This window comes from Pinus tabuliformis, chromosome J (genome assembly GCF_031772625.1).
Source record: "Pinus tabuliformis cultivar Carrire ecotype Pingquan chromosome J, CPIR1, whole genome shotgun sequence".
In the NCBI taxonomy this organism is placed as follows: domain Eukaryota; kingdom Viridiplantae; phylum Streptophyta; class Pinopsida; order Pinales; family Pinaceae; genus Pinus; species Pinus tabuliformis.
In genome coordinates, this window is record NC_142295.1 from 262,781,564 (window position 1) to 262,925,742 (window position 144,179).

The window sequence follows — 144,179 nt, forward strand, 5'->3', positions numbered from 1 at the left end:
GAGTCATATCGCAGGTCGGGCGGCGAGTTGTATCGCAGGTTCGAGTGGACGCTGAATAGAGGTCGAGTCGTGGGGTGGCCGCGAGCTGGGCGAGCACACACGGAGAGCACGAGCAGGTTGGCGAGTTGGTGTGCCGGGCGAGCTGGGCGAGCTCGGGCAAACGTGCCGGCGGTCGATTGAAACAAGCGAACGTTGGTGACTCGGGTGGGCGAGTCGACGTTCGGGGAAACGTTGAACGAGCAAACATTGAATGGGTCAGGTAGGCGAGTCAGGTTGAACGGTCGCCTAGGTAGGTGCGAACGGAGCATGGTGAGGCGAGTCAACCAGGCGGGCGACACGAAGTTGGCGGGTGAACGAACTCGGGCAGTGAGGCGCTCGGGTGAGGTGAACGCCGAGTTGGTGGGCATGTGTGGCGGGTTGACACGCCGAGCTGGGCACCGATGAACGAAGGGTGAACGCACAGTGAGGGCATCATGCGGTGCGAAATTCGAATGGTGGGCGCGCCCAAGGCGCGTCGGGTGACTCGTGGGCCGAACGAACGACGAGCCAGTGCGACGGTGATTTTGTGTGACGGGTGAAGGAGAAGCGCGAGCAGTCGGTGCGACAGGCAAACGAGCTGCGGGTGTGCGTCGGGTGGGCGACATGACCCAGCAGTGCTGCACGAGCAGCTGAACGACCGGACGCCGAACCTGAACGACGAGTTGGTCGAGGCTGCACGGTGGTGCAGGGCAAGTGTAAATTATAGATTTATGAGAGGAAATTTGGGGGTTTCTCTCCATTGTATGTTTACATGTAAAAACTGAAGATCACCATTATTATTCGAGCAGACTCTTATTTATAGGGAGTTTCCCCTCCCGAGTTATATCCGTTGTGCACTTGTGTTTAAATGATGATGATAATGTATGAATGAAAGATGTTATAAATGTTTCTGCTGTGTTAACGAAAGATTGTACTTAGAAGATTGAAAAATAAACTAAGTATAGAAAGTAGGCGTAGTCCACACTTACAAGTATTGTTAAAAAGAAAGTGGGTGGTGGTGCTGCACCCCCCATCGTGCGAACAAACGACGGGCCGGTGTGACACTATTGTTGAAGGCATCCTAGAAGTCATCATTCTAGGGCATCTTTGAAGTCTCTTTAAAGGTCTTGAAAGCATCAAGATATTGGAGACAACATCAAGAAGGAAGACTCTTGGTTGACAAGTGTGTGTCATATCGTCTTTTATGTCTCAATCTACAGATCATATGGCTACATTTTGTAAGGAAAGCAACAAGATTGTTGGATCAGCAAACTTCCTAGCATGGAAAAAGAGGATTGACTTGGCACTCACAGAAAATGAAGTCATGGAATATGTTCTTGGTGAAGTTGTTGTACCAGACAAAGAGAAGACTCAAGAGTTAGCAAAATACAAAAAGGGAGAAGTGAGGGCACAAAGGATCGTTGTTGAATCCATAAAGGTTCATCTTGTTCCTTTTGTTGCTGATTTGAAGACATCCAAGGATATGTATGATAAGGTAAAGTTGTACTCTATAAGTACAGCAGGCCAAAAGATACCCTTGAGGAATCAACTATGCAAAATAAGGAAGTCAAAGGATGAAGACATGGCCACCTATCTCATGAAGATCTCACAAATAAGGGACCAATTGCAAGGGCTTGGGAAAGTTGTTTATGATTCAGAAATGATTACTTGTGTATTAAATGCTTTACCACCAAACTGGAGCAGTTTTGCAACTAGTATCTACTCAAAGAAATATATTACTCCTTTTGATGAGTTATGGGCTTAATGTATCTTGGAAGAAACTAGGGAAAAGGCAAAGGATGACACTGAATCAAATGAAAAGTCTCAAGCCTTTATTGTAAGATCTAAGAAGAAGAAGAAAGGAAAGTTTGGAAAGTCCAAAGTAAAGCCAGATATGTCCAAGATTCAATGCTTTGGATGCAATGAGTATGGACACTTTAAGAGGGATTGTCCAAACAAGAAGAACAACAAAAAAAAGGAAAGAAGTGAAGCTCATATAGCTGAAGTGAAGGGAGAACATGAGAAGAAGCTGAAAGGAGAAGATCCCAAGGATCTTTACTATTGAAAGAAGCTCCATCTCTATCAAGTTCTTTATTTGTCTTTCTTTTATTAAGTAGAAAGTAGAGTAGCATGCATTGTTGCATTCTCTAGAAGAGTCTTGGTTTTTGTAAAGCATGGCATCATAGAAAGAAGAATATGATAGTAGAAGAATTAAGTTGCTTTGGTAAGAATCGTCTAGCTTTCGAGAATGAGAAGATTGGGACCATATTGCATATTATTCTTCATCCACGCATTTTCTAACATCATGTTAGAGGTAGTAATCTTGCAAAGAGGGATCGTCAAGATCCTATAAGAACCAACATTTTGGAAGGTTCTTGGAAGGAGCACTATGACATGACTAGTATATATTTGATCTAGTATGGAAACAATACTCTTGAAGGATGAAGAAATGCAGATGGTCGAGTTGCAGTGTGAAAAGCATAATTAAAGTCTTTCTTCTCTTAGGAAAATAAACCTACCCTCAATAGTATAAGCAAGTTCATTCAAAGAAAGTATGGCTAGATGGTTGTATGGAAGCAAAGGTATGCATATTATTGCTTTTAAATTAATTCTTCTATGGCGTAGGATTGATATCTATAAGAACCTTTCAAGAAAGAGTTGGTTATAAAAGTGTGCTTCGTAAATCTTCCATATGGCTACGTGATGCTTGAAAGAAGAAATTTGACATGCTTTGGAATGGCTAGAGATCAAGACTCTCTCACAAGATACCACAGTATAAACATAATGATATTGATCAACATTTAGTATAGTCTCTGAAACAAAGAAAGGGAGTTTAACAACTCCAAGGAAGATATTGTAGTTTGCTAATCAAGTTTGATCCATGGGCAACTTAATTAAAAGTGAATGCATGAAGAAGGATTCTTGTACAATATGGAGAAGGATCACGCGAAAGAATGTTGATCTCAAAGGATTTAAGTAAGCAAATAATTTGATGAAAAGGCCATCATGATAAGGTAAGTTTGCTATTAATATTTTGATATTGGTTATCTGGTTAACATATTGTTTTGCTACCCAGAAGGATATTGCAGCAATGCATAATGGCAGTTGAGGCAAGTTCAATTGTTGGTATTGAACTCGATTCAAAGAACATATGGATTGAGTGAATGGTTTTGGTAATCCTTGAAGGATTATGTAATCAAGATGTTTTACATCATCATCTTTGGATTAAAAGGTAGCAATACAAAAAGATAACGATATCAACAAGATCACTTTCATGTTTAGAAGGAGCTATGATAAGGCTCAATATAATGCCTTCATTGATGATAACTAGAGGAAAGTGATGTGTAAGGTTGATGGCCTGAATCCTGTCACAAGATTAAAAGGAAAAGGATGGCCCCATAATATCCAGGAAGATAGAAGCTCAATATGATAGAATGCAAAAGAAAGGAGGAGCCATGCAGCTACTACTTGAAGATCTCCATGGAGAACTAGTAGTTGATGTATCATTCAAGACAAGCTAAAAGACTTGTCGTTATAACTTCCCAATTAAAAGGAAGTGAAAGAATCTCCTCTATGATTTAGAGGGGGTAGGAAGTCTACTTAAATAATTGAAAAGGAGCAAGGATCAATTCCCTAATCAAGAGGGAATAAGGATCTCCTCTGTGGTTGAGAGGAAGTGATGTTAGATATCATATTCTCTTCTTCATGTGTCATGCACTAAGCCAGCACTAACAGCCATACGTCTAAGTAAAGGCCATGAAGGGAGAATGGAGGATGGAGGATTGGATAAGCATCTAAGGTTCATACTCCTTGAGGATATAGAATCCAACATAGGAAGTAGACTATTGACCGACACTCTTTGATGATTGGACAGGTATCCAAGACAAGAGTGGTTGAAGAGGAACGATATTCATTGAGGACTGGAAATCCAAGATAAGAATAGTCCTAAAAGTACATACCTAGTGAACGTTTGGATAGAGTATGTACCTTGAGAGTTAGTGTGGTATCTCATGTAAAGCCTCCCAATATTATGCTCTGATGTGAGAAGATATTGTCAAGTTAAGGCCTTATTATGTTGACAATGTTGGTCATGATGTTGATGCTTAAATATGGCTTACCAATCTGACTCTTCTTATGAGAACTCTTCAGTTTGAGAATATCCTTGTACCAGTTGTACAATTATGAATACCTCCCTAGTTAAGAGGGAGTGTTGGAAAATGTAACTAGTTTCGGTCTTCATAATTGTCATTGTACTCATGTCATTATGTATATCTTATGTTACAAGAAAAAGAAGAAAGAAAAATATTATTTTAAGCATGGGTTTCATGCTCCATTTTTGTTGGTCAACTAGGTCAAGCATGTTCTTCATGCTTCTATGGTTTGTCAAATCAAAAGAATATTTTCCTTGAGTCAAAAGAGTCTTTATCATTTGTATAAGACCCTATTGGACAAGCTGTAACATGTAAAAGATATTGCTTTGAGTTGAGAAAGTCAATGTGAGCCTCCAAGCACAAGTCGGCCCTATCAGTGACAAGCCAGCCTGGAAGAGGCTATTCAACCTCCACATATTGGTATATGTAAGAGCAGCGTCGACCTCCTTGGAACACCAATTCGATCTGCAACAAGAAGAACTCGATTTGAAGCAAGAAAGACATAACAAAAGCAGCAAAATTCAAAGAAGAAAGAAGAAAGTCAATTGAGGAAAGAAGAACTTGTTTTTGGACATATTTTCTCTCACACGTGCGAAGGAATTAGGGTTTATGCGGTTGTTACAGGGCCAAAGATTGCAAGTCGAGATTGCAGAATTGGAACGAGCGCCGAAATCTTGTTTTGACCTAGTTTAACTTTTGTTGACTTTGAAGAGTTTGACTAGTTTGAAGAAGGATCTCCTGGAGAGCTTACACTTGAAAGTAAGCTAGGGTTTCTACAGTCTAGAAATCAAAATTACAGATCTGAAACAGGGGGCCAAAATTTCTAAAGTAAAGCAAATTTGAAGAGATTTGACCTTGGTTGACTTGGTCAAACTTCGTTTTGAGATTGATTCTCAGAGGGTTGACTTAAGGCTTGGAGGAAGTCTTGACTTTGGACTTAGGGTCTTGGTTTTCTCATTTCATTAGATTCTATAAGAAGAGAAGAAGTTATTTTGGGTTTTCCCCTTGGAGGGTTTTTTCCCCCGCTTGGAGCCTAATTCTTATGTCTATTGTCTCTATTGTTTTTTCTCTTGATAATTGTTTGATGAAAAGAATCTACCAAGAACATAAGAAGATAACATAAGTTCACAAGCTTTTATCTAGGACAAGGAGAAAAAATTTAAATAGTTGCCCCACTAAATTCTCCAATAGGCGACGCTCGCATGCGGCATGCTACAAATGCTAATGGCCCTACCAAGCATTCATGCCTCGAGTTAAGGTGGCCACCCTATATCTGCAAGGCATTAACTGCCTCAATCCACTTGGTGTTCCAGTCACTCATCCCCACGGCTATATCTCATGCTCTATAAAGCTCTGCAACTCACTCGAACCTCTTCCACGAGCAAAGCTCTGCCTTGCTCCAAAGTCGACCCCACCTTTGCCTGCAAGCCATCTCCACTACCTGCATGTTCACGCCATTCCTAGCCTGCATATCCATCTCCAATGTTGAATCCCTCCCTTTTGGTGACTGCTCTCTCACTGCTCCTAACGCTCATGTTATCAATCCCTCCGCCATCTATACAACCGTGCCCTTTGGCTCGATGGCTCCTAGCTCGGCGATGACGATTACTTTGGACCAGTACCCATAGAGGTAGAGACACCTGTGCTACTGAGGCCTCCATGAGCAGGAGTTCGAGCCTTGCCTCTTCCTTAGTTTTGTCTCTCTGGCTCTCTATGACACATGTTATGTTTTCTCTCCTCTGTCAAACATTTTGCCACATGACCAGCACCTGGCCTTCGGCCTCCAGCAATCTATCTATGAAAAATTTTGATGTATTTGGACTCATACCCTCTATGAACTCAAGGTATATTCTAAGGGATTTTGACTTAAACACCACAGCAATGTAACTATTGTAAATTTCCTGTAATACACGAATTTTGAACTGACAAAAAAAAGTTATAAATGTTATTAAATTGATTTTTACATTTATAAAATCATATTATATATAATTTATTCCAAATAAGTTTAATGTTTTTATTGTTTTATAAAAGCTATATTATATAAATAATTTAAATTAAATTTATATTATATATATATATATATATATATATTATAATTTGTTGAATTTAATGATGAATTTTATCACTAAATTTTTCATTGTCAAATTTTGTCAAACTTCAAAGTAGGTGAGTTTGAACACAGACTCGAACCAGGTGACTTAGACTGCATATACATTGAAATAGTGCAGGAAAATTGAAAGAATGGCATGCCAATTGCATCATGACTAGAGAAAAACTAGTCAGTTGTACCCACAAGATGTCAATTTCATGGATCAGCAAAAAGAAATAATGTTTTATATCAATAAATTACTAATATATTAACCAATCAACGCAATCCCACAGCCAGTGCTCTATCCTTACTATTGTTTCTAATAGGCTTAGAACTAAACGGCTTCAGTTGACAAAATTAACAAAATATAGCCGAGTTGTACTGCAGGGAGCATACCCACATTGTAACTAGATAGAGGCAACTCAAAAGTAGTGTTGAGTACTCGAACTTTTTTTCAATAGAAGTGCCTTGTGTACTTGATACGTCTTTAACCAATTAGAGGTAAAAGGAATTTTCTCAAACGCATATTCTACTATCAAGCATGCATTCTCTAGGCTCTAAGTCTGTGGTAATAATAATACATTGGACATAACAATAAATATCTAAAGCCCATGTACAATCAAGAGTATAACGGCTAGCCATATATACACTGAAGAGAAGAGAATATCAAGTGCCACAAATAAATAAACTCTATAATGCCCACATGTCCAAAATATGTTAATGGGAATGAACAATTGACAACAATAAAAAATGAGTGTAGAACATCTCCAAAACAATCTAAAACCTAGGTTACAGAAAGAATGGAGTAGACAATATGATAAAAAGCAGGTGAACCCAAAAAAAAACCTAGACAGTTAAATAGACAGCTCATCAAAAGAAAATACAAAGGCTGCAATGTTGTACCATAAAATGCCCCTGGAAAGTAGCTAGAACTAAGGATGGCAATGAAAAGCAACACCCTAGTCAGCATCAAAGTCAAACGATGAGCCATTATCCCCATAACCACCATGTATGTGCAAATGATGAGCTTGATATAGCCTCTGAAGAGCGGCTAGGGCTAAGAGAACCCAGTTGTGTTATCCTAGGAGAAGTTGGGAACCTCTTGCAACTCTCCTAGCATCCAAGGATAGCAAATCTCTCAGGGACTGAAGAAACCTAGTGATGCACATCTGTCCACAGAATTGTACTGAAAATGAGGAAGGGTTGCAGTCCCTCCATGACAGGGAACAGTAGGGCGAGGTGGCCACATGGTCTCACAGATAATGTACAGTTATAGCTGTCCTAGATGATAAGGATACTTAGCTTATTGCAAATGATAATCTACAAACTCACGATATGGTGGAAAGAATAGTAATGAGAACATTTTCAATCCAATTAGTCCCATTTCTAGTTGGCAATGACATGTAAAATCTTGTAAACCATTAAAACAGATGCTGAAGTTAGAAATAAATCTATAATTAAAGAAGTGTAAAATTTTAAAAAGTGGAGGCCCACAAAACAAGTTACAACTTAGTCTTGCGTTCAATAATGCTATCCACCACAACTTTTCCAGTTTTCCCTTTTTCCAATTATAAACGTTCCACATTAGCCAGAAAGACAAACTAGTTCAGTATTGTATATCTCATATAAAATAAGACTGAAAAAGAGGATCAATATAATAAAATGAAATGATCCACCAAAAATGTTTTACAATTCATGTACTGGGAAAGATAGAGGGACAGTTATTACAGGCAAGACATGTCTCTGGTCTCTCTGAAAGCCATTTGTATGTCACACAAAATCCATAGGTTAAATGAAAAAGATAACAATCATTTCACTGGAAAATTTTATTAATATCAAACAAATGACCAAGAAATATATTATGGGAGTGTCTATAACACTCCTAGATGCTCAAATAGTGTCTAAGAATTTAATATATGGAAACAATAATTACATTCTAGTATATATTCTGCATGTAGCATTCTCGTAATAACAAAGGCACTATAGCAGTGAATTATTCAGAGATAGCTTATCAGCTTACCCAACTAAATCAGCTGCAAGAACTGCCTTGAGCAACTCATCTCGTGAGGGCAGTGTCCGATAAATCTCTGAAGAAGGAAAAGGGGTATGCAGGAACCATCCAACCTTCATATGACTGTCAAAATCCTTCAAACATTTTGGAAGGAACATGAGATGATAATCGTGACACCAAACCACATCTCCTTCTTTGTAGTGTTTATATACCACGTCAGCAAACATCTGATTAGCCTTCTTATAGGCTTCAAATTGAGACTGCAAACTACGGGTAGCTGCAAGTCTATCCTCTTGAGGAAGCCCGAGATAGTGAAGAAGAGGCCAAAGAACATTGTTGCAGTATCCATTGTAATACTGATGAACAATCTCCTCATCCAGAAAAACTGGTATACACCGCTGAAAAATACCATATGAACAATCTTACAAAGAATTAGAAATAACATAGGAATGCAAGGTGACATACCTTTTCATTATGTTCATGACACAATATACATAATCATTGTTTGCTTGAAAAGTAAGCCTAACACCCAATAACAGCAAACATTTCCAAGGATATTCCATATATTAAGAACACAGGATCAGAATGAATCTACAGTACATCAAACTAAATAGAAACATTCAATCTGGCAAGAGGGAGAGATTTTTTTATGTTTTAATTTCGTAACTGTCAGGTTGGTAAATCAAAGAAAATTATTCAACTGTGCACATTTTTCCTTAAACTGCCAACAAGAGCAAACACATAGCAATTGCCAAGATGAAATTGGAAATGATAGACACAACACCAAAGCAAGCCTAAAACTTCATCCTGACTATCTATTGATTCTATTCTAAGAAAACTATTCCGAGACATGCAATTATCAATGCCATTGTTTACAGTAATGCTTGTAATAACTTCATTTTCCTTAATTAGTTATTTTGTTTGTAGAACTCCCCCTAATCCTGTTATCAAGGCCATACTGGATCAACCTCCCTCTGCACCTATATAAACCCATCTCCACCTAAGTCACCAGGTTCGAGTTCGAGTTCGAGTTCGGCGCCCATGAAATTCGAATAAAGTTCGGCAACTAAAATTTTGTCGATAAAATTTGACATATAGAAATTCGAAAAAAAAAATGTATATTAAAGATAAATATGCATATGAGAAATTAATTTAATTAAATTATATAATTTAATTAATATACTTAATTAATATACCATATGCATATCTATATTTAATATACATTCTTAATTTAATTAATATACTTAGCGGTATCTCGTAAGCGACATAAACGCAAAATATTGCTTTCAACTTTGAGAGTGAAGAAATATAACATTACCCGACACATTATCAAAAGGAATAAAGATGGTCGATTTTGAGGATCTAAAATATATTACACTATAAGTCTAATGCCTAATATCTCGCAAGTGTGAGCAAGTTGTTCTAACTTCTAGTATATGTAATATAAGTCTAATCCCTAATAGTGCAGAGCACAATAATATCCTCGCAAGTCTATTAATTGTATGAGCCAATTAAAAATGAAATTGATGTAAGATATCTTGTTGTGTGAGCGAATTAAAAATCAAATTGATGTAAGATATTTCTCTAGGGGTGAAGGATGGTTTTATTCTTCCATCATATATATATATATAAACCGATTCAAATTATACGATTATTTTTTGTTATGTATAATTTAATTTTTCTTCAATAAATTTATTTATGTAATTATTTCATATGTGTAATAAAGTCATTTATCTAGTTATTCAATGTGTAACAAAATTGAGATTTTACGCCATTTCTTTCACGTCTTGTCTTCCAACAAACTTCTCTTACACTGATTTGGGAGATATCAATGCCTGTTCAGGAGATACGAGTCTTTGTTTCTGGAAAAACCCGAGCCCGTCAAGGTGTAGTCTATGGCGTCTGCAATGACCAGCGGCGGCAATGAAAACTTGAAACAACGAAACCCAAGTCAATGAAAGTTGAAACCAATGAAACCTAAAACAGGAACACTCATACCCGCGGGCGCGAAAAAAAACGAATTTAATCTGCTGCCGGCGAATTTCAACACATCGAAACGAATTTAATGGCGATTTTATTCGGCTAAAATTCGAATTCGGCATGAAATTCGAGTTCGCCGAATTTAATGGCGAACTCGAACGAACATATTCGTTTGACCTTCAAATTCGCCGAATTTCGAATTTTATGCATAAAAAACGGCGAATCCGGTGACTTAGATCTCCACTTGGCATTAAGGATGTGGCCCCAATCCATACTGGATATAAATCTGGTACAAATCTCATACAGGATTCATTGGAACCTGTGCCAGATATAGGCTGTACAGAGTTAAATGTATGTGGTATATATCATACATGTTGGACACATGAGAATGAAAGAGGGATCAGATAAAGCATCTGACACATTTCATTAGAATGAGACACATATAAGTAAAAAAAAATGACCCTTGGATTCATCTTCCAAGAGGTCTTTTAGACTCCCGATGCCTATTCACATTCCCTGGAGACTCCTTCTCATGTGAATATGACAAGTTACCATAACCCTTCAAGGATTAGGTTTTCAACATTTCAGCAATTAATCTGAAGGGGTGTATGTGACTACAAGATGAGAGTTGAAATCAGGAAGTGGTAGCAGCCAATGGCTGGATGAATTCTCTGAATCGTGGTTTAAGGAAGACCACAAATCAAATGAGTAGCAAAAGCCAAAATCTTCAATTGAATTGTGGTTTAACGCTGACCTCCAACTCTGGATCTTGGCTCGAAACAGTTCCTGGAACAATTCCAAATCTAGATAGAAAGTGGTGTCTTCTGAAATGGAAGTGCTCTCTAACGGTGGTTCAAAGATGACCAAAAACTGTTGTCTACCAAAGTTGTAAGTCTTCTATTGAGTGGAGGACCACACGATAAATGGTACTCATGGAACATGTCCCTATCTCTAGCTACAGCTCTGACTCAAACTCTGGCTGACTTTGGCTCTAGGATCTAGCTATTGGCTCTGGTTCTAGTTGTGGCTCAGGCTGGCTGGTTTCTGTCTAATTGATAGGACTTTGAAACTTTAAGCCTGATTATCAATCACTAATATTCCCCCCTATTGTATAGAAGGTGAGAAGTTGAAAATCTCTCCACCACCAGATGTACCAATACTCAAGAATGGATTCTATGGTAGGACCAATATCTATTCTTGGTTGTTGATGACCATTGCCATGAAGCAATCCATGCAAGGTGAACCTGTACACTTGTATGGTTCTTATGTATGGAATGTTGAAATTTCTAAGTCTATCCATTAGAACTTTAATCTGTATTCTTTTGGTTCATTTCTTCTACTTGTTAATTCTGAACAAATTATTTAAAACATATAAATAACGAAATAAACACAATACAGTCTCAACATCTGCAGATCAACAGCTGAAAGAAAACAAACACACAAGTGACACCGTTATTTTTGGACAACTCATCCCCGGAAAAACCCAATGCGGGAAAACCAGTGCAGCAATTCTAAGGGTTTATTATTATGCAATATTTCCTTGAGTACAACTAGGTGCCAAACTAGCTCACCTAACTGGAGAAAAATAACCGGCAGTAATACCTCTCTATTGGAAAACAGGTATTCAGAAAACCTAACCCACAAAACCCTCTCCAGCAACGCTGAAGTGCTGCGTCAGCCTCCTGCTGTTATGCGTCAGCCTCATAACCCTCTACGTCAACCCTCTGAGGTACTGCACAGCGTTTGGGACATTCGTGTCACTCATGCTGCCCTCTGCATGGATGACGCAGGCCCTCTGGCCTCTGCACTGTCTCTGCTGGGATTTGTGTGGCCTGCTCTGGCTTCTGCATCTGCCTCTCTGCCTCTGTGCTGGTCTCTCGGCACTATCTCTACCTCTTTGTCCAGTACTCACTGCCCCTCGTTGCTAATCACTAATTCGACTTTACTTAGCAAACCCCGCTCTAGTAAATCGAATGACTAATCACTCTAGTGTATTCTCCCACTGACCCTCAAGCCTCCTCTTATACTTTTCTTATTGGTCCTTCAACAGCCAAGATTAAATCTCAAATCAACGGCTAAGATTAGATTTGGCTTGATCCATGTTTTTTGGAACCTTCTAACCCAGTTTATATTAATACCCATTAATATTTTATTTTTCCTAAGTTTAGACTTAGGAACTCCATTAAAAATATTAATTATTTTAATATCTCCCAAACCAGTTAGAATCTGCCCAAACCATTTTTGGTCTTGGAGATCTAATGTGCTTTAGCCTCTCCACCAATTTTCATGGCTAGAGCACATCCAATGCTACCCCAAATCAACACTCCCTCTTAGCGAGAACTGTGCTCTAGTAATACTCCACACTGAGTATCACTCTGATTATACGGGACCGATACCTGTGCTGATGCTAGGCCTCCCCGCCCAACATCCTCTGCACTGCTGCATCATGTACTGCTGCCCATGGCCCTGCCACTGCCACTGCTGCGTCCGTACGACAGCTCCCTCTGCATTTGTGCTGCTGCTGGTCATTTCTCCCAACACTTATCCTCCAAGGTAAAGTATCCTCCAAGACCTTGTCACTTATCCTCTTCAAGCGGCCTACAAAGATGGAAGAACATGCTAGAAGAAGTCAACCTAACCCTTGAAGATCATGTCAGCCTAAAGGACATGAGAAGAAGTGTATATATAGCCTAACTCAGCCTCACATGAAGACAAGCAACTCAACTTGCATTCAATCAAGAGAAGTGCGAAGAAAGAAGCTACAAAGAGAAGTGCGAAGGAGGTTTCTTCTGGGGCAGCGAGAGAGATTCTTCTAGTGCAGTGAAGAAGGGTTCTTCTGGATCAGTGAAAGAGGTATTCTTCTGGAGCAGTGAAGAAGGTATTCTTTTGCGCAAGCAAAGAGAAGTTTCTTTTGGGCAAGAGAAGAAGAGGTTTCTTTTGGGGCAGCAAAAGAAGGATTCTTCTGGGTGACCGAGATAGAGATCTAGAGACCGAGTTTCTCTAGAGAAGATCAGTGAAAGCCTAGAGACTGAGATTCTCTATATGAAGCCGAGAAGGAGCAGTGTGAAGAGTGGAGACTGAGTTTCTCTAGAAGGAGTCGAAGAAAGTCGTTCGAGATCAAGAAGAAACTCGAGGAAGGGAAGAGGCAGAGCATCAAGGTTAGTGACAAGGTTCTTGGGAGCATACTAGAGTCAAGGGTCTTGGTACTCATCAATTGAAGATCTCGAAGAATAATTTTGATTGGGTTTTCCTCAAGAGGTGAGAGGCTTTGGCCTTGGCTGACAAACCTACAAACTGTGTCACTTGTCTTTTATTGTGCATATTGGTAATTGTCTTGATGAAAAGAACATAATAATAACATAACGAAGAAAAGACTATAAGCTAAGAAGTAAAAGTGTATCACAAGCAATTATCAAACAGAGAAATCTTTTAACTATCCATGCCCTATATTTCTCAACATGGGGCACAACAATAACAATAGGGGGCTACACTAACAATAACAATAAGGGAAATGCAATACTATTATAGCAACCTAACATGCCCCTCTCCCTCAAAAAAGCATTTTCCTCAACGCTTGAGTAGTTATGGATGCTTATGTATAAAATTCTCATCCTCCCATGTGGAATCTTCAATGGGTTACTTCTTCCACTTAATGAGATACTCTGAAATTAATTGATTATGTAGTTGTCGGGTTCTTGTTTCTGTGACTTCTTCAGGCTCAAATATGATTTTTCCTTCTTCGTCAAGTTCTTGTAACATTTGTTTGAACTATGAGCTTGTCACCAATAACCTTCTTTAAGCATGAAACATAGAAAACTGGGTGTACTCGGGAAGATGCAAGCAGCTCCAATTTGTATGCCATAGTACCAATATTTTGCAACACCTTGTAAGGACCATGGTACTTGGGTGATAATTTATTATCCTTCTTAGCTTGCGTGAGCGACATTTGTTTGCATGGTTGTAGACGTAAAAAAACCCAGTCACCTACATCAAAACTTCTTTCACTGCAATGTTAATTGCCCTGTTGTTTCATTCAATTTTGCACCAGAGTGAGGTTATCCTTTAAGAGGGGAGAACTTGTTGTTGATGCTTGATGTGATCTTCCACTACTTGAACCTTAGAATTTTCTCTTAAAGATGATGTGATGGATGGTAGACGATATCTATAAAGTGCCATAAATGGAGTCATTTTTGTTGCAGTATGGAAGGAAGTGTAATACCACCATTCAGCTAGAGGTAACCACTTGACCCATTGTGTTTGTTTATCAGCTACAAAGCAACGAAGATATCCTTCCAAACATTTATTCACTATCTCATTTTGACCGCCAGATTGAGGATGATAAGATGAGCTATGAGCTAATTGAGTACCAAGACAAGAAAATAATTTCGTCCAAAAATTTCTAGTGAAAATGGGATCTTTGTTATTTACAATAATCTTAGGGTTTCCATGTAGCTTTTGAATTGTTTCCATAAATGCAGTAGCAACCATAGTTTTGAAAACCAAAACCAGTGACCGCACTGATCTGCCTATCAAACCAGGTTTCAAAAAGAAATCGGTCAAACTGGTACTAGTCAAATCTCAATGAACTGGTTAGATCTACATGAAATAATTAGTTTTTAATGAAAAAAGCTATTTTTAATATTTATAAACCATGATTCCAAACCAATGGAGACAAAATATGCAAAGTTTTCTCATTTATATACGAGGTAAAGGTGAATATATCAAATTGGCACCGAGTGCAATACATATCAGCAACATAATACATAATCAATGAGGCTCTAAATGGCCTCTAGAGTCTAAAAACAATGTTATAAGCTATGGGGTCACTAGCCTACTACAAGTCTACATATCAGTGATCAGCACGATCACTCCTCATCATGACCAAACACATCACTACTACTAGACAAGGGATCATCAACATGAGCTACATAATAATTTGGCTGAGTATTTGAGAACTCCTAAAACTCCTCTACAACTTTAGCAGTAGTGGTAGTAGTAGCAGCGAAAATAGACATCAAAACTACAAATCACTAATCAACATGATCACTCATGAAACTCCTCATTGATTCAGCGCTACTAAAAATGGGATCATCAGCAAAAGATACATAAACATCATCTCGCTCAAAGTCTTTAGATATGGATTGCTCAACCTGATAATATGATAGAAATTGAAAGAGTTTAACATGCCTAACTAGGGATGTTGGTTTGAGTGAAGGGTTCATCTCCTCAGCCTTATAATGTGGTATAAAAAGCTTTAGCATCCTATTGACGATGCTAGAACTGCCAACATTCAGGGGATCCCCCCGATATGAAGTCCCACCTAGACCTCACACCGTTTAGAGTAGGAGTCCCAGCAATCGGTGGTAATGTAATGCCTTGACCGCGGTAGCGTACAAAAGAAAGTATGATAACTTTGGGTGAGAGCAAGAGTGTGACCCTGCAGAGAGTCAAGTGTGATGCATAAAGGTTCTAACACATAGGGAAAAAAGAAGTGCGCCCCTTAGAAGCCTGTAATAGTACACAGCTTGAAAGGAACACACGAGTGAAATGACATCACAAGCTAAAATGCATAATAGTCCACAAGTTAAAGTGATGAGTTAATCCAACAACACGCATTCAACAAGATTTGTACAAATGCATACAAAGTAGTTCATAAGCATATGCGTAAGTTAAATAACATACATTGCCAATACAACAAGAATAGTCCTACTATATCAACAACATACGGATGAAAAAGTGTTGGCTCTGATTTTATTATTATAAGTGAAAGTTTCATCCATACATACACCAATGATGACCACTAGCCCCAATAGTGGAACATTACATTCAAGAACACCTACTTCTTGAAATAAGTATACTCGCTCTACACTATGGAGAAGCCAAGGCTCTTCACAATACTCCCAAGCCTTCTTTAAGCCTAAGCCTAGCCAAAAGCTTGGCTCCCAAAAGCCTATTCTATGAGTTATGAGGTTCTATTTGTTGAAAATAGCAACAAGAAATGATAAAAATAGAATCTAGAAATTCCCATTTTAATTTGTCCTTGAATTAAAATCGAATTTAGTCTCACCCACTGCTTGGAAATAATTAATTAACTCATTATGGATTAATTAGTTTGAGAAATTCAAGTTAGAAGTCTTTCTGAAGTCATGCAACAGTTATCCCTTAAATTAAGGGGATAATCCCTTAATTAACGAGATAAGATTGAGTTATATTTGAGTTGTAATTAGTTAGCTCAATTTACTAAGTTAAGTCCAGTTAAATTAGTTCCAAACTGTTTGAGGAACTAATTGTGAGTTATCAATCAGTTGATGCACGCATGCACTCAATCAGTGTACTCCAAATAACTAAAGATTCCCTCATCAGAAACTCATGTATGTCTATTTTGAGAAAGACTCATTTGTGCTAAATGTCAAGGACAGTGTACTATCAGTGGCACGTGTTTTCCTATAAAGGAAACTCATGCATGCAGTCAATGAAAGGTTCCTTGAGGATTGCGCAGCTCTGACAGGGTGTGAGATCAGTGTGAGAGATCAGTGTGAGAGATCAGTGTTCCACTTGGTAACAGGAGGATCACCCAGGAGAAACTACGCAAGGAAATAGGAGCTTGGAGGGCAAAGGAGAAGGCTTGAGAGAAGCTTTGATTGCCTGTGAGCATCCAAGAGGATTGTATTGAGAGCTGGCTAACTGTGAGAGCTAAGGCTTTGTATAATTCTTGATGTATTTCCACCTTGTATGATAATACAAATAGTGGGGTTTTTAGCTGAGGCTTTCCCCAAAGTATTTTCATGTGTCTTGAATGATTGATTCTTCTTCTTCTGGTTATATTGTTCAACGCTGATTCAGCGCGATCTTTAAGCTTCCGCAAAGTTGATAGTAGAAGTAGATTATAGTATTTTACTTTGGTATATTGCATTATCGGGTTAATCTACAGTTAGATTTTCTACAGAGATCTCAAAGGTAGATTTGTAGAGAATATGCAAAATTTCTACATGGTATCAAAGCTAGTTTATCTATATAGAGAAATTTCTACATGGTATCGAAGCCAAGTTTATCGGCGCTGTGAACAGTATACGGAGAAGAGAATTCGAAGTTTGAAGTTCGGGGTTGCAAGTGCAAATCGAATTCTTATCATACTTCAAAGTTGGCCAATGGCGTTCTATGGCTTGAGACTCGAGTATGCCTTGGAAGGCAGCTCGAATTACATAGCATGGAAAGATCGCATGGAGGCTGTATTAGAAGACAATGGCTTGAAGGATTTCATTGATCAAGATATCCCAAAACCAGCTTCAACTAATGCACAACAGTTGGTTGAGTGGAAGAAGTGTTGAGCCTCATACCTGCACTTCTTTACACATCCTCTCAGCCTCCTTTTCCTATTCATTTCCTTCTTTTGTCACTCATTCCCTCCATCAAATTGCTCAAATCATTGTATTTTAGGACTTTTTACATGGTTTGCTAATTATGCTAATGACTTGTTGGTTTAGAATTTTGGTTCAAAGAGCTGCGTTTCCGCAGCTCACACAGGGTTTCTGCAGCCAACCCCGGATTCCGCAGCTGTTTTCTTAAACGGTATGTTCCAGGTGTCCTCCAGGAAGAAGAGCCACATGGGCAAGTTCGTGGAACCAAGGACATGGTGTGTGTCCCTCCATCTCACCCAAACTGGTCATAAAAACCCGTAGTCAACGCAGAGGCAAATCCGGTCAACCAGAGGTCATTGGCGGTGGCACGGCTCTGCGTACTCTGTTTTGGAGCACGTGAAGAACAGGTGGCACCTTCCTCAGCCACGAAGACAGTGAGAGACATGAATCCAACAGCAGATTGAATGCCCACAACGACCGTTGCCTAAATCCGAGGACGCAGCCAGATTACGTGTTTTGACACAGTTGCTTGAATACCTGAAGTTTCGTTAAAGTAGTTTGATTTCCTCTGTATAAATAAAGCGTCTTTGAACGCTGGATAGTTAGTTGTTTTGTACTCGTTTTGAGCTCCCCACTGTATTTTCAAACTTGCAAATTAATACATGAGAAGACTGTTCTGTTTCTAAGCGTGTAACTGCTCTTTGGATTGGCTGAAGTGGGCAGAGGGCCCCTGTTTACTACAGCCACTGTACAGTAGTTTAATTCCTTGCATTTCGTTTTCTGATTTCATGTATAATAGCTGTATATATGTCTTTTCATTTGCTGCAATGTTATTTCTTTTCAAACATGTATAATAGTTGTACATAAACTTCGAATTCTGCTGATTTACATTTATGCACTTTTGTCCATGACTGATCAGTGTGTTATGCAGGTTTCTTAGGCGTGCCCGGGACAGTTTCTTTCTTTTCTTTTTCACAACTAGTGACACTTGTGATCATCTTGTCTATGTTGCTGACCTTCTTTGTTTTGCAGCCTTTATTTCCTTACTATCATTTCTTTAATGTGCATAGTTGCTTTCTGCTTTTAGACACCAAGTTGTTTACCTATTGATGGTTTCTTCTCCATAATTTAATATCTTTATTGAGGACCAAAATATCACTTAGCACAGCTTGGTTTAGTTGCTCAAGAACTCACAATTGTTTGGCTTATTTTTAACTGTTTCTCACATGATATATTCAGTCAAAAGACAAGAGGTTAAGAAGAAGTTAAAGTATTTTTTACTAGTCTTTCTTTTATGTAGATTTACTTCAGTTTCACATTGCTTAGTTTTTATTATTAGCTAGATTTGACATAGATTTCATCTTCATTTTCTTGCAGCAGCAGAGATACTGGGCCATTGTCATTAGTCTTTTATTTGATGCCTTCATTTTCCTTTAAGAGTTGATTTCATTTCAGTTGTTGTTCAAAGCTTTCTTGTAGAATGCTTTTAAGTTTTAAGAAATCATTTAGAACTCATCACAATCACACACACTTACACTCGCTTTATTTCATTTCCATCACATCACAGTAGGAGAAATATATTTGAAAACAAACTTAAAAAGTTAAAAACGACAAAAGCTTAAGAAACAGTTGCCTAAGTACATATAGTACACCTCACTTCATCAGCTTACGAGCCCCAGGTTGACATTTAAAAGTTGCAATTTAGACATCACTAAATTGACCAAACATTTTGGCGTCGTTGTCAGGGAAGTAGAAATTAGGTAGCCAATTCTTAAAAAAAAAAAAACAAGAAAATTTCAAGGAAGGAAAATTAATAACCTCTCAAAGTATGTTCTCCTCTTGCACCTAGAGTGATCTGGAGGATCAGAAAAGAGAAAGTTATTCGTTTAATAGTTTTTTGAGTATGCTCTCTTCTTGCACCTAGAGTGACCTGGAAGATCAGAAAGAGAATTATTAGCCTGACTTGAAGAAAAAATAAAAAAAAATGACAAGCATAGAACAAGAGATTCTAGGGGAAGGTTTTTAGCTAGAGCCAAGAGTTCGAGTTTTACAAGTCCATCTACTTCAAGGAATAGACAAGAGACACCTCCCTCATCTCCAACTGACACTCCTAGCCCTAGGATTCCTGGAATTCAAGAGGCAAGAATTGACTCTCCCACACCTTCTATTGAATTTGAACCAGAAAGAGATCCTTTCCTTCCTTCTACAGAAAGACAAATTATAATTGAAGAAGTAGAATCATCTGAAGAAGAGGGAGAAATTCCTTCTCATTCACCCTTTGTAGAAGAACCAGAAGACTCTGAAGTCTCTAGGGAAACTACTATGACAGAGGAAGGAGCTGGTAGAGGTAGAGGTAGAGGAGGAGGAGGAGGAGGAAACAATGGAGGAGGTAGAGGTAACATTGGAGGAAATAGGGATGGAGATAACTCATTTGGGTTTCCTATAGTCGATGAGGACTCCCGAGCCACCATGAAAAACATTTCACCATCTGTCCTCCCAAACTTCCATGGGTTAAGGGATGAGGACCCTGAAACATTTCTATTTGAGTTTGAAGTCGTATGTCGAACTTATGATTATCTGGATGACTCTCAAAAACTCAAACTGTTTCCTTCAACATTGAAAGGACAAGCTTTGAAGTGGTTCATGGGATTACTCACTCAATCCATTAGGTCTTGGAATGATATGAAACAAACATTTTTGGATAGGTACCTGGACTATTGTATGCCCACCAATCACAAGGATGAGGTATTCAAAATGATGCAAAAAGAAGATGAAAATTTGGAGGATTTTCTTGAAAGATTTCAATACAACTTGAAAAGAGCAAAGATGAACAACTTAGATGAGGAGACCTTAAAAGCCCTTCTACTAAAAGCCATTAGAGATGAATGGATAGATATTCTGAACATGATGGGGAAAGGAGACATATCTCAACTTTCACTCAATGATATAACAGAGCTATGCGTCCATCTCTCAAGGGGGAAATCAAAAACTCAAAAAGGGCCTAGAGATCCTTCTCTCATCAGAGCGAATAAATCTGCAACTGGATCAGTAAGTAGGGCTGAGATCGACAATATGCTTGATGAATTCAAAACTGATATCTTAGGGAGTCTTAGTGAACAATTAGACACCCTTAAGATTCACAATAAACAGAAAGCAGAAGCTGAGGCTTTGGCCATCTTTTGCCCAAAATGTAGGAAGAAACATGCTCTAAGGGAATGTCCCTTGGATGCAAAAGTTGTAGAGACATGTGTAATTTGTTCAGAGAACCATGAGACCAAAGATTGTCCTTCAATTCCTGGGCTCAAAGTTGTCTTTCAAGAAGATCCAAATACACTCGAATCTCTCTGTTTTGTTGCAAGGAGACCTTAGCAGGGGCAACAAAATCAAGGGTTTAACAACTCTATGAATTTTCAACCCCCACCAAATTGGGATCCTTGGCAACAACCTTGGTCCCAACCTCAAAATCCTTTTCAATCATGGATACAAGGTATGCAAAATCCTTATGGGAGATTTGCTCAATTCTACCAATATCCTCCATCTTTTCAAAACCAACAAGCTCCACAACTTCCAAATCAAAATCCACAACTATCATTGCCATTTCCTCAACAACAACAACCTTCTCAACAGAATCAAAATTCTCAACTCTTGCTTCCATTCCAGCAGAAGTCAAATCAACTTCCTTCTCAGCCATTGCCAAACCCCAATAATAAAAGTCTTCAAAATGCTTACATGTTGGAAGGTCAACCATTTCCTACCTATATGATTGTTCCTCTTAATGAAGTACAACTCAGATCAGGTAGAGTTCTAGATAAACCTTCTATAAATGCTCAACAGCAAAGCATTTCTGAGAAAGAGTCTCTTGAAGCCAATAAGGGTTCTGAAGCATCTCTTCAAAACCCAAACACTCAAAAAGAAAAAGAAAAAGAATCAACCCCCACAACTCCCATAGTTGAGCAACCTACATCTTTATCCACGCCTCCTTTCCCTGAAAGATTACAAATTGACAAAGGAGTGGAAAAACAAATTTGGTTGCCTGACTATAATTTCCTAGATGAATTGAAGAATGTCTGTATCAAGATTCCCTTGTTACAAGCCATTAAGGAAATTCCTATTCTAGCAAAAACAATAAAGGAGTTGAGCCTTAAAAGACCAGGAAGGAAACCAAGAGATACCAGAAGGATCCACCTGGCATGAAAAATTGTAGATATCATGATGGGAAAAATTACTATGCAGAAATATGTAGATCCCGGTAGTCCAATTGTCAAAACACATATCAATGGGGTAGAAATACCAAATACTTTGATTGATTTAGGGGCTGCTATCAACATTATGAGTAGACAGACTATGGAACAGTTAATACTTCCTAATCTTCTTTTTACACCCACCTTGTTGCAACTTGCAGATCGATCCATTATTAAACCAGATGGTGTATTAGAAGACATTCCAGTCTCCTTAGACTCTTGGGAATATCCAGTGGATTTCATGATTTTAACTCCCAAGAGTAATCTAGGAGGACATCCTCTTATTTTAGGAAGACCTTGGCTAGCCACAGCTGATGCTTTCATAAGTTGTAGGTCTGGGGATATGTATATTTCTGATGGTAATTCGACAAAGAAATTCAATCTGTATCTTCCAGCAAAAGCAATCACAGAAATAGGAAATAATGAGTGGGTTGATGATGAAGATACTATACAACCTGTCTTTACCATTTCTAAGATTAGTGAAGATAGTCAAATTCTGAACACATTAGAAAATTTTGAACCATCTTCAGAATATGACTCCACACAATTTCAGTTGGATTCTGACATAGAGTGTCTATCATCTAGACAAGTGTCTCTTTTCTCTATGGAATAGTTTGGTAGTTCTGCCATTGAGATCTTTCCAGGAAAAACATTAAACATCAACAGAAACTTGGAAAAATCACAACAGGGGGAGCTAACCAAAATCTTGCAAAGACATTCTACTGCATTTGCATGGGAGTATACCGATATGAAAGGTATTGATCCTAAGACTTGCATTCATCACATCTACATTGAGGGAAACAGTAAACCAATCAGACAACCTCAAAGAAGGATGAATCCAAACCTTAGGGAGATAGTGAAAGAAGAGCTCCAAAAGTTACTTAATGTAAACTTCATTTACGCTATTTCAAATAGCCGGTGGGTTTCCCCTTTGGTTATAGTACCTAAAAAGAATGGTAAATGGAGGGTTTGCATTGATTACAGAGAATTGAACAAAGCAACCCTGAAGGATCACTTTCCTTTACCCTTTATTGATCAAGTATTAGATACTTTAGCAGGTAAAAAGTATTTCTCATTTCTGGATGGTTTTAGTGGTTACAATCAGATTCAAGTAGCACCTGAAGATCAGGACAAAACCACATTTACCTGTCCATGGGGGACTTTTGCTTACCGAGTACTTCCTTTTGGATTATGTAATGCACCCGCAACATTTCAAAGGGCAGTATTAGGAATCTTTTCTGATCTAATTCATGATTGTGTAGAGGTCTATATGGATGATTTTACAGTTTATGGTAACTCATTTGAAGAGGCATTAGAAAATTTGGAAAAAGTCCTTATAAGATGTAAAGAAACAAATCTTTCATTAAGTCATGAAAAATGTTTTATGATGTTTACTGAAGGGATTGTTTTAGGACATCATATTTCGGGAGATGGGATTAAGGTTGATAGATCAAAAGTTGAAGTCATCTCCAAGTTACCTATTCCAAATTGTCAAAGGGATGTTAGAAGTTTTCTTGGGTTTACTGGATATTATAGAAGATTTATTGAAAACTTCACCAAGATAGCATCTCCGCTCTTCAAATTACTTACAAAAGACTGTGAATTCAAGTGGGATCCTGACTGTCAATCTGCATTTGAAACTTTGAAAACAAGGATATCTGAAGCACCCATTTTGAGGGGGCCAAATTGGAAACTTCCTTTCCATATTTCTACAGATGCTTCAGATATAGCTCTCGGAGTTGTGTTGAGTCAAAAGGATTTAGTTCCTTATGCCATTTACTACACCAGTAAAAATTTGACTCCTACTGAGTTAAATTATAGTGTAACTGAAAAAGAGTTCTTAGCCGTTGTTCATGCAATCAACAAGTTTAGACACTATATAACTGGTTATGAAACTTTTGTTCATACTGATCATTCTGCAATTAGATATCTCATGAACAAACATGTTACTAATGGCAGAGTTACAAGATGGCTTTTACTTCTACAAGAATTCAATATTACTGTGTTAGATAGACCAGGGAAACAAAATACAGTAGCTGATTTCTTGTCTAGAATCCAAAATACTAACGAAGATTCTCCCGTAGAGGATAAGTTTCCAGATGAATATCTGTTTGCAGTAACTGCTAAAACTCCTTGGTATGCAGATATTGCTAACTATTTGGTTACAGGGAAGCTACCTCCACACTTATTTCCTAATGAGAAAAGGAAAATTATTCAGGAGAGTTCACATTATTCATGGATTTCTAATGAATTGTTTAAAACGGGGCTAGATTGTGTGATCAGAAGATGTGTTCGGGAAGATGAAATGCCTGACATCCTTAAGGCATGTCATTATGAACCGTGCGGCGGACACTTTGCTGACAAGAGGACGGCCTATAAAATCCTTTCTTTAGGATATTATTGGCCTTCTCTCTTCAGAGATGCAAAACAATATGTCAAAAGGTGTGACAGCTGCCAAAGAGTTGGGAGACCAACTCCTTCAAATGAAATGCCATTACAGCCACAGGTACTCATCGAACCCTTTGAAAAATGGGCTTTAGATTTCGTTGGACCTATTAATCCACCATCTAAGCAAAAGAAGTATATATTGGTTTGCACTGATTATGTTACTAAATGGGTAGAAGCAAAGGCATTGCCTTCTGCCACTGAAAATTCAGTTGTTCAATTTCTTTTTGAGGATATTTTTACTCGTTTTGGTGTCCCAAGAGAAATTGTGACAGATCGGGGAAGTCAATTTACATCTAAATTGATGGAGAAGCTGATGGAGGAATACAAAATCAAGCATAGAAAATCTACTCCATACCATCCGCAAGCAAATGGTCAAGAGAAATCTACAAACAAAGTTCTTGAGAGCATCATCACCAAAACTGTTCATCTCCACAGAAGAGATTGGGCAGAAAGGCTTCCTGAAGCCTCATGGGCCTATAGAACTACATGGAGGAACACAACAGGACATTCTCCCTATGAACTTGTTTATGGGAAAGAAGTCCTGCTCCCCATTGAGTTTCAACTTGAAACTTTCAAGTCAAGACCTTCAAGATAGCAGTTCAGTTGGGGATGAGTCTATCAGAAGCCCAAAAGCACAGAATGGAGCAGCTGAATGAGCTAGATGAAATAAGACAAGATGCAATTTTAAGGACCGATCTAGTTCAGCACCAAAGACCTAAATGGCATGACCGATATATCAAGGAAAGAAAGTTTCAGAAGGGAGATTGGGCACTATTGTTTGATTCCAAGTTTAAGGACTTCAAAGGAAAATTTCAAACTCATTGGCTTGGACCATATGAGATTGATGAAGTCTTTAGCAATGGAGCAGTTCGAGTAAAGACCATTGATGAGTTTCAGACTCCTCTCATTGTAAATGGCCACCGATTGAAAGTCTACTACAAGCCACTCTCAAAGGAGGAATTTGTTAAAATGTTCCAAGAAGATTCTGCAATGAGGCTGGTGGAGAAGAATTCGTTTCCTCTATCAGCCTAGTCTTTGTTTCTTTCAGTTGAAAAAAAAAAAAGAAAAAAAAATGTCTCTTGTATAAGCCTGAAAACCAATCTTGAATTGGCAGTCTTATGCAGAAAATATAAGGTGAAAATCAGGGGCACCTGACACTTTGTATTTTCCAAAAAATTCTCTCTCTCTCTTTTTCCATCTCATTCGCCATTTCAGTTCATCCACTTCACTTCCATCTCCATCTCCATTCCACTTCATTTTCATTCCATTTCATTCATCTCATTTCATTTTCACCAGCAAAGTCCCTCTCAGGACTATTTCATTTAGTTAAGTCTTCTCTAACTACTTTTTGGTATAGACAGAAGGGTGTTGTTTCAGTTTCCGCAGCTGAGAACTGTTTCCGCAGCTCGCACCAAGTTTCCGCAGCTCGCACCAATTTCCGCAGCCAGCATCACTCTGTCTCTACAGCAGCAGTACTCTGTTTTCAAAAATCACAGTCAGAGGTATCAACATCACCAAGGGCAGCAAGGATGGGAGGCACCTGCAAGATAAGAAAGCAATAAGGGGTCAGCAACCTTAATCAACAAAAGGCAAATCTATGAAGGTATGATCAAAAAAATTTTCCAACAACAATTTAATGTCATTTTACGTATAGTTATTAAATCGTAGAAAGAGCCACTAAATGCAATGATTCGGCAAGATCATCCCACTCCTTCTCCACGATCATGCCTCGTCCACCTCATACCTTTCTAACGGTCGCCTCATCATCATTAATTCAAAACTCGAGTTGGGGTTGTTCCTCCATTACTGGTCGTACCTCTGTGACGTAACCCAATGTACCACGGCTCTCCTTACCGTCATTTCCGCAGCCAATGCTTAAACATGTGCGTAAGCCACCCGACTCTAAAGGATTCGGCCGTTATTCCGTTCACTTATCACTCCATATCCGCATGCATCAAACTCATTTCTCGTGTTTGTCTTCTACTCTCTCGTACTCGCACCACTTCCACTCTCATTTACACTGCAAACTCCACAGCTCTGTTCTCTGTTTCAAACCCCGATTACTGTTCTGCAATACACCTTGCATTACGTTACGGCTACTCCACTTACAGCCGTAATCCACCTGTTTTTCCTGTGAGCATCCTCCTTGACCATTCACACGCAGTCAAAGCTTCAGCCGAAGTTGAAAAGCCAAAGATGGGGAAGCTGCTTAGAGCTGAACCTGAGGGTCCGAAGTATTTAGAAGGGTATCCACAGACGAAGGAAGCATTAAAGAAAGCACAATGGCTGAAGTTTATCCAGAAATTCAGAGGGTATAATAAGGAGGTAACGAAGGCATTTGCTCGATCATTCAATGGAAATACCGTGGAAGTGGGGGACCTGAAGTTCACAGTAACAGAGAACACCATAGCCACAGCAACCAGTCTACCTCAAAAAGGAGAAAGATGGTTTAAGAACAGAACGGTGGAAGATCAAGGATGGAAAGACATGCTTAAGAACCTAGGTATGGACACTTCAATATTCACTAAAGGGATTCCTGTACATGTAATTAAGGAAGAATGGACTGCATTGTTGTTACTTGTTCAAAAGTTTATCACATGTGAGGGCCGCTTTGGCACTATGTATATGTACCATGCAAGAATTATGATGAATTTCATGGATGGCCATGCCCTCAATTTACCATATTTTCTGTTAGCAAGCCTAAAAAAAATGAGTTTCACTGTCCAAAAGCATGTAAGCCATATTGAATCTCACTTGTATCATCACAGGTTCATTAAAATTCTCATAGAAGAGCAGTTAAAGAGTAACAAGGATACATGGGAAAAGTTTCTAACCAGAAACCATTTCCAAGAGGTAACTGAAGCCTCTAGCAGTTCCCCTAGAGTCCCAAAAAGAAGTAGGAGAAGAGAAAGAGGTGCGGCAGCCCAAGATCCTCCTACAGAAGAAACTGAGGAAACTGCTCAAGAAGAAGAGGAAAAGGGAGATAAAACTAAGAAACAGAAAAAAGATAAAGGGAAAACAATTGTTCAAGAATCATATCCATCACCTGAACCTTCAGTAGAAGAAGACTATCAAACCTTGGCTGATAGACTAGTACAACTCCAAGCTACTTCCCTCTCAAAGAAGAAACAAAAAGAAAAACAGAGTAGTCAACAAAAGAGTACTAGTGTACAAGTGAGAAGAAGCGATAGACTTAAAGAAAAAATGAGTGTGACTAAAGAAAAACAATCACATTTCATTGATTTGGGAGAAGGCACACCTGAAAAGACTCCAATTCAGCTAGTTATTGAGCCAAGTCCTCCACGAGAGGAAAGTCCCTTTCAGCAAGAAAGAGAAAACAGTCCTCAAGAATTCGAGTTCAGGCCGAGAAGAACACCTGAAACTGACCCTGACCAGCAGGAGGCATACAATTATTTGGAGACCTTGGAGCAATCAGTTGCAGGTCCAAACACTATATTGCCTCTTGAGGAACAAGTCCAATCTTTAAAACAGGAGGTGTTTGAGCTAGAAGTCCTGAACCGGCATATTAAACAAGAAAACGAAGCATTGAAAGAACAAAGCAAGGTGGACAAGATTGTCCATGACAATATTATGCTTCACTTAGGACTGTGGCAGAAGAAGAATAGAAAGTTGAACAAAAAGTGCAAGAAGCTGAGCAGGGCACTGATCAATTTGAAATTTAGGTGTTTAGTCAAGAAACCGAGGACCATTTTGGCATCAAGGAGAAAGAGAAGAAGGCTGGATGTTTTGGCAGAAGCATCTGAGCACATGGACTGAAAAACAATGACAAAGTTTTGGTTGCATGAGGACATGCAATACCTTCACAGTGGGGGTATGTTGAGCCTCAGACCTGCACTTCTTTACACATCCTCTCAGCCTCCTTTTCCTATTCATTTCCTTCTTTTGTCACTCATTCCCTCCATCAAATTGCTCAAATCATTGTATTTTAGGACTTTTTACATGGTTTGCTAATTATGCTAATGACTTGTTGTTGGTTTAGAATTTTGGTTCAAAGAGTTGCGTTTCCGCAGCTCACACAGGGTTTCCGCAGCCAACCCCGGATTCCGCAGCTGTTTTCTTAAACGGTATGTTCCAGGTGTCCTCCAGGAAGAAGAGCCACATGGGCAAGTTCGTGGAACCAAGGACATGGTGTGTGTCCCTCCAGCTCACCCAAACTGGTCATAAAAAGTCGTAGTCAACGCAGAGGCAAATCCGGTCAACCAGAGGTCATTGGCGGTGGCACGGCTCTGCGTGTTCTGTTTTGGAGCACGTGAAGAACAGGTGGCACCTTCCTCAGCCACGAAGACAGTGAGAGACATGAATCCAACAACAGATTGAATGCCCACAGCGACCGTTGCCTAAATCCGAGGACGCAACCAGATTACGTGTTTTGACACAGCTGCTTGAATAGCTGAAGTTTCGTTAAAGTAGTTTGATTTCCTTTGTATAAATAAAGCGTCTTTGAAAGCTGGATAGTTAGTTGTTTTGTACTCGTTTTGAGCTCCCCACTGTATTTTCAAACTTGCAAATTAATACATGAGAAGATTGTTCTGTTTCTAAGTGTGTAACTGCTCTTTGGATTCGCTGAAGTGGGCAGAGGGCCCCTGTTTACTACAGCCACTGTACAGTAGTTTAATTCCTTGCATTTCGTTTTCTGATTTCATGTATAATAGCTGTATATATGTCTTTTCATTTGCTGCAATGTTATTTCTTTTCAAACATGTATAATAGCTGTACATAAACTTTGAATTCTGCTTATTTATATTTCTGCACTTTTCCATGACTGATCAGTGTGTTATGCAGGTTTCTTAGGCGTGCCCGGGACAGTTTCTTTCTTTTCTTTTTCAGAACTAGTGACACTTGTGATCATCTTGTCTATGTTGCTGACCTTCTTTGTTTTGCAACCTTTATTTCCTTACTATCATTTCTTTAATGTGCATAGTTGCTTTCTGCTTTTAGACACCAAGTTGTTTACCTATTGATGGTTTCTTCTCCATAATTTAATATCTTTATTGAGGACCAAAATATCACTTAGCACAGCTTGGTTTAGTTGCTCAAGAACTCACAATTGCTTGGCTTATTTTTAACTGTTTCTCACATGATATATTCAGTCAAAAGACAAGAGGTTAAGAAGAAGTTAAAGTATTTGTGACTAGTCTTTCTTTTATGTAGATTTACTTCAGTTTCACATTGCTTAGTTTTTATTATTAGCTAGATTTGACATAGATTTCATCTTCATTTTCTTGCAGCAACAGAGATACTGGGCCAATGTCATTAGTCTTTTATTTGATGCCTTCATTTTCCTTTAAGAGTTGATTTCATTTCAGTTGTTGTTCAAAGCTTTCTTGTAGAATGCTTTTAAGTTTTAAGGAATCATTTAGAACTCATCACAATCACACACACTTCACTCGCTTTATTTCATTTCCATCACATCACAGTAGGAGAAATATATTTGAAAACAAACTTAAAAAGTTAAAAATGACAAAAGCTTAAGAAACAGTTGCCTAAGTACATATAGTACACCTCACTTCATCAGCTTACGAGCCCCGGGTTGACATTTAAAAGTTGCAATTTAGACATCACTAAATTGACCAAACAAGAAGTGTGTGGCAAAGGCGAGACGAATCATCCTTGAGGGAGTTAGAGACCATATTGTCTCGAGTCTCCATGGGAAGGATACTCCATTTTCAATGTGGAAGACATTGAAGGACCTCTACCAGAACAGTAGCGACCAGAGGAAATTGCTGCTCAAGGATAAGCTTCGAAGAATCAAGATGGAGAACGGCAATACTATTTCCACATCTCTGAACAAGCTCACCACTTGCAGAGATGAGCTTAGCAGTGTGGGAATAACTACTGCCGATGATGATATGGTGAGCCTCGCTCTCCTTGGCCTTCCAAAGAGCTGGAATAGCTACCAGGACTCTGTGAATGGAAGGGATAAACTGCCGGATTGGGAACGACTATGGTCAGATCTCATGCAGGAGGAGATTAGGAGGAGCACTCGAGATGGTTCTTCATCCAAGGATGATGATGAAGAAAATCTGGCCTTAGCGAGTAAGGCAAGGAAAGGGAAGGGGAAGGATTCCCATTCCAAATCGAATTCTTCTCATGGAGGGAAGAAGGGTGACAAGTCTAAAGTGAGATGCTTTAATTGTCACAAGATGGGACATTATGCGACTAATTGCCCATCGAAGAAGTCAAAAAAGGGATGCTCGGAAGGATCGGAAGGCGAGGCATTAACCTCTCAATTCGAAATGGACTTTACCCTCATCGCATGCATGGTGTCATCGATGATGGGTTGTGTTTGGTATCTTGACAGTGGAGCCTCATTCCACATGATCGGTGATAAAAGTTTATTCAGTACCTTGGAGGAGAAAGACCTCAAGATGCGCATAGAGATGGGTGACGACGAAAGGTATAGTGTTTCAAGAGTGGGCACGGTTGCTTTTCAGAGGGAGCATGGAGCTCCTATCACCTTGACAGATGTGAAGTATGTGCCTGGACTGAAGAAGAACTTGGTATTAGTCGCGATGTTGGAGGACAAAGGCTACGATGTTGTCTTCAGTAAAGGAAAGGTGTTCCTTAGACACATCACCACAAGACAGGTGAAACAGATCGGTTCACGAGTTCAGAACCTGTATGCTCTTCAGGTTCAAGATGCATGCAAAGCCTTGAGGAACAAGGCAAATGTTAGAGACTTGGTGGTTGAGAGGGAGAGAAAATTACCTCTCAACATGCAGTCCCAGAAGAAGTCTCAAACAATTATGGAGGAGCCACAATTGGAAAAGTGGGTAGAGGGATCACATGCAGCCATACCTCCGGGTGTGAGGTGGGGCGATGTGAAGTGATAGTCCCAAGAGGGCTGAAATTGGGCAGGGTCCATCAAGAGGTTTATCTCATGGATCATACCTTACTACGGGAGCCCAAAGTACATAGTAGCGGGAGGAATCAGTGGGATTGATGCAGTCAGAGATCAAAGTGACAGAGGCTAGAGCAGTCAGATGTTGAAGAGCGTAGAGAAGGATTGACAACAGTGCAGAAAGGCAGAGTCAGCCAAAGCACAAAGTTTTCAGTTGACAGAGGCAATAGCAGTGAGAGACTTTGATGACAGATGCATCATACTGATTCAGGTTGGATGTTTTTTCTGTTTCTAGAGTTGTTGGAGCAACAACACTAGAGAGAAGTGTCGCATGCATAACATTCCAAAGGTTCACGATCGGAATCGAGTTGAATTCCTTTCTTGTTGAGAGGGAGTGTTGAAAATAGCAACAAGAAATGATAAAAATAGAATCCAGAAATTCCAATTTTAATTTGTCCTTAAATTAAAATTGTGAATTAAAATCGAATTTAGTCTCACCAGCTGCTTGGAAATAATTAATTAATTCATTATGGATTAATTAGTTGGAGAAATTCAAGTTAGAAGTCTTTTTGAAGTCATGCAACAGTTATCCCTTAAATTAAAGAGATTATCTCTTAATTAAGGAGATAAGATTGAGTTATATTTGAGTTGTAATTAGTTAGCTTAGTTTACTAAGTCAAGTCCAGTTAAATTAGTTCCAAACTGTTTGAGGAACTAATTGTGAGTTATCAGTCAGTTGATGCATGCATGCAATCAACCAGTGTACTCCAGATAACTGAAGATTCCCTCATTAGAAACTCATGCATGTCTATTCTGAGAAAGACCCAGTTGAGCTAAATGTAAAGGACAGTGTACTATCAGTTGCATGTGTTTTCCTATAAAGGAAACTCATGCATGCAGTCAAGGAAAGGTTTCTTTAGGATTGCGCAGTTTTGACAGGGTGTGAGATCAGTGTTCCACTTGGTAACAGTTGGATCACCCAAGAGAAACTACGCAAGGAAATAGGAGCTTGGAGGGCAGAGGAAAAGGCTTGAGAGAAGCTTTGATTGCCTGTGAGCATCCAGGAGGATTGTACTGAGAGCTGGCTAACTGTGAGAGCTAAGGATTTGTATAATTCTTGATGTATTTCCACCTTGTATGATAATACAGATAGTGGGGTTTTTAGCTGAGGCTTTCCCCAAAGTATTTTCATGTGTCTTGAATGATTGATTCTTCTTCTTCTGGTTATATTGTTTAGCTCTGATTCAGCTCGATCTTTAAGCTTCCGCAAAGTTGATAGTAGAAGTAGATTATAGTATTTTGCTTTGGTATATTGCATTATCAGGTTAATCTACAGTCAAATTTTCTACAGAGATCTCAGAGGTAGATTTGTAGAGAATTTGCAGAATTTCTACATGGTATCAAAGCTAGCTAATCTATAGAGAAATTTCTACACTATTTATAACAAAGGGTGGGGTGACTCTTGACATTCCCCTTTGTGACTTCCCTCGTGACTCTTCAACTTCACTAAATGACACATTACATCACATGATGACTTTTCATATTCCAATATTGACACTTGGAATTTCACTTACAACATATTTACAAATAATATTACATTTTCCACATGTACCCATATAAGACAAAATAGTCCAGCGCAACAACCTCCACTCGCTGCTTCTCGATCAAATATCGGTGCCAAACTTGGTACTATGTGATGGTGTCCCCAAGCTGTTTGATGGTGCCTTTCTGGAAGTGGACTCTAGCCTCCATGGCATCCGGGTATATGGTCTTGGAATCTGTGTCCAACTCGTTCTGAAGCATGCGTAGCATGGTCTTGACCTTGACAGGACCACCAATGTAATTTTGCATGTTGTGTGCGTTCAGCGCCAAGTCTTCCCTGGTGGCTCCTCGTCTTAGTTGCTCCAAGTACTCATCGATCTCCAGCCAGACTTGGTTCTTAAGTTTATCATCGGTGAGGGAACCAACTGATGGGATCTGGTGTTTTCTCACCAAGACATCCAAGCTACTATACAACCGCACATATGAGGCTCATGTTGTTAGGATATTCCGACACATGAAATAATTAAGTATAACTTGGTCTAGTGTATAATTAGGTAAAGTGTGTTTCTTTAGTATGTACTTTTTGTAACTTACAATCCGACGGTCACGATATGTTATAGACATGAAGTGATCCCACAGTTCATTCTCTCCTCAGTATTATCGACACTTGGTCTGTGGCTTAACACTCGATTGGTCCATGATCTCTATTTAAAGAGCATGGAGGGTCATTTGTTAGGTGATCGTTCATGAGAGAAGCTCATAAAAAATTTCTTTCTTTTACATTAATAAATTCCCTGAAGTGGCCGCATTGGCTCAAGCCGTGCACTGTTTCCCTCTTTGAGGGTTTTAACCACATCAACAATACTAGTGTATTGATCTGTGATCTGTTTGTGAGCGGTGTCCTTTGGTGTTCTATCTGAGGAACTTACCTTGTAAATTCCTACATGGTATCAGAGCTATTCCAGGGTCGCATTCGTTGCTGATCCAAATCTGAAGCCGGTACAACTGCATCCGACTGTCGTTTCCTAGATCTATTGTTATTGTTTGTTTTCGGGCCGAGAGCACTGCTCTATTGTGTTAAGAGCATCTATTCCAGTGAGGAACCCCTTTCATCTGACGCGAAAAGGTTTTCGATAGCCCTAGCTATGTCATTTTTAAGATCTGGAGGTATACAGTCTTTATTTGCAGTTATAGTTATTTATCTCTCTGTTTATTTCTGTTTATAGTTCTCTATAAATTTTTTATTTACCAGATCTATACCTTTCATTTCTGTGTATGCTATTTGCCCCGCAACTTAGTGCGATCTGCGCAAACCAAAAATAGAAAGAAAGGATTTTTCTCATGCATATGTTCTTTTCTGCCGCGCCTTAGTGTGATCTCGGAAAATCAGAAACATTGAGAAAAATATTTAGTTTTCAGTTAAATATAACTTTAACCCTAAGGCTTGGATTGCTTTTGCTTATTCGTTTTGGGTTGTGTGGTTTTTTTTTGTTTTGTAGGCAAAAAAGGGGTTTTTCAAGTAAGCACACACTCCGAAGCTTCAGTGAGCAAAAAAAAAAAACCCTTACCCCTTTCCAAAAATTACTAACCTTTTAAACTAGCTCACTTGGTCCAAAGTTACTTTATGAAATTACAGGTCTTGGGTTCTGTTGACACTGTGAATTTTTGCTATGCCGACAAAGGGAACCAACCCGATCGCAGACCCCAATTAGATCCGCTTTCGTTTGGAGTGGCTAGTTCCAACGGGTTTTAAAGGATCCCATAAACTGTTATAGGTGTTGAAAGATTGCTTCTTAGAGGAAGACTTCAATTAAATCAACAAAAGAAACAGCTAACCTATATGCACTAAGCTCTACCTATACTGATTCTACCTACTTGTGTTAATCTTAACTATTCTAACCTATCCTGCAGGAGCATAATCAAAAGAGATTAAACATCATATATAGATTCCAAGTCCAAATGAATCAATTACTGAGTTCACCGATGAACAAGGCTGTATTTAAGCTTAATTGCAATCTAATTATTCATACAAGAATACACATTCCTGTTTCTACAAATAAAACTTGCAACTGATGTTTAATATAGCTTCGAATCGGAGACTGCTCATGAGTTAACCATGATAACAAATTATATTCAAATAACCAAGACTAGTCATAAGCTGTCTGTTATCACTGTGCACAAAAACAAAACATATATATCCTCATGCCAGTCACAACACCCTGATTCCAAACATGAAAGAAAAAGGAAAATGAATCTGAAAAAAGGCTTCTTCATGACCGAAAAAGTGTTCTTTATTAGCATAATAGAATTGACCCCTCTTCCGCCAAAAAAAATCCTTTTCCTCTATCGAGAGTTGATACTTATGGAGAAGGAGAACTGACCGCCAGTTTCTCCCAACCTTCCGCCTTCTCTCTTCCTTTCCATATTCAAATTAAAATATACAAAATGTAACGGTTAATGAAACAGCAACACATTGAAGCCCTTGCTACTAGATCGTTCTATTTCCTGAAGAAAAATGAATGGATGTCGGTAGAAAGAGGAATGTTTGCATGCCATCCCTTTGCATACGTATTGACTGAATGTTATTCCTTTTTATTCCCTGAAGGCAAATGCAGACAGTGCGCTCATTTTTCGACATCTGGCTTGATTTAAGGTGTATCCGGAGGTAATAATAACTTGATTCGATGTGTTCATACGTTTCTTTGACAGATTGCAAGGTAGAGTGTTGTGTGGTTGTTTCCGTCCATCGAGCCTTATCAAACTTGAACAGGTCCAGCAGACGAAGGCATTTTTCTAGGATCCACAGAACACTGTACATATGAAAAAAAATCTCTGAACCCGTACCTCCTTTTCTTGGACAAGTATTTCAAGATGTAAGATCCTTTTGCAAGTTAGCAATTGCAATTGAAAGCTCTGTTACAAGAGTGGAAGGGCTGGGCTGGAGGGAGGATAAACAACAAGAAATCACCTTAGTCTATTACATAGCTCCCCACTGTGTATGCCTTCCCCGTTGCTTGTCATAAATTCCTTTGTTTCGGCTAGGTCTCGCTTGCATCTTTTCCCCGCAGCCCTTCCAGATGGTTATGCATCAGCTCGTCGACCTTGCTTTTCTTCTCTTGGTCCTCGTCTGCAGAAATAGTTAACATTAGCTATGATTATGAGAGATATGATATAAAAGCCTAAAACAAACCTTACCTTCATAAAAACTTTCATAAAGAGACAGACTCTGCAACTGGGGGGTTTTGAGTCCTTCCGGCTCTAAATCTCAAGAGGGCGCGATGAATTTTTGGGGAATGATGATTAAAAACGGATTATCATTCGGAGAGACGAAAGATCAAACTTCTCAAGGGACCCATTCAAATTTGCCCCCAGAGCAGGTTTTAATAAGGTGGTGGTTGTGGCCATAACAAACTCTAAAAGTGTTGTTCCCTGGAGGGAACAACGAAAACTCAAAAAGGTGTTGTTCCCTTGAGGGAACAGCAGCTAACACTCGAAAGTGGTTGTGGCCACAACAAAATGGCGAACCGCTGGGTGAACCAGTTATCTTTGTTACCAAATAAACTTTGATCCGTAGAACATCAGGGTGTTAAGATAAACTCGAAATGCAAACTATATAGACGGACAAGCATGGGTTCCACTTCAGCATTAATCGCTTTAGGCGGGATAAAGACAAATAGCTTCTACTTACTGATAGGGTTTTGACAGGCATTCTCCAATGGTCGTATTATGGGATTTATTGACCCTCCTCTACCTATTTTCTACTTTCAAAATCCTTCCGGGGCCATCACCGATTTGTTAATACCTGTTTAGGTGTGTACCTCAGCTCTTTATCGCGCATCAAGCTTGACGAATATATGTAGATATGTTTATCCGCACTTTATGTAAGAATTTTTAGTGCTATACTTTTGTATGATCAAATGGGGCGCAGTCATGGATCATGCCATATTTTTAAACCGCTTAAGCAAGGTTGGGCTTGTTGTGTCAACCGGTACTCTGAGTCCAGCAACAGTCCCTACTCCAACCAGCTTCCCAAACAACCTGTCCTTCCAGATTGGCACAAGGACTCGACATTTCATTTTCTTTTAAATAAGTCCTTCCAGTTTTGGGCACAAGGACTAGAGCACAATTAAATTTGCCATAGGATATATGACAGCGAGCTTAGCCCATGAAGGGAGGTTTACTTGTAGATGACAGATATTGGAAATTTAGTGTGGTGGACAGAACCAATGGAGAATGACTGCAAATCTCATAGGCAAGTATAGGCTAGGTCTAGGTGGGATTAAAAAAAAAAAAGCATTCTACCATGCCAGTCCAACCGTGGTTACACATTTTTTCGTTTTATAAAGATGTCCCTACATGCTTTAGGTATCCAGATTATCAACAGAGCCTACCTAGTTCCCAACAGATGCAAATGAGCGGCTTCGATTTGAATTTTACTGTTGATTTTCCAGTTCTCATGGGCTCATCGAAGGTTCATTCAACTTGCAAGGTAATAATGAATTTATGATCTGCAGACTCATCAGCAGGTTAATGAGGGAAGCAAAAATGTTGAAGGTAACGAATGAGGGCAATCGAAAGAAAGTTGCAAAAGGTGAAAACAAAACTGAAAGACCAAAATCAAATGGCTGAAAAGGACTAAAGTTCAAAAACAAAAGGAAGATAGACTTTGCATAAAAACAAAATGAGAAAAAAAAATGAAAAATATAACTACGCTAACAGCAAAAATAAAATAAATCCTAACCTACTCAGGAGGTAACCACCATGTGGTGGCTACTGGAAATATTTCTTAAGATGCTAGCCATTAACAGGGAGTTTTTCGGTTTCTCCCTGTAAAGTTTTTAATCTGTAGGTTCCCTGAAAATTAGAGCTCATATAAGAAATGGGGACTTCGTTGCCATTATCATTTTTTTGGGTGAGGATTGCAGCATATGAAACATCAGAAGCGAAAGTGTACAGGAGGAATTCCTTGTCAAAATTAGGGCTAACCAACACAGGAGCTTCTGCGATGGCCTCCTTAATTTGCTGAAACGATCTCTTAGCTTCATCGCTCCACCTATACACGACATCTTTTTTCATCATTAGCTGAATGGGACGCACTATTTCCGCGAACCCTGAAACAAATTTCCTAATGAAATTAATCTTCTCGAAAAAAGATTACATTTCTCTTTTATTTGTAGGAGGTTGTATTCTCATGATGGTCTCTATTCTTTCAGGATCGATAATAATTCCTTCCTTGGAGAGGATATGACCCAGTAGCTTCCCTTTTGTAACTGCGAAAACGCTCTTCTTGGGATTCAACGATATTCCGTACCTTCGGCATCTTTCGAAAATCTGTTTCAAGTGATAAATATGATCCCTTTTGCGATAAGAATACACAATAATGTCGTCCATGTAAACCACTACTGATCTGTTAATCAATCCTCGGAAAGCTATGTCCATAGCTCTCTGAAATGTGGTGCCTGCATTAATAAGTCCAAACGGCATTTTACGATATGCGTAGGTGCCCCATTTAGTGTTGAAGGTTGTCTTAAGTTGATCTCCATTCGACACCAACACTTGATTATATCCCGAAAACCCATCCAATAGGGACAACATTTCAGACCCAGAAACGCATTGAAGAATGTGTTCCATAGAAGGGACAGGATAGTTATCCTTCTGCGATGCTCTGTTCAAGTTCCTGAAATCGATACATAATCTGATGTCTCCATTTTTTTTTCTTACTGGCACGAGATTGGCTACCTAGCGGGTGTGCCTGACCGAAAAAATGATTTTAGCGTCCAGCATTTTGTTCAATTATTTCTTCACCAACGGTTCCAGGCTTGGATGCATCTTACAAAGCTTTTGTTGGTAGGGCTTGACATCCTTTTCCAAAGGAATTACATGATGCATGATGCCGGTATCAAAGGTTTTTAAGTCGCCATATGTCCATGCAAAGATGTCCTTGTACTCTTTAAACAGCTTAACAAACGCAGCCTTTTCTTGTGGAGAGCATCCTAAGCCCAAATTGACATTTTTTGGGTCTTTTTCAGTTCCAAGGTTGACTGACTCATACTTCATGGATGAGCTATGCGTTTTGCAGTTAGTCGGCTTTTTAAATTTATCATGTAGGTCATAAAAGTGCTCCATCTTGACAACTAACTTGGGAATTATATTGGACTGATCTTTTTCCTCATCTTCACTCTCATTCATAAGCCTGTCATGCTCTTTTTCATCAATGAGTGCATTTTTTAATGTCTTTTCGCAATGCAGGAACTCAAGGATTTGCTCGTCACCTTCGAATACCTGCCAATTTGAGATGTTATCAGGTACGGATGGTCTGAAAATCAATTCAACATAATATTTATTCTTGTTTAATCTAAGGTCAGGCAAAAGTTTTGAAGCCATACCAGCCATCAGATCAGCATCTTGGTTTTGCCCTCGAGGTATGTATGTGATATTAAAAGAATCAAAACTGTCAATTAAGCTCCATACCTCATGTTGGTATCTTACCAGGTGTGGCAAATTGCAATGTATCATTTTCCTTACCTGGTCGACAATTATCTGTGAGTCACCAAAAACTTTAAGATTTTTCACCTTCATGTCAATGGCTTTCTTTAGGCCCTGCAGCAAGCCTTCGTACTCTGCCGTGTTGTTGGTGCACACGAACTCCAACCGGCTGGCCATCAAATGTTGGTTCCCTTGTGGGTCAATGAGAATGCTCCCAGCACCTGCGCCCTCTATGCAGTTAGAGCCATCAAAGTAGAGTGTCCAAAATATAGAATCTAATGTTACATCAATTGAACTGCTTTCTACGAAATTAGTCCTATCATCTACTATAATACAGGATAGTTCATCAGTTGGACTACAGGGGAGAGCTTCCAACTGTGTGTTCGTTGCAGTTTCTTCAACTGTCTCTGCATGGAATTCTCCAAAATAGGTTTCCATGGCACAAATGTCGAAACTATAATTCCCAAGGATAGAGTTGGTAAACATTACAGGTTCATTGGGGTCGTTTAATTCTGTCACTACATACTTCATATATCTTTCTCGATCAACTCTCAACATATCACCTTTTCCTTTCTGAGGCAACAAGAGATGGGACCAATCAATTGAGAAATATCCAATCAAATTTGTTGACCAATCCCTACTAAGAAGCATTCCATATGCCTCGGGCATGTCGACTACCACTATGCCAATGACTTGCGTGTACTGTGGTTTGGTAGTCATTTAATTCAGTACATCTTTCAATTCTCCAATCACTTTTACATTCGTTCTGTCCAATTGCATAATTCGAGTTCCAGTTTTCTCAAGCATTGCATGAAGTCTTTTAGCAACAGCGTAAGGCATAACAGTGGACAAGGCACTGGAATCTACCAAGCAATTGTGTACGTTCATGTTGAAGATTTCAAATGTGATAAGGAAAGGTGGAGTCATGGATTTTGATTTCCTTCCTATCATGGCTGCACTGACATCTTGGGGCGTTCGATTCATTTTCGACAGAGTGGCTTCCATGGCTGATGGCGTTTGGGATGTATTGGAGGTACTAACGGGTCTAGACACCGAAGTTTTGGTTTGACTACTCGGATTGGTGAGAGATTTGCAATTCCGTTCATTCATAGCTTTCAAAAGCAAATCTCTCTGCTGCGTTAACTTTAACAAATCGAAGTACGTGATATTAGCCCGAGATTTCTTAAGATCATCCACAATGTTGTAATCAATGTTATAAACAGGGTAGGGCAGAGTAAACATACCGGTCTTGCCGCTCTTAGGTGGGAATTTACCATTTTGAATTGCCTTCGTTGCATTTGGTGATGTATTATCCTTCTCTAGATAGCTCACGACTGGAGTACTCTTGGAATTACCACTAGGTTTATTCTTCTCAACAGGAACCTTGGGAGCGGATGTCTTCGAAGGGCGAACATCTCTCTTTGTCTGGTCTACAGGCTTCACCACATCCGCAAGTGGCCCTTTACTTCGTGTGTGGATTTCATTAGTGTGAATTTCTTCTATACTATCTTCTTCTTCGTCGTCATTCCCATTTGCATAGAAATCCCACAGTACATTGACCCACAGTACATTGACTTGAGATACCTCATCCCTGGGCTCTTCTACCTCGTAATCTTCCTCATCTTCCTGTTCTTGCTCCAGATCTGCTATAGGTTCCTCTTTGGTAAGAAGTGATCCGATAAGAGCCAGGTCTTCCATATTTAAAATCCCTTCATTAGGTGGAGCAGGCAACGCAGGTTGACCATGACCACCTTCAGTCTTCTTACGATAGAAAGGTTTGAAGGATTTCTTGTTGTTATTATTTCCTCCATTCCCATTTGTACTCTCTCCAGAATTCCTCTTCATATCGATGACTGTGTTCGTCAATTTCTTAATGATCCGATGCAAACCCTCCACATCTGTGGTGTCCTTTTCTTTGATCTCAGTCACTTTATTATCACTCCCATTATTCTTCTTTGATGATTGAGAGGCTTTCTTTTCTTCGGTCGTATGATGACATGTTGTGAGACTAATCATTTCATTCTCAACTTTTACTACTTCATCAATGGCACCCTGTAAGGTTTGTGCATTACTCCTTTTGACCCACATTGCAGTAGGGACAGGGAGAGCAGTGATGTAGAATTCCATGAGCACCTCATCAGTAGGTCTAGCGTTAGTTGGGATTCTGTTGAACAAAGTGTTGAACCGGATGTTAAAATCCTTAACCTTTTCTTTGGTTTCCATTTTTAAACGTGATAGTTCTACAACCAAGGCCGCAGGTGTCTTATCATCGCCAAACTTGTCTAAGAAGGCTCGCTGAAAAGCATCCCACGAAGTGATCGATCCTATTCTCAAGCTAAAGTACCATGTGGATGCTGCACCAATCAGAGTAAAAGGGAGTAAGCGACATACCACATCCTCATCGGCTACCCCAACATGCGCACGCCTAGGAAGAAAGAGTGGATATGGTTATCAGCTGTGTCTCCCCTCTCAGAGTCGAATTTGGGTAATACTCTTTTTGCGTTCTTGGGTCGCATGCTGTTGCCCAGGCACTGCTGCAGCATCCTGTGCAAGTCAGGGAGGGAGTGCTCCCGGAGGAGGTGGGGGTTGATTCCCACCTGGAGGAGGCAGTGGAGGTTGATTCCCACCTGGAGGAGGAACGTTAGCCATATTATGGTTGGGGAGGTTCTGGTTGAAGGTTTCCCCTAGGTGTTCTTTGTTAGAACTCCCAAATCGAGCCAGGGATTACCTTTAGAGCGGGGATCCTCAGGAATTTCTTCCCAAGGAGTGTTGATACTTTGCAAGGACTCTAGCACAATATCTTCAAGAGAAGGGGCTGCATATGTCTCGTCATTTATGGGACAGATCCTTGGCTTTCTTTTAGTTGTTAGAGGTAAAGAATGAAAGATGGGGAGCTGAGATAGGGAACGAGCGTAAGCACGAGTAAGTACTCTGACTAGTTGTTCCTAAGTGACAGGATACTCCCACGGTCTCTCTTCCTTGGGTGACCCAAACACGGGACTTAGAGGGACCTCTGCTTCTTCGAAATGAGGCTCTTCCAAATGGGCGGAAGGATATTTTCAACCTTTACGATCCATACATCAATCTTTTCGAATCCATGCACGACGTTTATAGATGAAATCCTGAAAGCTGTGGACCGCAGTTCAGGCCCTCCTTCTAGCGCCAATTTGTTGACACGGCGAATTTTCGCTATGCCGACAAAGGGAACCAACCCGATCGCAGATCCCAATTAGATCCTCTTTCGTTTGGAGTGGCTAGTTCCAACGGGTTTTAAAGGATCCCGTAAATTGTTATAGGTGTTGAAAGATTGCTTCTTGAAGGAAGACTTCAATTAAATCAACAAAAGAAACAGCTAACCTATATGCACTAAGCTCTACCTATACTGATTCTATCTACTTGTGTTAATCTTAACTATTCTAACCTATCCTGCAGGAGCATAATCAAAAGAGATTAAACATCATATATAGATTCCAAATCCAAATGAATCAATTATTGAGTTCACCGATGAACAACGTTGTATTTAAGCTTAATTCAATCTAATTATTCATACAAGAATGCACATTCTTGTTTCTACAAATAAAACTTGCAACTGATGTTTAATATAGCTTTGAATCAGAGACTTAACCATGATAACAAATTATATTCAAATAACCAAGACTAGTCATAAGTTGTATGTTATCACTGTGCACAAAAACAAAACATATATATCCTCATGCCAGTTACAACACCCTGATTCCAAACATGAAAGAAAAAGGAAAATGAATCTGAAAAAAGGCTTCTTCTTGACTGAAACAGTCTTCTTTATTAGCATAATAAAATTGACCCCTCTTCCGCCAAAAAAAAGTCCTTTTCCTCTGTCCAGAGGTGATACTTATGGAGAAAGAGAACTGACCGTCGGTTTCTCCTAACCTTCGGCCTTCCCTCTTCCTTTCCATATTCAAATTAAAATATACAAAATGTAACGGTTAATGAAACAGCGAACACGTTGAAGCCATTGCTACTGGATCGTTCTATTTCCTGAAGAAAAATGAACGGATGTCGGTAGAAAGAGGAATGACTGCATGCCATCCCTTTGCACACGTATTGACTGAATGTTATTCCTTTTTATTCCCTGAAGGCAAATGCAGACAGTGCGCTCATTTTTCGACATCTAGCTTGATTTAAGGTGTATCTGGAGGTAATAATAACTTGATTCGATGTGTTCATACGTTTCTTTGACAGATTGCGAGGTAGAGTGTTGTGCAGTTGTTTCCGTCCATTGAGCCTTATCAAACTTGCACAGATCCAGCAGACAAAGGCGTTTTTCTAGGATCCACAGAACACTGTACATATGAAACAAATCTCTGAGCCCGTACCTCCTTTTCTTGGACAGGTATTTCAGGATGTAAGATCCTTTTGCAAGTCAGCAGTTGCAATTGAAAGCTCTGTTACAAGAGTGGAAGGGCTGGAGGGAGGATAAGCAACAAGAAATCACCGTAGTCTGTTGCGTAGCTCCCCACTGTGTATGCCTTCCCTGTTGCTTGTCATAAATTCCTCTGTTTCGGCTAGGTCTCGCTTGCATCTTTTCCCCGCAGCCATTCCTGATGCTTATGCATCAGCTCGTCGACCTCGCTTTTCTTCTCTTGGTCCTCGCCTGCAGAAATAATTAACATTAGCTATGATTATGAGAGATATGATAGAAAAGCCTAAAACAAACCTTACCTTCATAAAAACTTTCATAAAGAGACAGACTCTGCAACTGGGGGTTATATGAGTCCTTCCGGCTCTAAATCTCAAGAGGGCGCGATGATTTTTTGGGGACTGATGATTAAAAACGGATTGCAACCATAATTAATAAACCATTGAACCGTTCAGCTTTGAGGACATAATTCCATCTGACAACTACGGTTATCATTCGGAGAGATGAAAGATCAAACTTCTCAAGGGACCCATTCAAATTTTCCCCCAAAGCAGGTTTTAATAGGGTGGTGGTTGTGGCCACAACAAACTCTAAAAGTGTTGTTCCCTGGAGGGAACAGTGAAAACTCAAAAAACACTCAAAAAGGTGTTGTTGCCTTGAGGGAACAGCGAACAGCAAAAACACTCGAAAGTGGTTATGGCCACAATAGGTTCAAGTCTTTCTTTTTGTTGAGTTACATTTTCAGAAAGCACATATACCTTATGTTTTAAAGTTACTTTATATAAAAGTGTTCTCACCCATTATAAAAAATGAGTAACTTATAATTCTAAAGTCTCTTTATCTGTTATTTGAGTTACAATTTAATGAATAGTTAATAAAGTACCATTGTAAAAGTGACTTTCACTTATTTATAAAAGAGGGTCACATAAAGTAATCTTTTTTTTAAAGTGAACTATTAGATTAAGTTTGGAAAGGGGGAATTTTTTTAAATATAACATTATAATTCACTTCTCAACATTCACGTAGTTTGTCGACATCTTCAACAACTTTTCTTCAAAAAGCCATAACTTCTTCATTCGAAAGCCATTTTCAGAGCCGTTTTTTTTTAATCGGCCTAATTTTTCGAGATCTTTCCATTTAGTTAGTTTCAGCATCTACAGCTTCAGTTTCTTTTAAAATGGAATGTCCATGACTATTTATTCTTGACAGCACCAACTACTTCCAACAGCTATCCTACATTCTGGATTTACTTAGAAGTAAAGGTCTTTATAGAATAGCCTTAGGCCAAGAGTCTAAACCTAAAGATGAAGATAAGCAAGCCAAATGGGAAAATAAGCAAGATCAAGCACGTGGGTTGATAGGGATGTCTATTTCTCCAGACCTTAGATTCCATATCGCAGAAATTGATACCCCCAAAGAAGCAATGAAACAACTAAATAAAGTTTTTGGAATTAAAAATGAAATTAAAGCCTATCAACTTGAAAATGAGTTGCTTACATTGGACCCCAATAATTTTTCTTCCAATTAAAATTTTTTGTCCAAGTTCAACACCCTTAGACTTCTCTTAGAAGGTGTTAAGGTTAAGAAAGAAGATGGTAGCCTTATCTATTCCATTCTTACTAAGTTAGGACCAACCTACTCTGTGTTTGTTTCCACCTTCCATTCTACTAGAGAAAACTTTATTTCTCAAGGACAAGACTACAAGCCCCCCTCTTTTGATGCCTTTTGTGATTTTTTAATAAGAAAACAAGAAAAATTCTTACATCTTGGTCTTCTTAATATGGGAAATTCTTCTAAGAAAGCCTTAGTAGCCCAACAGCGACCAAATTCAAAGAATCTTAAGAAGAAGCATCCTAAAAAGAATGGTTTTAAACCAAACAAGAGTCCTAAGCAATTTCAGTCTCAAAATGAAAAATCAATTCAACAAAATGATAAGGCAAATAAAAATAAAGAGAAAAAGACTAATAGACATTGCAACTTTTATAATCGTGATGGCCACTTAAAATCCAAATGCTTTAAGAAGATGGAAACCTTGGAAGCAGCCATGAAAAAGCATAACATCCATTTGGAGCACTCTTCAACATCAACTTCATCTTCAGGAATAACACTTTATGCATGTGGTTGTCAAGCATCTCAGTCTGGTTATGCACTAAATGTATCTTCTTCTTTTCATTCTCATGAGTGGCTCATTGATTCTAGAGCTTCATATCACATGGTCAAAAACAAAGCCATGTTTTCTTCTTTAAATGATTGTAATACCAAAAATATTTATGTTGGTGATGATAGATATCTTAGTGTTGTAGGGACTGGAACTATTAATCTAGACAATGGTCAATTTAATGATGTATTGTGTGTTCCTACCTTATCCTGAAACCTTCTATCTGTATATCAGATAACTCATTCCGATGAAAGTAAAACTGTTGAATTTTCACTTCATGATGTTGTAATTAAGGACCTAAGAGATCCTAGACAGATTTTAGCTATTGGCATTGTTGATGATTCTACAAGGTTGTATAAGTTTAACAACTTTGGGTCATCAACTCTTCCCTCGATATTTGTTGCTCATAATGATGAAGTGAGCAAACTTTGGCATGAGCGATTTGGTCACTTAAACTATCGCTCCCTTCAAAATCTATGTAAAGAAAATATGGTGACAAGTCTTCCTATGGTATCTTGCAGAGATGGTGTTTGTTTCGGATGTGTACTCGGAAAACATCATCAGGATAGTTTTGAAAAACATGCCTCTTGGCATGCCTCAGCCCCTTTACAGCTTGTGCATAGTGATTTATATGGTCCACTTCCAGTTATTTCATTCTCTCTGGCTACAAGTATTTCTTAAGTTTCATTGATGATTTCTCCAGACACACTTGGGTATACTTCTTAAAAATCAAGAGTGAAGTCTTTAACATGTTCTTGGCCTTTAAGGCCTTTGTTGAGAAACAATCTGGACATCAAATTCTTAAGCTAAGATCTGATAATGGCAGAAAATATGTTAAAAACAAATTCATCAACTTTTGCACTGAGCATGGAATTCAATTGCAACATATTGTTCCATATACTCCACACAAAATGGTGTAGCTGAAAGGAAGAATCGCACCTTAAAGGAAATGGCTAATTGTATGCTTCAATCTAAAGGATTTAGTCTTAATTTTTGGGCAGAACTAATTAACTGTGCAGATTACATAGTAAATCGCACTACTACAAAGGTTTTAAAGAATATCACACCAGAAGAAGCATGGAGCTCAACTAAACCAGATGTAAGTCACTTTCGTGTTTTTTGGAAGTGAAGCATGGGCCCATATTCCAGATGAGAAACATAAAGCCTTAGAACCTAAGAGTGAAAAATGTATTTTTGTTGGATATTCTGAAGATGTCAAAAGATATAGCTTTCTTCAACTTAAATCCAAAAATGTTATCACTAGAAGAGATGTAAAGTTTGTTGAAAATATATCAGCCTGCGAGCCTAGTTCGGCGAATGTGCCACCTCTCTCTATCCCTTCTACTTCTGAAAATATTCCTTCTTCAGATGATGACAGTAAGGATGACAACCCTCCCCCACCTTCTCGGGATCCTCCTTCAGCTCTCCAGCTTCCAAAATGGGTTTGCGCTACTCGGAATGTAGTAGGTGCTCTTGCAGGTGATCCTACAGATCAGCATCGTACACATTCTCAGTTCGAAAGAGCCTCGTCTTTACTGGTTCAAGCTTCAGCGAATTATGATCCTGACACCTTTACGGAAGCTTCAGGCCATCCAGATTGGGACACAGGTATGAAGGAAAAATATCGTTCATTATTAGCAAATGATACATGGGACCTTGTTCCTCTTCTAAAGGGACGAAAACTTGTTAGATGCAAATGGGTTTGCAGAACCAAGTTTGGACCAAATGGAAAAGTTGATAAACATAAAGTTCATCTTGTTGCTTAGGTTTTTCACAAGTTGAAGGCAATGACTATACTAAAACCTTCTCCCCTGTTGCCAAAATGAACTCTATCCACCTTGTTCTTTCCCTTGCTGCCTCTTTCAAATGGGAAGTTCATCAGATGGATGTTAAACCTGCCTTCTTGCATGGGGACTTGCATGAAAAAATCTATATGGACCAACATTCTGGCTTTATACAAACAGACTACAACCTTGTACGTCGGCTTAAGAAATCTCTTTATGGTTTCAAGCAAGCCCCTCGGGCTTGGTATGCCAAAATGGATAGCTTTCTTTTAGATATTGGCTTTTCTAGGTGTCATTCTAACAATATTGTCTACACCAAGAAAGTGGGTAAGTCTCTTATCATTCTTGTTCTTTATGTTGATGATCTTATCCTTACTGGTAGTGATCCCAACCTTATAAACCATGTGAAGTCCACCCTTAAAAAGCAATTTGAAATGACAGACTTAGGACACTTGCATTATTTCTTTGGTCTTCAAGTCTTGCAATCCAAAGAAAGTATTTCCCTTTCTCAATTCAAGTAGGCCTCTGATATTCTATGCCACTTTCACATGGAACACTGTAAGCCACCCCTTCTCCCTTTCAGTCTAGAGCCAAGCTTTCTGTCACTTGTACTTTCCCCGTGTTAAAATTTGGGTACCAGAGGACAAGTCGTTCCCTAAGGCTTTGATCTTTGGCCTAGGGAAAAGTGTCCAAATTTATTTTTTACTTTTCTCCTAAAGTGACTTTACAAGTGGTAAAGTCAATTTGATTTAAAAGTGACTTTATAAGTGGTAAAGTTACATTCTAATTTAAAAGTGACTTTATAAGTAGTAAAATTACATTCTAATTTAAAAGTGACTTTATTTAAGTGGGTGAGTTAAAAAATAGAAAGTGAGAATTAAATGCACATTTATTCTCATCCCTAGATCTAAATGAATCTCAGTCATTAGATCTTAGGGTAACCCAAAAAGTCATTTAGAGAATAAAAGGAGAAGAGAAGAGGAAAAGATCAATTCATTCTTTCATGAGCATTTGAGAGAAAGAGAAGAGAGAGCAAGGAGAAAATTTTTGAGCAGTGAGGAAGTGAATAAGAGCAACAAGAAGACATTTCAACAAATCTTGGAAGTAGCATTTATTGGCACACATCCCAAGACAAAACCGTATAGCAAGAGAAAGGCACAAAAATTGAGAAAGAGGGACTGCACAAAAATCGAGGAAGAGGGACAGCAGAAAGGGCACAAATTTCGAGGCAGTCGTACTGTTGAAATCCATACGGTTCGTACAACAAGTTCCGGGCACATTTTTCGAGGCTGCCCATACAGCATTTGATGTTGTTTTATTGCTAGAAAATTTTTGTTTTGGTTGTTTGTTGATTGGCACGATTTTCGAGGCAGAGTGCAAGCACGGAAATCGAGATAAGTTGTAATTTGTGGTTGCTAGAATTTTTACTGTGTATTTCAGTGTCTCTGTAAAAGCATTTTCAGAAATAAAGAAGAGCTCTCAAACTGGTTTTCCCCAAGAATTTTAGGGGGTTTTTCCAAGGTCACATTGACCAAAAATAACTGTGTTATTTTCTATGTGTGGCTGTCATAATTTTGTTGTGTTTTATCTCTGCAATTTCAGCAGTTGTGAAATCTCTAAATTTGTGTTTTCAAAAAAATATTGTCATTTCCAGATTTTAGATTTTTTATCATGCTTGGATTTAAAACTAAATGCATGGAGTGATAAGGAAAACTGATAATCGGAGTGGGGGTTGAAATTTATTCATGGTATGAGCGCTTGGTTGGCTGAAAAGTGCAGTTTGGGAGAGCAAAGTGAAAATTACAGCAAGCTAATTTTTACACAGAAAACAAAAACCTTTACCACAGATTTGAAAATTTCAGTTTGGTAGGACAGTGAAACATATCTTTGGGTTTGAGAGTTGAAGACAGGTTGGATGGGCATAACAACTACAGTGCATGGAAAGAGAGAATCAAGAGCATCTTTGAGGAAGCAGAAATCTGGGGCATTATGGTAAATACCACACAGAACCCAGTAGTAGTACCTGTTGACCTTGTATAGTTGGCAGAGTTTAACAAAAAGAATGGTAAGGCAAAAAGATTGATTCTGGAAGGAATCAAAGACCATGTCATTCCTCATGTGAGAAAAAAGACTAATGCACATGAGATGTGGACAGCCTTGACCAGTCATTACCAGAGCTCAAATGAAAATAGAAAAATGGTCCTAAAAGAGAAACTGAAGGCCATTAAAATGGCCAAGACTGACAGTGCTACAGCATGCCTCACAAAGATCACTTCAGTAGAGATGAGTTGGCAATCGTAGGTGAGATCATTGCACCCACTAAGTTGGTGAGGATTGCTTTGAATGGTCTTCCCAAGACTTGGAAGAATTTTGTGGATGGCATTGTTGCACGGGAAAACCTTCCCGATTAGGAGAGGTTGTGGGATGATTGCATTTAGAATGAGATCAGAAAGAACCATCTTGGGGTAGCCAAGCAGGTGGAGGAGGATAACAATGTGGCATTGTTAACAAGAGGCAAGAAGGGCAGAGCAAAGAAGCAAGCTTCCAACAGTGGAGGCAAAGGCAAAGGTAAAGGCAAGCAACAAACAAGGAGAAGGACTATTCCAAAGTCAAATGTTGGAGTTGTCAAAAGTTAGGACACTATGCTGTTGTGTCCGGAGAAGAAGAACAAGAAAGGGAAAGACAAACCCATGGCAGCTTCTGTAGAGATAGAGAGCTTTGATCGGGGTTTGGGTTCATAGCTTGTGAGGCCACTAGTGCAGGATCCCCTGCCATACAGGTTCAGAGGGAGTGTGCATTCCCCGCTACTAGCAGAGCATCTTCTAGCATTTGGTATGTTGACAGTAGCGCTTCCCGCCACATGACAGGAGTCAGAGAATACTTCTCAAAGCTTTCAGAGGGTGATACTGATATGGAGGTAGTACTTGGTGATAACATCATTGTTAGAGCAATGGGTGTGGGGACATTCACATTTGATAAGGGATCCAAACCTCCCTTGAAAGTGTCAGATGTTCTATATGTGCCTAGAATGAAGAAGAATCTGATATCCGTCTTAGCACTTGAGGACAGAGGGTGTGATGTGTTGTTCAACAGAGAGCATGTGCTTATATATACTAGGGGAACTCCAGCTTCTTCAGCTAGATAGATTGGTGTGCGCCATGCCAAGGTGTACAAGTTTTCATTCCAGCCCCTGATGGCATTAAGTAGCAGCACCCAAGACAAGACCGACAACAGATCTAGCAGTTTAGAGTTGTGTGAGATTTGGCACCACAGGATGGGGCACATGAATCATGGGGCCTTGACTACATTGCAGGAGATCACCACTGGTGTGCCAGATTTCAGTTATGATGACCTTGATGTATGCAGAGGATGTGCTATGGGGAAGTTTGCCAGATCCCCTTTTCCTAGCAATGACAGCAAAGCGATCAGGATCCTTGACTTAATTCATATCGATGTGAGTGGTCGGATGTCTCATGTATCCTTGAGTGGCTATGAGTACTATGTTTTATTCATTGATGACCACTCCAGGAAGACCTGGATTTATTTCTTGAAGACCAAGAGTGAGGTCTTCAAGCGGTTTCAAGAGTTCAAAGCTCTTGTGGAGACCCAGACAAGTAGGAAGATCAAGGTCCTCAGGTCGGACAATGGAAGGGAGTATACCCTTGGTGAGTTTGTTGATTTTTGTGCTGAGGTAGGCATTAGAAGGGAATTCACAGTTCCTTACTACCCCCAACAGAATGGGGTTGCGGATAGGAAGAACAGATCCATTGCAGGGGTTGCCAAAGCCATGGTTAATGATCAAGGGTTAACTTTATTTTTGTGGGCAGAGGCCTGCAACACTGTTGCGTACTTGCAGAACAGGAGTCCACATCATGCCTTGGGGAATGTGACTCCAGAGGAGGCTTTTTCTGGGAAGAAGCCTGATGTTGAGCACTTTCATATCTTTGGGTGCCTTACATATTCCTATGTCCCCAAGGAGAACAAGACCATGCTAGAGCCCACTGCAGACAAGGGCATCTTTGTGGGTTATAGCGAGACCTCGAAAGCTTATCGGATTTATATTCCTGCGCAACGGGCAGTGGTTGTCAGGCGGGATGTGAAGTTCGAGGAGGAGAGAGCTTTCAAGAGGTCACGGGAGTTAGAGTAACCAGAGTCACCAGACCCTCAGGAACAGCTGAGTCAATCACAGGGATCCAGTGGTCAGGGATCAGGAGGTACATCGATTACAGTGTCAGGTCCATCAGTGAGCAGTGGCTCTCAAAGTCAGTTGGGTGGTTCTTCGGGCAGCGTGCAGGGTAGTCCACAGAGCAGTTCACAAGGTAGTCCACCAATGGACAGTTCGCACGGTACTTCAGCATCTACAGGCATAGATTTAGGCATGAAGTCGGTTAGCAAGCCTTCAGGAGTTCAGGCTTCTGATGATGATGAGGATTCTTTCACTCCGGTGGGAGAAGTATGCTCAGGGAAAAGGAAGCCCAAGTGGCTTCAAGATACCTTGCGCAAGGCCACATCAATTGTTGGGCCAAAGAAACAGGTTAGAGAGAGTAAACCACCTAAGCAGTTTTGTAGTTACATGGCATTGGTATTAAGCATTGTTGACTCTGAGCCTTCTAGTTATGAGGAGGTAGCCAGCCAACAGGTCTAGAGAGAGGCCATGATGGAGGAGTATTCTTCTATTATGAAGAACGATGTTTGGGAGGTCGTGTCGAGGCCTGAAGGTAAAGCAGTTGTTACTTCCAGATGGCTCTACAAGATAAAGCATGCTGCAGATGGCAGCATCGAGAAGTTCAAGGCTCGATTTGTGGCAAGAGGGTTCTCACAGGTAGAGGGAGTTGACTATGAGGAGACCTTCGCTCCCGTAACTCGGTATACATCTATTCGCTCCATTATATCGATTGCAGCAGAGATGGGTTGGAAGACCCACTAGATGGATGTGAAGACCGCATTTCTCAATGGCTTCATTCAGGAGGAGGTTTATATTGAGCAGCCGCAGGGCTTTGAGGTGCACGGGAAGGAGTCCCATGTATGCAGATTGAAAAAGGCACTTTATGGCCTGAAGCAAGCTCCTAAAGCTTGGTACTCGAGGATTGATACATACTTGCAGCAGTTGGGTTTCACAAAGAGTAAGACTAGTCCGAACCTATACTTCATTGTGGTGGGTGAGGAGCCTCTCATTCTGGTGTTGTATGTTAATGACTTGATCATCGCTGGTGCAAAGAGACTCATTGAGGGCTACAAGAAAGATCTTGCTTCAGAGTTTGAGAAGAAGGATATCGGCTTGATGCGTTATTTTCTAGGATTGGAGGTGCGGCGAGAGGAGGAGCATTTCTTCCTGGGACAAGGGAAGTACATTGTGGATATTCTTAGCAGATTTCACATGGAGGACTACAAACCCATGTCTACACCTATGATCACTAACTGGAAGAAGCTTCACACTTTTGATTCCGAGTTGGTGGTGGATCATACTCTATACAGACAGCTGATTGGTTGTTTGATGTATTTGGTCAACACTCGACCATATATATGTTTGGCAGTTAACACTGTGAGTCAGTTCATGTGTGAGTCCAGGAGAGTGCACTGGGTGGCTGCAAAACACATTCTTCGTTACTTGCAGGGGACTGTGGATTTTGGTCTGGATTATAGACAGGGTGATGGAGTGAGACTGGCAGGGTACACAGATTCAGATTGGGCAGGTTGTGCTTCAGATAGGAAGAGTACTTCCGGGTGTTGTTTTGGGTTGGGTTCAGCAGTTGTGTCGTGGATCAGCCGGAAACAACAGTCAGTTGCATTGAGCTCAGCTGAGGCAGAGTATATGGCTACTAGTTTGGCTAGTTGTGAGGCCATATGGCTTCGCAAGATGTTGTTTGGTCTATTTGGTCAGGCATTGAGACCTTCAGTGATTTACTGTGATAATCAAAGTTGCATAAAACTCACGGAGAATCCAATTTTTCATGACAGGTCAAAGCATATTGAGATCAAGTATCACTTCATTAGAGACTATGTCCAAAGGGGAGCTGTCAAGCTTGAGTACGTTTCCACAAATGACCAGGTAGCAGACATTTTCACCAAAGCCTTAGGGAGTGTTAAAATTTGGGTACCAGAGGACAAGTCGTTCCCTAAGGCTTTGATCTTTGGCCTAGGGAAAAGTGTCCAAATTTATTTTTTACTTTTCTCCTAAAGTGACTTTATAAGTGGTAACGTCAATTTAATTTAAAAGTGACTTTATAAGTGGTAAAGTTACATTCTAATTTAAAAGTGACTTTATAAGTGGTAAAGCTACATTCTAATTTTAAAATGACTTTATAAGTGGTAAAGTTACATTCTAATTTAAAGGTGACTTTATTAAAGTCAATGAAGAATTAGAAAATGAAGAAGTGACTATGGAAATAAAAGACTAAGTGGGTCTTTATTTAAGTGGGTGAGTTAAAAAATAGAAAGTGAGAATTAAATGCACATTTATTCTCATCCCTAGATCTAAATGAATCTCATCCATTAGATCTTAGGGTAACCCAAAAGGTCACTTAGAGAATAAAAGGAGAAGAGAAGAGGAAAAGATCAATTCATTCTTTCATAAGCATTTGAGAGAAAGAGAAGAGAGAGCAAGGAGAAAATTTCTTAGTAGTGAGGAAGTTAAGGAGAGCAGCAAGAAGACATTTCAGCAAATCTGGGTAGCAGCATTTATTGGCACGCATCCCAAGGCAAAATTATACAATAGGAGAAAGGCACAGAAATCGAGGAAGAGGGACAACACAAAAATCGAGGAAGAGGGGCAGCAGAAAGGGCACAAATTTCGAGGCAGTCGTACTGTTGAAATCCGTACAGTTTGTACAGCAAGTTTTCGGCACATTTTTCGAAGTTGGCCATATAGCATTTAATGATGTTTTATTGCTAGAAAATGTATGTTTTGCCTGTTTGCTGATTGGCATGATTTTCGAGGCAGAGTGCAAGCACGGAAATCGAGATAAATTGTAATTTGTGGTTGCTGGAATTTTTACTGTGTGTTTAAGTTTCTCTGTAAAAGCATTTTCAGAAATAAAGAAGAGCTCTCAAACTGATTTTCCCCAAGAATTGAAGGGGGTTTTCCAGGGTCACATTGACCAAAAATCACTGTGTTATTTTCTCTGTGTGGCTGTCATAACTTTGTTGTGTTTTATTTCTGCAATTTCAGCAGTAGTGAAATCTCTATATTTGTTTTTTCAACAAAATATTGTCATTTCCAGATTTTAGATTTTTTATCATGCTTGGATTTAAAACTAAATGCATGGAGTGATAAGGAAAACTGATAACCGAAGTGGGGGTTGAAATTTCTTCACCCTGAAGTTGATGCAACCTTATACTATCAGCTTGTTGGAAAACTTTTAGATCCGACCCATACCCGTCCTGACCTTTCCTTTGTTGTTGGCCTTGTTGCTCGGTTTATGCAAAACCCACATGAAAGTCACTGGAAAGCAACTAAAAGAATACTTCGTTATGTTCGAGGTACAGTTCAGCTTGGGATTCATTACAGTGCAGAAGCATCTCCTCTATTGGTTGGTTTCACTGATTCTGATTGGGTTGGTGACCCTGATGATCAGAAGTCTGTTGCAGGTTATATCTTCACTCTTGGTTCTAGACCTATTACATGGGCTTGCAAGAAACAAAGTGTCATTTCTCCTTCTTCAACAAAAGCAGAGTATCATGGCACCGATGAAGCTAGTAAGGAAGCCTTGTGGCTTCGTCAGATCTTGTCAGAGTTTGGTTTTCAGCAGCAACATCCGACTACTCTTTGGTGGAATAATCAAAGTGCCATTCAACTATGCAAAGATCCAGTGCAACATCAGCGCAACAAACACATTGAACTACACATGCACTTCATCAGAAAGCTCATTCATGACCATGTTCTTGAAGTGCACTATTGTTCAACCGATGATCAAGTTGCAGACATCTTTACAAAGGCTCTCACAGAGGCGAAGTTTAGTAAACTTCGATTTATGGTTGGAGTTTAGTAAGTTGTCACTAAGGGCGGATAGGCTCTAATGCCTCCTTCCTTCTCCTATTGTGTCATCTTTGTACATCCTTCAATCCTATCCCAAGTTGTTCTTAAGGGGGGATGTTAAGATATTCTGACACATAGGAAATAATTAAGTATAACTTGGTCTAGTGTATAATTAGGTAAAGTGTGTTTCTTTAGTATGTACTTTTTGTAACTTACAATCGACGGTCACGATATGTTCTAGACATGAAGTGATCCGACAGTTCATTCTCCCCTAGACATTACCGACACTTGATCTGTGGCTTAACACCTGATTGGTCCATGATCTCTATTTAAAGAGCATGGAGGGTCATTTGTTAGGTGACCATTCATGAGAGAAGCTTATGTAAAAAAATTTCTTTTACATTAATAAATTGCCTGAAGTGGCCGCATTGGCTCAGGTCGTGGACTGTTTCCCTCTTTGAGGGTTTTAACCACGTCAAGAATATTGGTGTATTGATCTATGATCTGTTTGTGAGCAGTGTTCTCTGGTGTTCTATCTAAGGAACTTACCCTGTAAATTCCTACAGATGTGTTGCCGAAGAATGAGGCAAGCTACTCGTTGTTCTGAATCAACATTCGAACCTTCACCTTCTCCAGCTCTGCCTATGGCTTCATCTTCTTTGCTAAGTCGACCAAGGCCCCTTTGTACTGCATTGTCCACTCTTGCAAATGGGCAATGGCAACATGTATGTTCTTGAGAGTTTGAACAAACTCTTTGCTCCGTTGTTGTAGGCCATGCAAACAGACAACTGCTTTATGCACGGTGACAAATCCATCATAGAACTTCCACATGGTATCACCAAGTGTTTATACTTCAGGAAGTATCGTTGTCCTCATCTCCCCCAATGTGGAAACTGCATTCTACGCTAATGTTCAGAGTTGTTCTGCCTCTTGCCAGGCAATCTGCAAGTTCTTTGCCAGTTGCTCATTCTCAGTCGTCAGATACTGAACATTTGAGCTTGTTGCTCTTGCATAGGCCACACTGGCTTGGGCAATGGCAGTTGGATGCTTCCTGGTGTCTGACACTATCACCCTTTCCTTGATGAATGCAGGTGATGCGTGATCATCCGGAAAGTGCTTCCTCTGCGCTTGTATAATCCTCTTCTAGAACTCATCAAATGATAGATTGTACACATCCATGACCGGATCATCATCAAAGAGAACAGCATCTCCTTGCTCGCTCAGGGTTGGTTCTGATACTAGAGGTGGTGGAGACTAAGGGATAACCTGTGGTGCTCTTGGCATCATGGCAGTGTCTTCATGTTGCGACTCTTGTTCCAACTCCATGTTTGTCACTTCAACCAATTACTCAATCTGCTGAGCAAGCTCCCAATCTTGCATCTGTTCACCCTCTTCCTCGATTGTTGGTTGTTCTAGCTCATCAACCTACATTGGCGTTGTTTCCTCTACCATCGCGTCTTGCCTTTGTTCATCTTCCTGCTTCTGCTTCTCTTCTCTTTCTCTCCTCAACTCCTTTTCTTCATTCAGTTTCTTCTTTGTCTCCTGCAGCTTCAATTATGCTTCTAGCAACCTCTACATTTCTCTCTTCCTCCGCTTTGCTCTCTTAATCCGTTGCTCCCTCTTTGCTTCCGCTGCCAAAGCTACCTTTACTATAATAGGATCTGCCATCATTTTGTAGCTTTGCTCTCCCTCTGGATCATCAGCAATCTTCCTCTTTCCCTTGTCCTGCACTGGATTGTTGCCTTCTACTACTGTTGTTATTGCTTTTGGCCCTGTTGTTGTCTGTAGAGCAACCTTCCAAGTTCTTGCTATACTAACTGGCTCATGGAGTTTGGAGGCATTGTAGCAGTACCTCCAAGGATCCTCCTCTGGCCAATGAAATGTCCTGTGGATCCATGGAAAGTAAACTCTCATACAGTGGTCTTTGCAAATACCGTGGGGATCATACAGATTAAAGTCCTTGGTTCCAAACTCGAATTTCACTATGTCCTTAGCTTCAGCATCTGCATCTTTCAAGCTCTTAATCTCGTATAATCTGATCCGCAAAGGAAGAGCGGGCCATGGTGCTTTCTTCTTCCTATGCAGTCCTGCTGACAACCCTGTAGCGAGGTGGTATGAAACTTCTTGCATGATCAGTTTGTCAGTGGCATACCTTGGTAGGACATGCGGAGGCTTCTCTCCGCCAAACACTCTGATGAAGGTGCCACTTGGTGAGGCATACCAATCTGTAATGTTTACTATCGCCTCCATTTCTTCTTGGGACATGCAAGGTGGATCTTGCTCAAATATAAGCTTGTATAACGAGATGATAAAGTGGTCAGTTAGCCTTGCCATCACTCCTCGATAGTTGCAGTCAGAAAGCAACTTGCAATAGATGTTCACAGCAGTCTCTTGTGGTGTCCATGTCCAACTCATGCCAGGGAACTATTGTTGGGCACAAATTGCATCCAGTAAGTATGCGAACATGTAAAACCTTATTTGCTCGTTCTTGGGCGGATACCGAGTCTTAGCTACATGGGACTTCAACTGTTGAGCCAACAGATCCAACCAGTTGAATGGCCTTCCATCATTCACCAACTGGTCCAGTAAGACTGCCCACCCTTCAAGGAAGGTCTTTGTGCTCTCTTGACCATATATTCTGCAAGCAAAGATGATCAAGAACTGGTAAGCCTTCCTGAGGGACTTCGTCTTATAAGCATGGGTGGCCGTCTGTCTAAACTTCGATGGCTCTTTCACCCAGCGCTTGAGAATATCTCTTGTATTCACATAGCTATGGATGGCATAAAGAGTGAGTCCATGCGCTTCACCGGCTCAAAGTTCTCTGCCCTGAAGGTGGCAATCTTCCTTCCGCTGGCACTACTCAATGTCATAGTCTGTTCATTTGTATGTGAGACAATCCAGCTGATGATGTCTGCACACGGGAAGGCAGGGTACCTGCATGCAACCTTGTATAACCCTAACCGTTGGATGCTAAGATAAACCTGTCGGTTTTCTAATTATGCCTTAAAGTCCCCTGCAAAAGTGTCTTTGATCTGTTGCCATGTCAGTGTTGTTCCCTTCTCAATAAACAGCTGAGTATCTGCATACACTGGTAAATCAACTGATATTTGCTCAATTGCTTCCCCAGTACTGCTCTCGGCAGTTTCCTTTGATGCAACTCTCTTGGATGCCATGTTAATTGTGACTGTTGGAGAGATGTTCAACAACTGTTGTACTTGTGGGACAGAGAGGACACTCATGGCAAGAAAATGTCAGCTAAAAACCAAAACAACTTCAAGGCAAGTTCAAGTAGCAAGTCGAGCACATGATGGGAAGGATTGTGCAGTTTTGCTTGACAGGGGTGACTGACTGACCATGCCCAGTCCCAGCAGTCAGTGTGGGAGCTTGATGACTGGAACTGTGCAATGCACAATTTAGCCTGGGCCATGGCCTGGGAGAGACTACGCATTGCGCAATCTCAGTGGCCAAGCTGGGAGGCTGGCTCCTGGAACTGCGCAATGTGCAATTGGAGACAACCCCGGCTATGCTCTACGCAATTCCAAAAGCCAAGCTAGAGGCTTGAGTCTCCAAATTGCACAATGCAAGTTGTTCAAAGTGAAATCCGAGCAAGGGGACCCAAATCTGCCCAAGGGGAGTGTGAGAAACAACCGAATCTGAAAAATGGAGTGAATTTGAGTGCATATCTGACTAAGTGTTGATGCATGCATGTGAAACAAGTGCAACAATTGATTAAATTGAAGGAAAACAAAGCATGTGAGGAGAGTCGCCGCAACGGCGACCATTGGTGCAAAAACAGGAAAACTCATGCAACACTTGAGAAAGGCAATTTATAACTTGAAACAACACTTCCACAAGCTAAAACAAGTTAAAACACCAACATTCGTGTAGAGAAACAAGTGAAACAACACTCACACAAGCTAAACAACAAAAAGCGACAAAAGACAACAAAAGCAAAACTCACCCGGAAAAGTGATGATGATCGCACCGAAGGCTCCTTCATTTCCTCAGGGATGCTAGAGCTCCAAGATAGAGTGTGCAAATAAGTTCTAGCAGTGTCGATTAAATAGATTTGGTCAAGTTAGGGTTTATGACGTGCATGCCTAAAATCAAGGAAAAGCAACACTTGGCAGAAGTTTCTAAAAATAACGCAAGTGTCTCCTTTGGGATACTAAAAATAGATCCCTGTTTTTTAGGGATGCTTTTTTGCTTTTTGCCTTTTTCCAGGAAAACTGCCATGCATTGCCTGGAAAGATTGTGCAGTTTTGGGAAGGACTGGACAACTCTCTAGCTCATCAACTACACAGTGAGGTCTGCGCAGTTTCTGGGCTCAGTGTTGGGTTGTCCCTCCATAACTGCGCATTTCCAGAGCTCAAGGCTCACTGGCAATCAGGACTGTGCAATTCCCAACAGCAAGGCCAGTTGCCCTCAAGAATTGCGTAGTTTTCTGAGGCAAGCCCAAAACTATTGTGGGACCAAGTCAGGAGATCGGCTTGTGGGTTAGAAAATCAACTAAGTGAGCAAACACAAGCCAAAATGAAAAGGATAAGTCTCAGTCAAAGCATGGATACCTGGATCAGTGCAAGATGAGTTGCTGTGGTTTAGAAGGAAGGCTCCAAAATCGAAGCATAGGCAAAATTTTGGAGGGTGGTTGTAGTCACTACAACATTGGCAACACACTGGTAGAACTCCAGCTCTTTGTATGGACCTTGTCTCGTGCAAAGCAAGTCTAACTCTTCCAAAAGTATTGTTCAGTTCTTCGATTATCATAGCTTCTTCACTTAGCTTGAGTTAAAGATGTAGTCCCTACCATTCTCTTTATCGACAGCACACATACCAAGCCAAGTCAAACTGAGTTGTTTCGATTGGGGATGAGGGGTATATATATGCACAAGTAAAATAGACAATCAGAGTTTTAGTTTCATCTTTGGTATTGTTCCGTTGCCAACAGGCCTGGACAGTACCTCGGCGGATTCACTTAAGGAACACAAGCATTGCTCCGCTGTCAGCAAACCTGGACAGTACCCCGACGGAGTTACTTTCTTCACCTCTCTACATAGGATGTGTTTCTCTCCTACCGTCGTTTATTTTATTTTTTTCATTTTTTTCATTTTTCAAAGAACTGTGCATAGGCACTTATTTATTTCATGAGGTAGAAGAGGGATCCTGACTTATTGATAGCAAAAGAGGTTGTCCCTTCAGAGAAGGATATTTATATATACCTCTGACATACATGTTAAGGTTTTCCCCCTTTCCTTACTCTACTTGACTGAGTTGACAAGGGCCAACCGAGAATAGAAAACAGATTAGAGTAGGCGGTAATAGTTAAGAGTGCAAGCATCGTGATTTCACCATGACTCTCTCTGAAAGGAACATATTTTCCATCAGGGTATCATTGACTAAAAGAAATGCAAGATTCACATAAAGAGAGGGAATAAACAGATAACCAAGTGTTGATAGCTATACAAGTTCCTCGTGGACTTCACCCTGCTTGTCTAAGAAGCCAAACATGGTTTTAATGCAAAAACTAACCTACAGATGCAAAAGCAAACAAACAAAGGAAAGAAGTGGGATAAAGCAAGACAAAGTAAGAAAATCAAGAAACAAACAAGAAAAGAAAAACTACTCCTACTCCTAACCTAAGCAGAACATAGGCCAACTCACGTAAAGTGATACTTCCAATGCAGCCATCGGCACATTGGTTGGCCCATGAAGGCGAGAGCATGATCAACAAAAAAGATTTGCAAGCAAACCAACAAACAAGAAAAATAAAACAATGCAAACTAGAATGTTCAAAGATTGAATGCCTCCACAGAGAAGAAAAAACAGAAAGCACATGAGAGGCATTTTGCAAATGTACCATGGTGTCCTAACCAATGTTCCACCAAGACTCCTGGACGGGGAGACGCACAAGGGGGACGTGTGGGAGTACCCTCAAATTTTAGGGAAATTTAGGGGGGAGGGGGGGACGTCGAGGTATATAATTTTTTTCCTTTTTAATATATATATATATATATATATATATATATATATATATTTCAAATTCATATTCAATAATGAAAGCATAAATAGAATGATACATACATAATTGAATTAAATAATGAAATACATTGATCCATACTCATCATCCTTACTAATACATACATGATTCATCCATAAACCACGAGATTCAATAATGAAATACTCTGATCCATATTCAGTATTCATTATTCACCATTCTAGAATCTACATTGATTTAAAAATTAAATTCATCATTCATCATTCTAGATTCTAAATTGATTTAAAATTAAAATTCATCATTTATCATTCTAGAATCTAATTAGTACTAAGCAAAATAGACTATAATAGATACTGAAATCTAAAGACTAGAATAGTAAATTGATATAACTAAAACTCAAAAACAATGGAGTGATGAGTCTAAAAGTCACTCTAAAGTACGCAAAGGGCTTGGTGCTCTTGATTAAATACTAATTCCATACCCTTGTACATGACAAAATGCAATGGAAACATTGCACTCCATCGAATCTTGAATTCCTGAAAAACTGATCTAAAGACTAGAATAGTAAATTGATATAACTAAAACTCAAAAACAATGGAGTGATGAGTCTAAAAGTCACGCTAAAGTACACAGAGAGCTTGGTGCTCTTGATTAAATACTAATTCCATACCCTTGTACATGACAAAATGCAAGGGAAACATTGCACTCCATCAAATCCTGAATTCCTGAAAAATTGTTAAGTCTGCTGGATTTTGAGTGACATCTAAAATTCTACTTTCTCCATATGAAATCCAATGAGGTCAAAACCACTCTCAAACATCCCGAGTCATTTCATGGTAATGTTAAAAATTTAAGTAAAAGGATGAAAATGAAAGATAAAGGAGAATGTCACTTTCATTTTTAAGAATTTAACATTACCATGAATAGAATAGCATTAGTAGGGAAATATGGTCAAATACTACGTTTTCCCTGTCATAAATCATTGTTTACAAGCAAATTAAGGGAGGGACACATAGCCCATTTTGAGGGGGGACGCCCAGGGGTACCCCTTTTGGGGAGTCGCGTCCCCCACACTGGTGAAACGTCCCCCCTTGCGTCTCCCCGCGTCTCCCCAAAAGGGGGACGTGGAGAAACATTTCCCCAGATGTCCCCCCGTCCCAGGTGCGTGGGGTGCGAGGGGTGCGCACACCCGACCCTGGGGGACGCATCCCCGTGGAACACTGGTCCTAACACATTGTGAGTGGAAGACAAGCATGTACACATTTTTGAACTTGAAAAACAAGCAAACATAAAGAAAGAAGAAAACTTTCGTTTTGCAACAATGCTTGCTATGTACAAATCCTCCAATGCTTGAGTGATAAGATCGTGTGATTCCAATGAAGGATGCAAAAATTGTGAGATAGATTGATTTTCAATGTGAACAACAGAGTGATAAGGAGCCTGGAAAGATTCAACACATTTATGATCCGAAGTGGAACTAACCTCAAGGCTATGAGAACCTGACATAACCATCAACTCGAACTGAAGTGCCTCGACAGCTTGAAGAGTTTCCAATTCATCAGAAGATGGATCATCAAAGACCAGTCGCTTAGAAAGATCAACAGTGGACAATTCAGAATTGTGATTAGATGAATGGATGAAAAGATCACGACAGCCACAATCAGAAAGTTCAAGATGATGGATAGAGGCATCCTCATGATCTGACGAATCATATAGAGGGGATGACGAAAAACGAGAAATTTCACCCTCTATGTTTCCGAAAAGGGAAGATAAGAGATTGGGCAAATTCAGGAAGAGAGATTTGTCATCTCGCATTCAAATGAAAAACTGGCATTCCATGTGTTTTGTGAATGATCGAAATTAGAAACATCCAAAAATGAATTTTCACAAGATGGACCAGAAATGACAGAATCGTGGAAGATGTCAGGATAAAGCGGACAAGGTACGATCAGAAGGAGGTCATCCTTCACCGCAGATTCTTGTTCAGATTCCCACACATACTCATCAAAAATGATATCGTAGGTTGGTTGTTCAACACCAACTCCATCCAGAACTTGATCCTCGTGAACAAATGAACACAACAAACCAAAATCCGGAGGATCAAAGGGACCGAAGGATGGAGGATGAGGAGATAGCACTTCAACACAACCATCGGAGTTACAGTCCAAATCTGCACAGAAATTTTGAGCAGGTGGGGTAGGAGGAGATGGTGATAAATCAACATGTGGATTCTCAAATTCTCCCACCCCGACCTGCAGATCTAGAGCTGTTTGATGGGAAGGGGACGGAGGGTCACTTTGGACAGCAGCCTTGTCCGTCTCAGATTTAGAAACTCTAACACTGAGGTATGTTGGGAGAGATTTGAAAGATTCTAACTCATGTGGATTCTCAGAAACATGAACAAGATATTGAAATATTTCATCCAAGTATTCCCAATCAATGTCATCGTCAGGAAATTCAAAACAGTAATGTAGAAAACAATCATGAAAATCTTGAAGAGATTCGTCAGGTGATTTTCGATATTTTAAAATTTTGCTATTAAGGGCTTTACGATCATAAAGAACGAAAGCATAGCATGATTCACTAAAAAACTGCTCAAAAGAGTGTATAGAGGTGGCCAGCAATGTGTGACACCATTGCTTTGCGCACCCTTCAAACGTGAGAGCAAACAACCCACAAGCAATATCGTCAGAAGGAATCATGCCTATCACAGAAACCAGCAAAAGTCGCTGCGTGCCTGAGCAAGATTATTCCACCATCGCTATTAAACTTAATTCTAGAGAAGTCATTTAAAATGCTCACCGGCACTTCAAAATATGCAGAGTTAGAAAAACATGTCAGAGTTTTGATTGGGAAGAAGTCATGAAATATGTGCAGAAATTCAAAACAGACTTAAAAGGCTCAGCTTGTCCTTTGGCCCTCCTTCTAGCACCAAAAATGTTGACGGTGTTGGACCCGCCAACATTTAGGGGATCTCCCCGATATGAAGTCCCAACTAGACCTCACACCGTTTGGAGTAGGACTCCTAGCAGTGGGTGGTAATGTAATGCCTTAATCGCGATAGCGCATAGAGGAAAGTATGATAACTTTAGGTGAGAGCAAGTGTGTGACCTTGCAGAGAGTCAAGTGCGATGCATGAAGGTTCTAACACACGGAGGGGAAAAGGAAGTGCGCCCCTTAGAAGCCTGTAATAGTACGCAACTTGAAAGGAACACACGAGCGAAATGACATCACAAGCTAAAATGCATAATAGTCCACAAGTTAAAGTGATGAGTTAATCCAACAACACGCATTCAACAAGATTCGTACAAATGCATACAAAGTAGTTCATAAGCATATGTGTAAGTTAAATAACATACATTGCCAATACAACAAGAATAGTCCTACTATATTAACAACATATGCATGAAAGCGTGTTGGCTCTGATTTTATTATTATAAGTGAAAGTTCCATCCATACATACACCATTGACGACCACTAGCCCCAATAGTGGAACATTATAGTCAAGAACACATGCTCCTCCAAAGAAGTATACTCGCTCTACGTTATGGAGAAGCCAAGGCTCTTCACAATACTCCCAAGCCTTCTCTAAGCCTAAGCCTAGCCAAAAGCTTGGCTCCCAAAAGCCTATTCTATGAGTTATGAGGTTCTATTTATAACAAAGGGTGGGGTGACCCTTGACATTCCCCTTTGTGACTCTTTGACTTCCCTCATGACTCTTCAACTTCTTCACTAAATGACACATTACATTACATGATGACTTTTCATATTCCAATATTGACACTTGGAATTTCACTTACAACATATTTACAAATAATATTACATTTTCCACATGTACCCATATAAGACAAAATAGGCTAGAGACAGCCTAACAAGACACAACACTATGATTCTAGAGTTTGGGGAAAGTCCAGCTCAGCAACCTCCACTTGCTGCTTCTCGGTCACATATCGGTGCCAAGCTTGGTACTATGTGATGGTGTCCCCAAATTGTTTGACGGTGTCTTTCTGAAAGCAAACTCTAGCCTCCATGGCATCTGGGTATATGGTCTTGGAACCTGTGTCCAACTCGTTCTGAAGCATGAGCAGCATGGTCTTGACCTTGACAGGGCCACTGATGTACTTTTGCATGTTGTGTGTGTTCAGCTCCAAGTCTTCCCTGGTGGCTTCTCATCTTAGCTACTCCAAGTACTCATCGATCTCCAGCCAGACTTGGTTCTTGGGTTTAGCATCGGTGAGGGAACCGATTGATGGGATCTGGTGTTTTCTCACCAAGACATCCAAGCTACTATACAATTGCACATATGAGGCATGTGTGTTGCCGATGAATGAGGCGAGCTACTCGTTGTTCTGAATCAACATTCGAACCTTCGCTTTCTCCAGCTCTGCCTGTGGCTTCATCTTCTTTGCTAAGTCGAGCGGGGCCCCTTTGTACCGCATTGTCCACTCTTGTACATGGGTGATGGCAGCATGTATGTTCTTGAGAGTTTGAACAAACTCTTTGCTCCGCTGTTGTAGGCCATGCAAACGGACAACTTTATGCACGGTGACAAATCCATCATAAAGCTTCTGCATGGTATCACCAAGTGTTGATACTTCAACAAGTATCGTTGTCCTCATCTCCCCCAATGCGGAAACTGCATTCTACATTGATGCTCGGAGTTGTTCTGCCTCTTGCCTGGTAGCCTGCAAGTTCTTTGCCAGTTGCTCATTCTCAGTCGTTAGATACTGAACATTTGAGCTTGTTGCTCCTGCATAGGCCAAGTTGGCTTGGGCAATGGCAATTGGATGCTTCCTGGTGTCTGACACTATCACCCTTTCCTTGATGAATGCAGGTGATGTGTGATCATTCGGAAAGTGCTTCCTCCGCGCCTGTACAATCCTCTTCTAGAACTCATCAAATGATAGATTGTACACATCCATGACCAGATCATCATCAAGGAGAACAACATCTCCTTGCTCGCTCGGGGTTGGTTCTGATACTGGAGGTGGTGGAGACTGAGGGATGACCTGTGGTTCTCTCGGCATCAGGTCAATGTCTTCACGCTACAACCCCTGTTCCAACTCCATGTCTGTCACTTCAATCAATTGCTTAATCTGTTGAGAAAGCTCCTGATCCTACATTTGTTCACCCTCTTCCTCAGCTGCTAGTTGTTCTAGCTCATCAACCTGTATTGGAAATGTTTCCTCTATCATCGCGCCTTGCCTTTGTTCTTCTTCCTGCTTCTGCTTCTCTTCTTTTTCTCTCCTCCTCAACTCTTGTTCTTCCTTCAGCTTCTTCTCTGTCTCCTGCAACTTCAATTCTGCTTCCTGCAACCTCTGCTTTTCTCTCTTCCTCCACTTTGCTCTCTTCATCTGTTGTTCCCTCTTTGCTTCCATGACCAAAGCTGCCTTTGCTATAATAGGATCTGCCATCATTTCGCAGCTTTTCTCTCCCTCTAGATCATCAGCGATCTTCCTCTTTCCCTTGTCCTGCATTGGATTGTTGCCTTTTGCTACTGTTGATGTTGCTTCCGGAGTTGTTGTTATCTGTAGAGAAACCTTCCAAGTTCTTGCTATATTGACCGACTCATGGAGTTTGGAGGGAAGGATTGCGCAGTTTTGCTTGACCGAGGTGACTGACTGATTGTGGGAACTACGCAGTCCCCGCAGTCAGTGTGGGAGCTTAATGACTGGAACTGCGCAGTACGCAGTTCAGCCTGGGCCAAGGCTTGGGAGAGACTACGCATTACGTAGTCTCAGTGACCAAGCTGGGAGGCTGGCTCCTAGAACTGTGCAATGCGCAGTTGGATCCAACCCATGCTATGCTCTACGCAATTCTGGAAGCCAAGCCAGAGGTTTGAGTCTCCAGATTGCTCAATGCAAGTTGTGCTGTTAAGACACATACATGGCAAACACAAAGTGTAAATGATAAACATGAGTGTGTCTCTATTATTAACAATGATATACATTTATAGTACATTCACATGACCTTTGGTTTTGTATTCCAAGGTCTCTTGGACTTCCTTAGACTATTCAGCTTCCACACCAACCCTTAGAGGATTAGGTGTCCAACATTCCCCCCCTTAATCCGAAGGGTTATGTATGAGTCCAAGAAGAGAGTTGTAATACAAAATGTGCAAAAATGCATGGCAGCACTAGGCTGAATGTGCTCTCTAAAATGTTGGTATAAGGGAGGTGGTTTAAGGATGACCACCAACACTGGAACGCTTAGTGCAGTTCCCAGAACTCTTCCAAGTCTGGCATGAAGCTCAGGTCTTCTGCTAGAGGAAGTGCTCCTGATGTTTTGAAGAGGGAAACCTTCAACCATGAAAGGGAGGTCTCACCCCGCATAAAAGGGAGAACCTCAACCTGAAAAGAGAGGTCTCAACCTATGATGGTTTAAGGATGACCAACAATTCTGGAATGCTTAATGCAATTCCTGGAACTCTTCCAAAACTAGCAAGAAGTTGAAGTCTTCTGCGAGAGGAAGTGTCCCCAATTATTTGAAGAGGCGTCACCAACTAAAGGCATGCTCAGGGGCATCTTTGTCTCAAGTTACAACTCTGAATCTCGTATGGCAGGTTGTGGCTCAAGCTCACTTGATGTGGCTTTGAAGCTTGTAGATGACCATCATTTCCCCCCTGTCAAATACAAGGTGAGATGATGGAGAAAACTCAACTGCAAGACTGTTCAATACTCTAGAACAAGTTCGGACATATGACTGAAATATCTTCTTGGCTGTTGATGCCCATTGCCAAGAAGCGATCCATCCAAGATGAATCTTTGTTCTTGCAGGAGGTTTGTTTCTGAAGCATCTGTTTGAAGAATGATTGGTTTTATGACAATGCTTACATGGATGAAGATCAAAACAGTGATCTTTCATATGGCCAACTCTATCACTGTGTTGGCATTTCACAATCTGTTGATGTCGCTGTGGAAGAAGGGCAGAATCTAGAACAGATGAAGGTGAACTGTCATGAAGAAATCCAACACTCTGAAACTGGATGGGCTTTGAGTAATCTGGAATATGAAAGGACACCTCCTTATCATATCTAAGACCTGTTCTATGCTTGTTGTGAACAAGCTCTTCCCAGGGTCTGATGACCGACTTGGGAAGTGCAGACTGAATTTCTGCATCTGCATGTACAACTGCTGCTTCATTGGGTACTAAATCTGAATGAACTTCAACAATATTGACTTGTTGTTGATGGGTGGCTGTCTCAATGTTCTAAACAAAAACAGGTTCAGAATGATGTCTATTTTGATGTAGCTCTTCTTGCTAGAATTGAGATTCGAGCTGCAAAAAATCAATTTTCTCATGTGCATTTTGCAGACAAATTTTAATATCAAAAAGTGTATCAAACCTAATTTTTACCATTCCATCAACAGTGGAATGAATTAGGATATTTAACAACTCTAATGTATCATCAATTCTAGCCATTGTCTCAGCAAAGAAATGAAGGCTCAACAATCCTAGTGGAGACTATAGCAAGGCTAGACAAACCCCAACTATTGAAGATTTCAAAAAATGAAGAATATCAATTGTGCATCAAACCATCATTGAATATATAATGCAGGCATAAATGTCTCTTGAATCATTTAGTGATGCCACCCATAGAATTTCCTTCTTCAGTCCTATGCATGAAATAGTTTGGATATCTTGAGTAGTGCGAGATTCACTGCTTTAGTTGATAACTTCAGTTTATTGCATGGAGAAGAAATTACAATGAAGAAATACAACAGAGCTTCTTGTGTAGGAAATCCAACTGCGCTTTGTTTCTTCCCATGAAGTAATTCACATCCCCTCTCAAAAGCCTTTGACCAAGCCTTCTCAACAACTGTAGAGATTAAATTATATGTTTTGATTTGGGTCAACACAAAGTCGAATTTAGAAGAGTCAAGAGTAGCTTGACTCAGCCTGCAAACCCAAATGTACTGTTTGTTAGCTGGCAGAGCCTGTCATGGCTTCAGAAAATAATTAGACTGCAGTTTGTAATCATCCAGACTTCAATGAGCTTTCATGAGACTTCTCAGCGGGCTTGAAGTGGCTTCCCTTTCTTGAGAAATCATTAATGCTTGTACTGAAAAGAATAGGTGTGTATTCCTAACCAAAGCCCTCAAAAAGTTAGAGCATTGGTCATTCATCAAATTGCTTCTTAAATCTTAATGCATGAACAGTGTTCTTTACCACTGTAGCCAAGCTTGCCTTGTGGATAACAGAAAATCTTATGGGCTGCAAGTTGCAACCACGCAGATCCAACTTCAAATTACTGGTGCCTGAAAAATGAACAGCTTACATCTAAATGGGAAGCTAACTATTTCTATAATCGCTAACATGCTATCACACAAGTTTTTATACAAGACTCAATCTTGCAAGCTTGTCTAAATTTAACACAACGAGAGATTTGCACCCAATATACCATGGACAAAAGTTGCAACTAAAACTATGGTTGATACATCCTCAGAGCTTTGGATACTTGACGACGGCAAAATGGACAACATGCTACAGCAGAACAAAGACTCGACGAGGATTGTAGTTCAGGATTTCTTTTGCCTTTGTCCTGGACAACAACACAAGAGCATCCAACCGGCCTCCGAGCTTTTCCCTCTTACAGAAGTTGAGGAGATGAAATGTCGGGCAGTTAAGACTTACCTTCAAAGAATTGGAGACTAAATCAACACTTATGCTTTCAAATTCTTCAACGTTGCATTGAAAACATAATTTCAAACACGCATTCTAGCATTGGTTCAATATAACACCAACTATTTCCCGCGCCAATACGCACAACACCTATCCAACGTACGATAAGAATTGAGGATACCCATATTATTCAATCACACAATAATACAACAGTGAATCGCCACAACAACCAGGGAGTAGGTGATATGGAAACAAAATCACTGGATTTTCAACGCATTTGATAAAATGTATTCAAAGGGGGCCGGTTTCACTTTTGAGAAGGAGTTCTTCCCATGTTTCTCTGTAAATTACGCGGAATACAGAATTGATTAAACTTCTCTTACCATGATGTTGTAGTCCTATCACCATCACCTTCGCGGGACTCGATCCACCGACCTCCTGCGCCTTCCTTCTGACTTCCGCGACTTCTCTTTGTATTCTCAGAGACTTCCAGTCTGCGTGAATGGCACTGTAGGTGGTATCGGATACATTTATAGATTAACGCAGTGACTGTGCATAATTTTGAGGGAACCACAGTTCTGATATATGAATACGCAACACAGTGGTATAGGATGGTCAACGGTGATATATGAGGAGGCACCAAACACAACCGATAACGGTGTGGACAACTTTCACGCAGAGATTTGGGATGTAGATATTAGGTTCATCGCTCAGAGAGTGGAGTATGGGAGCAGCCACAGTTTAAGAAATAAAACGCACCGCAGTGTGAGGGAGCGTTCAACGTGACACTGGAATGTGATAGTGTTATATGGAGGCAGCGTGGTATCACACAGTGCGGGATTCAATACAAGAGTTACAGGAGTACCAGAGAGAAACACTGAGCGACAGAGAATTCCACTGACCAAAATGACCAGACGTTTTGTATTCCTTGACCAATGCATGCCTAAGATACATTCAACCAGCGCTCAAAAAGACCAGGAGACTAGGGTAATTTGTAGACTGTTAAATCTGCAAATTCGCCAAAGAAACGCTCTATTCACCATAAAGAACCTCCCTTTTTTTCTTTTTCTATTTTTGAATAGAAGGTAAATGGTCACAGAACAGTGCGCACAAAAATGACAAGTGCGTTTCTGCAAGACGATGTAATTGTGCAGGGAACGTTTCTTAGAGCTGCTACAAAACTGGGTAGAGATCGCAGCTACAATTTGGCTGACAACATATTCATGAAATGCAAGACTGACATGCATAGAGAGGCCACAACTAGTGGCTCAAATTTGAGCAGGGCAGAAATTCGCCTATAGCTCTGATACCATGTTAAGACACATACATGGCAAACACAAAGTGTAAATGATAAACATGAGTGTGTCTCTATTATTGACAATGATATACATTTATAGTACATTTACATGACCTTTGGTTTCGTATTCCAAGGTCTCTTGGACTTCCTTAGACTATTCAGCTTCTACACCAACCTTAGAGGATTAGGGTCCAACATGTGCAAAGTGAAATCCGAGCAAGGGGACTCAGATCTGCCCAAGGGGAGTGTGAAAAACAAGCGGATCTGAAAGATGGTGTGCAGTTGAGTGCAGATCTGACTAAATTTTGATGCATGCATGTGAAACAAGTGCAGCAATTGATTAAACTGAAGGAAAACGAAGCATGTGAGGAGAGTCACCGCAATGGCGACCGTTGGTGCAAAAACAGGAAAACTCATGTGACACTTGGGAAAGGCAATCTATAACTTGAAACAACACTTCTACAAGCTAAAACAAGTTAAAACACCAACAGTCGTGTAGAGAAACAAGTGAAACAACACTCACACAAGCTAAACAAAAAAAGCGGCAAAAGACGACAAAAGCAAAACTCACCCAAAAAAACGACAACAATCACACCGAAGGCTCCTTGATCTCCTCAGGAATGCCAGAGGTCTAAGATAGAGTGTGCAAATAAGCGCTAGCAACGTCGATTAAATAGATTTGGTCAAGTTAGTGTTTATGACATGCATGCCTAAAATCAAGGAAAAAACGACACTACGCAGAAGTTTCTAAAAATAATGCAAGTGTCTCCTTCGAGATATTAAAAATAGATCCATGTTTTTAGGAATGCTCTTTTGCTTTTTTTGCTCCTTTTTTTTCCGGAAAACTGCCATGCATTGCCCGTAAAGATTGTGTTGTTCTAGGAAGGACAGGGCAACTCTCTGACTCATGCACTGTGCAATTTCTGAGCACAATGAGGTTTGCGCAGTTTCTGGGCTCAGTGCTGGGTTGCCCCTCCATAACTGTGCATTTCCAGAGCTCAAGGCTCACTAGCAGTCAGGACTGCGCAATTCCCAACAGCAAGGCCAGTTGCCCTCAAGAATTGCGCAGTTTTCTGAGGCAAGCCCAGAATTGTTGTTTGACCAAGTCAAGAGATCGGCTTGTGGGTTAGAAAATCAACTAAGTGAACAAACACAAGCCAAAATAAAAAAGGATAAGTCCCAGTTGAAGCACGGATACCTTCAAAACTAGAGACTAACTTGCTCTAACTGAACTACAACTGCCACCTCGTTCTGTAATCAAATTGATGAAGACTCCTATTTAACTGAAGCTCCAACTCTACGAATGTTAACTTGATGATTATTCCAGTAAACTGGAAATAACTCATCTTGACTGAAGTCTAACTCATGAGGACAATTCGAGGCCTTCACTAGCTAAGGCACAAGCCAGAAGACCTTGCTCGCTACATTTTCAACAAAGGAAAGGACTAAACTTTCTTTACTACCTTGTTGGATCATATTTTAAGATTTGCTCATGGTCTAATCAGGTTATATAGACCATCAAGTTAAGATATTTTGGCTAACCTTCAATTATGGCCAGGTACCAGCCCACTTTGTGGGTAGTTGAGGCTCTTAATGAGCTGACCTATGGATAGTAGTGGGTAGTTACACCATTATGATATTTTATTGTAATTTAGAGTAAGGTCAGCCTAGCCTACTCCTTGGGGCTAGCACCTTAACCCTAGTAGGAGTGGTATAAATACACCACATCCTCATTTGTAACATCAATCACATTCAAGTGAAATTAATCATTCTCTTGCCTAAAAGAACCTACACCAATTTGCTCTGCTCGTGTTGCATTCTCTTGAAGTCTTTTGTGGCTCTGGTATTTTCAGTTTGTTTATTGGATTAGAGTTTGTTGGAGAATTCATTCTAGATCCTCTACATTTTACACACCAAAGCAAAAATATTTATTAGGCTGCCTTATTAGTCTTATCAAAAATATTTGTGTACATTTGATAATCTTATAATAATGCTTAGAGCAAGAACAAGAAATAGTTGCAAAATAATGGAGATTCGAGAAAGTAATATCTATGATCGCACTGGACAAAATGATAAAAAGTAGTTCCTTCACGAGCTCCTGATTGGGACCTTGCGAAAACAATGACAGTAATACTCCTGCCAAAGGTCCTTCGTGATCCTCTGTGGCCCTTCATGGCCTTAAGAAAATAACAACAATAATACCCCTGCCAGTCCACCTCGCCATGGCTTAATGCTTTTTCTTGTCGCCACACATTCATTTTATAAGTAGGTTGAGTAGACTGTTTACTCATTGCGATTAGGACATTTCCTTGGCTTCCCATTTGTTGAAAACTGTTGAAGATTTCTTCAAAGCTTTATGAAGAACCCATTTCTACAATTTGGTTCACTGTGAGCTGTTTCCAAATCACAATTACTTTCGGAGCAGGCTGCTTTATTATCACAATTTGCTCTATTGTAGACTGTTTCCAAATCTTGGAGCACAACTATCAAAAATTGATAAGCAGCCAGAGCAGACTTCCCAAGCCACATTGAGAACATGGGTGCCTAATAAAAGCATGAAATTAAGTTTGAACCACGAGCTTTGCCAGCTCAAAATCAATAATGTATAGGGGAATACTTGTTACCACCATTGCACCCACTTTTTAATGTCACCACAATTGTAAGTTTTTCCAACTAAATGATGTTAAAAATGGAAAACAAGAAAAATGCATGCAGAGGGGACTACTTGCTGCCACCATTGCACCCACATTTTAATTTTTCCATGACTGGAAGTTTGCCCATCTAAACCATATTCAAAAGTTTGCCCATCTAAACAATATTCAAAATGCAAAATAAGAAAACTAAATGCACACAGATGGGAATACATACTGCCACCATTGAACCCACTTATGATTGGAAGTATTCCCAACTAAATCATGTTCAAAATGGAAAACAAGAAAACTTATATGCACACGGAGGAGAACACTTGTTGCCACCATTGCACCCACTTTTGAATTTCAGCATTATTAGAAGCTAAAATTAAATGCACTCGGAGGGGAATATTGGCCGATACCATTTTTCACCCACTTTTTAATTTTTCCATGACTGTAAATTTGCCCAACTAAATCGTGTTAAAACAAAAGACAAAAACTTAAATGCCCACAGAGAGGAATACTTGTTGCCACCATTGCACCCACATAATTTGGCCATTGTCAGTTTGCCCGGCTGGATCATGTTCAAAATGGTTGCTGCCACCATTGCACCCACTTTTTTATGTCGTCGTTATTGGAAGTTTGCCCAGCTGAATCATGTTCAAAATGGAGAAAATGAAACCTTAAATGCACACAGGGGAATACTTGTTGCCACCATTGCACCCACTTTTTAATTTTGCCATGATTGTAAGTTTGCCCAGCTAAATCATGTTCAAAATGGAAAACAAGTCAGAGGGGAATACTTACCTGCACCATAGCACCCACTACTTTTAATTTCGCCATGATTGGATGCTTGCCCAACTAAATCACGTTCAAAATATACAACGAGAAAATTTAAATGCACACAGAGGGGAAACTTTGCTGCCACCAAAGTACCCACTTTTTAACTTCGCCATAATTATAATTTTGCCCACCTAGATCATGTTCAAAATGGAAAACCTGCTACCACTATTGCACCCACTATGTAAATTTGCCCAACTAAATCATATTCAAAATGGAAAATAAGATAAGAGGGGAATACCACCATTGCATCTACTTCTTAATTTCGCTACGATTGGAAGTCTGCCCAACTAAATCATGTTCAAATTAGAAAACAAGAAAACTTAAATGCAAAGGGGAGAATCTTTGCTGCCACCACTGCACCCACTTTTTAATTTGGTCATCAGTTTGCCCAGCTGGATCATATTCAAAATGGAAAACAAGACAGAGGAGAATAATTGCTGCCAGCATTGCACCCCGCTTTTAATTTCAACATGATTGTGAGTTTGCCAACTGTATCATTTTCAAAGTGGAGAACAAGAAAACTTAAATGCACACATATGGGAATACTCGCTGCCACTATTGGGCCAACTTTTTAATTCCACCATGATAGTAAGATTGCCCAACCAAATCATGCTCTGAATGGAAAACAAGACAAAGGGGAATACTTTCTGCCACCACTGCACCGACTTTTTAGTTTCGTCATGAATGGAATTTTGCCCAACTAAATTAGGTTCAAAATAGAATACAAGAAATCTTAAATACACATACAAGGGAATATCAATACTTGCTGCTGCCATTGCCCCCACTTTTTAGTTTCGCCATGATTGTAAGTTTCATGTTCAAAATGGAAAACGAGACGGGATATTTGCTGCCACCATTGCAACCACATTTTAATTTCGCTATGATTGTAAGTTTGCGCCTAAATCATGTTCTATGTGGAAACCAAGAAAAACTTCCATGCACACAATCTCAGGGCACAGACAATGCTGTAACCATCATCTTCTACGAACAATCTCCAGGACTGTGAGATGGATAATGAAATTTACCGTTTTTCAAAGATTTCAGTAAGGGGGCATTTCTTGAAAATTATGAAGCAGAAGACATAAACTAGAAAAGGAAAAGCAACAAGAAGAAGAACAGCTTACCTTCTCTGCCAAAGCTTTAGCAAGAGCGACTTGGCCAGTTTCATCAGGCACATTGACACCAGCCCATCCTATCCATCGGGTCTCGATCTGCTTTATGCCCAAGAGGGCGCTGACGAGGCCTCCCGCATTGAGCTCGAGGGACCATGAATGGATGCCCGTTCTCGTGGCAGAGATGGGCAGTCTGTTGGCCACCACCAGCAGGCGATGCTTGGCAGCTCTTCCTCCTCCTTCTGCTGCCGTTGCCCCTGATTTGGGTCGCATCTGTCGCTCTCGGCCGCGTCTCTCCCCTTTGCTTCTGCAACTCTTCGAAGAGGAAGGGCTTGCCCCCTTCTTTCTACTATCACCATTAACATGGCCACAAGACATCCTCTTCCACTTCTAGTTCTTCCTCGTCAACCCACTTCACTCCACTGCACTGCAGTGTAAATGTCTCTCCCCTTCCCTTCCATATACATCCATATGCATCCCAGCGACATATGCATCCATATGCATCCCCTCGACTGTATTTAACGGTTTGCTATAAAATTTGTTGCCGCAAAGTTAAATTTTCCGATCATGTCTTACAGTAAGATGATTGATGACCAGCGATTCGACAGTCAAATTCCATCAGTCTCATTTGAACTGGTCATTTATCGATGAAATTTTTTATGATTTCCAGTTATTTTTCATTAAAACAGAGAGTAAACCCATGTACTTCCCCTGGTTTCAGGGAGTAATCTCAAGGCCCATTAAGCAGATACAAATTCATTTATGAAAGAAATGGGGATGACGTATTTATGTGGTAAAAGTAATTTCACCACGCATTAAATATCTCTGACTGTATAAATGGGTATCGCGTGATCATTTCGTTATAGAAGTAATTCTAAAACATAATAACTATATATTCCATATTTTAATGGATATTCTTGAAGCCAGCGGGATGATATTGGCAATTGCCAATAAAGGTGAATGGCCCTTTTTGTATTTATCTTTAAATATTTTATATTTAAAAAGTAATTTGAAAAGTGAATTAAGAACAAGTAAAAATAGTTTTAATTTTAATATATTTTTTCTTAAAACCAATCAGAGTTTCGAGCAAGTTTGGTTAATGAGTTATATAATAATATATATATATATGAGATTTTTTAGTGAAGAAAAAATTGAATTTTTTTAATTAACACATTTTTGAAATAAAATAATTTAAACATATATATATAAATTAAATGTGATATGTATGAGTGTACTAGAGAGGGTTGAATTCATTTTTGTATTTAAAAGAATAATTTTATTAATTGAAAATTACCATTTTGATAAAGATTTTTTTATTGAATTTTAGTGATGATATTTTTTTTTTAAAGAACATTTTTAAGAAAGATACTTTATGTTCTAGTAACCACTTCTCATAGTGATGATAATGATCACCATTCACTATAACCAACATTAATATATAAAACTTTAAAAAAAAAGAATTAATTGATTTGCTTGAACATTTTAATTTTATATTTGAAAAGATTGGAGAGAGGTTTCCTAAATCTTCATAATTTTAACGAGTTTACAAGTTAGAAAAGTTTGAATTGTTACAACTATATTGTAATTGAAATTTAATGTAGATGTACACAAGACATATCGTACAATTTGAGTTGGCTTAATGGTTAAGAACATATGCTTCTTCGTAAAAGGTTACATGTTCAAATCCAAAGATAAGGTAGAGTGTGTACACCTCTATAGACTATAGTAGTCAAATTGTTGTGCAAAGCAGAAACAAAAAGGTCGAATAAGGGAGTCTCATGCACCAATTTAGTATATAGCTTGACCATGACCTTAAAAATAAATTGTTATTATTACTACTATAAAAATAATTCCAAAATACATTACATATATCAAACATTCTTTTAGCGAATGGAGATGTCCTTGACATAATCAACTTTCGTAATTGGCTAAAGGTTGACTCTGCCATGCTATAAATGTCAATTCACATTAAAGGCAAAAGGAGTGAGTAATGAAGTATTATCACTTCACACTTGTGTGATTTAAATACACATCAATATTTTAAGAGTATTATGCCAATGTGGAGCATAGCCATGAGAAAGTGATGCATTTTACGACCTTGACATAATCAACTTTCGTAATTGGCTAAAGGTTGACTCTACCATGCTATAAATGTCAATTCACATTAAAGGTAAAAGGAGTGAGTAATGAAGTATTATCACTTCACACTTGTGTGATTTAAATACACATCAATATATTAAGAGTAATATGCCAATGTGGAGCATAGCCATGAGAAAGTGATGCATTTTACGAATATTATGTGCCTAAATATGTTTGCTTGTTCAATCTTCCCTTCTCTTCTTTTTTGTGGTCAAAACTATAAAAATGACTTTTGTGTCGTAATGCTTTATAATGCCACTTGCCAAGTACTTACTTCTTATTTTGGAAGAATAAAAAGTACATTAAATAAAGAAAGGTGTCTTGGAAATGTTTTTACAACTATAAAAACCTTAGTGCTTTATAATGCTACTTTCCAAGTACTCTACTTCTTATTGTTGAATAATAGAAAGTTAGATACATCAAATAATGAATGGTGTTTTGGAAATGTTTTTACAACTATAAAAAACTCTTGTTTCAAGAAACTTAATGCACATTGATTGCAAGAAATAGCTCACAATAGTATATAAGCCTAAATATAATAAATCATTATGCTAGTTGAGGGAACCACCACAAGGAGTGGTGTTCCCTAATAATACAATAGTTGGTTGGTTGCAGTTTAATGTGCTCAATACACTCTCATCACATTTTTTGCTTGAAATTAAATGAAATCATTTTCTAAAATTATTGACTATTTGAAAATGTAAGAAGAATGTAGAGTAGGAAGCCCCATGGGTATCTCAAGTAGTTGAGTGCTTTGAAATTCATATAAGAAGTCTTGGGATTGATTCCCCAAGCTCATTTCCCTTATTGCATATCTCACTTAATATCTTTGCCACATAAGCATCATAATTAGTGTTGACAAGTTTATACTAAGTGTCATCTATGAATACAAGGGCATTTTAAAACTTCCTATTGAGATTTTCATTGAAAAAATTGTTTAATAGAATATAGAAAAATTATCCATAATTAATTTAGAAAATATTTCTTTAAAAAATATGGAATATTCAAATTGTTCTTTCTTTATAATAAAGTGCCATCTATAAATACAAGGGCGTTTAGGAATTTCTTCTCCAAAAATATTTAATAAAATATATATATAATTATCCATAATTAATCTAGAAAATATATCTATAAAAAACATAGATTGTTCAAATGGTTATTTCCTTGTAATAAAATGGTATCATTATATACCTCTTTCACGTGATTCCCAGAAAAGCTCATTTAAATAAAATTCAAATATATTTAAAATCAATATGTCTTTATTAAAAGAATTATTTAAAATCAATCTCTCTTTACTAAAAGAATTATCGTTACACGTTTATTGATAAATTTGTAAGTGATAACATATAAGCTCTAATATAATTATTTTCAAGAAAAAATAATTATGACATTGTTTATATTTATTTAAGCTATAATAAGGTTTTCTCCCCAAGAAAAAAACAACAAACTTCATATTATAAAACAAAGTTGATTACATTTTAAATATGTGTTGATTACATTTTCAATACGTGCTTTGATATATTCCAAGTCTCTTAGAAATGCTAAATTTTCTGATTTCCACAGAGTTTTTTTTGTCTGGTTTATTGATATCCTGAAAAATGTGTCTATGTTTATGAATTATCACAGTTTTTAGATAAGACAATGTCTTCCAAAATTTTGACATGAGTATTTTTATTATTAAAAAAAAAAAAAATTAAAAAAAAAAACAGATTTTTGTTAGAAAGTATAGCAAGTAAGGTTCGATTTGACTTAAACCTTAGTCAAATTGAGTAAATCGAATTTCCACATCAATATGATAATTTGGAGAGAGTTAACAAGTCTGACATGGCTCTTATCACTTAGCTCAGTAAATTCAAGTTAGAGGACTTGAGTTAAGTTATGCATGTGTGATTACTAAATTCACTACATGGAAAATACTTTCTAGCGGAGGTTTTTAGTATTATAAAATTGTCAAAAAAACATTTGTTAAAACATATGTTTGCGATAGTGGATGTTTTAACGAATTTTTATCACAACTGAAAAAATCTGGGTGACCAGAGGTTCTAGTGGATATATATATAATATTATTTTTATTTTTTTTCCCGTTGTGCTTCATGGAACAAGTAGCACCAATGCATTACACATATATAAGCATTGGGCGGCATACATAACTAAATGCACTAAGACGTTGAACGCAAAGAACACTCGCGCGTAATATATATCGCATTGATGCTATAAAAAAAAAACTCAGGTCGTTCTTGTAAGGAACGGCATTGGGGCACGCAAAAAATAATTGTTGTACCAGTGTTTTTTCTTAAACTTGTAGCATCGATGTGTATCATTTGTACAAATGCCTCAGTGCATTCATTATACAAAAGTATCGGTGTTGTTAGTTTTCATAATGCACCAGGCCGCAAATAATATTTTGTAACGCCGAGGTGTTAGTTCTATGAAAGCATTGGTGCGTTAAGAATTACAATGCATCTGGGCGTTAATCTCAAACAATACCAGTGCTTGAAGAAATAGAAGCCCCGCTATTTTCATTTTCATAAAAGGCACCGATCATGCAAAAAGATGTTGTCGCTGTGCTTTTATATAATAAAAAAATGCACCGGTGCGTTTTTATGTTATAGATGCACCGATTTTTTGAATGAGATTTTCTCATTTTTGGAAACATCGACCTGTGACAGTGCAGTCACTGTAATTTTTAAAATTTGTTATTTTTCGAAAAATCGACATATATCTTATAAGATATAAATTAAAATGTGTTCAATGCATTTGTATATGATGTTTGGATTAATTTGTTATATTATCAAATTTCGCATCTCTTCGTTATAATATTTAATTATCCATATATTTAATCAGTGGTGTAACATTTCAAAATGACATTGGATAACACAATACAATAAATTAAAATGTATTTTATTATATATCAATAAGAGGTTTTTTGTCATACAAAATGGGATTGTTATTAGTAACCTCTTATATTTCAATTGGGACATTATGCTCATTACATTAAACAAAATGTTTAATTTTCACATATAATTATTTCAAAAAAAACAACAGGTTGCATTAATATCCAAATAGATCATCATTCTTCGTTGGAACTGTTGTCAGTGCTCGAGCTACTTCTATGACTTGGATTATTTGGAGGGTGTTTTGTTGATTGCATCGATTGTTTTTGTCTTCTTGATCTTGTTCCATCTGCAAACATTAAAATAAATTGTAATGAGGGTATTTACATTGTTGAGAATAATGAAAATTGAAATAAATAATATACATCAATGTAAATAAAATAACAATGTACCATAGCAAGAAGTGACTCGTAAACTATGCACATGGTTTCAAAACCAAGTCTCATGACTTGTTGCAACAAGTCTTTTGTGGGCGTAATTCCATACTTTGTTTCATATTTGTTTTAAACCCCATTATAAATCATAGATTTAATATAAAGGATTTTTTGTTCTATTAATTATAAACTTAGAGAAGTAAAACAACATAAATATTTACAAAATTAACAATTAATTTTTTATATGCCAACATATACTCACAACCCTTATTTAACCAAATGTCAATCAATTCTTCTCATAACTCTTCTTTGTATGTCAGCGCTTATTTGAAGACATTCAAGGATGATTGTTGTAAAACAACTTAAATATACAAAAATGAAACATTGAGTTGTATAAAGAAATATTAACAACTACTCACAAAATTTGAATTCAATCATTTTCTTCCTTGTCGTCTTGTTTTATGTGTTGAATGAGTTCCATCTTGTTTCTTTTATGCAAAAAAACCTTGAAGATTGATATTTAATGTTAAATTATTATTTTTTTATGTACAAAATCAATCATGATTACATGCATTCGAAGCATGTTGTTGTTGAGATGGTTCCTCCTGTGATGTAATTATGTCCATTTCTTTGACCATTTCCTTATACACTTTTTTGGACATTCCTACTGGCATGTTTCGCATATCAGCGCGTTGATCATTTGGGATTTTCATAATCTTCCTGGAAAAAGTAATAAACTATTTTTATAATGATATATGAAAACTAAATATAACAAAATCGATATTAATAAATGAATGGTTTGTAGTAATATATACATATAATTCTAGAAAATCATTTTATATAATTAGGAATATTACCTTTTGAATGATTCTTTTTTGTTGTTGTATGTTTTTGCTATTGCAAGTCTGACATGTCTCATTGATCATTGCTCTGGAAACGATTCCTATAGTTTAGATATAATTTGGTTCTTAGAATCATTGGATTGATTTTTGTATTATGAGTGGGAGTACATCTATGCGTTCGTTCCACTAGATCCCTCATAGTTCTGTAAAAAAAAATTGCCCTTTTCATTAACCTCTAGCACCACTCCAGATGAACTAAGGACAAATTCATCGTCATTTACATGTTCTATAAAAAAAATCTCAGAATGACATTAATTTTTTCCTTCGTTGTTGCTCCTTGTAGAACATTAAACATATATGAATTAATAAATTGTTTGAAACATGTTATCTAATATTCTTAAGTATTTTATTAATGAAAATTCAAAAAAAAAACTCATATTGAATAGTATTTTTTCATTCACATTATTAATCATTCTACAATTTTTCTGTTAGGCTTTTACACTTTTCTGCACTTAGATTAGAAATAATCTTATCGACCTTGTTCATTTTGTGGCTCTGCATGAGACACACTAACCAATACATATTAGTTAAATTTACATATAGTTCAAACATATTAATTTTGTAAAGAATTTACAAAGAACTTGTCTTCCATGCCTTTTTTGATGTGCTATCATTGTGTTGATTAGTGATTTTGTTACTTGAGGCATTTTACAACAATTTTTATAATATACAACATGTACCATTCAATAAAGAAGTCATCAAATATATTTTACAGATAAATCAAATAATTTTCAGCCAAAAAATGCTTTGGTAACCAGTGTGTTTATAACATTAAATGCACTAAGCGTTTAATTGTTCAACACTATCATGCAAAATTAATTTTAAATTATTACGGTACGATTTGTAAGGATGAATGCACCGCAATGATTCAACGGTGTTATTTGGAAGAGGCACACTTGTGCGTTGTATTACATCGGAAGCAATGATGAACAAACTGGACATAATCGAAAGTGTTATAATATACCGGTGTGTTGTATTACACAAGGAGCACTGGTGTGTTATATTACAGAGGGTGCACCACAGAACATATAACTATTTTTTTTTAATGGAAAGGGCCGACAAGGTTTGAATCTAATTCAATAAGTGATTCCCCTACTTTACATGTAGAATTCCCTATATATAGTAAGTACACAAACCCATTACATCTAAAAGACCTAAATTGAAAAACATAGTTATGAAATGGTAGAGGAAATTAAACCCTAATGTGAAATTTTGCAGGAAGAAGCAAGGGTTTAAGTTAAGTATTGAATTTTTTTAGTTTTTTTCTTCTGAATTTTAATTAAATTTAAATAGGAAAGCAAATCGTAAGTTTTTTTACTAGCAAAATCTATAGTAAAAAATTTATTATACAGTTTTTTTTTTGAATTGTGAATCAATCTAACAGAAATTGTAAAATATTTTAATAGTAAAATTTAAGATTTTTGCTATCAAGGGTTTTGAGTGAATCACTATATCTTTCAACTTTTGATCTTTTGGCGAAGCCAAAATATTTTGCAGCTCTACAGTGCTCTCAGTATGTCTCTCTTGCAAATGATCTCTCTTTTAATTAAACCCTTACAAAAATTGTAAAAAAATTATTAGTAAAATAAACAATAAATTTTAAAAAATTTACTTTGTAGGTTTTTAATGAATCACCATACCTTTCAATTTTTTATCTTCTGAATAGTTTTGATGCTCCAAAGTATTTTGTTGTTGCATAGTGCTCCTGGTATGTCTCTCTTACAAATCACTCACTTGAAATTTTGGGTAAAATAATGAAATGGTGAATAACTTTTTACTATTTAAAAGGCTTTATGAAATTAGATTTCGAAAAATCAATTGCCTCTTGTTTTTTAATTTTAAAAAAGAAAAGAAAAAGAAAACACTTTTTTTTTCAATTTCTCAACACATCGATGTGTTCAATATTCAAGCGCATTGATGCGTTTATAAAAAAATGCACTAACATTGTGAGGCATCAATCTTTTTCAACGCACTGACATGATACATTTTTTTAATTAATTTTTTTAATGCATCGGTGCAGTTTCTATTTAAAAGCATCAGTGTTCTAATTGTTATAAGAGCACCGAGTTGGTTGAATTCATTTTTATTTTTTTTAAATTCGGAAACAAGTGCGTAGCGGTGTTATTTTTTTTTTTTAATGCATCGGTGCATTTTTTAGAAGAGCATCAATATGATAACATGTTTTTTTCTGGAATGTCGGAACCCGGTGCAAGTATTATCTGAATGCCTAAGTGTTGTTATTTTTTTAAACGCATCAGTGCACTTTGTTTAGATAAGCGCACCAGTTTGGTTTAAAAGATATATGAAATTTTAATTTCACATAAAATGACCTATTAATCTCAAATTATCCCTTAGGATGCATCCACATGAATTATAGTAGTTCCTAGTATACATTTTCCGCTTAAAATTGCCTTATTCTGGAAAAGAGGTTTGAAAACTATATTGAAATTCAGCTTGTGGTTATATGGTTCTCGAGATTAATTTTATATAAATTTTATTTCTGGATTTTCTCAAGTGCGGGGACAAAATGTCAATAATATCAAATGGCAATTTCTTCAAATTTCATCTTGTTCCATATTGTTGATCAAAGTCCTTCAAAGAGTTCTCCCTTTCCATCTCTAGTAAATTCAGATTTTATTTATATTTCGATTATGTAATTAATTGTTTTTACTAATCCATGTCAATTTGAATAAAAATGTATCCAAATTTGCAAGATCCTAATTCAGAATCAAGTTTAGATGCAAAAAATATTCCTCCATTTCAAAAACGTTGGAAGCTCTTATTAGGAGTAGCATATCGCAAGTAATTGGTAGATGAAAATGGACAACCTCTTCACCCTGCCAATTGGAACATGGCATCTTCCATCCGCAATCATGGATCAACAATGGTAATAATTGCTTGTTAGAATGTAATTTCAACAAACCAATTGCATTAACGTGCTTACTAACATCATTGACATTGTATTAATGGTGTTCAATATTTTTTGAAACTGGGATTCTAGTGATAATGAACAACCCACCTACCATCTTCGAGAGCACCCCACTACAATGTCAACTCTAGAGAAGGTTGCATTAATGGCAAGAATCGGAGATGAAGCATACAAAGAATGATTGAATCAACCACCTATTCAATTCCCACTACATCTAGATTCACCAATTAGGAATGACTACAACAATAGTAGTTCTTCATCACAGATTGGCAATGGAGGCAATCAAATAGAGGTTGGTATGGCTGATTACTTATGGGATACGACTGCCATGGAGGCAATCAAATAAATCTATCCTCAAATCGATTTATTTATGTCTATACAAGCTTCGATGACCTTACAATCGAAGCAGGGACATTTCGGCAACTCCATTTGATCTGACCCCAATTACTATTCGATACAGGAGCTAGGAACAGATTGCCTTTCTGCTTCAAACGACTAAGCTTTGTCAAAACCACTAGGTATAGTCCACAGATGAGATAACTACCCCATAAATAGATACGCTGGTATCAGGACCTTAAACACACTCAGCACATTTTGATTTTGAAAAGCACGGATAAATATCCTCAGTTTGGCTGTTGGTTTCCAATATCCAAGGCTCTAGTAGGATTATGATATGGAGGATGGGATGCCCGAAAACACAAGGGCGAACAGAGAAGTGGTTATACTACAAGGATCATATTTAAGGGTCCAATCTTCACTCCTTCCTTCCGGCAACAACTAATCCTCGGTCCAGCTGAAGAGAAGATCTTGCCTCCAGGTAGCTCTTAGCCAGCCAAACAATCTATCCCGAGTGAGGCCAATTGAGGAAGGCATTAGTATATATACCTGGGTCGGGTAGGCATGAATGAGATTATATCCTGGGCCGTGTTAGTTATTGGTTTGCAGCGATGAAGCCGTCAAGTTATTCATCAGAAGGAAGGCAGCCAAGAGATAAGGTCGAAGGAAAGGTTCAATAAGTTGGATTTGAACACAAGCAAGCATACCTTACCTACCTCTTAACTGATTCTACTGAACCCCTAGCAATATTGTCCAAATAAGATGGAGCAAGCCCCACCAACCCCACAACCTAATCAAGGGATTCTTGCTCTGTCTTCCTATAATAGACAATGTCCTTCTAGCTTGGAGTATTAGTTCTTGCAAGTCAAGAGTTGGTACAAGGGGATGGGGTTCCTAGCATGTCATCCATCCATACTAATGTTCTTCTATGTGTCTTCCATAATTTATGGTAGTCCCTACATGTTGACTTCTTTCCCAATGCTTTTTCCTTTCTTCACCCAAAATTATATTAGAAAATCCTACAAGCAAACTAACTTACCCGCCTACCTTGACTAATTGATTCTACTTATGTAATTAATAAACCTGAATTCTAGAACAATGAGCTAGGGGATGGTGCTCATATCATTAATACCTTATTTGAAATCTTAGAATTTGCTTCCACCACCCCTCTCTTTGGACCTGGCGCCAAGTCAAAGTCTACTCAGTTGGGGACAACGATGTTGTTGTACAATGTGAAAGCAAAGTTGGGCATGTCAAATGCATGTTTCTGGAAAATATTGAGATAATTGACGTGCATGATAAATCAAGTTCCTTATATTTTGTCACACAATCAAAATTAAAATTGGTCGATTTTATTAATGTTAAATATTGGCATTGTACAATTATATTCCCCACCAATTGTAGGATACTCAAAGATGAGCTTCTTCCTAGTGATAATGTCTTGTCAGGTAGCTGTGAAGAGGCAAATAAGTTGTTGAAAATGTTGGGTGTTGAGTACATATCATATCATGCATGTTCAAATGATTGTATTCTATATAGAGGAGAATATCTAGACAAAGAGAAATGTCTGAAATTTACGCATAGCAAGTACCATAATTAAAAAAAAAAAGGTAAATCACATGGTCCTCCTCATAATATATTGAGGTACATGCCTATAATCTCAAGGATTCAAAGACTCTTTCATTGTAAAGAATTAGCCATGTTGCGGGGATGGCATGCCTCACACCAAAGTGAGTCATGTGTTATGTGAATCCCAATAGATTCAGTAGCCATGAATGATCCAAGTCCGGGTGTGAAGAAGGACCATTCCAAGACCTTTTACTTTCGTGATGCGTTAAAATTGCATTTTAAAAGAACATTAATGGATACATCTATATGCGGAAACGAAGAGGAACATATCAATCATCAACACATGAAAACATAAGCCGTTGATAACGGAGTTCGTCCAGGAGGGACTACATCTCCGGGCCTTGGTGTTAAGATGGTGTAGGCCGCTCCATTAAGTTCTGTCAATAAAGATGATGTACATAAGAGACGATGTTGCGATCATACAAGGAAAAATGCCCTCACGCAGGAGCGGCTCTAAGAGATATTCCACAATCGGAATTCTCAATCAAAAGACTCCTAGCAGTATGATACAAAAACATGCACGATGAGAATCCTGCCAACATGGCAGAAAAGGGATGTCAAATCAAAACACATGCATGATGACATGTAATAAACAAGAGTATCCCAACAACGTACAACAAGGGATCTCAAAACATAACATGAAGAGTTATGACAACAAGTACATCATATAAAAGATTCTGCATAACATGAAGCAAGGAATCATGACAACATGAAATAAACAAGATCCTACATCAATATCAATCAAGGATCCATGCAGCATAATGTAAAAGAAGAAGTACATGGACAATAACCATATACCTCACACCACAGGCCATCTAAAGAAGTGGATGTCTCACTGCTGAAGCTGCTCAGACCATCGATCTCAAGGCATCGATGAAAGAAGATAGTTGCTCGCACAAGAATGTGGACATCTGACACATAGTTGTCAATAAAAAGTTGAAGCTTGCTGACACATCGATTTCACAGCATCGATTGCAAGAAGAAGAATCGATCAAAGAAGAATCAATCAAAGAAGAATCAATCAAAGAAGAAGAATCGATCACAGAGAATAATCGATCAAAAGAAATAGAACCGATCATAAAGAGAAGAATCGATCATAAAAGAATAACTGCTCTGGACTTCTCGCTCTGCAGCTCTATGGCTATCTAGCCCTATAGCACTCTGGCTTATCATTGCAGCTCTATGAACTGCCATAATTTCAAGCGTTGTGACTCTATGGCTATCTGCGCTCTGGATTGATCAAGCTTTGTGGCTCTACGGGGTTCAAGCACTGCTCTAGCTTCTCTGCGTAATTCACAACACAGTCTAGCTATCTCTGCATAGCCTGGCCCTCTCATTCTGCGACTATTCTTCGGGTGCAACCTCTTCATTTTCTCTCCAGCATTTCAGGCTCTCGCGCACACTCTAGCACGCAAACTCTCGTGCTCTCTCTGGCACACCAGCTCTCTGGCACTGTCTCTCTAGCCCTCCTCCTCGGCTCTCTACACCCATCGTGTTTTATAACACGTTTAGGGACAAGGCCGCTTAGAAATCGGAGTTGTTTTGTTCATAATAGACATCGTTTGCATAGAAGCATCGACGGTGTAACAAAATCCTCCAAAATGGCATTTTTTCTTTTAAAACATAAATACACATAAATACTGAAAACATTGGAAATTCCGACCAAAATCATAAAAGACCATACTTCAAAATATTTTAAATTCACCCTACAAACCCTATCGGGTCCGCTTTAGTCGCTCATCGCATCGCATAATAGATTTGGCCGAAACCAAAAATATACGGGAATACACTGAAAAGTCTGAATTCTCGGATCTCAAATTGGATCTATTATTCCATCGGGTCCACGTTATATCGCAAGTCGGAATAGACGATCGACAATCGCTAACGTCGATCGTTCCGATCGCCAATATTGGCGATCGCTAATCACATTCGCTACACCCAGGGGTCCTGGTCCTTGGCCTTTGGGTTTCGCCGACCTGATCCGCCGATGCCGACATTCCATCGCCGATTTGCAAGCACCGATATCGCCGATCTGACTTCTCCGACCCCATATATCGGCCATCGCTGATCGGGGGTCTTAAAGTCCGCCCTTTGCACGATTCCCGATGTGATTTGCCTTATAAAGGCTTTAAGTCCATTTTTATGAGAAAAAACTCCTTTTTTCAAAAGGAACAAAGGCGAATTCTTCTCGTGATAACTTCAGCATCCGAACTCAGATTGAAAAACCGTTCGCACCTCCGCGATCTGGAAGACGAGATCTATGCTCTGGTCCTGTGTCGACATCATTCCAAACACTTTGATTTTTCGAGCATTCATAACCCTCTGTCCTGTGTGTCTTTCTAAAGCCACCTAGATCAATGAAGCATATAGAGGATACATGGCCTTAAAAATTCAAGGATGAAGTATGAAGTCTACGACTCAACATAGCCATGGATGGCGTCAACCCTTATTCCCTCCAAAACACCAACTATTCTGTTTGGCTTGTAGTAGTGATCAATAACAGTATCCCCCCATTGTTTTTCGTGAAAAATGAACATCTTATGTTGGCTCTCGAGTCCTTGGTAGAAGACAAATGAAGAATATGGATGTCTACTTACAACCATTGGTAGATGAATTAAAGGAATTATGGGAAGGGATACATATGTATGATGTATCAAGACTCATCGCAACAGAGAGGAGTTTTACATTGTATGACATATGTGCTTAGACTATACATGATTATCTAGGCTTAGGGGTTCGCTCTAGTAAATTACATTCTTATTGTTTTATTTAGTAACAATATTGTTTCACATATTAATTTAATTTGTTTCAATTGTTCAGATCTTTATGGTCGGTAACATGTCGTCTTGTATACAATAATTTCACAGGTCTTGTAACAAAAAGGTATCATGGATGTAAATGTTGTGGATCTTCTATGAAGGCTAGGTGGTCCAACCACCTAAAGCTAGTGTATGATTGCTCCAGGGTATTCCTCCCAGAAGAACACCCTTACATAAGAGCAACATTCACTTTCAATGGTAAACCGAAGAGAACCCAAAGGCTTGCAATAATGACACCAGTTGAATGCCTTAGAGCATATGAGAGAGAATGAGAAAGAGTTTGTAGAAATGTTTGATTCAAATGGGGAGCCTATGTTCAATGATCCAAAATTCTTCGACACCTATGTTGAGAAATTTCCCATTGGGATGAAAAGGAAATCTGTATTTTATGAGCTCCCATATTGGGAGCATCTTAAGATTGCCCACTTACTAGATCCCATACATATATTTAAAAATGTTTCATCTTCTTTATGGAGGCACATATCATCGAAAGAAAGTGACACATTGGTTGTTAGGAGAGATCTTATTTCTTCAAAAACTAAAAAGAAACATTGGCCAAGACAATAAACAAGAGAAGATATTGGTCCCTCTTCGTCTTTCAAAGAAGGCAATGTCCCATGGATTTTAAAGAAAGATGATTTCCTTGGGGAAAGGAAGTTATAATGAGTGTGAGAGTGCCTTCTTTATATGGGTCTTCACTACGACATTGCTTCACTATGGAAGACCATTTGTTAGGGTTGAAATCACATGACCATTTGAGCCTTCTAAGATTACCTATTTCAAAAACATGATTTTAGTATTTTTATTTTTATTTTTATGTAATGGGATATTTTTTGATTACTTTTTGTATAATGTACTATTTACTATGCAGTGTCATTATCCTCTACTCGTTCATGGGTGTGTGAACCATGACTTCCCCTAAGGCCTACGATGTTCCATATCTAAATTATTTGCATTTGTACGTTGGATCACATCAAAGGAGATTCATATGGCTAACATTTAACGGTGGCATCAAGATATAGCTAAGATTGTTTATATGTTTGAGAAGGAGTCAACGAATTTCATGGATTTGCAAGTTCATCTTCTAATTCACATAGTAGATGAAGTTGAATTAGTTAGGACCATTTCTTGTCATTTGATGTTCTTCTTAGAGAGGTACATGAAGAAATTGAAAGGTTTTGTTTGACAAAGGGCAAAACTTGAGGGGTCTTTGGCAAAAGGTTATATATTGTATGAGTCTTTCTATTATGTCAGTGAGTATGTGAAGCAGATCAACAACACACCAGGTGAGGCAGTTTGGGATGACAAAAGGGATGAAGACAAAAGAGAAGGGGAGCTTCTCGAAACGAATGGAAAGAGGCACATGATAAAGAGTAAGTGCATGCTTATCATTTGTCAAATTACTACACAGTAACTATTCACACTGAACTTCATATTAATGCATATTTTGATCTATCTATATATCTATATATATGTATGTATGTATGTATGTATGTATGTATGTATGTATGTATGTATGTATGTTGGTTTGATTTCATCAACGAATTCAAAAATTGAAGCCATCAACAAATTAATTCTTTACAATATGGAAGCGACACAACCGTGGGTCGCATTGTACGAAGAGAAGAGGAGGAAATGGGACAGTGACAGGAAAGAATTCAAATGGTTGAATGGTAGAAGCATGTCTTATCTTGATAATTTAAAAGAAAATATGCCAATGACATGCCTTAATAGTTGGGTTGTTGATCAAGTCAGAGAGAAATATAGTGCATATGGTCGTTACCCGCGTGATGAAGAGGATGCGTTAAACATATGTATTGGGTGCATCAACACAGTAAATATAATCTATTTTTGTACAATTTTAACTTCATACTACACCGTTGAATTGTAACACACACACACACACACATATATATGTTCGAGTTATTAGACACATGACACTATGATTTTTTCACTTTTTTTATAGGTGAATTTGCTCCCATCTATATGGGAATATGCACATCATTTTCACACATAGGATGATGATGATGGATGCATGACACAAAATTGTGGAGTGGAAATCGAGTTTGTCCAATCTAGTCATGTTAGCCACTGCGATCAAAACCTAATGCAGGGGACATTAGGTTATGTTGGAAATATACAATAGATCATTCAAGTGGACTTCTCTTCGTTCCAATGTGTTATTTTTAGGTGCAAGTGGTGGGACACCTTTAATTAGAATAATGTAAAGGAAGATCGTGATAGTGGGCTGATATCTATCAACTCTAGAAAGATGTGGCATGAAGCTAGGAAGCCTTATGTTTTCCCAAAACACTGCAATGAGGTGTTTTTTTACCCATATGTGTTGGATAGGGATTGGTGGTTCATATTAGGCCATGACCCTAGATCAAAACATATTTTTTAGAACAATAGTGTTATCATGCTAAGCGAGGAATATAATCAGGGCGATGACAATGGAGAGTGATATGTACTTGTGTTATCGGTTCACATGTTTTTTCTTCTTGTTTAGTTCAAAATCTATAAGAGGCATTTGTTTGACTTTCAAATAGACTTGGTGATGCATTTTTATTTCCTCTTTAGATTATGTAAAATAAATATCTATTTTTATGTGTTTACAAGTGAATTATTTAAAGTAGTCATGTCTTTATAAGTTCGGTAATAATAATAAATGATAAGGCTACATAATAATGTGTTGTGTGTGATATATTATTATAATCTATCCTGCCCAGAATGATCATTGAAGGTCATGAGCCCAAGCCATATACATCATGCCATTGAAATTCACAAGCCTAAGCCATATACATCACGTCACTGGTTTGAAGGACATCAACTGTATGATACGACAGTGGTGTGAAAGGCACACTTGCAAGTTTTCACATTGTTTGTTGTGTGAATGATAAGACCCATGAAACCCTAATATGATATCTTTGCTTCTTACCACTTCCTTCTAATTTCACTCTTATTTTACCATTTGAACCGGCAGTGTTTAAGAAAGTATAAACTTTTCACAGTTCCATTTCTGAAATCCATGGCGCCATGGTAGTTTGTAGCAGGGACCTTTGAGATCCAGGTAAGACACCTGGAGTGTGTATTGTAGGAAAACAATTAGGTGTTCTCCCTCTCTCTGGCCTCCTATGGCCGAACCATGTTGTATGGGTTCCCCATTTGCTCCTGCTCTTGTTGTTGTTGCCTCTGTTGACGTCTCTGCTACATGATTGACACATAAAATACATCAGTCTCATACATAACATACATTTTTTTTATTAAATGAAAAATGTATTTATTAATATGGAAACATAAATTTCAATTAAAAGAAAACAATCATTAGTGAGCCAAAAACATAGTCATGCACCGTCTCTGGTGCGCTATAAAAAATAACCGCACCAACATCGGTGCGCACATACATATGATGCACCGCTATTGGTTCACAAATTTAAATTTTCATAGCGACGCGTCACACTTACGCATCGGTGCACATGTATAACCTTTGCGCACCGGTACATAACGTTTGTGTTATTGAACGCACGGAGCTAAAAACATTATTTTTACGATGCGTTTGGTAAATATGATCGCTCTGATGCGTGTAGAACATATCAAGTGTGCCACATTTGTGATGGTGATTAAGAGACATTTGTTTGACTTTCAAATAGACTTGGTGATGCATTTTGTTTTCCTATTTTGATTATGTAAAATAAGTATCTTTTTATGTATTTATAACTAAATTATTTAAAGTAGACATGTCTTTATAATTGTGAACATGATGTAATATTAGCTAGGAGAAATGTGAAAACACGAATTTTAGTGACTATCTCATGATAAGTATGTGGAAAAAATAATATTTTTTGAGTTGTTCATTAAGAGATAATTAAATATATTGTTTGTCAAAAGTTTAAATCTAATATAATATCATTTTTGTATAATTTAACTCAAATTTATTATTAAAAAGAGTTAAAGTTAAATCAATACAATAGCAAATAAAAAACCAAAAATAGCACCAAAATGTTACATATTTATTACTAGAAAAAAATTCACTTGCCTCTTTAAGGGAGAACTTTTAATAGAGCAAATTTCCAATTACAAGTAACTTCACTAGTCTTATTTTACATTTCTTGATCCTCATCTTTAGAGAGAGAAATTTCTAATTTAAATTGGTAAGAGTTGATGTAAATATTAATTTTAAATTGCTTGAAAATCTCATAACTTTGGTGATAAATTATTTTTTATAAAAATAGAAATTTTTAAGCTATATTAAATCTAAATTAATTGTGCCAAGGGGCGCTCTAAAACTGAGTATGGGATAGATGTTGTCACGTAATGTTACATTTAAAAATAGTACAATAATAATTTAAATTAACAAATTAAAAATAGTAATAAAAAAACAAATTAATGTGAACCATAATTACAATACTTCAATTACATGTTAATCTTATATAACTTTATATATAGATATAAAGTAACTAAAAGTAAAAAAAATAATTTAACTTTTGTTATGAGGAAGAAATGTAATGAGTAGGCTCGGTGACTTTTGTGTGTTAGGCACTACCAATGTAGAACTACCTCTAAGCTACCAAAATTTAACAAGGCCTAGAAGGGTCGATTTGACACTAAATGACCAAAAGTTCCACTTGTAATTGCATGATTGGTGGTTGTAACTCCACAAGTTGTTGGATAGTTGTATTAGTAAAAGGAGGGCTCCAAAACCCTAAAAATGGTGATAGGGCTTGAGAATGTGCAGGGGAATGGCAGCTGTGGGGAGGTCGTACGCAATGGTGATTGCGATGCTTGGAGGTAGGTGTCAGGAGACGACAAGCAGTTGGACGGTACCTATCACTAGGGGTGGCTGCATTGGGAATGAGGATGGTGTTAAACGGGGGTACAAGGAGAAAGGAAGATGGGGGTTTTTATTTTACTATTTAGTTTTCATCTTACTGCCAACACTAAGCCACTGCACGTGCCCACAAAAGGAGTTTACACTTACCATTTTCTAGGGAGATTCCAAATAGCAGACAGGGGGAGAAACCATGGACAACCAAATGAGATTATTTTGATCTGGAGCCTAGACCTAGAGACATTATGTCGGTGTGGGGCTTGGACGTCATGGAGCAGAATATTGAGAAATATATTCGTCCAACTAGGCTACTAGGCAGGAAGAGGCGAGGCTTGGGGGAGGGTTGGAGGCAGGGAAGAGATTTAGGGATCTTGGAGGAGAGTTTATGCATGACAAAACAAAAAGGCTGGGGAATAGTTAGGGAATCAGAGGGGAGGTAGGAACAATTATTTCCTTTGAGAGTCTGCACAACGGAAGAAGCGAGTGGAAAACAAGTAAGTAATCTTTCCAGTTTTTACAATGACAAAGTTTTCTTCTCAGGTGGATTAGAAGATATTGTCATTAGTTGTGGGATCAAGGGGCGGGAGAGTTTGAGGGCAGGGAACAAATGAGACGAGAGCTCTGGTGGAAATGAGGGTTTGAAGCTCACGGATTCAACAGACCTAGGTACTAATTCTGGAGAAGAACAGGGCCAAAGCGGCAAAGCTCCACAGAAGGGGACAAACTCTGACCCAACAAATGGAAAACGCGGGGTCCACTGGGACCCCATCATACAAACAAATAATGATGCACAAGAAGACAACACAGGATGGGGTGCAGATAGCAGGGTATGAAAAGTCGAATCAGGAAAATCCAACCAGCAAGGGGAAGAGGAGCAATGAAGATAATAATACTAAAAAACTGAAGGAAAAGGATGAAAGCAAAAGTACAGAGAGTAGAGACAGCAAGAATCCAACCCTAGGACGTTTCTCCCATGGAAACAAACTGGAGAAGGAGCAAGCAGGAGCAGAGGAAGAGGTTCTAAATCAGGATAAAGAGGAGCAGGGGGAATGACGTCAACACCCAACAGAAAAAAGAATCAGGGTCTGTGTAAGCCCAAAGCCGCAGAAACCCTAAGGGTTGTGATATTGGATCCGGAGATTCAGTCGTACCGGGATCACATGGTCGAACATGCAGTGATATGCAGGTTCATGGGGCTCTGGCCAACAGAACGAGCTCTGTGTCAGTGGATAAAGCAACAGTGGAAACCCAGAGGTGATGTAAGGCTGCACTTGGGAGCTAAGGGTTTCTTTACTGTGGTTTTTTCCAATTTAGAGGACAAGGATCGGATCTTCGATGGAGGGCCTTATTTCTTTGCCTCCGCAGGTCTTTACATAAGACCATGGAAACCCAACTTCGTACCAGAAAAAGAAACCTTCAAGCAGGTACCAGTTTGGATACGCCTCTTTTCTCTACCGATTGATTATTGGGGACATGAAGCTCTAAAACAAATAGGTAACAAGCTAGGGACTTTCATCAAGGCCTCAGAAGCGACATTGCAAAAAAGGTATACCTCTTGTGCCAGAATCTGTGTGGAAATGGATGTGTCGGGGGCATTGCATGAGGGCCTATGGCTAGAATATAGAGACGAGGATTATTTCCAAGCCATAGACTATGAGAAAATCCCGTTCCGCTGCAGAAAATGTCATGAGCATGGTCATTTAATCAGAGAATGCCCACTGAACAAAGCAGCAGGGGATGACAAGGATGGCAAAGGAGAGAAGAACAAGGAAATCTTCACCAGATTGAAAGCCAAACAGAGAGCAAACAGAAAACGCCAAACCAAGGCAAGCACTTCACAAGGCAATATGAGCAATGCTTTCGAAGTTTTGGAAACCGAGACGGAATCAGAGGACAACATTAAAGAACAAGAAACCACGACAATAAGCAAATCTACAACAATGCCAAATTTGAAAGAACCGGAGGTGAACCCTTTAAGTATCATTCTCCAGGTTCAAGAAACACCGGAGGGGGTTGAAGAAGACTCAGAAATGTTCACCAGTGAAATCGGGATTGAAGAAATGGAGTTAAGGGACATACTAGAGCAAGAAGGTATGGATTTACCAAATATGGTTGAGAACTGGAAAAAGAAGGGAATGGAACACATATCAGAAGAGGAGGTAAAGATAATTAATGACATATTCATAGCACGACAAAGGGCAGAGATGGAGCTGTAAAGCAAGAGCTTGGGCACAGCTAAAGGGCTAGGGGTCTGCACACAGGGATTACATCAAACCTCCACCAGTTCCAAGTATCAAAAAAAGAGAGGACGAAGGACCAACAATGAGGCATTACAGGAACTGGGACAAATGCTCTTAAATTCCAGTAAGATGAAAGCCCTAGAGGATTTTTCACTAACCTCCTAAACTCTGTTTAAAATGAAAGTTCTTTCTTGGAATGCTAGAGGGATAAATAGCCAAACAAAAAAATGTCTATTAAAGAAGAAGGTCCAAAAGGAACAACCAAATATAGTGTTTGTGCAGGAAACTAAATGCTCAAGCAACACAGTAATCAATATCAGCAAAAAACTAGGTAAATGCATGGAATACTTGGAGACAGCTAGTAATGGATGGGAGGGAGGTCTGGTTATTCTGTGGAATCCACAAGTAATCCAACTCCTTTCCTCGGAGGCAGCCAGATCATACATAGCTATATAAGTCCAAGTAGTAGGAAACTCTAAGACTTATCTTTGCACCAATGTCTATGGCCCCCAGAAGTTAGAGGCTAAGCTTCTATTTTTAAGAACTCTGCTTAACTTGAAGCTAAGATATCCCCAAGCTAAGGTGATCTTTGGAGGTGACTTCAACATGATCACCACACTCACGGAAAAGAGAGGAGGTTTAAGGAAACTCAACAGAGACTCTGAAGCTTTCCTAGAATTCATTAAGTCGGCCAATCTAGTGGATGTTTTCCCCAGAAGTGGTGTTTTCACGTGGAACAACAAAAGGGGAGGTGAAAAGCTAATAGCCTCTCATCTGGATAGATTTTTAGTAACAAAAAGAATATTGATGGAAGGAATCATTGTGGAATCAGATATTCTTCCCAGTGGAGGGTCAGACCACTGGCCCATCACATTAACTGCAGCAATCCAGGGCACTCCTAGAAATAAACCTTTTAGATTCGAGAAATTCTGGCTCACTCATCCTGAATTCATTCAGCAAATTGAACAATGGTGGAAAGAACCTTCGGGTATTAAAGGCACCAAAATGTATTGGTTACACGGTAAGCTGAAACACATTAAAGCCAAAATCAAAGTCTGGAATCATGAAGTCTTTGGGAATATTTTCAAAGAAAAAAAGAAACTAGAAGAGCAATTGGAACATATACATGAAGGATGGATTCAAGGGAACATAAACCAAGAAACTGTGAACAAGGAAAAGACACTTATGCAGGACTGGCAACTACGTTTCCAACAGGAGGAAACACTTTGGAGACAAAAATCTTGAGTTCAATGGCTTAAGGAAGGAGAACAAAACACGAAATTCTTCCATAGATCAGCCATTGACCATAGAGGAGCCAACAAAATTCTAAGCCTTAAAGATGAACAAGGATCCACGATTCAGACACATCAAGAGATCTCCAACCTTCTTACAACACATTTCAGCAGAATAACTCAAGAACCTGGGATTGACAGAAAGGAGGCCATTGAGGAAATCACATCCTCAATCCCCGAAATAATTTCAAAGGAGCAAAACTTAGCTTTAACTCGTGAAATTTCCCTGGAAGAGGTGGAAGAGGCCGTAAAAGAAATGCCTAACGGTAAAGCACTTGGGCCTGATGGATTCACCATCGACTTTTACAAAGCCTGTTGGGAAATAGTCAAAACAGAAGTCTGGGAAGCAGTGGAGGATTCCCGACGTTCTGCTTCAATCCTCAAGTCCCTCAATTCCACCTTCCTTGCCCTTATTCCAAAGGAGGAGGAAGCTAACACACCCTCAAAGTTTCATCCAATTGCGCTATGCAATGTCTTATACAAGATTATTTCCAAAGTCATAGCCAATAGAATGAAACCCATACTTCCAGGCATTATTTCGGAAGAGCAATCAGGCTATGTAGAGGGGAGACAAATTTTGGACAACATCTTACTAGCACAAGAGATGATTCACACACTCCAAACGCAGAAGAAAGCAGGTATGATGATGCAACTAGACCTGTCAAAGGCGTATGATAAGGTTAACTGGCACTATCTGGAAGCAATATTGAAAGCCTTTGGCTTTGCAGAACAATGGATAGTTTGGATCCTAGCTTTGGTCAAATCCACAAAATTTTCAATTCTGGTTAATGGAGCCCCAACTACCCAGTTCTCTCCCTCTTGAGGTCTGCGGCAGGGTGATCCTTTATCCCCCTTCCTTTTCGTGATTTTAATGGAAGGTTTGAGCAGACTAATCCAAAAAGCTAAAGAGGAAGGAGTTATTGAAGGACTTCAGCCCCTGCCCTCAATTCCAGCAACTACTCACCAACAATTTGTTGATGATACGATGTTGCATGGGACTCCCTCAGTTAAAGAAGCATTGGGATTCAAAAGAATTCTCAATCTCTTCAGCAAGGCCTCAGGTATGGAGCTAAATCTCTCAAAATCTTCTATATTCTTTTTTAATACTCACATAGCTGTTCAAAAAAATCTTTCTACCATCCTAGGCTTCAGAAGAAGTAGCCTCCCCTCGAGATACCTAGGAGTTCCATTAATGGACAAGCCATGGCAAAAATCGCACTGGGAAAAGATTTTAGCAAGCCTGGAAAAAAGATGTCATCATTGGACACACAGAGCCCTTAACTTCACAGGCAGATTGGTCTTAACCAAAGCAGTCCTCCAGGCCATTCCACAATATATGCTTTCCATTCTCCCAGCTCCCAAGGGAGTGTTGCAGAAGATAAGGGTCATCCAAAGGGCTTTTCTCTGGTCGGGAAACTCAGAGAAGAAGAAATGGTCGCTAATGGCGTGGAATAAGCTGTGCAAACCCAAACATCTGGGAGGGTTGAACCTACAGGACCCATCCACGGTTAACCGTGCTTGTGGTGCAAAATTATGGTGGAGGTGGTTGAAAGAACCTAAACTACCATGGGCCAAGCATTGGAAAGAAAAGTACGCTCAAAATCACAGACTACAAAACTTAATTCGGATGCAGGAAACTCCAGAGGGCTCACCAATTTGGAACCTAGTGAGAAACAACCGACACATAATCTAGGAGCAAATTTTTTGGGAGATTCGTGACGGAAAAACAACCCTTTTCTAGGAAGATGCATGGCAACAACTCCCCAAGCTGGAAAGCCCCGAATTCTTAGATATCCAAAGAAGCAACCAGGAGCTAGGGAGAACCACAGTGAATCAGTATTGGAAGCCTAACGACAGTGACCAGGTGTGGAGAATATGGTTATTCAATGAGATATATCGGTTGACCGAAGAAAACAACAGTTTAGAGAACCTGAAAACTCAGCTCGCTAAGAGAAGGATAAGGAAAGCAGGGGATAGTGACCAATTACGCTGGGGAAAGCTTGAAGGAGGCAACTTCACGCTCAAAGAGGCCAGAACACACATAGAAATTACTGAGCATGAAGAAAAATTCAAATGGCATAGCAAAGTTTGGGGCGCTCAACTATGGCCGAAGATCAAAACATTCCTATGGCTACTTATGCATAGAAGAACGCTAACTTAGGAGAATCTCTAGAAAAAAGGATTCATAGGTCCTTCTCAATGCCCCATGTGTGGAACGGAAGAGGAAACCATGAATCACCTCCTCAACACCTGTGATTGGGCAGACAACATATGGAATTGGGCAGAAACCATTCTTCAAAGGACGGATCAAGTTCGAAATTTAATTCAAGAAACAATTGAGAATTAGAGTGGGAAATTCTCCAATACCCAAGTGGTTAATACCATATGGAAACTCATACCAGGGTTCATAGCATGGACAATCTGGAAAGAAAGAAACCGGAGAGTCTTCCTAAATGAAAACAGAAGCATTAACCACTTAAAAGATACAATTCTTCAAAATATCAAGCAAACGGTTCTTGCCAAAGGAAGAATGGAACAGGACAAAAACATCTCTGGTCTGAACTTACAGATTCTGAAAGCCTTTGACATTAATATGGAATCCTTCATGTCTTCTGAGATTCATCGACAGGAGCTAAATACCAGTGTGAATTCCTGGATTCATCTGCCAACATGCTTCCTTAAACTCAATTTTGATGGAGCCTCCAGGAGAAATCCAGGCCCTGCTAGCATTGGAGGGGTTCTTAGGGATAGTAAAGGTGCAATTCAACACATTTATAGTCAAGCGCTTGGTGAAGGGAAAAACAATGAAATGGAATTTGCAGCGCTGGAACAGGGTTTGAGAATTTTCAGAAGACTGAAAGTTGGAGCCACCGTGGTGGAAGGGGACTCGCAACTGGCAGTTACGGCAGCAAGAAGATTATATACCGGAGCCAAAACAAGTAAAGTCACATGACACTGGAGGCTTGCCAAGGTAACAGAGATTATTGCAGAACACCTATCATGCCTGGACGGTATAATCTTTCAGGCAGTTAGACGCAAGGCCAATACAGTGGCAGACCACTTGGCAAATTATGGAATTGATAACCCCTCTGCCAACTTGGACACCTGTTGGTAGGATGTCACATGCACGGAGCTGAGAAACCGGTGCACTCTTCTTTCGAGGCAGGACATCACTTAATGAAAGAAGAGGCTAAGGGGTACGAAGATCTTCCCCATATGTGGAGAATGGATCCACCCAATCGAAGGGACGTGAGGATAAGTGGTTGGCAGGCTAAGGGAGTACAAGGAAGGAAGGGGCATTCAATATACAAGCACGTTGGGATAGTTCCAAGAAGCACAACGAACAAAAATTATGGGTACCGTCGGCATCAAAACACAAAAAAGGACACTTGGCACTCGGTAAAATGGTTCAAGCGTGGCAGACTGGAGAATAAGGATTCGACGCATCAACAAAAATGTGAAAATCTGAGCAGAAGTTATTATGAATGGACGTGCGATCATAAGTCGACGAGACCAGAGGCCATAGGTGACTCATGGTCTCCCTCTTCTATAACTACTGTCTCCAAACGCGAGAAAAATACATAACTTTCCAACGGCAATTAGCATAGTATCAATTGTGTTTTCAGAAAGTTTCAAATTTCTGTTCTCTGTTATAGAAGAATGGTGCGGGAGGGTAGTCGAAATGCCTCAGCCAATAAAGACCTACAGAATGCTCGAGAGGCTTATGAAACAAGAACTTCCAGTAAGGAAAAGCGCAAAATTGAGGAACTGGAAGCAATTGTTGCAGAAGAGGAGGAGAACATGGAGGAACAAGAGCTGGAAAAGGAGATGGAATGGGTTCAGGATCCCAACACGACCACCACGCGGGCAACCCAATTTGTTCGCACACAGGCGGAAATGTGGCGCATCAAGACAATGTTAGCAAAGGCTATCAGTATGCAAGGAGAATACCTTAATCAGGCACATCAAGCAATCTCAGTTTTATCTGCGGATCATACAGCGGTTCTGGAAGCCCTGGATTTCAAAATCAGTTCTCTGGAGTAGCAATTTAGCTATATCTCCAAAAAGATGACTGTGTTGATCAGTCTTCTGAGGCACACTATTGGCCAGGATTCCGCTGTTATGAGGGAAGGTGTGGAGGAGACCACGGGAACCAGCCAAGGGAAGCGCTCAACTCAACGCCCACCTCTGCCTGGCAAAGCTACTACTTCGGCCAACCAGGATACCACTACCAAGGATTATGTCATTCTCGAGCTGTAATGGCTTGCTGTAGCAGTCTCAGTTTGCTTTTGATGCTCAACACTTGTTTTGTTTCTGTTTCGTAAATTTACTGGTCATCTAGCTGCTTCTCTATTTCTCCTGTTAACTGGTCTTCTACATGGTTTGTCTCTGTATGTCTCAGAGGACCATATGGTCTGCTTTATCTTTGTTTTCAGATGCTCAGATGGGTTCTCTGTTTTGCTGGCCCCAACTTTTCTCTGTGCCACCCTGTGTGGTGTGCCTTGGGGTCATTTTGATAGTCTATATGAATGTTAAGAAATGTATTCGGGCAAGAGTGTCTCTCTTTAGTCTGCACGAGCAGACCTTTTGTACTCTATGTATTCTATGAAGTAATGTGAAATGCTTATTTACACAAAAAAAGGGGTGGGAGAGTTTGAAATCTTTTTTGGTGGAGTAATTGGGGTTGTCATAAGTAATAAGGGGGAAATGGTTGGACAATACAACTGCATGCAGGAGTACTTTGCATTTGCGAAGTGGGGAGTCCTTTCGTCAAGAAGGAAATCCCAATTCGAAGGTTTGAGGGGAACTGGTCAAACGAAGGGTTTGAGGAGTTTTCAGAAGTTTTCTGATGCCGGGTAGGGGGTTAGCAGTGAGTAGCTTGGAGAAATTTTTTCATTCCTCTCAACGGATCGGGAAGGTTTCAATCAGACAGCGCGACATCCGAAGGTAGGGGAGATACCTCGCTCTATTGGAGAGGAGGGCCAAACAAGGGAAGGTCTTTTTTCCATCCGTAGAAGCAATTGGGTGGAGGGGCATTTGGAGTCGCTCCCTATAGCAAGTACCAATGCAAAGGAGACTTCACTAGCGACTGGGGGTGGGCAGAGGAAAAGGAATACATGAGAGAAGTGAAAGAAAATAAGTTGATTAAGAAAAAAGAGATTAGCTCGAATCTGGTGTTGGGAGTATGTTGATCTAGATTGTCATTGATGTTAATATGGCAATATTCTGGGATACTAAATGATGATATGAAGCCAAGGAAAAGCAGAGCAGATATGTGAAGTAATAGGAGCAAGAAGCCAAGGAGGAAAACCATCAGGGAAGCCATTGGAAGACAAGAACATGAGCTATCAAAGAAGAGCTATCATAAGCCATCAAAGAGTAGCCATCGGAAATCACAGAGAAGCCATAGGAAAGCCAAGCCAAGAGTAAGAGTCTGTTACAATATGTTTTTATTGAAATATTGCAAGTACCAAGAATAAGAGCCATATCGGAGATATCGCATGAAATATCAAAGTAATATCGGAGGAGTTAACATATTGGAGAAGTTAACATAATTGGAGGAGTTAACATATCGGAGGAGTTAAGATATTAGAGGAGATAAGGAACATCCAAGTATTAAACCATGGAAACTCTTTAAAGTTCACAATGCATGTAATAAAACCTTTTTAACAAAAGCCCACATCGCATCGGAGTTAATATATTGACGAATTTATTATGCATTACCACTTGAATTTCCTGATTGCGACATGAGTATTGCGGACCCAATAGTTCCATCACAATACGCCCTAATCAATATCGCACCCGCCATACCGGAACCTTTGCGTTGCAAGTTATATAGGCTTGTTACTTAAAAACCTCTGACTGTGATAATAATGCAGACCCGACTGTTCCAATAGAACACGCCTTAATGTGATATCGAGTCCGCCTCGTCGGAAGTCATGTACTGCAAGTCTTAAAAGGGATGTCACTTAAAATCGTCAATTGCGATATTATTACAAACTGACGATTGCGATAAAGATGTGGAGTTGACGGATTTATTAACAACTGTTTAATATCACATCACATCCGCTCCGTGGGAAATAGGGGCATCAACTATGTTATATCATGAAGCCAAAAGTGTTGCAATTGCGAGATTTTCATAAAGTTGTGATTGCGGGATTTAAGCAGTGACGTGGCATGTGGGACCTCTCTGTGGGTATAACCTCTTCTTTATGTGGTTTTCGTGAATAATCAAGTCTATGCTATAATTGGATGGAAGAATCTTTGATATATTTTAATATACAAGTCGGCCTCCCTCCAATAAATGTGTATTTTCGGTCATTGGTGAAACTCATATAGATACAAGTTAAGACGCCTCATTTCTGAAAATTGAATCTGAGGCATCAAACACAGAGCAGAAGGACAGTTCACAACTCATGAATGTGAAGGAACATAAAAAGGTTGAGTGAGCGAAAGAGGAAGCCGAAGGTTGAGCAAGCGCAAAAGGAAGCCGAAGGTCTAGCGGAAGAAGAAGGAATCCAAAGGTCGAGCATTCTATTGACTGGGTTATTCATTGAAAGGATCGGACCTAGAATGAATCCGTAGAAGTGCAACCCACGATCTGTTAAGAAGACTGCATAGACAAGGTTGTTTTAATTGAATACACAACTTGTAGCCACAACAGTCACTCCTCTGAAGGAATTACTCCTGAAGCGCCACTTCTGAAGCAGTCCTTAAAATTCCAATGATTTTCAATCATTTTATAGAAGATAAAATATCATGTCTCTAAAAAGCCTTAAAATTCCAAGGATGACACTAAAGATAAAATATCACCTATATGAAAAACCTTAACATTTCAACAATTTTCAGCCATGGTGTTAATATTCTTTTAAAAAATTATTACCATTTAATTTATATTAATTTATTTTTATTTTAAGTTTATCATATTAATAACAATTTATTAAATATATATATATATATATATATATATATATATATTTTATATATATAATGTATTGAAGTCATTGTATAGGAAACACTTCAGTTATGATGAATGAACACCTTTACAAAACAAATGAATTTATATGTGATTTTGGAAATTTGTGTAAATAATTTATTTTTAAATAATTTTAAGATTTTGAAATTTGCAACTTGTTTTTAAAAAACTATATTTCATTATTAAGAAATATATTATTTTAATTTTTTTTATATAATAATAATAATAGTTTAATATTACAATTATATTTTGTTTGAATTTAATAAATTGAAACCGATAAACATATTGAAGACTATACAAAAAAATTGTCGTTTCGAGAATCCTATTCACCGTAAATGAAATACACCATCAACAACAAATTGTTCTCTTGGATTTATTACTTCTACATACTTTTTATTTTGACATATATATCCAATGAAATATATTGAGAATATGAAAACAATGAAAAAACAAAACTAAAAAAAACACAAATAATTTAAAAAAATAATAACAAGTAAACAAAAACATATAGTACACCATAAAAAATTAAAAAATATGACGAAAAACAATACAATATAAAAAAATATATCAAAAAAATGAAAAAAGAAATCAAATATAAAAATGTAAAAAAAGAACATTAACTTATAAAAGATTAAAAAAAAAATTAAAAATATAAAAAGAAAATTAAAAGAAAAAAAATAAAAATTTGACCCAAAAAAACATAAAAATAAATATATAATACCAATGAGATAAATTAATAAATAAAAAAACCAAACAAACAAACAAAAGAAACATTAAAAAAAATAAAAAAATAAATGATAGATTACGCTCCGTTTTATAATTTTGGACTTTCCTCTTTGGAATTTGACTTGGATTTTTTTTATTCTTGTTAATTTTTTGTTTTTGTTTTTGTTTTTTGTTTGTTTTTTCCAATAATAGAATTTTTTAATAATATTTGATTTTAATATTATTTTTCAAAAACTAGTCGTTTAATATTTTTTTTCATAAATTAGTAAATTAATACCATAATTTAAATATTATTTTTCAAAAACTAGTCGTTACTTAATAATATTTGTTTTAAATATATTAATAAATTAATATCATAATTTAAATATTATTGTTCAAATATAGTCGTTAGTTGAAATTATGGTCTCTACATTGCTCTTTATTTAAGCATTTGCCATGGTCTACCTCTTCATCTGGTCCTGATGATGAACCACACTTGTTGGTTCGAAACACGTCCACTAAAAAATTCTCTTATGTGATTTCTATCGAAAGAGTTTTCTTAATTTATTATGGATCACATAAGCGTGAATACAGAAAATAAATAAATACAATTAAAAACCTGAAAATAAATAAATACAATGAAATACCTGAAAATAAATAATTAAAAAAATTAAACTTATAAAAAAAACATGAAAAAAATAATTTGAAAAAAAACAATAAAATAAAAATAAAGAAATTAAAAAAATGAAATATATTAAAAAGCATTAAAGTATTAAGGAATTTAGACTTCTGTGATCCATAACATTGTTTAGATAATCTTCGGCAAAATCACATAATCAATCTTTTGTCGACGCGTTTCGAACCAACCACCGTGGTTCATCGTATATATATACTTCAATATATATATATATATATATATATATATATATATATATATATTGTAAAGAAAAAGAAAAAAAAGAGCATTTAAAAAAACATAAATTAATTATTAAAAAGAAAAAAAATAAAATTGTTTAAAAACAATCGAAACTTTATGGCCTAGAGTGGGGAGCTAAAAGCTACATATTAAATAAAAAAATTTATGAAAAAAATGAATAAAAGAGTTGGAAAAATAACAAATTTTGATAAATTTTATATTGATGATAACATTTTTTTTTTTTTCAAGAAAAAAGGGATTCAGAGAGATTTAAAGTAAAAATTACAAAAAAAATATTAAAAAAATAGAACATACAATTTTAAAAACCAATAAAAAAAATTGAAAATAAAAAAACAATTGAAACTCAAAAAAACATTAAAACAATTTTTTTTTAAATTAATTAAAAAACATAAATTGAAAAAAAAACAAATGAAAAACTATTAAATTATTTATTAAAAGTAATAATTAAAAAAAAACATAAAATAAATAAATAAATAAAATTATAAATGAAAAAAAAACATTTACAAAAATTTAAAAACAATTAAATAAAATAAAAAAACATTTAAAAAAATTAAATTTATGAAAAAAAAGGCTCCCCCTAGGCCAGAGGCCCCAAGATCTTGGGCGACAAGTCGATTTCGGGAATCAACTTGTTATGCAGCGAGTCGCTGAGCCTAGGGCTTGGGCCGATGGGCATTTGCTTGCAACTCCCCACCCTCCTAGGCTCAGGGCTTGCCTTGGTTCCAATTTTTTTTCTTTCTTTTACAAATTTAATTTGTTTAAATGGTTTTATTTTTATTGAATTTAATTATTTTATTTATTTATTTATGTTTTATTTTCATTTTTTTGTGTTTTTTTAATAGTTTTTAATTTGTTTCTTTTTATTGTTTTTTATTTCTTTAATTTTTTTTATTTATTTTTTACATTCTCTCTCTCTCTCTCTCTCTCTCTCTCTCTATATATATATATATATATATATATAATTTTTTAAAATTATTATTATTATTTTTAAATAGAGGAGGAATGACCTGTTATAGAGTTTTATGAACCCAACGTTTCGGACTACCAAGTGAGTCCATCATCAGGGGATGCGTCAATAGATATTCTAAAGATATTAATGATGTATCCATGAGCTATATTTTAGGGTATATATATAGGTTATGAAAGAATTAATCTAAGAAATTAGGTCGGCCATTATCCAATTAGTTTGATTAATTAATTGAGTTGTTTAATTAATCAACAATTTGATTAATTAAACAACTTAATTAATTAATCAAACTAATTGGATAATGGCCGACCTAATTTCTTAGATTAGTTCTTTCATAACCTATATATATACCCTAAAATATAGCTCATGGATACATCATTAATATCTTTAGAATATCTATTGACGCATCCCCTGATGATGGACTCCCTTGGTAGTCCGAAACGTTGGGTTCATAAAACTCTATAACAGGTCATTCCTCTATTTAAAACTATCCTCCCCTGTATGGATTCATTATTATTTTTATTTATTTTGATAGTTTTATTTTTTTTAATATGTTTTTTTTTTTCATTATATTTATTTTTAATGTTTTTTTTTTAGTTAATTTTTTTAAATTGTTTTGATATTTTTTCTTTAGTTTTTGTTATTTTATTTTATTTTCATTTAATTGTATTTTTTATTTCTTTATGTTTCTAATTTTTTTTAAGGATGTTCCTATTAAAATTATGCAACTGCGGTAAAATTCAACTTTGGACAACTCATACAATGAAGACAATAATTGCAATAGATTCCTATTTTCAAGAGGACCAAAACCGACCTAAAGATCACCTCATTTGGACAAGTAGAAGTTGGTTTCTGAATTTATGTTCCCACTCATGTATAATCGATGAGGTCGGCCCTATGCATACGTAAAATTGGAAATGTTGGCCTCAGTATCAAGTGGACCCTCATGAAAGCTTATAAATAGAAGAGACCTAAAGCTCATTGGGCACATTTTTTATCAAGCCATCTTCTCTTCTCTTCTATTGTCTTGGTTCACACAGGTCTGACGGAGAAAGCTCGCACAAGGGTCTGAAACTACAGGGTTGAAGCTTGCACAGATCCAGGGTCTCATTTTCTCGATCGCACACACGTAACTAAGTGTTTTCGACCCCATGCACACAAACAAAGTGGTCAAGGGTTTGATTGGGAAGTCTCAGTCGCTTGCACATAAGCCTAAAGGGAGCATCTAGGGTTTCTGAAGCAGATCAGGCAGTTTGATCCCTAGATGCATGCACAAAGTGGTCAAGGGTGCGACTAGGCATCCTCAGTCACCTACATAGTAACCTGAAGGGTGCGATTGGGGGTTTGAGGCAGATCTAATTGTATTTGTTCCTAGACGCACACATACAGTTCACCAGGGAGCATCCAGGACTGCCATAGTCACTTGCACAACTCCTTTATGCGACCGAGACTAAAATATGAAATTTTAGTATTCCGAAGACTCCGCTCAGTGACAACAATGTTCAACAGTTGACTACAAACAATGACAATACATTACAATCCTCATAATCAGGGTTTTGAGTATAAGCATGACTAGGTTCATTTAATGGATATCATAGTTGTTTTATTGGTTAGTTGCATATACGAAGATATGTATCATTGTACTCTCTTTTGCTGAATTATTTGATGGTGATCTAATAAGAAGATGAATTTGCAAGGGTTTTCCCTGTAGTGGGTTTTGCCCTAGTCTCAAACCAATCCTAGTGTCTCTATGTGTGCATGCTTTTCTTTTATTGTTCCTTTATGTTCCATTGCATTGATGATAATGATGTTGCTCTTTATACATAGTTGCATGTGTTGATGAATAATGATGTAAATATGAATAATGTAATGATGATATGGGGTGAACTTAATGTGTTAATGAAGAAATGCAATTATCTAAGCAAAGAACAATATAGCCCTAAGAAAAATTAACATGGTATCAGAGTTGGGCTGAAGAAAAGCCATGGAGATCACCCTGATGATGACATCATTGATGGAAGCAAGAAGAAGATGGTGGAGACCTAAAAGAATTCTAGGTTTTGAAGAAAAATTTAGAAAATTTGTGTATTAGGGTTTGATGGATATTATGAGGATAGGGTTTGAGATAAACCCTGGATTATGTAAAAATATGAGATATGAAACCTAGTATGGTCAATGTGAATACGTTCAAGCACTTGTGAAAGATTCATGAATCTCTAGATGGGATAATCCCTAGTAGGCATGGTTTGTTAATTAAAGGTAACATTGTTATGTGGACTATAGATTGTGATGGTTGGTTCAAGAAATGTGGAAATGGAGGCCACCACAAGAGAGGCAACTGGCAACCATCATCGAAGACCAACCAATGGCGCTCTGGTATGAACCGTGGAAGGCATTGGGGGACCCCAACTGATCTAGGTGGATATTGGTGGCCACTTGCCAAGTCCACTTGGGTTTCTTTCAACTTTTCAATTTCCTTAATTCTAGCACAATTTACTATTTTTAGCAGTTTTTCGGGTCCTGAACTTCCAGAGCCGTTTTGAGGCCCTAAACGACGTTTTTTTGGGATATTGCGTCAAACAGAGATCATATGCCAAAGTTACGACCCCAGGAAGTCGATGTACAAATTTACCCAAATGGGGCCCACAATTTAGTGTTTCATCTTCTAGGGTTAGGTTTTTGGATGTTTAGGGTTTTCCATTGTTTCTCAACAGTAAATAGGCCTTCGAGCCTCATTGTAACACAGTACATGCCACATCTCTTCTCAGAGATAAGCTACCATCACCCTAGCTAGTTTATTTCCATTGCTGTTTGTAAGCATATTTCAGTATTTTACATTAATGAAATGAAGTATTATTTCCACTGTATCACTATGTTTATGGTTATCTCTATAATTTGTTGCGTTCCTATTTAAATCTAGATCAGTGGTATTAGAGCGGTCTGCTTTTCTCTGTTTTTCTTTGCATGTCCCCAACGAGGTCGGGATATAAGGAGTTAGGCTTGAACCGGTTGAACCTTTGCAAGACCAGCCTCGCAAATCCCGACGGCCTCCCATGGCGGATGAAAATAAAGACGAGGGGGTAGGAGATCCTATCAAAATCTTGCTCGAAGAAGCCCTTGAGCGACAAAGGAATGCAATGATGGACAACTTTGCCCAGATCCTTCAGCGGCTACCTAGGGGCGACGCATCAGCTTCCAACGGCTACTCTGAAAATGCCACATCATTTAAGGTACAAGTTAATTTTGAAATCCCCATATTCGAAGGTTAGATAGACACAAATGTTTTCTATAAATGGTTAAATCTGCTAGAGGGTTATTTTTCTATTCATTATTTTTCCAGTCGGGAAAAGATTATTTTCGCTCTTCTCAAAGCAGCCCCCCATGTCAAGGACTAGTGGGAAACCTACTGCGAGTAGAAGGATGAAAGTACAAGCTCACTATTTTCAGCCGCACCCACTTGGGATTCATTCCAGGATGTCATCAAGGAGTAGTACTACCCCGTCGGAAGCTATGAGGATCAATACATAAAGTGGACCATGCTGCGGCAGGGAAGGGACCAAGACATGCCAGAGTTTACCAATATTTTCCATACCCTTCGCACAAAGTTGGGTATCAAGGATTTGGAGCAACATTTGGTACTCAAATACTGCGGCTACCTGCACAAGTACATCCAGGAAGAAATAGAATTCCTGAACATCCCCTCGCTCGGCACGGCATATCGATATGCCATCAAGGTCGAGAAAAATTTTAAACAGAAGAAGCGAGAATTTGGATCTGCGAATCTGAAGTAAGGGAAAGGTGCCCCAAATCGCAAAAAAAAGGACAAAGCTAAGGCGGGGCGGCCCAAGACAACCCACCAAAGCTACAAGCAAAGAACAACGTTGTGAAGCAGAAAAAGGACACAGGAAAGTGGTGTGAGTTCCATGAGAGCTCCACTCACAACACAAGTGAGTGTTAGACTAAGCATTCAGTAGTGTGCGAGCTAAAGGTTTCAGAATCAAATGCATGTTCTGACTCTGAGTCGGAACCTGACAAGGGGAATGACAAAGGGAAGCAGATTATCGATGCGGAGCCCAACGCCACCATTGCCACCACGAAGATACAGAAGGAAGAACTCGAAGATCCAGAGGAGAAGGAGTGTCTCTTCCACTCCCAGATGTGGGTAAAGGGCTCCCCACTACAGTTCATTGTCGACAACGGGAGCCAAAAGAACCTCATTTCGGTAGATGTCGTGAAGCGGTTGGGCTTACCGATCACAGCAAATCCACAACTGTACACCATCGGGTGGCTTCACCAAGGACGGGATCTTTGTGTGAGCCAGTATTGTCGCCTTCCATACAACATCTAGCCCTTCACGGATGAGGTATTGTGTGACATTGCTCCCTTTGAAGTTTGTGATGTATTATTAGGACAACCATACTTGTGGAAGCGACATGCTGTGTATGAATCAAGGCCCGGTGCTGTTATTGTTACTTTGGGAAATAAGTTGTACAAGATACCGGAGGTAGCACCGCCTACCGCCGTCTCTTTGGTTACTACAAAACAATGTAGTAAGCTCATTTCCGAAACCGGGAAATTTGTTTTCCTGATGATACGCCCTCAAGGAAAGAAGAAGACGGTGGCCACGACCTCCAGACAGGGCGCCTCCGCACGACAAATACAGATGGAAAAGGTTGTGGAGGAGTACGAGGACATCTTCACCTCCCCAGCAGGGGTTCCTCTGCACTGTCAGGTCGAGCACTCCATTGATCTGACCCCAAGTGCACTGTTGCCCAATGGACCAATCTATCGGCTCTCCGTTCTAGAGAACGATGAAATCAAGAGGTAGATTTAGGAGCTGCTGCAGAAAGGTCACATTCGTCTAAGTTCATCACCTTGTGGGAGCCCAATTGCATTGGTACAGAAGATGGATGGGACTTGGAGACTCTGTATTGACTATCGGGCATTGAACAAGATCACTATCTGTAATAGGTACCCGATCCCACGGATTGATGATCTCTTGGACCAACTGAAGGGGGAAAAAATATTTCAGCAAGATAAATTTGAAGTCAGTATATCACCAGGTACCAATCGAACCCTCTGATGTATGGAAGACTGCCTTCAAAGCTAAGGAGGGACTTTTTGAATGGTTGGTTATGCCTTTCGGATTGACGAATGATCTTGCAACCTTCATGAGGCTAATGGATGACATCTTGCAGCCATTCACCAACTCATTTATAGTGGTATACTTGGATGACATCCTGATCTTCAGCCAGAGTTGGGAAGAGCACCTCCACCACATCTGACAGGTTCTCCAAACATTGCGACAACACAAGTTATGTGCCAATTTGGAGAAATGCACTTTTGGCATGACCCAGGTTTAGTATCTGGGATACATTATTGATGAACAAGGGGAGCATGAAGATCCAACCAATATCCAAGTCATTCGGGATTGGCCATCTCCAACAACTCTGACAGAGCTCTATAGCTTTCTAGGTCTTGCCAACTTCTACCACAGGTTTGTGTTGGAATTTTCTCATATCACTTGGCCCTTTAGTCAAGTCACCAAGGGAGGAGCGAAAGCAAAATTCTTTTGGTCTGAATCTCAACAGAAGGCATTCACAGAGTTGAAAGATTGCCTCTGCACGGCACCAGTGCTCGCATTACCAAACTCGCAACAACCATTTGAGGTCGAGACAGATTCCTCTGACTATGCTATTGGCGCAGTCTTTACTCAACATGGGCATCCAATGGCATATCACAGTTAGACACTTTCAGACACAGTCCGAAAGTATCCCACTTATGACAAAGAAATGTATTCCATTGTGCAAGCCTGCCGATAATGGAAGCATTACATTTTGGAGAAGGAAACAGTGATCCACACAGACCATCGACCCCTGCAGTTCATACAGACCCAAGGGAAATTGTAGAATGATTTCCATTAGAAGTGGTCCACATACCTACAACAGTTCCATTTGAATATCAAGTATTGAATAATGTTTCATATTGCCTCAGTTGACCACCGATCATGGCATTAACCACCGTGCTCAACTCTTGTGGGCACAAGACTTTTGATTGGCAACTTCTCTACAAAAGTGACCTAGAATTCGGCTACACATACCAGACACTCTTGGAAGGTCAACATGTTCCAGATTTTCACCTCCAGGATGCCCTGTTATGTGACCTGGGTCACCTTTGTGTTCCTTCAAGCGAGCGTGCCAAGATGATTTTGGAAGCACACTACAGTCGGGCTGTTGGGCATTTTGGGGTCAAGAAAATGGTGGTAGTACTGCAGAAGTATTTCTATTGGCCAAATCTTCAACAGGATGTCAGGAAGTACATCAGATCATGCACTGCCTGTGCCATTGCCAAACCGACCATCAAGAAGCAAGGCCTCTATACCCCGCTGCCTACCCCTAGTCGACCTTGGGAATCTATCTCCATGGATTACATGTCAGGCCTTCCTTCCACTAAGCAAGGAAACAACTGTGTTTTTGTTGTCGTCGACAGGTTCTCGAAGATGGCCATTATGGCGGCCTGCATGAAGAATATCACAGCAAAAGCCACTGCTAAAATCTTCTTTGAACGAGTGTGGGTACACTTTGGGATCCCACTGTCTATCATCTCAGATCGGGACAGCAGGTTCCTCAGTACATTTTGGTCCAGTCTCTGGTCGATGCTGGACACCAAACTCACTAAGTCCACAACCTTCCATCCACAAACGGATGGCCAGACAGAGGTTGTCAACAGGATGATCGTACACATTATGTGCATGTACAACTCAAAGCATGCACGCACATGGGACGAGAGCCTCCCCTATGTTCAACATAGCTACAACTGGGCTTTTCACAGCTCGACTGACCACAACCCTTTTCAGGTGGGCTTGGGATTCCAGCCACTATGTCCCATTGATGTGGCCATGCCATTTGTAGCTACTCACACAGATTTGGCTCGTGTCCAGTCCGAAACAGATAAGGCAACCAACTTCATTGAGCACTTCCAACATATTAGCCAGCAGGTCCATGAAATTCTGGAGAAATAAAATGCCAAGTAAAAGCTGCGACACGATCAACATCGGGTGCCACACAAGTTTTAGGTGGGTGACAAAGTCTAGTTGCATTTGCAAAAGGAACGCCTTACCAGAGCCTATCGGAAACTCAGACCACTCTGATATGGTCCATACACCATTACCAAGGCTACGGGAGACAATGCATTTGAGCTCAACATTCCCCCATTCCTTAGCTTACACCTAGTGCTCAATGTGGATTGTCTTCGACCATACTTTCCACCATTACTAGACACATCTGACATTGCAGAACAACTCACACCCATAGAGTTAAATCCATATTGCATGGAACAAGCTGCAACTGATCGGATCATGGACACACAGATCAAGCACACTCGCCAACAGAATATCGAACTGTATTGAGTTGTCAAAGTAGGCCAACTCCTTCACTAGGGCAAGTGGCTCACCAGGGACCAAGTTCAACAGAAGTTTCCTCATCTCATGGAGGAACTCAATGCAATGGGGACCATTACTTCCTAAGGGAGGAGGAATGATCTAGGTGGATATTGGTGGCCACCTGCCAAGTCCACTTGGACTCCCACCATTGTTTCTTTCAGCTTTTCAGTTTCCTTAATTGTAGCATAGTTTACTATTTTTAGCAGTTTTTTGGGTCCTGAACTTCCAGAGCAGTTTTTCGGGTCCTGAACTTCCAGAGCCGTTTTGAGGCCCTAAACGACGTTTTTGTGGAAAACTGGGAGCAACATGGGTCCATGGACCCATGTTGTTCTTCCCAAAGTTGTAGTTCTCGGATAGATCTTTCTAACGAGATATTGTGCACGTCAAACAGAGATCATATGCCAAATTTACGACCCTAGGAAGTTGATGTACCAATTTACCCAAACAGGGCCCACAGTTTGGCGTTTCATCTTCTAAGGTTAAGTTTTTGGATGTTCAGGGTTTTCCATTGTTTCTCAACAATAAATAGGCCTTCGAGCCTCATTGTAACACAGTTCAAAGGCATGTAGCCCCCACATCTCTTCTCAGAGATAAGCTACCATTGCCCTAGCTGGTTTATTTCCATTGCTATTTGTAAGCATATTTCAGTATTTTACATTAATGAAATGAAGTATTATCTCTACTACATCTCTGTGTTTATGGTTATCTATGTAATTTGTTGCGTTCTTGTTTAAATTTGGATCACCAACACAAAACAAACCAACGAGAGAGCTTTCAAGGGCTGGTACGAGCAAATGGTGGACACCATTCGGTCCACCGATAGGATACCCAAGGCTCTATTAGATGAATTCTTAGATGAGCTCTGGTTTGGCACCTCCCACGTGCACACTTACCTAAGACCGCGGTGTGTCAACCCGAGCACGTTTAAGTTGAGGCCGCAAAGGTTTAGCCTGACGGACAAAGCGTTGCGCAGAGAGGTGGAGTCCTAGCTAGGAGTGGCCTGTGAGGTAAGAGAAGGGAAACCCAAGTACCTTTTTGGAGCCTTGATGCCATAGGGCCGAGAGGGAGATGGGGCAGAGAGCAGTCGAAAGTGGGCCGCCGATGAAGCACTCTAGCCGATGCTTCTCCAGATGGAGGAAAAGATGTTCGAACTAAGACGAACATTCGCCAGCTTCAACCTAGGTGAGAGTAACTATCCTGAGCACTTTCAAGGTTCCACCATGCTTTCCCCCATTGTAATGCCACCGCTCGCTATGGCGCTTCCCTCAGGAGTAACTCAGGCTCCCTCCCATATCACGGTCCCCAATCCTCAAAAAAAGCGAGTCATCTGAACCTCGACAGCCAAAAAGACGGCTGCTAAAAAGCCAAAAATTAACCCGCCAGCTCCAATCGTCGACCTCACTGTTGAGGTCGAGCAGTCAATCTCTACAACCACCATAGTTGAAGAGATCCATGCTACTACATCCATCGCATTACATCAGTCATGAGATTCGTCCTCGCACACCGCTTCCACTTCTGCGACCCTGTCCGAGATCCTCCCGTTCGGCCAACGAAGGACTATTGCAGAAGCAGAAGTTCAGTTAGCCGACCAGACATAGGGCACCACCTCGACCATGGGAACGCCACCAACGGAGAATACATCACTAATGCTTAGGTTAGACCCACCATAAGGGAGACGCCTGGATAGCATTTGGTAGGGGGAAAGCACTGAAACGTACCTACCAACTCTCCCTATAAATCTCGCAGTGTCACCAAACCTTAGCATTATTCCAATCACCCCACAGTTCACTCCACCATCACACCAGGTGCACTCACCCGCCTCCCATTCCGACAAATCTATCGCCAGAGGCCTACCCCTATAGCAGTAGTTCCCTAAACCAAACACAATGCAGGCCGATACACTCCATCACTGGTCATCGACCTAATTATTTTCATTTATTTAGCAAGCAACACACAAGGCCGAGAGCCTCCATGAGGACTTGGCTAAAGAACACAAACAACAGATGAAGCAGTTGCACATGGTGACGGAGGAGCGAGATTGCGTATGACAAGCAAACATGGAATTGCATGCCCAAGTTAATCAGATTACACAATGGTTTAGATCAACATGGCCGACTGTCACCGAGGCCAACACTTAAGCACCGACGGACATGGATGTCTGCACATAGGTCAGTTGCTGCAATCACATATAGACGGCGTGCATGCGCATGGCAACCACCAACGCTGAGATGAGGAGGAATCTAGAGACAGTAAGGTCCGCACTACCAGATCCAGTGGAAATTTACACGCGGATGGTCGAGGGAAAGGTCAGGGAACTGGAAGTGAAGAAGCAAGCCTTGGCCAAGGCCCTCACCGACGGATACGCCCTAATGGACAAGGTCCATGACTGGTCAGGCAGTTTAGCACTAAAGAACCACCTGGTTTACCCGCTAAGAGAACAAATTCAGTCACTATTCGCTAGCATAAGGGATTATACAAACCATACCCAGTTGTAGCAGATCAATGAGAAAATCGACATCCTCCATGCCCAGGTTGACAACATTGAGGAGGAGTCAGCGAAGACGAAACGAATAATCAGAGATCTGTGACCCCCAGTTCGAATGCAAGTTCTACTCTTGAAGGAGGCATGCGACTCCAGCGGCCAGAAATGGAACGACCTGCAGAGATAGCGACAAATAAACCTAACATCGCAATCAACCGATGTGTTCACTCAATGCGCTGATGCAATTCTCGCCACCTGGGACCTGGCCCTTCAAAGATACACTGAGTTCAGGCAGCGACAACAACCTCAGTCCTAGAGTTGAAGCCTTCATTTGGAACGGGGGAACCACAAGGGCAAGAAGGGGCCACAGGAACAGATGCCACGCTGCAAGCCAGGATCAAGGCAGAAGAGGCACCCACTCCGCAAGCAACGATTGAAGCAACATAAGTGCCAGTACAACAAACAACAGAGACAGTGCTGGTAGTAATGCAACCACCACCTGTAGAGCACATGGAAGTAACAACAGGACCGACAAAGGTCGAAATGACTTGACTCGGGGACGAGTCAAGAAATTGTGGTCGGGGCCTGTTGGGGCCTTCGTTTAATTTTGAAAGGTTTTGACCAGTTTTGACTAACCGAAGGGTAGGAAAGAAACAGATGGCAACAACGGTTGGGTGGCGGAATGAACAGTTTCGGAGGAGTGGTGGCAAGGTGGCAGTAGAAAGCAAAGGCAATCGAGGAGGTGGGAAGGCACATAAGCAACCAAGGGAGAAAACAACCGAGCAAGAACTGGCAGTCCAGACAACAGAGAAGGACATAAAAGGGGAAGATTAGAGAGGAAAAAGGTTGTTGTTGGACCAGCTAGCGGAAGAAGGAGTCGGTTGAGGCTGAGAGCAGGCGAAGGGATATACAGTTGCAGATGCTGAATGATAGAGTGCTGGGATCTGAGGGACTTGGTCACAGAACCCATCCAAAACTGAGGGATTGAGCCGGGTACTTTATGTAATGTTTATGGCGAATGCCGAATCATAATGTAATATTTCATGTTAAGTTTAATATAAGACATAGCCGACACTGGGCCTCGTGCTCAGTGTGCCTATTAAAATTTTGAATAGCCTATCAGTTGCATGTAGGCGTTAATTCATAGATTGATTCAAGGATGTTTTTATTTCTACTTTCCATATGATGAATATATGTGTATGTGATCAAATGCACCTGATTGATACTCCTTCGACCCCATGCTGAACCCTTCTCCCTTTTGGTCGCGGCCTGCCTCGAGTGAGACTCCTTACCCTTTGGGGTGAGGTGAAAATGCCGGCGCTGTCCTAGACTACATCAGACCATTGTTGGCCTCCTGTGCCCAAACCCAGGGTCTTCCCCCTGATAATTCTTTCGAGCCAACACCTTGATTTGCAAAAATTGAAAACAAAGAAATTATGCACAACAAAAAACAAGAAAACAACAAAAACACGCAAACATCAAATTCCGATAAGTCTTCGAATCGTGAACATAGATTTGTTTTGTTTGTCTTGTATAACTATAAAGTTTTATGCCATGCAATTTATGCATTTTCGTTCTCACTTTGTTGCATTTTGCTCTATATACTGAATAATGTTATTTGCTTTAGCTTGTAGTTGATATTTCATTATTTCTTGTGCAACTACTTTTGATTTAAAAAAAAGGTGCCCATCGTAATTCTTAATAACACTTTTCCAGAAGTGAATTATATGTATATTTGTCATTGAAATTTATAAAACATTTTATTTATTGTAACTTGTGCACGTTTACTACATAGCCACCAAAAATGGCTAATAGTACCATAAAAACATAATTCATGTATATATAATTTATCATTGTAGAGTATACATTATTTTAAATGTTCTTTATACACTTATCTCTTATTTGATGACTTGCATTTTCATTTTCTGGCAACGGTTGGTCCAATAATTTGGAACAATATCATGGAAACATCTAGTTCTAGCAAACAAATATTGGAAGAACAAATGGTGGAAAATAAGAATCCAAAAAGGTTGGGTTTGTGTTGTACTGAATGTTTGTCTAGTCAAATGACATGTCTACATTCAATCAATGTGAGTGTTTTTTGAAGCATGTTCTTTTGTTTTGACTTTGCATATAAGCAGAGAAAAAACAATGGAACCAATATCCTCGTCAATCATTGAAATATGATCAGGGGCATATGCAATTTTTTTTGAAGGTGATATATTGGTTATTTATGGGCTACCACAAACTAAAAGTACTAACTCTCCTGCAAAGGTGTGATTGCTCCACGCTGATTTGGTTGGTAGTTGATAGTCACGACCAACTCACTATAATAGTGAACATGGGAAATAATCTTATAGATCGTTTAAAAAACATGTTTATTGTTGGAAATAGTGTTCAAATTACAAATTTTGCGATAAGAAACAAGGGTATTTATGAACGAGGAGATGCAAAATGTTGCATAGTGTTACAGGACAAAACCACGATTGAATCAATTGCACAGGTTTGCAAAAAACGCAGACTGGCTCCATATACAACAATACATAGTCTTGTTGTCTCAAGTGATGCATATGCAGTTGGTTCAATAGGAGCAATAGTAATAGGCTGCCACCAAAATAACAAGAAACTAGAACTCAATATAAAAGATGGTGAAGCTGCAGAGGATAATGCAATTGTAAGTCTATTGCTAAAATAACTATACTTGCATTTTGAACAAAAAGCTAATAATTCCTTTGAAAATTTGTTATTGTATCTTTGTTTTGCATTGTTATCAAGGTAAAAATTACCTCATTATTTTTTTCATAGACTTCTTAACCAAAAATATGTTTCCTGATTGACTGCAGCTGCTATTGAACGATAGTCATAGAGAGAATTTTTTCAAAATACAGTATGAATTGGCATCAAAGATGGCTCTGCTCTATTTGTTATAAAACAATGTTAGAAATGATGTGAAAGGGAGTCAACAGTTATGCTCTGGATCAACAAATTTTCTTGATGTTAGAGAATTATATATTACAGATATGCATAGACGCAATACAATTCCCTCATCTATAGCGAGGGGTTGCCTTCTAGGGCAAAAAACCCTAAATTAAACATAACTTCTATCATCAGATCTCCGCCTAATGAACGACCCAGATTGACTACGAAATTACAACATTTTACAAGGCAATTTTACATCTATTCTTAGCTTTGCCCCCCCACCCCCCCGAACCCCCCCTGCAACGAATATTTTACGAGCGGTGTTGCCACCCCATTACGAACTGGGGTCCAATGTGGCGATACCTTTGAATACAGAATATAATCAGGCTCCACACCCAACACTTGAGCCAGTGAATGATGAATTTGCAAGAGTGCATTTATTGTCTTTTGTATTGTCAAGAACATAGGTGTATTTACCAATTCATTTTTTATTCAAGTAACAATAGTTTTAGTTTGATGTGCAAAACCTTGGATTTTGATAATACATATTAGATCTAGCAACTCAATTTTCCTTGGGGAAAAAACACAGATCCAGGGAGTGTTGAAAGCCAAAAATACTTTCTCTCCTCATTTTCAACGAATTTACAATGAATGCAAACAACTCATTCATCCAACTACGGATAATTGCACATTTTGTAAATATGGCACAACAATTAACTATGAGCACAGTGTTGAATGCACGCCGGTAAAAGAATTGCAAAACTGATTGTTTGTTGCAGATGCCATAGCTAAAAGTACATTTCCTAGTTATTGCTGAGACAAGTTTTCAGAAATACGTGCCGAGCATATCATCTATAATTTTCAATTTAAGAAAACTTTGTATTCGAGGTCTTTTTACTTTAACATTAAACAAAATTATTGCTGAGATAAAAGAGCTGTGACTAGCAGACAAAAGTATTCTTTCATACATCAATTTCATATATTTTGACAGTTAAGTTTTTTTTTTAGTATGGAACCAATTCATAATTCACAAATACTTACATAAATACTAATATATACTCTTTCTTTTATTGCAAATTGCATAATACAAAACACAAAACATTTAGTCGAGTGCTTTTTGGATATGTGTTGAGATATCTCAATTGAGATTTTTTATTTTTTATTTTTTATTTTTTATAACTAGTTCTTGTTTCTCTTTTTCCTACTCCAGATGAAAAAAAAGAGCAAAATGCACACTATGCAATATGATATTTTAGTTATATGAAAATTTCTATAAGACTATGGTCTTGTTTTTTGTTAATAAGAACATTAGATCTTATCTCACATTAACATAATGTAACTTCAGAATATTTAGTATGTCGTATTATATATATGTCGATGTTTTGAACTCCACTGTTAAAATATTGGCTTGGATTCTCTTTTTCTATAAAATATGGAATTGTGTTCTGTTAGGGAAAAAAAGAAAAGAAAAACAAAAAGAAGGAAACAAAACAGTTGCATGTGTATCAATGTGTTCATTTATGTATATGCACAATTGAATTCTCTATGTTAAAAGAAGGCAGCACAAGAGAATTTAGATAGCTATGTTTTCATTTTATTTTTCCATAGATCAAATCGTCCTTATTTTCCTATTTGCATAACTATTTTTTCATGTAGTGTTCATTTTATAATTAACTATTTTTGTTCTTGTTTTCTGAGCTATATAGTGTTGCAATGTAGTTATATACAATTGCAAATTTATTGTGAAATGAATTAAGAGATTTTGTATCTCGTTTCTCTTTTCTAGTTTTTTCTTAAAATGTTTTTTTTTGTCTCTTCTTGAAAAGAAAAAACTAAGAAAGAAAAACTACAAATATCTCAATTGCTTGATTTCTATACATGTTCAATGAAATGTTATGTGTCAAAAAAAGAGGACCTCTACAGGGGCATCCATACATTTGTGTTCTTTCTTTTTATTCACATATATCAAATCTTCCAAAAAAATTATTTTTATATTTGCATAAGTATTTTTCGCAAGTTGTGTGCTTCTATTAATTGGCTTTGTTGCACAAGGATTTTTATTTCCTAAGATATATAGTGTTGCATTGCAATTATATATAATTGCGAATTTATTATCTAATGAATTAACAAAATGTGCATCTTATTTATGTTTTCTAATTTTCTTTGTTTCTTCTTGTAATGCATATCAACTTGCAAAAAATTGCAAATTTAGCTATAGTATAAGGAGCATGTGGTTCTTCTAATGATACGTGCAATAATAATAATAATGTCGGATAATTGTTTGGCTCTTTGTCATCAATGATACATGGTCACATGCATGCATCATTTCTGTAGCCACTTGTTTTTCCATTTCAAGCTAATAGTTTATTGTTTACCATAACACATGTTAATAGTTTCCAATGTTTGTATTGTGATAATGATTCTTTGATGGATGGTGAACGATATATGTACTATTTGAAATCAATGATCCCTTTTTTGTAGTACAATGTCATTGCTATAAATAATAAATATATTATTTATTTTGAACTGTGAGCTCTTATGATAAAATTTTCATTGACCTATGTAATCAATCTTACTTAGAGATTATGACAAATTTTAGTTTCTCTCTACCATACTATATTTTTTAACAATATTGTCTTAGGTATTTTGTGTATTTATTATTTAACATATACAATTTAGTACTCTAGATATATTGTAAACAAGAGATTGAGAAATTTGTAAAATAATCTCTGAATCATTGGTAACTTGATTTCTTATTTTCGATCTCTCATGTCACTCTGGAGTCTGTGCTTTCACTGTAACAATATGGAACTCATTATGATTGATAAAAATATCACTAAACTTGTATGTTTGGACGCACCTACTTCCAAAATGTTGAAAGATGTTCAATCGTTGAATGAAGTGCTTTTATCCTTGTATTGATTAAGCATAGTAAACTATGTTCAATGTTAATTCAGTTTCATTTAGCCCTGAATTGAAGGAAAAAAATGCTATTTGCATCAATACAATAATAAAAAACATATGTCATATGAGAATTAAAACAAAGTTACGAAGTATAACAAAAAAATGTTTCTACTATTTCTCTCCAACCCCCTGTTTTTATTGTACCAATATTATCAATGAATCAATGAACTGATGTCAATGATGATCCAAGACACATGCCACACACTTCAAACAATGCAGTGACTGAGGGAGTAGAAAAGCATAAATTTATGGATAAAGAGGTCGTTGGAAATATTGGGGGGGGGGGGGGGGGGGGTGAATCGGTATTCATTTGCAATTGTTACTTTTACTAGTTAGATCACTTATATATAGAACAAAAAATGAACAACAATAAGGATAAATGATTTTATTAATTTCTTCAATAAATCAAGTACATTATATGCAGGGCTCCAACCGTAGATGAAGACACCGTTTTTCAATCTCCCATGCTCCAACCTGTATTTGGCAAGCACCGACTTGGACTTCCAAGGCTCCAACCTTTTCAATTTGAGGCACCAACCTCTAGGGCTCCAACCCTATCTCTCGTACAGGCTCTGACCTGGTTTCTTGAGGACTCATGTCTTCTAGGGCTCCAACCCTATCCTCCAAGGCACCAACCTTGTATTTTTTGAGGCTTCAACCCAACCAATACTTCATCAAGAAATATTTAGTTGTACTTCATGACTCCCAATGTCTTCTTCATTGAGCCTTGTCAATCTTCAGCAATGCCTTCACTTAGTCTCCATGTCACTTCATCAATGAAAACCTTGTTCTTCACATGAAGGTGTCTCCACTATTCTTCATGATACCCAAACAAAGATCTCCAAGATCAACTCATGATGGCTAATCCATCATGGTCTTCAATGTTATCTCCAAGATCAGTCAAGGCTTTTCAACAAAATGTCTTCAATATGGAACCTTCTTCAAGGTCACTCCCCAAAGGATTCAATTAAAATCTCCAAGAATGTCTAACCTTTAAAAAGGTGTCTTCATTGTTTCCATTAATATTCAATACACTACTACAAGAGCCCTCCAAGATGCTTTAAGGAACTCTGCTTCACAGGCTACTTCAAAGGTTTACTTAGAACGTATCTCCAAGACTTTTCATCTGCTTCAAATGTTCTTTGGTAAGGCTACATTACCAGGTTCTCTTCATGATCCTTCAACAAAGCTTTACACTGTTCAAAAGACTGCAAATAGAGTGCTTCAAGACTAACTTAGTGTCACATAGGTGTATTCACAATTTCACCCACAGGTCCTAGCCTTGTGACTGTTCTCTATCCCAAAGTCCAAGTGACTTTCTGAGTTCTACAAAAATCCAAAGACTGAAATATAGTTCAGATTTCACAATGATTCTACCCACAGGCAACTATATCATAGTCCAAGTTCTAGCACAATCTAAGGTAAGAATCCATTGTATCTACCACAAGAAGGTCTGAGCCTAAGTATGAGGTTTTTGCTTTATTTACCATAAAAGGATTTGGGTTGTTGTTGTAGTCTCCTTCATGAGCCACATAAATGACAATGTTATAACACAGTCAAGCTATAAAGGCCGAGCTGCCACAGTTCAAGAAAAATACGTAGTCCGAGGCACAAAAAATAACCTTCCACAAGGCTGCAATCCCACAAGTACGAGGTCAAATATAGGTGATTGTTTACTGTCTGAGATATCTATGGTTACAATCACTATTCCTGAGGTAAGGTAGCTCGATTTTAAAGAATAACCCAACAGAAAATAGCCCAAACAATAGACTTCCTATTCTCCTCGGCCTTGTCTTTCCCTTTGTCTTCTTATCCGCCTTTTCTCTGAAATATTTCACTGAGATGATGATTAGAAATGAGCTTCGAACTGTATATCTATATATATATATATATATATATATATATATATATATATATATATATATATATATATATATATATATATATATATATATATATATATATATATATATATATATATATATATATATATATATATATATAGTGATTTCGCTTAAAATCTGAAGGGACACGTCTATTTGAAGGAGGCCGACATGAGAGGCCTAGCACAGGTCGACTCAAGGACCAGATTAATATTCCTAACTTAAAAAATTAATATCTCCCAAACTATTTGGAGTTTCGGGCCAAGTAATAGCTCATTGGAAAGCTAAAAATATGCTCTAAAGGATGGTGAAGGTCTCATAGAGAAATTCTGCCTCTAAGGTAGTAAAAAATATTTTTTAATGTGACTGGTCATTTATTGGTGCAGAATTGGAGGTAGGGTCATTTGCCTTCTTCAACATGTCCTTGCCTTCTTCATCATAGGGTCACCATATCATAAATGATATGTCGTCAAACATATGCTACATCATGTAGTCTTCCATTATTAGGATCACCAGAGGTAAGGTCATCAAGGATTATGGCTTCACATTATCAGAGGTTTGTCATGTCATCATGTGTTTTTCATCAAGATCATCGAAGGTAGGACATGTCATCATGTGTATGTCACATAAGTCATCAAGAGTTTCTAGATCATCAAGGTGTCTTGACATCTTTATCAAACATGAGTTATAGTCATCCTATGGCATGCCAAGAATATTTTCCAATGCCAAATTGACATCAATGACAACCTAGATTAACAGAGGTATGTGTTTTTTAGGTACTTATTACCTATTATTTAAGATTGTTGGGAAGTTTTATGAAATAATATTGAGTACACTTATCTTCCATTTGATGTACTCAGTATAGTAGTATTATGCATCCACATAATAATGATACAATTAATAATGCACTCATTTCTAGAACTGAAACTAGTATGCATGTATTGCACATTTTAATATTTTAATGTTAAAAGGACAATTAATCTCACAATGCATAATTTTCCCTATAATTTTTTTACTTTCAATATTAGTATTTGTTTTATCATGTGATTTTGCAAATAATTTATTCTGCTTCCTTTCTTATGGGTTCTGTATTATATTGTTCTTTTGCTTGCAAAATGGTACAAGTTGCTACACTAGATCACTGAATCTAGAAACTAGAAAACCAACAATAATGTGAAACTCATTTCTAGGAAAACCACGAAATCATAAATAACACATTTTACTCTTGTCCTTTTTGAACCTCTTTGCTTTACATTGATACTAAGGTATTTTTTTCACATGACAAATTATGATATGCTGATTTTTGTACTAGGCCTCTACAAGGTTTCCCTATGTGCTTCGACTTGATATTGATATCTAGTGAAATCTAACTATTATTGTTGTAATACAATTAAAAAAATAAAACATCTTTCATGTACAAGGGAAAGAATGCTCTTCGTCACATATTAAGCAATCTATACATGGTAATGTTTGATCTGTGCTTATATTGTGTCAGTTCCCAACCTTGCAGGAAATTTCATGGTTCTTGAACACTAGAACCACCATGTGTTCTGGATACTCTCTTATTGTTGTCATTGTTATCATAATAAAATTTGCAGGTTTGCCTTTTTTTTTTAATATCTCTCTTTGTATTTTCTCATCCAATTTAGCTAGAGGTATAGAAATGGTATTTCATGAGTGAGCTATCAATTATAAAAAACAATGATTAACATTAAGTCAAACTAAGGATCCTTGGACATACAAAGTATCTCAATGCAACCCTAATCAAAGTGCTAATTAAGACATTTTTGTTAACAAGGGACACATCATATATCTTCCAATCATTGAGCAATATTCCATTTTCCTACTCATTTTCTAGGATTCTAATTGAAACAAAGACAAATGTTATTAGTGTTATTTCCTTTCATATAGTTGGTCAATGTTCATAGATTTCTTCTTGTTGATTTTGCAGTTATGCATTGTGCAATATAATTAGAAATTCGTGCCACCAGAGAGGAAACCAGAGAAAAACATGATAGCTATGATATTTGTGGTGATCTTAAATATACTCTCATTTGTTCAGATATTCATAATCCAAAACATTCATTACTCGTTTGTCCCTGCTATTTTGATATGGTTCTTATTCATTATTTTCATTGAAATATCACTAAACATGGTACAAGTGTATTCAAAGCATTTTGTCGCAAAAATATCTTTGATTTCTTTGGAAAAAAATTAAAACGACGTTGCATTTGAGTTGGAGGAATAGTTCTATGTGTAGAAAGTATATAAAATTATTTCAGCTGCCTGAACAATTTTCTTCGTCGTTATCAAACACAGTCTACATTAGTAATTTTAACTATGACATATATAAACAATTATTTAGAAATTACCGAATCTAGCCTTGATTGCTAGTTTCAAGTAACACGAATCCAAAAATTTATTTAGACATTTACTAATTGAGAATTTATTGCTAATATTAAGTAAATAGTACACAAGAGCTAAAGGTAGAATTGCATATGTCAACCATTTTTCATTCTCAATTGTAGTTAAGACATGAGCATAAATTAATTCAACATAGGAGGAATAAAAAACATGTGTGTTACTACTACTGTTCTTTGTGATTCGAAATAAAAAAGTGATACTCCCTCATTCCATGATACATGTTCTGTAATTTTTTTGATATGTAAGATATAATTTAAAAATTCAGGCAATAATTTGCATTCCTATTATCACGTTTACAAGAAGCCTTTTTTCTTTCGTGCGTCACAAAAAAAGAAAAGAAAAACAAAAGCGTTAAAGATTTTTTTTGTTTGTATTTGTTTTGAAGATTTAAGTCGCATAATCGATCGAGAAACATTTTGTAAAAAAAATTAACCTCTGGACTACTTGACCTTTCGACCATGCGACTAGAAAGTCAGGATGACTAGGAATTTTATTATAAATAATCTGAGCGACCTCCAGACCCCAGCATTTCCTGACCTTCAAACTATCCAACCTAATGAAACCACTTGACTATGGTATAGTCGGGGTCGAGATACAATAGGTGAATCACAAAACAAAAAAACGACTGACTGTCCGACCTCCCGACTGTACGATTGACGTAATAAAAAGAAAAGTTGACTATAGTATAGTCGCAATCGAGATATAACAAATTAATCATTAAATAAGAAAACGCGTGACTGACCGATCGCCCAACTTCTGATCCGTCTGATCATGCGAATAAAATAATATTTTTATCTATTTATGTGCACTGCACTTTTTAACAAAGATTTTCAAAATTTCTCGTTTCACATTCAATTGATTATTTGTTAAATTAATAATAATTTTTTAATTCTTTCTTGATTACCTAAAACAAAAAAAATAGCATGTTTACAAGGAATTAATGCACACGTTTGTTTGTGGTTTTCGTGCTTTTCTAAACAAGATTTTAAGATTTTAGGTTATTGTGCCTGCATGCTCTTTTCTGAAATATTGTTCGAAGAAAATTTGAATTAAGTAAACCAAGTACCAGTTTCAAAAAACTCTCTGTAAGCATAACCTCATTTTTTTAGAGATTCCTGAGTGCAATTTCAACTTTTAAATTAGTAAAAGTTATGTATGTTATATTGACATTTACAGTCATAAAATGCCAAAAAAAAGGAAACTCTCTAGCGACAAATTTAAGATTTTAAGGTATTTTTCCTGCATGCTTTTCTCTTAACTCTTGTTCGAAGAAGAACTGAATTGAGGCAACATAATACCAGTTTCAAAAAATTATGTGTAAGTATAATGTTATTTTTTTTACAAATTGTTGAATTCAATTCCAAATTTTGAATAATCAAAACTTATATATGCTTTCTTAATGTTTACAACTCTTAAAATGCCAAAAAATGAAAAATCTCCAATTGCAAATTTAAGATTTTAGGGTGTTCTAGTTGCATGCTCGTTTCTTAAGTCATGTTTCAAGAATCATTGAATTAAGGAAACACAATACCAATTTCAAAAAAATATGTGTAAGCATAACGTTATTTCTTTTACAAATTATTGAATTCAATTTCAAATTTTAAATAAGCAAAAGTCATATATCCTCTGTTACTGTTTACAGGTTATATAATGGGAAAAAAAGGAAAATCTGCAGCGATAAAGCAACAAATAGAGTAGATTAAAGAAAATATTAAGAGCATGGATGTTGGACCAGCACAACAAGTGAACTTCGATGTATGAATCATGTTAGATTCAACCTATAAGATGCAAAAAGAAGGTACGATGAGCTGGTAGGAGATATTTGAATACTTTGAGCAATGAGAGTTGTTAAAATGCCCAAGAGCTATTGAAACAAAGAACAAACGGTTTGAAGTAATCAGAGCAACAAAGTTACATAAAATAGCAACTAGGGCCAAAATGTTTCCCTATTATGACATGATTTCATGGATTCTCTCTTGCACTGATATTAAAACCTGAATAATATCTAACCATCAAGAAATTGTGATAGCCTTCTAGAAATTTGAAGTGTTGTCGGCCATATATAAGCTCAGTCCCCTGCAAATCCCACTTAATTTTGAGTTCCTTCATAAGTTTCGAAGTACTGTCTTGAAGAAATGTCAAGAGAATTATGATATAGTAATTGAAGAATGGTTGAGAGAAGAAGCAAAAGGTTTCAAGCTCAAAGGAAAAAAATACTATCCAATAGCTATTTTTAAGAAGCCTGTTAGATTTCTATTTCTTATTAAAATGTTAAGTATATTATATGGGTAACAATATCCCGAGCATTGTAAAATTAAATGGATCCCAATAATCCATAGTATTTTGGATGAGGGGAAACTCCTAAACTGGGTTGACCTGTTGTCACAAAATATCATAGATTCAATAAAACTGTTAGTGCCATCTCCCCCCGCATTCAATTATATTTTTTGTATGTATGCCTATTTGTTAGATGTTGTTATTGCCTCGGTCCCATTTCTCCTCATGAAATGGAATTACCCATCTAACCAGCAACTACCGATTCAAAATTATGGTCCTATTCTAGCAGTCTAATTTTAAATACTATTTTTATGATATTTTCCACTATGCTTTGATTCCTTTGCATCAAGTTCTGTTTGGAACAATACCTCCCAGAATAAGTGATAATCTGAAAGAAGGCCTAGAATCAATAGATCGATGGTTTGTTGAAGAATTATTCTCCTACATCAGAGTTTTTGGCAGTGAAGTTGGTCCCCATCTTCTGCCCTGATATATTCCGGAAATACTTACTTTGAGAGAAGTGGCTAATCAAGTTGTTTTTTATGGGCAAGCCAAAAAGTTGAGTAAGATGCAAAAGAAACTTCGGCCTAATTTCCAAATCAAGTTTGGTGACATTAATATCCAAGACAAAGGGCACAAAATCAAATAAGCCGAAGAGCTTGAGGAAATTTGGTTATTTACTTTGCCCCATTATGACTATGATCCTCAAGGTTTCATTGGAAATCATTATATAACAATCAGTTATATTAAAATTTTTATTCATCAAGAACCACCTTTCGATGTGGTTTTTATATGCATTGATTATTTTCAGCAAGTTGTCCAAAGAGGCAAGCTCCTACATAGTGAATCAAGACGACAATTGGAAGAATTTAGAGAGGAAATGTATGAAAAGTTTCTAAAGCAAAAGGCTCTACACCTCAACATTTCATTCGAAGAGTTAAATTCTAATGAATTTTTGCAATTTAATTTCAATGAACTCACTTCAAAGCCTTCTATTATTTTTTAGAAGGGAAAAGAGATATAAATTGAAAAATTAGAAGGTACTCATTTAGAATTTAGAAGGTTAAAATTAGAAATTAGAAGGTTCTAATTTTTCAATTTTATATTAATAACAATGTTAAAATTAGAAGTAAAATTGTAGATTTACTTATTCCTATTTGATCATTGCAATATAGTACTCAAATGTAGGAAAACTTTCTCTCCTCTATGACATAGAAATTGTTATTAATTTACTTTAAATTATGGATATATAGATATTCCAGAAAATACTAAAAAAACTATCTCGATAGTATCAAAATCCGAAAATGTTTTGAAGACTTTATTTAAATGTTCAGCCAAGACTTTATGGATATATAGATATTCCAGAAAATAGTAAAAAACTATCTCGATAGTATCAAAATCCGAAAATGTTTTGAAGGCTTTATTTAAATGTTCAACCAAAACTTATATGTTCAATCTTGTGAATTCAATTCCAACTAGGAATTTAAATTTCATGATATTATGTGTGGTGTTATGCTCATTTAAACCCTTTAATTGCTGGTATTTAGATTGATTAAATCATTGGTTAAATGAGAATTTGTAGTTGATATTGGTACATGCATAATGTATAAGACTTTGGAGCAAGCGCTTGATGAATATAATCTCAAGAAAATATGTTTTGTTTTTGTATTGCAGATATATATGTTAACATCAAATAGTTCATGAATTCATTGTATTGCAAAGCCTTTTTCCTCTATATTTTGATATGCATATGGTAGTAATGAGTTTATAGTATAAGCATGTGAATCATTGATATGTTTCTCTTGTTCAACGTTTGTAGTATCTATATGTTATTTTAAGCAATTGGTAGCAGTGTTCCCATTACAAATGAAACAATTATAAAAAACTTGTACAATTGTTTTTTTCATATTAGACATATCGAAACATGGAGCAAGTGTACAAATAGACCCAAACAAATAGTCATCACAGTCATTGTTAGTTTGTCCATAGATCTACAAATCTTGTTCAAGTAAGGTTTTCTCAACTGAAAATATGTCAAAATGTCCTGGTGAGACTTGGTATGCACATTTTCTTGGGCCAGTTACTTCATTTATTGAAGCTAGAGTATCTATTGTGCTATGTAGTAAAAGTGGTCCAAATTTTTCACATACAGAATTTTGACTATCTTGCAAAATATTATATTCATGGATATCAATGGCTAGATTTAACTGTAGATCTTAGTTTAATTTTAGCTTTAGATAGACTGCAGGACCTCTATACAGGTGTTATGCACCCATACCAAATGAATAAAAATAATTTGGAACTTTGATCGAGCACATACTGACTTGTTCCAAGAGGATTTTTGCCACTTGTCAACAATTCCTTATGTAAATTGGATGCAAGCATATCAATTGTTGCAGTCATAATTGTGCCTTGATCCTTGTTCACATTCGTAATGCTTATAATATAGCAGACTCATCTATTTCTTGTTAAAATGTTTATCATTGTATATGGCACATTAAACTTACTATTCTTTTGAGCATTGTTGTACAAGTTTCCTCAACAAGATACATTCCACTAGTTTTCGTTGCACTGTTGTTTCTTGTTATGTATGTGTGTCATTATGTCCATGAAAACTAGTATTCCTATAAGATGAAGCACAACATGACAACAAATTCCATGTTGAACCTTGGTTGCACACTGAGTGTGCCCAGAGTCCCAACAAAAGAGTTATTATACACAAAGCTAGCACAAGGAGTTGGCCAAATACTTGCACATTTTGTCAAAAAATTCTCTGTCAATTACTATGTTCTTGTATTCATTTGTCTCAAGTATTTAGCTTTGAATACAACTGCAACTAGAGAACTCAAAGTTATCAGATTGTTGTTCTAACAAAATAGGTATTTTTAGAACATATGTTATTTCTCCAGCTCAACTAGTGTTCATGAAAATTGTTCTTCTAGAAGCTGAATACAAAGAAAAACACAAAAGAGGTGCATTGCTTGTCCACATGACATTTGTTGCATACTTAGAAATGTGTTTCCAAGTATGTGAATAGCTTCAATTTTGTTTTCTCAACAAGACATACGATGTTATGCCGAATTTGTTTAAAAGCATTTGTAATGGAGCAATCCAATTTTGTCATATAAGATCTGAAATATGTTATTGATAGGCATCTAAAATAGATTGAGCATTTGTGTTTCCTTGCTCTACTATGTTCTTGTATTCAATTGTCTCAAGTGTTTTTCTCTCAATACAATTGTAACTAGATATAAATTTATTACTAGATATAAATGTAAACACAAACAAACAGGGAATATAGGCTTTGAGAATCAGTTACTAAAATTCTAGGAAAACTTTGTAGTGTCATATAGCATATAGACTTATGATATCAATAACTGAGCTGAGATTCAAGAAAACAATTGCCAGTGTGCATACAGTAAAATCTTTTCATATCTTGTTGGATAAAGGCAAATCTAGTCTTCTATATTTCTTTGTTCCGCAATTATTTGGTATGAAACTTATAATGTAAATATTCACCGAATAATTTGCATTCTTTTTCTCATATTTACAACAAGGTTTTTTTCCCTTTGTATGTCACAAAATCAATAAAAACAAAAGCCTTAAATACAATTTTTTTTATGAAGACTTAAGTTGCAGGTCAGATTCATAACAATTTTGTAAAAAAACACAACCTCTCGGCTACCCGAACTTCTGACCACACGATTAGGAACTCGAACTGACCACAGTTTCTTTTATAAATAATCAGGTCGACCTACCAAACTCCGCATTGTCAGACTATGAAACTACCTGACCTAATGAGTTCACTTGACTATTATCTACTATAGGTAATGATAGAATAAATGAATCATAAAAAAAATTCCCGACTGTCCGACCTCCCAATTGTACATTCGGCTCACAAAAAAAAACCTATGACAATCCCAACAGTAATCTTATACTTTTCATGCTTTCAGAGTCAGTTACTGAAATTCTAGTCTCCTTTATTTGTTTGTTCTACAATTTTTTCTTTTGTTCATCACAAAATGCATAAAACAAAATCCTTATATATATATATATATATATATATATATATATATATATATATATATATATATATATATATATATATATATATATATATATATATATATATATTTAATTAAGTTGAAAGTGGGATCCAGATTTTTTTGTAAAAAAGAAATACAACCTTCCGACCACCTGACTACCAACACAGAGTGACTACAAATATTTTTATAAATAATCGGCCTAACCTCTGACTTCAACATTTCCGACTATCAAACTACCCTCATCTCCCGACTTGAGCAATGCCCGACTGTGAAACTACTGACCTGATGATACCAATCGACTATCAAATGACCCAACCTTTTGACCACCCAACTTAGAACACCGAGTAAATACGATTTTTATAAACAATACCCCAAACTCTCACCCTCAGCATTGCTCGACTGTCAAACTACCCGACCTCTAGACCTCAACATTGCCCGACTATCAAACTACCAGAATTCTTGACCTTAACATTTTCAGACTATTAAACTACCAGACCTAATGAAACTTCCCGACTATGGCATAGTCGAGCTCACGATAGAATAATTATCACAAAACAAAAAAAACACCCAAATTTCCGACCTCCGATTACGCAAGTTGCCCAATATTAAGTCAGACATCGAATCCATAAATATTTTGAAAAAATGTAACCTCCCAACCACCTGACCTTCTGACCACGCAACTACCAACTCGGAGTGACTACAAATGAATATGGCCCGACCTTCCAACCTTGAACTAAACAGATTTTTACACTACTTTTCTTATGTTGTTATGCAACTATTACTTTGTCCTTCCAACTCTCTGTTACCCACCTCATTGCTTGAACCCTGTAGATAATACATGTGCAATGTGCAATTGTACAACAGGAGAATTGTGTTGGCCCAATCACAAGTTTTCCTGCCCACGATCCTAGCTATAACGGGATAAGCCTTATCCAATTATTTCTATAAATTCAACATTTTCCCACTTTGCTCCACACTGAACATCCTTTCTTATTTTTCAAGAATGGTTGTGTCATGGCCCTTTAGCTCTACACCACGCGCAGTCTTTAGTTGACATTTCTACACTATCCTCAAAGACCAGGTGTGTTGCTGCATGAACTACCTCTAGCTAATCCTCTCGATTGCATGCTACTCTCAAGAATTAATTCCGCCTATAGATCTAAATGAGCACCTCGCCACTCTGTCAAAGTCATACTAATAAGTTCCATGGCGTCACCCCTTCTGAGCTTGGTTGATAACTACATTGAGGAATTACCATCTCATGGCATTTCTTTTCCTTTGGGTAGAGAATTCCTCACATGGTGGCACAAGCACTCTTGTAGTTCTTATCTAATAGAAGCTTGGAGCCACCTTACATCAGGCTTCCACCTCACCTGCCACACACCAACTATTCTAGAATGCTCACGAACTCTCTCAGTAGCTCCTCAACACTGCTCATGAGTAACTGGGGCATTTGGCTATTGGTAGGGACTTGTGATCCTCATTGCCAAGCTCCCTGTGGTAGGAATGGAGGCTCGTGCACAATAAAGGCTAAAGCCTGTAGAAGCACTACAACAAGACATAATTGGCCTGAGTACATTCATTTGATCTTTCGCAATAGTGTTTTGTAAACAAATATCTTAATGTACACATTGACCGTCTCTGTCAAACAGAGCATCTCTGGTATAGATTTGTACATTAATACAAAGAGTCTCAAAACCCAATTGTTCTAACTGATCTTGTTTTGCAATTTGAATAGATCGTTGAGGTCCTTAACTTCATTTATTGAATTTTTTATGATATCATTAAGCATTTAGGAAAAACTGTTATGGGATTCTTCTTCAGTCTGAACTTCAGACACTCTGTAATTACTATTGTTTACTATATTAACTTATTTATTTTTTCATGAAATCATAGGACACATGTGCCCTTGAGTAATCATAACCACAAGCAATATAAAAATTAGGAAAATACCAGTTCACAGTTGCATTGCAGATATATTCAAAAAAACACATATTGTAGTTGTTATTTATCCATATCTATCACAATGACAATGTAGCATAACCCATTAATTGCAAATTGTAATCATACAATATTTATCTTTTTTGTTTGCAGTAAAACTGAATCTGGCCCTCTATCCACATTATCTCTTCCAAATGCTTGTTTTTATTTTGGAGCAAGTTTCTTGTCCCTCTGTTACTACTACATCCTTGCTCTTGCAATCAGTCCATAAATTTTGTTCCATTTTACCCGTATTATTTCAAACAAGAATGAGTCTGAATATTTTCCTAAGGCCATTTAATTTCACAAACCATATCCTTTACTTCATGGAGCACTAAGCCTTTAATGCATATCATCAAGTTCATGTTTCTTATTTGCACAATAAACTGTATCATCCTGTTGACGGTGCTGGACCCGCCAACATCAGGGGATCTCCCCGGTATAAAGTCCCAACTAGACCTCACACTGTTTGGTGTAGGAGTGATCCAGATTTAAACAGGAACACAACAAATTACAAAGATAACCATAAAAACAGAGATGTAGCAAAAATAATACTTCATTTCATTAATGTAAAATACTGAAATATGATTACAAACATAAATGGAAATAAACCAGCTAGGGTGATGGTAGCTTATCTATGAGAAGAGATGTGGTGGCTACATGCCTCTGAATTGTGTTACAATGAGGCTCGAAGGCCTATTTATTGTTTAGAAATAATGGAAAACCCTAAACATCCAAAAACCTAACCCTAGAAGATGAAACGCCAAACTGTGGACCCCATTTGGGTAAATTGGTACATCAACTTCCCGGGGTCGTAACTTTGGCATACGATCTCCATTTGACGCGCAAGATATCTCGTTAGAAAGATCTATCCGAGAACTACAACTTTGGTTACTCCTAGTTTTCCCAAAAAACATCGTTTAGGGCCTCAAAATGACTCCGGAAGTTCAAGACCTGAAAAACTACTAAAAATAGTAAACTATGCTACAATTAAGGAAACTGAAAAGCTGAAAGAAACAATGGTGGGGGTCCAAGTGGACTTGGCGGGTGGCCACCAATATCAACCTGGATCATTCCTTCCCCCTTAGGAAGCAATGGTCCCCATTGCGTTGAGTTCCTCCATGAGATGAGGAAACTTCTGCTGAACTTGGTCCCTGGTGAGCCACTTGTCCTGGTGAAGGAGTTGGCCTGCTTTGACAATTCGATATAGTTGGATATTCTGCTGGCGAGTGTACTTGACGTGTGTGTCCATGATCCAATCAGTTGCAGCTTTTTCAATGCAATCTGGATTTAACTCTATGGGTGTGAGTTGTTTTGCAATGTCGGATGTGTCTAGTAACGGTGGAAAGTATGGCCGAAGGAAGTCCACATTGAACACTGGGTGCAGGCCAAGGAATGGGGGAATGCTGAGCTTAAATGCATTGTATCCCACAACCTTGGTAATGGTTTAAGGACCATATCAAAGTGGTCTGAGTTTTTGATAGGCTTTGGTAAGGCGTTCCTTTTGCAAATGTAACTAGAGTTTGTCGCCCACCTGAAACTTATGTGGCACCTGATGTTTATCATGTCGCTGCCTGTACTTGGCATTTGATTTCTCCAGAATGTCATGGACCTATTGGCGAATATGTTGGATGTGCTCAATGAAGCTATTTTCCTTATCTGTTTCAGACTGGACATGAGCCGAATCTATGTGAGTAACTACAAATGGCATGGCCACATCAATGGGACATAGTGGCTGTAATCCCAAGCCCACCTGAAAAGGGCTGTGGCTGGTCGAGCTATGGAGAGCCCGGTTCTAGCTGTGCTGAACATAGGGGAGGCTCTCGTTGATCCATTTGGATATTGGTGGCCACCTGCCAAGTCCACCTGGACCCCCACCATTGTCTTTCTCAGCATTTTCAGTTTCCTTAATTGTAGCACAACTTACTATTTTTAGCAGTTTTTCGGGTCCTGAACTTTCGGAGCCGTTTTGAGGCCCTAAACGACGTTTTTTGGGGAATCCGAGGGCTCGGATAGATATTTCTAATGAGCTATTGTACGCGTCAAACGGAGATCATATGCCAAAGTTACGACCCCGGGAAGTTGATGTACCAATTTACCCCAAACGGGGCCCACAGTTTGGCGTTTCATCTCCTAGGGTTAGGTTTTGGAATGTTAAGGGTTTTCCATTGTTTCTCAACAATAAATAGGCCTTCGAGCCTCATTGTAACACAGTTCAGAGGCATGTAGCCATCACATATCTTCTCAGAGATAAGCTACCATCGCCCTAGCTGGTTTATTTCCATTTCTGATTGTATGCATATTTCAGTATTTTCCATCAATGAAATGAAGTATTATTTCCGCTGCATCTTTGTGTATATGGTTATCTCTGTAATTTGTTGCGTTCCTGTTTAAATCCGGATCACTCGTCCCATGTGTGTGGATGCTTTGAGTTGTACATGCACAGAATGTGTACGATCATCCTGTTGACAACCTTTGTATGGCCATCAGTTTGAGGATGGAAGGATGTGGACTTAGTGAGTTTGGTGTCCAACATCGACCAGAGACCTGACCAAAATGTATTGAGGAACTTGCTATCCTGATCTGAGATGATAGACTGTGGGATCCCAAAGTGTACCCACACTCGTTCAAAGAAGAGTTTAGCAGTGGCTTCTGTTGTCATATTCTTCTTGCAGGCCGCCATAATGGCCATCTTCGAGAACCTGTCGACGACCACAAAAACACAGTTGTTTCCATGCTTAGTGGAAGGAAGGCCTGACATGTAATCCATGGAGATGCATTCCCAAGGTCTACTAGGGATAGGAAGCGGGGTATAGAGGCCTTGTTTCTTGATGGTCGGTTTGGAAATGGTGTAGGCAGTGCATGATCTAATATACTTCCCGACATCTTGTTGAAGATTCGGCCAATAGAAATGCTTCTGCAATACTGCCACTATTTTCTCGACCCTGAAATGCCCCGCAGCTCAATTGTAGTGTGCTTCCCAAATCATCTTGGCATGCTCGCTTGCAGGAACACAAAGGTGACACAAGTGGCATAACTGGGCATCCTGAAGGTGAAAATCTAGAACATGCTAGCCCTCCAAGAGTGTCTGGTATGTGTGGCCGAATTCTGGGTTGCTTTTGTAGAGAAGTGGCCAATCAGAAGTCTTGTGCCCATAAGAGGTTAGCACCGTGGATAACGCCATGATCGGTGGTCGACTGAGGCAATCTGCAACATTATTGGTGCTACCCTTCTTATACTTGATATTCAAATGGAACTGTTGCAGGTATGTGGACCACTTATGATGGCAATTATTCTGCAATTTCCCTTGGGTCTGTATGAACTGCATGGGTCAGTGGTCTGTGTGGATGATCGTTTCATTCCCCAAAATGTAATGCTTCCATTGTCGGTAGGCCTGCACAATTGAATACATCTCTTTGTCATAAGTGGGATACTTTCGGACTGTGTTTGAAAGTGTCTCACTATGATATGCCACTGGATGCCTGTGTTGAGTAAGGAATGCCCCAATAACATAGTCAGAGGCATCTATCTTGACCTCAAATGGTTGTTGCAAGTCTAGTAATGCGAGCATTGGTTCTGAGAAGACGCGATCTTTCAACTCTGTGAATGCCTTTTGTTGAGATTCAGACCAAAAGAATTTTGCTTTCGCTCCTTCCTTGGTGACTTGACTCAAGGGCCAAGTGATATGAGAAAATCCCAACACGAACCTGTGGTAGAAGTTGGCAAGAATTAGAAAGCTTTGGAGCTCTGTCGGAGTGGTTGGAGATGGCTAATCCCGAATGACTTGGATCTTGGCTGGATCCACATGCACCCCCTGTTCATCAATAATGTATCCCAGATACTGAACTTGGGTCATGCCAAAAGTGCATTTCTCCAAATTGGCACATAACTTGTGTTGCTGCAGTGTTTGGAGAACCTATCGGATGTGTTGGAGGTTCTCTTCCCAACTCTGGCTGAAGATCAAGTTGTCATCCAAGTATACCACTACAAATGAGTTGGTGAATGGCTGTAAGATGTCATCCATTAGCCTCATGAAGGTTGCAGGAGCATTCGTCAATCCGAAAGGCATAACCAATCATTCGAAAAGGCCCTCCTTGGCTTTGAAGGCAGTCTTCCACACATCAGAGGGTTCGATTAGTACCTGGTGATATCCTGACTTAAAATCGATCTTGCTGAAATATTTCCCCCCCTTAAGTTGGTCTAGGAGGTCATCAATCCATGGGATTGGGTACCTATTGTGGACAGTGATCTTGTTCAGCACCCGATATTCAATACAGAGTCTCCAAGTCCCATCCTTCTTCTGTATCAACATGATCGGGCTCCCACAGGGCGATGAACTCGAACGGATGTGACCTTTCTACAAGAGCTCCTGAATCTACACGATTTCATCGTTCTCAAGAATAGAGCGCCGATAGATTGGTCCATTGGGCAGCGGTGCACCTGGGGTCAGATCGATGGAGTGCTTGACCTGACAGTGCAGAGGAACCCCTGCGGGGGAGGTGAAGATGTCCTCGTACTCCTCCATGACCTTGTCCATTTGTAGTTGTTGTGCAGAGGGGCCCTGTCTAGAGGTCGTGGCCACCGTCTTCTTCTTTCCTTCAGGGTGTATCATTAGGAAAACAAATTTCCCGGTTTTGGAAATGAGCTTACTACATTGTTTTGTAGTAACCAAAGAGACGACGGTAGGCGGTGCTACCTTCGGTATCTTGTACAACTTATTTCCCAAAGTAACAATAACATCACAGGGCCTTGACTCATACACAACATGTCGCTTCCACAAGTATGGTTGTCCTAATAATACATCACAAACTTCAAGGGGAGCAGTGTCAGACAATACCTCATCCGTGAAGGGCTTGATGTTGTATGGAAGGTGACACTGCTGGCTCACGCGAAGATCCCGTCCTTGGTGAACCCACCCGGTGGTGTACGGTTGTGGATGTGCTATGGTCGGTAAGCCCAACTACTTCACGACCTTTGCAGAAATGAGGTTCTTTTGGCTCCCGATGCCGACAGTGAACTGTAGCAGGGAGACCTTTACCCACTTATGGGAGTGGAAGAGATGCTCCTCCTCTGGATCTTCGGGTTCCTCCTTCTGGATCTTCGTGGTGGCAACGGTGGCGTTGGGCTCCGCATTGATAATCTGCTTCCCTTTTTCATTCCCCTTGTCGGGTTCTGACTCAAAGTCGGAACATGCATCTGATTCTGAAACCTTTAGCTCGGCCACTAGTGACTGCTTGGCCCAACACTCACTTGTGTTGTGAGTGGAGCTCTTATGGAACTCACACCACTTTCCTGTGTCCTTTTTCGGCTTTGCGATGCCGTTCTTTGCTTGCAGCTTTTGCGGGTTGTCTTGGGCCGCCCCGCCTTGGCTTTGTCCTTCGTTCTGTGGTTTGGGGGCACTTTTCCCTTACTTCGAATTTGCAGATCGAAAGTCTCACTTCTTCTGTTTAAACTTTTGCTCGACCTTGACGGCATATCGGTATGTCGTGCCGAGCTAGGAGATGTTCAGGAATTCTATTTCTTCCTAGATGTACCTATGCAGGTAGCCGCGGTATTTGAGTATCAAATGCTGCTCCGAATCCTTGATACCCAAATTTGTGAGAAGGGTATGGAAAATATTGGTAAACTCCGACACGTCTTGGTCCCTTCCCTGCCGCAGCGTGGTCCACTTTATGTATTGATCCTCATAGCTTCCGACAGGATAGTACTGCTCCTTGATGGAATCCCGGAATGAATTCCAAGTGGGTGTGACTGAAAATACTGAGCTTGTACTTTCATCCTTCTCCTCGTAGTAGGTTTCCCACCGGTCCTTGACGTGGGGGGCTGCTTTGAGAAGAGCAAAAATAATCTTTTCCCGACTGGAAAACTCATGAACAAAAAAATAACCCTCTAGAAGATTTAACCATTTATCGACAACATCTGCATCTATCTTACCCTCAAATATGGGGATTTCAAAATTAACTTGTACCTTAAATGGTGTGGCATTTCCAGAGTAGCTGTTGGAAGTTGATGCGTTGCCCCTGGGTAGCCGCTGAAGGATCCGGGCAAAGATGTCCATCATCGCGTTCCTTTGTCGCTCGAGGGATTTTTTGAGCAAGATTTTGATAGGATCTCCTGCCCCCTCATCTTTCTTTCCATCCGCCATGGGAGGCCGTCGGGATTTGCGAGGCTGGTCTTGCAAAGGTTCGACCAATTGAATCCATAACTCTTTATATCCCGACCTCGTTGGGGACATGCAAAGAAAAACAGAGAAAAAGCAGGCTGCTCTGATACCATTGATTCAGATTTAAACAGGAATTCAACAAATTACAGAGATAACCATAAACACATAGATGCAGTGGAAATAATACTTCATTTCATTAATGTAAAATACTGAAATATGCTTACAAACATAAACGGAAATAAACCAGCTAGGGCGATGATAGCTTATCTCTGAGAAGAGATGTGGTGGCTACATGCCTCTAAACTGTGTTACAATGAGTCTCGAAGGCCTATTTATTGTTGAGAAACAATGGAAAACACTAAACATCCAAAAAACTAACCCTAGAAGATGAAACGCCAAACTGTGGACCCTGTTTGGGTAAATTGGTACATCAACTTCCCGAGGTCATAACTTTGGCATACGATCTCTGTTTGACGCGCACAATATCTCGTTAGAAAGACCTATCCGAGAACTACAGCTTTGGGAAGAGAAACATCAGTTCATGGACCCATGTTTCTCCTAGTTTTCCTAAAAAACGTCATTTAGGGCCTTAAAACGGCTCCAGAAGTTCAGGACCCGAAAAACTGCTAAAAATAGTAAACTGTGCTACAATTAAGTAAACTGAAAAGCTGAAAGAAACAATGGTAGGGGTCCAAGTGTTCTTGGCGGGTGGCCACCAATATCCACCTGGATCAAGGAGTCCCATCCCATACGATGGCCCGGCTGCCATTATATAAAACATATGCCTTAAATCTTGCTTGTCAGGATGTGTTAGTGGTTTGCTTTGTCTGAGAACAACAAGGTTCATGTGTCTGGTGAGTGCTAGTGTTACTTGTGTCAAGGCTCTTTCACTGCAGAGAGAGATGGCAGAAGTGAGTCTTCAGTTGAAAGGGAAGAATCCCAAATCTGTTAGAGACACATAACTCAACAGGACATGCACAACTTCCGAAGGAGAAGTCCACATGGATGCGACAATCACAACACACAAGGGAAGGTAGCACGTACAACACCCAGTGGGACAATCTGCGCGAGTGTGATGGTCGTTATAACAGGTTTACGTGAAAGGTTATGTTTGATGTCTGGGGAGGTAACCAACATGGGCAGGAAAACGTTAACAACTTATACAACACATTTTCATAAATATATGTATTAGAACAGTTGAATGAGTTCAATTGTTTAACACAGGTTAAAGCAACATGTATTACAAGTGTTCAAGATAAATCTTACAAATAGTTACAACACATGTGTGAAAACATGTTTGCCTGTTAGCAGGCTTCTGAATTAAGCGAAAGTTCCAAGACACATTGATACACCATTACATCACTAACCCCATAGGTGGGGTGTTGGAGCCATTGCTCGCTCCTCAAAGAAAATATTACAGAATCTCAAGGCTATGTGGGAGGAGCCAAGGTGAAAATTCCTTCACATGTATAAATGAGGGCTATTTATAGCCAAGGGTATAATTGGTCCTTGTGACTATTTGACTTCCCTCATGACTGTTTGACTTTCATGACTCTTCCGCTTACAAGTGGGTCTCTTGGAATTCCAAGTTACATTACATTGATTTACACAATATGGCCCATAATAGTGATG

At 38.5% G+C, this 144,179-nt stretch overlaps 1 protein-coding gene across 1 annotated transcript; it reads right to left on the reverse strand.

Annotated features, from left to right (window-relative positions):
• Positions 1-8,259: 8,259 nt before the first annotated feature.
• Positions 8,260-76,515, reverse strand: LOC149226776 (alpha,alpha-trehalose-phosphate synthase [UDP-forming] 1-like). The gene is made up of 2 exons (XM_089375366.1): positions 76,014-76,515; positions 8,260-8,667 (listed from the first exon to the last, which is right to left on the reverse strand). The coding sequence occupies exons 1-2, from the start codon at positions 76,377-76,379 to the stop codon at positions 8,275-8,277; spliced, it is 759 nt and encodes a 252-aa protein (XP_089231492.1). The 5' UTR covers positions 76,380-76,515; the 3' UTR covers positions 8,260-8,274.
• Between the last annotated feature and the right edge of the window lie 67,664 nt (positions 76,516-144,179).

Bases quoted from the DNA above. Each gene is read 5' to 3' on its own strand.
- LOC149226776 (XM_089375366.1), bottom strand. From the start codon at position 76,379: ATGTCTTGTGGCCATGTTAATGGTGATAGTAGAAAGAAGGGGGCAAGC. The intron at 8,668-76,013 runs GTAAGCTGTTCT...GGTATTTTTCAG, and splicing joins CTAAAGCTTTGGCAGAGAAG to CGGTGTATACCAGTTTTTCT.